Raw genomic sequence first — 120311 nt, forward strand, 5'->3', positions numbered from 1 at the left:
GCTAAGTTTAATTTTTAGAAAATGTTGATGGTAAAACAAAGTGTTTGGATCTTTGGAAACTCAGCGTCTGACAAAACTTTATTTTCAAAAGGTTTTCAGAAGATCTCTATGAGATTTCTATGTTTACTTGTGGACAAAAAAACTAAACTTTTTTCTGACTTTTATTTGTTATTTGTGGGCTTTGACTTGGCTAAAGGTTCTCTTTGGACAGTGCTTGAGATACTTTTTGTGTCTTGATGCAAAAAGAATTTCTCAAAAATACACTAGAGAATATCTGTTTAAAAAATGCCTGTGTACATATCGAGGAATGGAGGGATAGAAGTGACAAAAATGAATTGATTAAATACACCATTAAATAATTCAATTCAATGTGTCAATAAATAGGGGGTTGGGGTTTATATCATACTTTTATGTGAACACTTGTTGATACCCAGCTGCTGTTTTGAGCTTGAATAATTTGGATCTTAAAAAAAAAAAGTGTAACTTTGACAGTGCTGTTTTCCATTTTGACAGGTTTGTGACATGTGGTTGGTGGAAACTAGACAAAGATGCATCTGGTAATTGTTTTTATCTATATGAGTCATTTGGAAGGTCCAAACTGTCCAAAGTTGTAGAATAGCCTAATTACGGAAACTTGTACCTTACATTTGGTAGTGCAAATTGTTTTAAAGGAATAAAAATCTGAAGTAGTATTAATTGCTTCTCACTGTAAAGCTGGCATAACAGCCATTATTCCTGACCCTATGAGCTCAGCTCAGTCAAAACCTGTCAAAATAAACTATGAAGATAATGGCTGAAGAGGTCATTGGAAGAAATCCCAGAAAGTTATGCAAGACAAGTGTTGATCATAGAGGAAGCAAAGTTTTTAAGAAAATTTTGATTTGGACATGGTTAAGGAAATAAATCTTTAAAAAATTATATAATAAAGGAGGAGGAGCTGGTGATTCTTCACGCTAGAGGTCTTTCCTTTCTTTTAAGTTTCTGATTAAGTTGTATGTTCAATAAAACTGTTGGCATCACACTTCACATCATCTCCTGTAAATTTTGTGTTTTTGTTTAAATTGTGTTCCAAAAGCCTAAATCAACATCTTTCCGCCCTAATGAAATTCTGCACAGCCTTTAAAATTTGCGACCCCACAATCCTGCTGTTCTTTGAAAAATGAAGAGTACTTTCAAACGAGCTGTTAAACAGGGCTTCGTGTGATCTGCCTTTTGGTGAAGCAACTGGCCAGAAAGATTCAACACATTCAAGGGGCTTCATCATACTGACTCCCTTGATTCTCGTCCTCACTTTCCAGGTCCTCCACCGCTTAGTTACCTGTAACCGCTCAGTTATCCACAGAGTGTCCAGCAGCTGTCTGCAGCTGCAACCGTTGAGCCTATATTCTGTGACACAGTTTCTCCGGCACCTGAGCCCTTCTACAGGGAGTTGATTCGCTGCAGGGGATTCCTGAAGTAATGCTTGCTGATTTTCAGCTGCTCACCACATTCATTGCCCAATAAGACAGAAAAATTATCCTATCTTGTAGGGCAACTGAGGTGAAGGGTATTAGCATAGGCCGAAGCGTATTTTTCTTTTCACCCACTGGCCTATTTTCTTTTGTGAACTGAAAAAGGCTTTTTGCTCAGCCCGTGTCTGAGGGAAGTTCTGCCCTTGCAGAAGTGTGCTTGCCTGAACACCAGCATGCCTCTAGCCACCCTCCACACATCATGGTCCCACATCACTGTAGATTTTGTCATGGGTTACCCACCTCAGGAAAAACATTTCGTTGCTTTGGAGAAATTGCCTACTGTCACTGAAACAGCTGACTTCATCCATCATGTTTTTAGGCTCCATTTAATTCCACATAAAATAGTCTCCGACCACGGCCCACAATTCCCCTTTCCAGACCTGTAAGGCCTTCTGCACCTCATTTGGTACCAAGGTTAGTTTAAATTCTGCCCAAGACCAACGGTCAAACCGACAGGTTAAATCAAGAGCTTGAGACCATTCTCTGAAGTGTCACTTCCTATAACCCGGCCACTTGTTCCTCACACCTCCCATTTCTAATTTGAAATAACCTTTGGATACCAATCACCACTGTTCCCAGAGAACGAGTTGGATTTCGCTCTTCCATCTGTGCAACACCATGTGAAATGCACTCAGCGTATCCGGGTGTGTGCCTGGGAGCCTTTGCTCCGTGCTTCGAGGTCTGCTCCCAGGTATTAACGAAGTCAAAGCACTGTCATGCAAGTTCACACCCCGTTACAAAGGCCCTTTTGAAATTGAAACTATTATCAACCCACTAGCCATTAAACTTAAATTGCCTACAGTTCTTCGCATTCATCCTACTTTCCAAGTCTCAACCTGCTGCCCTTGCATGCTATAGCATAGAGGATGGCACTGGCCACAAAAGATTTGTAAAAAAAATCCTGAGGATTGTATGACAGATGTTGAAAGACCTCAGCCACCTCAAAATATAGAGACAACTCTGGCCCTTCCTGTAGAGTGGTGTTGTGTTTTTAACCCAGTCCTGTTTGTTATCCATGTGTACTTCACTCTATTTGTAGTCCTCCACAATGTCCACATCGTACCACTGGATTGAAATAGTGGTCCAAGGTTTCATAGTCCTTAAAAGTCCACAATCAAGTCAGGTCACTTTCAGCTGCAGATGAGTCTGTTTGCACTACGTGACAAAGGAATGAACCACAGCCTGGTACTCTGTCTCATCACTCTCACTGACGCATCCAACCACCGAGGAGTCATCAGAAAGTCACAATCACAGTGCTCGCCGGCTGGCCCAGATGGGCATAGACACGACTGAGCATGTAGATGATTGCATCCTCAGCTCGGAAGCATGGCTGGTAAGCAAACTAAAGGGGATCCTGATGTGGCCTGATAATAGGGTGGAGATGGTCACTGTCAGCACTCAGTGAGTCTACAGACTCTCATGGCCGAGTGGCCAGTGAGTTGTGGACCCAAAAGTAGGACTGAACTTAATGAAAAGGGAGTTTATTTAGACTGGTAAAAAACATACAAAGAAAAGACAAAGGCGAAATTAACACACATGACAGATGGAATGACGAACAAAGGGTTACCTGTAAACAAGAAGAGGAGACAAAACACAAACAGAGTAAGAGAGACAAAGCCATCACTGAGACACATAAAGGATGAGACTTAAACACTGAAGACACGACACTATAATCACCATAGTGGGGAAGCCACAGACATGGAAGGAACCTAAACAGATAAGAACTAAGTAAGGAAACCCGGAGAACATAATACAAAAAGGCATAAAACTTAAAATGCTGGATCAAAAGACACAGAACCATATATAATGCAAATGCTCTTTCAAACATATAAAACACATTGTACTCCTTTTAAAAGGAATATCAGAATTTTTCTAAAGACTTTAACCGTTATTATTTTATATTTTAACATGGATTTCAGTGTTTTATTATATCAACACATTTTAATAAATTACATTTTTAACCTGGTTACAAAGAATTATTATTAAATCGATTAAAGAAAATCAGGAAAATGTAAACTAACAAACAAAACAAAAAACATTTATTGAATAAATCAATAGACTAACACATAATAGATCCTGTTTATTTACAAATAACCTATATTCATATGTATCATGTTGATAACAACAATGTTTATATTTATAAATAAAAAAAAGTCACATTTATTAATCATGTAAATAAACAGCACTTATCATAAACATCCACATGATATCCGAAAGAAATTATCCAGTTCAAATGACGTTCAAATTTTGAAGATTGACGTCAAAATTGTGGACCAAGTTCAAATGTCTACAGATGTCCAGAGAATTGGTCATGGACCGACAGACCCAATATAAACATGATCTGCACATCTATCTGACATCCAATATTTAGTAGAGAGAGTCTGACTGTCATGGTCTGGGTGTGTGGCTGTTAAATTCCACTGGATGTCTGAGCTTCCCTGGTATCCGGCCATGGGCAGGGCCTACAGCCTCCCTCACCTGGGGCTGATTGAGGCAATTAGGCTCTAGATTTAAGCTCCTTCCTGACGCTGCTTCCTCGCCAGTTCACCAACAACCCTATGTTGGTAACCAGGCCTCACACGTTATACCAGTAATTCTCAAGTCCTTTACTTACCTTGTGTTCTAGTTGCTCCTGGTTATTCCACAGTGCTGAACAACTCATCCTGGAAATGTGGTTCACCTGCCTGCCCTCAAACTACCACGAAACCTTTAACACTCAGGACAGCCGACACACACCACTAATCCCACCTGGACCACAACACCTCTCCTTCAACGCTTCATCTCCACCTGCACAGTAAGACAAAGAAATTCATAGCCTCCACTCTCTCCAGAATTCCTCATTGGCTACCATTTTAACACTGCTCTCCTCTCTTCCAGCGGGTACCTAATCACAGTCCAGCTCCCGTTGCTTTCTTGGACCCGTCACTCTGCTTTTACTCCTCTCTCCGAGCCAAGACCCCACACCCTGTTTTTCAAGCCTTTAGTCGAGTGCCATTGTAAACATTATCCTTGTGCTGGTTAATAAAACAATGTTAAAACATTTCCTCAGTCTCCGCTTTGGTTCTCTGCACGTGGGTTCAGTTTTGGTACTCGGCCTCCGGCCGTTTTGTGACAGGGAGTTGGAGAGAGGGAGCAATCGCATACAAGAATATGAGCAGAGCAGGGAATTGACATGGATATGCACTAAGGCTACGTTCACCCCGCAGGCAAAAGCGCATCAAATTGGACTTTTTGACCCTATGCTCCCCATATCCGATCATGGCATGACAGTTTGAACAGCATAAATTAGATATTTTCAAATCTGACCTGGGTCACTTTCATATGTGGTACTGAATCCGATACATATCTGATGTTTTACAAAGCGACTGCTGTTTGAATGGTCATGTCACATTAAATCCGCCTTTTACGTCACTGACACAAGACAGAAGCCAATTATCAGTGCTGAAGACGACAAACCAACCCCATCACTCCTGGTTCCGACTCCGTGTCCATATATACCTCTGCACGGAGGTAGCAGCCACTGCTCCAAACAAGGCCATTGTTAAAACACAGCCTCTCTTTTTTCTCAGTATCCTTCTTTCTGTAATTAATTTGTCAAATTTCTGTCAGTTACGACTGTGCAAAAATTGATAGACTGCTGCGACAACACCTACTAGCTCTGTAGCCGCCATTTTTACTTCCGCAAACAGAGCGCGTTGTGTGTGACGTCTTCTTTTGTGCATGCGGGACGCTTTGAGGGCCATGAACCATTCACACTAGAGCGCGTTTGCTGTCACATTTTATTTGTAGTGTGAACAACAACACATTGTCTATTTCAGTTTAAAGAAAGAAACAACACTAATTCATGAAGTTTTATATTGTGCACATACATCAACTGTCAGTCAGACATTATGGGTGTTTTTGAGTGCTTTAGGTGGAACTCTAATGTCTGTTTGGCCGTGGAGGCTAACACTGCTTGTGATCTTTTTAATTACAAAAATCCTTCTCCACATGAAAATGTTAATTTCTGTCCTCTAAATGTATGTAGAATATTCATATTAATGTATTTGTATGTTGTTATTTCACTTCCACTTCATGGACTTAACAGAGAAATCAGGAGACCCTCCTTTATCAAACAGATTGTAAATAATTATAGTTGTGATTATAATCAATGAGGACATCATTGATGATGTTAAATGTTGGAAAAAAATAAAGATTTTTCCATTAAATCAAACTTTAATCAATTAATTTTCTTTATTCCAGGATATCACTTATAATCGCGTGGCAAAAATATCAACCTAGGCTAAGAGAATCTGAGTGTTTAAAACAGAACAAGACTGTCAAGGCCTTTTATGTTCCAAACACCAAAAAAGAAAGGTCCAAGAAAAGGCCGTGGGTGGCAACGGGAGGTTTGTTTTAGAACGCACTTTGATTTCATTGTTTTAAATCATATGTCTTTATTTCGTGCAAAATCATAAACAAAAATCAACCAAATAACTTCTTAAAACTTAAAATTAAACGAATGTTAACTTAATTTGCTTTAACAACTTCAAAAGTGGTCAAAAAATCATTTCCTCACCCTCCCGACACCCCAGCAGACATTTGGCAAACAAAAAGTATCCTTACCACACCCTTCCAGGGTGCTCTTAATCCCATGATTAATGGGAGGGTCCATAAGCCATTAAACCAATCACTTTCCAATAAAATGAATTACAAATTTACATAAACAAAACTAGGTCAACATATTCTTACAACTTTAAAGAAAAAACAAAAATTAATACAAATTGCATTTTATAAACATTCAACAAAAATGGCCACAACATTCCGGCCCCTAATTCCTGTGTAACATGAATTATATCTGTCTGAGTGGCCATCACAAAGTGCAACACCGATAATTTTGTTCAGTAGTCCATGGCTTCATAAAAACAAACAAAAACAAAAAAAAGTCATTGTTCTATGATTTCAAGTCTTTGTTGTTCATGTGTTTGCTTTGTGTGTATTGAAAAAAGGTGTATGTTGCATAATGGAGTGTAGAGCAAAGTGAGTGTCAGTGTGAATCTAGAGCCAGAGGTTCCAGAACTTGGCTCAGTTGGAGGCAAACATTCATTGTTTCCTCTAGATGGCCTCCACCAGGAGACATATTTTGTTGATTGGCCTCTCCAGCTCATTTGTTCGTGTCTTAACTCGAACACGGCGAACAACTCCGTGTGCATCGGCCATGGTTTCAGTGATGCGGCCAACGGGCCAAGAATTTCTTGGTGCAGCTCCATCAACAATAAGCACAACATCACCAATGCAAAAGTTCCTACGAATCTTGTTCCATTTTTGTCGTTCCTGCAACATAGGAAGGTATTCTTTCACCCACCTTTTCCAGAACAGATCCACAATATACTGGGCTTGTTTCCATTGTCTTCGCAGATACAGATCCTCTTTTTTGAATAAACCTGGTGGCAGCACAGGTTTGCCTTTTAACTGGAGTAAGTGATTTGGAGTAAGTGATTTGGAGTAAGAGCTTCTACATCATTGGGATCATCAGAAGAAGGTGTGATTGGGCGGTCATTCAGTACAGCCTCCACTTCACACAAAACTGTATGTAAGGTTTCATCATCTAGTATTTGCTGGTTTGTGATAGAGCATAATATTCTCTTTATTTCTTGCACCAGGCGCTCCCATACTCCACCATGATGGGCCCCGTAAGGCGGGTTAAAGGTCCACTTTATGCCATCCTGTGCTAAACCTTTTTGGATTTTACTTTGGTTTAGCTCTAACATAGCTTGTTTTAGACAAAGTTGGTTCCATTGTCCGACCGCATTTCCTTGACTTGTCCTCTGCGGCAGATGAATCTCCTGATGGCATTAATGCAGGAACCTGTATCAAGAGAATGTGCCACCTCCAGGTGAACTGCACGACAGGTTAGGCATGTGAAAAGAACTCCATACCTCTTAACAAGACTCCTGCCTCTCTTTACTTCTATTGGTCCAAAATAATCAACACCAACATAAGTAAATGGTGGAAGGTCAGCTGAGATTCTGTCAATAGGAAGATCAGACATTTTCTGCTCACCTGGCTTTTGCCGTTGTCTTTGACACACTATACAGTCTTTGATTATTTTTCTAGCTGCTGAATTAGCATGAGGGATCCAGTATTGACGGCGAAGGGTTGAAAGCATGTGATTTCTTCCTCTGTGACCAACCTTTTCATGAATATGTTGAAGAATAAGCTTTGAAACGTGGCTTTCTTTTGGCAAAATTGCAGGATGTTTTGTTTCCTCGGGTAAATCTGCTTTGCTCAGTCTTCCACCCACTCTCAGGACACCATTAGTAACGACAGGATCAAGCTTATACAGATGACTTGACTTCCTTACAGTGCCGGAGTTTAGGGCAGTCATTTCATCAGCATAATGTTTTCTCTGCACAAAACTCACTATAGCCTCCTCAGCCATGGACAAATCATCAGCTTTGAGCAGAGTGTTCCCATCTTCTTTAGCACATATTTGCTTTCCACAGTGCGTGTCCAACGTTGTTTGCAGTTTAAGTCTAAGTCTTTCTTTTACTTTCAGGATCCATGCCACACACCTTTTTAATTTTGTCCAGCTGGAGAAGTACATCAGCAGCTTAGTAGTGGGACACACATCTTCTTTCAGCACAGCTGCACACATCAGGCCCCCCCCTTTTATTTCTGGGTCAGCTTCCAAATGGACAGATACATAATCCTTGCCTACTGGCCAGCGAACAACAGGTTTACTGAGAAATTCTGGACCACTGATCCAGGTGGAAGATTTCAGGAAACAGCCAACCGTCATTCCTCGAGCTGGTCCGGTGGGCGGCCGAGACGAGACAGTTCAGGCGGGCGGCCGCGTGGCCGGCGGCGGCGGCCGCTGAGCTGGTCCGGTGGGCGGCCGCGAGGAAGGCGGCGGCGGCCGCTGAGCTGGTCCGGTGGGCGGCCGCGAGGAAGGCGGCGGCGGCCGCTGAGCTGGTCCGGTGGGCGGCCGCGAGGAAGGCGGCGGCGGCCCCTGAGCTGGTCCGGTGGGCGGCCGCGAGGAAGGCGGCGGCGGCCCCTGAGCTGGTCCGGTGGGCGGCCGCGAGGAAGGCGGCGGCGGCCCCTGAGCTGGTCCGGTGGGCGGCCGCGAGGAAGGCGGCGGCGGCCCCTGAGCTGGTCCGGTGGGCGGCCGCGCCGGCGATGACGTCCAGAACGTGGCTGGGGCAACGGTGCAACGGCAGCCGCAGAACCAGGCGAAGCGGAGGCTGGCGACGCGGCAGCCGCCGGACCAGGCGAAGCGGAGGCTGGCGACGCGGCTGAGGCCGGACCCGGCGAAGCTGAAGCTGGCGACGAGGCTGAGGCCGGACCCGGCGAAGCTGAAGCTGAAGCTGAGACCGGACCAGGCGAAGCAGAAGCTGAAGCAGAGGCTGAGTCCGGACCAGGCGAAGCAGAAGCTGAAGCTGAAGCTGAGTCCGGACCAGGCGAAGCAGACGCTGAAGCTGGGTCTGAGGCTGGACCAGGCGAAGCAGACGCTGAAGCTGAGTCTGAGGCTGAGTCCGGCCCAGGCGAAGCAGACGCTGAAGCTGAGTCTGAGGCTGAGTCCGGCCCAGGCGAAGCAGACGCTGAAGCTGAGTCTGAGGCTGAGTCCGGCCCAGGCGAAGCAGACGCTGAAGCTGAGTCTGAGGCTGAGTCCGGCCCAGGCGAAGCAGACGCTGAAGCTGAAGCTGAGTCCGGCCCAGGCGAAGCAGACGCTGAAGCTGAGTCTGAGGCTGGACCAGGTGACGGCACGGGAGCCGGGGGTGACGGAGCCACAGCTTTAGGGCCAGCGGGCGCGGAGGCCCCTGGCTGGAGACAGGCAGGGCCAGCGGGCGCGGAGGCCCCTGGCTGGAGACAGGCAGGGCCAGCGGGCGCGGAGGCCCCTGGCTGGAGACAGGCAGGGCCAGCGGGCGCGGAGGCCCCTGGCTGGAGACAGGCAGGGCCAGCGGGCGCGGAGGCCCCTGGCTGGAGACAGGCAGGGCCAGCGGGCGCGGAGGCCCCTGGCTGGAGACAGGCCGGGCCAGCGGGCGCGGAGGCCCCTGGCGGGAGAGCGGCCGGGCCAGCGGGCGCGGAGGCCCCTGGCGGGAGAGCGGCCGGGCCAGCGGGCGCGGAGGCCCCTGGCGGGAGAGCGGCCGGGCCAGCGGGCGCGGAGGCCCCTGGCTGGCGAGCAGGAGGGCTCACAGCTGGCTCTGGGTGCTGTGGCTGCAGGTCCGGGAACTGAACTGACTGGACGGGAGGCGACTGGACTGACTGGACGGGAGGCGACTGGACTACAGAGGACTGGAGGACGGGAGGCGACTGGACTACAGAGGACTGGAGGACGGGAGGAGACTGGACTACAGAGGACTGGAGGACGGGAGGAGACTGGACTACAGAGGACTGGAGGACGGGAGGAGACTGGACTACAGGGGACTGGAGGACGGGAGGAGACTGGACTACAGGGGACTGGAGGACGGGAGGAGACTGGACTACAGGGGACTGGAGGACGGGAGGAGACTGGACTACAGGGGACTGGAGGACGGGAGGAGACTGGACTACAGGGGACTGGAGGGAAGGCTGAAGAGCAGGTGAGGGAACTGACTGGAGTGGAAGCTGAACAGCAGGTGAGGGAACTGACTGGAGTGAAGGCTGAACAGCAGGTGAGGGAACTGACTGGAGTGGGAAAGCTAAGGGATGAACAGAGGTTGGCGACGCTGATGGTTGAGCTAATGACAGAGTTACCGAGGGGGATAAGATTGCGGCCTGGGCTAATAAGGCTGGTGCCTGAGCAGGGGACACTTCAGCTAGCCTAACCAGGGACAGTGCGAGGGCGTGAAAGGTAGGATCAGGAGGTGGATGAAGAGGCGAAGTAGTAGTTGGGCCGGTTAGCTCTTCCAAGCCTCCAGGGAGGTCAGGCTGGGTTGAGGCTGCCCTCAGCCTGGGCGCTGGGACAGGCACGGGAGGTGGCTGGACACCAGTCACCCCCACCCGGGAAACAAGAGTGGATGTGGAGGTAGACTGCGTCGCAGCTGCCTTCCTCCTGGGAGCTGGCACCGGTGTGGGAGCTGGTACTGGTGTGGGTGTAGGCCGGGCCCTAGTCATCTGAGGTGATGAAATGGCTGAAGAGGAAGGCCAGATCTGGGCTGCCGTGCTGGTGGGGAATGGCTGAGTGACGGGTGTGGAAATGGTGACCGGGTGTGTGCTACTGGCAGGTTTATCAGCGTTCGGTCTGTTTCTTCTGCCACCACGATTTACAGTCTTTGCGGGAGCACAGCAGAAAAACTCTTCCCAGTCTACATCATCCAGGAGGGAATCTCCCCATGAATCGGAGTAGAGTCCCTTAGTTAATCTGGGTGAAGTGTCAAATGAGGAGGGCGGAAAACAATTACCGGAACTCACCACCGGGAGTTGTTGACAATAGTCCGTGTTATGGCGGCGTGTGCGCCGCTTTCTCCGGGAAGAGGAAGCGGCCGGGGTGAACAGCTGAGCCTCTGGCGCGGTAGCCTCCATTGAGCCGAGGTGGGAGGCGTAGCCGCGGTGTCGTGGCGAAGGTGGAGGTCCGGCGAATGAGGCGGCGGGTGTGTGAACGAGGAGCGGAGCGGCGAGAGAGGGAGCGGCCGAAACGCGGCATGAAACGTCCGCTCTCCGCGGCAAATGCTCCGGGGCAGGTGAGGCAGCAGGTGGGGGAACGCGGCGTCTCCGAGGCCCGCCCAGAGCCAGGCGAGTCCCCTCGAAGACGTGCTCTCTCTCCGCGAAGAGCCGCTGTTTTCCCCTGACCAACTCTGCCCAACGGTAAAGCGCCGCCACCTGCCGCTCGTTGAGGTCCGAGTCCGCTGGGTCCCAATCGTGTCTTCGTGGCACGGGTCGTGTCATTCTGTCAGGCGTTGTGGAGTGGAGGCGAGGAAGAAGGAACCCAAACGCAGGACTCACAGGTAGGTGAAGACTGGTGGATGTTTATTATAAGGAGTGGAGGAACAGAGGGTGAACGGACACTGACTGGCTGGAACACTGAATGGCTGACTGACTGAGAGAACACGGGGAGGACAACATCACACGAACATCATCAATGACACGACAAAGAACGAATGGAAACAGAAGACCTAAATACACAGACTGATGAGGATGATAATGAGAGACCGGTGAGTACACAGCTGAACATAATCTGGCTAATGGCACGAGACGAGGTGACAGGAACAAACAGGAAGTGACGAAATAAACTGAACGTGAACAAAACGGAAAGCACTGGGTCACCGACCCAGGAACCCTGACAAACTGACAGCATTTTGTCCAAGCGCACAGCTAAAACCGCAGCAGCCAGCTCAAGACGTGGGATGGTGACTTGTTTTAACGGTGCCACCCTTGCTTTACCAATAATAAAGGAAACACACACTTCCTGCTTGCTATTAGATAGCCTAAGATATGATACAGCACCATACCCAGTTTCACTGGCATCACAAAAGTGATGCAGCTGTGCACCTTTTATCTCCCCAAATCCTTTGGGTGTGACACATCTACTGATACTAAACTTGTTAAGAAGAACTAAATCCTCAACCCATTTTTGCCAAGTTTGTGTCATTTCTGCTGGTATTGTCTCATCCCAGCCAAACCTCAGTTTACATAGATGTTGCAGAATTTGTTTTGCAGGCAGAATGACTGGAGCTAAGAAACCCAAAGGGTCGTAAATGGAGCTGACATTGGACAGAATACCACGTCTTGTAAGTGGTTTGTCCTTGTTCACAATACTGAATGTGAAAACATCATGTTCAATATCCCACTGCACACCGAGGGCTCTTTCAGTGGGGAGCTGGTCCCGACTAAGGTCCAGCATCTTTACACCTGTGGCTCTATTTTCCTCTGGGATCTGACAGAGGACAGAGCGATCACTACATACCCACTTATTGAGCTTAAATCCCCCCTTGGCACACACCTCAGTAAGCTGCTGATAAAGTGAGACGGCCTGCTCAACAGACTGGGTAGATTTAAGACAGTCATCTACATAAAAACTGTGCCTGATTGTATGTATAACCTCCTCTGGGTACAGATGTTGGTTGTCATCAGCAGTCTTTAGTAGTGCATAGGTGGCACAGCTGGGGGAGGATACTGCACCAAAAATGTGGACTAACATCCTATGTTCCACCAGCTGTTTTGTGATGTCACCATCGGGCCACCAGAGAAAACGTAAAAAGTTTACGTGTTCCTCAGCTACTCTGACCTGATGAAACATCCCTTTAATGTCTGTCATAAGCGCTATTGGACCCTGCCGAAAGCGAATCAGCACACCTAATAAAGTGCTAGCCAGATCTGGGCCTTGTAATAGCTCTTTGTTCAGTGATGCTCCAGCAAATGTTGAAGCACAGTCATACACAACACGCAGTGTTTTCTTGCGGGGGTGGTAGACCCCATGATGAGGTATATACCACACCTTTCCTTCCTCATGCTTCAACTGTTCTTGTGGTATAATTTCTGAATGTCCCTCCATACTAACATTGTGCATGAATTCTTTGTATTCTTCAAAGAATAACTGATCCTTCTGAAACCGTTTTAGCAAATATTGCGCCCTCTGCTGAGCCACCTGCTTGTTGTTTGGCATTCTTACTTCAGGTTTACGAAAAGGTAATTTCAAGTAATAATGACCATCTTTAAGCACAGCTGACTCTGACATTATGTTCATGAACTGTTTGTCTTCTTTTTTTTTTTTTTTTTTTTTTTTTTTTTTTTTTTTTTTTTTTTTTGCGCCTGTCCCGTTTGGCTCTTTTGCCATCAGAATTATTGTCTAAAGGCGAAGAAAGATGCCCAACGGATTTTCTTTACCAAATTGACCATCCCAGCTTTGCCGTAATGGTCCATTTGATTCACCTTTTATTCTTTATTTTATTTTCACTTGCTGAATACGGGACAGACTTGACTGGGGGAAAGAAAAGGGAGAAAGAAAGAGGGAAAGAAAAACAGTTGAGAAGAGGGACGGGGGAGAAGGGCGAAAAACAAAAACCAACAGAATAAGCAAAAAAATAAATAAATAAATAAATAAAAAAAACAAAAAACAAAATACATGTATCGATCACCTGGATCACCTGTTGAGAAAGAAAAAAGAAAACAAGCAGAAGAAAACGAGAGTAATACAATAAACAACATCACAATGATATATGGGAATATGACAGTAAATACTAAATATTAAACATTATTGTGCAGCACGTAAGATCGACAGCACAGTGTGCATTGAGGTAGGAGCCAAAAAGGGTGTAGTTTGTGTGTGTGATCACCCGTGTGTACACCTGTGAGTATGGACTTGCTTGTTTTCTTAAAAGGTTCCCTCATGTAATGATCTGCTAGAGGGTGTGGGGGGCCACTGCCCCGTCCTCCAGGGCATGAAGTAGGTATGGAGGAGATCAAAACCCCAGACATCCAGAGGCCCCCAGAACACAAGAGACCAAGGAAGACCAACAGAGGGGCAGCCGTGCCACTGTCCCAGAAAGAGCTGAGGAGAGTCCCAGATGAGGGATCACCCAGCAGCCACGGAGCAGAAGCCAGGGGGGGTTGCAGCGACGTGCCCGTGAGCTCCGCCGGCAGCCAGCTGTGCCTGAGTGACCGAGCCCCAGGCCGAGAGGCCGGGGGCACCCCACCTCCGAAGTGGCCCAAGCGAGCCCCAGGCTCCAGGCCCCGATAAGCAGCCGCCAAGGAGTGAGCCGGTGTGCACCCGGACGCCCACCCCCGGACACAAAGAACCACCAATGCACCGATGTCTGAGGGAGTCCGCCCCCGGCAGGGGAAGTGGTGGGGGGAGATAGGCCTCCAAACCTTGGAGGGCCTGAGCTGTCCTCAGAGAGGTGGCGTCTGATACCCAACCTGACATATGGACACAGACATACAGGCACACACAGATACAAACATCCATTCCCACCCTCATGCTCTCATATGCACTTACTCCACACTTAACCAACGTGGAGACAGACATAAAGAGACGCTGTACACACAATCACACTCCCCAAGCGTACTCTACAAACCGGGTCTAGGTACCCTTGCCCCTGGGGGGGGGAACTGCACCCAGACCCAGGTTGTGTTACCCTTTTTCCCTGCGGTGGGGAGAAGCAGACCGCCCCGACTCCGCAGCAGCAGGGAGGCCCCACATTCCGGACCCCAGTCGGACGGCCAACTCCTCCTCCTAGCCCCCCTGCTCCAGCAGACCGCAGAGAACGAGGGTGAGAGAAGACTCCTAACCTCCCTCCACCCGCTCATTGTAGTGTTGATGTATGTGTGTTCTAAGGTGCATTTAAAACCCAGGAGGGCATGGAGCTACCTGCCAGAGAGCAGCAGGTAAGCGCATAGTCCCTCCTGCTAGCCCTCAATGTCTACGTGTATTTAAAATTGAGAGGTGGGCAACGACGCCAGGGGTGAGGTGTACACCCTGATGGTAATTGAGATTCCGTGTAGCGTGCCCACCCCCAAGATCCTATATGTATGTGTAATGAGAGTGTGAGTAATGTGAATGTCTAAGTTGCGGGATAAAATTGAGGCAGAGGCAGCCAGAAGGGGACAGAGGGGGGGGTTACCCCCTCTGCACCCTGGTGACACACCCCCACTCCAAGGCCCTGCATGTGTGGGTGGTTGTGGTGGAGCGGGAAGAGGGAGGCAGCTGGAGATGGGGAGGGAAGGAAGGGAGGGGCAATTGACCCCTCCCTGGGGCCAGCTCCCCCGCTGACCCCAGTAGGCACCCCCATACTCCACGACCCGCCAGGGAAGGGGGGCCCAGGCCCATCCGAACCGGGGCCCAGCGCAGCGGCGCCGCCCGGCCCCACAGAGCCCGGGGCAGTCCACCCAACCCCACCACAGAGAAAACTGCACCCACCCCATCATCCACTCATCTTCCAGACTACATAAGACAATAGACGCCCAGGCTGAGATCTTCCTCCACCTCTCCTGTATCTCCCCCTCTTGCAGAGAGAGTTCCTGAGAGAGGAAAGCTCCTGCAAGATGTGACAACCCCCCCCCCCCACCAGTTGAAGAGCCCCCCAGGTGGCTCGGCGCACCGGCGGCACCCCACGCCAGTGGCGGGCCCCCATATACCCACCGGCCCACAACCCCGGCAACACACCAACCAGGACCCAGGCCCCCGAGGCCCGGCCAGGGCCCCAGGCCAGAGCCGGAGCGCCCCCAGAACCTCACGCCCGTCCCGGACCCACCCAGGGGCAGAACTGTTTGTCTTCTACAGACATTTCTGCACGCTCATTACACTGGTTCTCCACAAAATCTTGATTATACTGTTTAACCAAAATATTCATATTAATGTATTTGTATGTTGTTATTTCACTTCCACTTCATGGACTTAACAGAGAAATCAGGAGACCCTCCTTTATCAAACAGATTGTAAATAATTATAGTTGTGATTATAATCAATGAGGACATCATTGATGATGTTAAATGTTGGAAAAAAATAAAGATTTTTCCATTAAATCAAACTTTAATCAATTAATTTTCTTTATTCCAGGATATCACTTATAATCGCGTGGCAAAAATATCAACCTAGGCTAAGAGAATCTGAGTGTTTAAAACAGAACAAGACTGTTGATGAAAACAGCAGGCACACAGTAACATCAAGCAGCACGGTTTAAGCTGAACACATTAAAAATCTCAACAAAAAAAAAAAGGGGGGGGGGGGGACTTTAAATATTTAAATATCTTTCTATCAACAAAGCATTCTTACTTTACTGCTGCTGTGATGATAATAAAGCAACAGTATGAGTGTGAGGCATGTAAGTCAGAAAGGGTTAAGCATGGTTTGATGGTCTGCAGAAAGAAACCTTATACACAATGAATTGGTCATTTGAAACCATAAATTCTTTATCCAGGTTTCTGGAAAGTACCAGACTTGATTTTTGTTGGACTGACCTGAAGAGGGCAGCAATGCGCCTTTGATACTTCCAGGCTACCGGAAGTTCAATAGAAGAAGAATAGCGGAAATGATGCCGTTCAGCACTTGCGTCGTGATCGAGTTTTGTTTGAAGAATTTAGTTTGAATGTATCGGTTGTTGTAGCAATAATGTCTTCAGTTCTTCATCTAAGAGAAGTTATCAAGGAGAGATTAACTACTGCCGCAGAACAAATCTTCTCAGAGTTTGAAAAAACGATCGTCCGGTATGAGGAAGAGATCAGTCAGCTAAGACTGCTGGATATCAAACCCGGGATAAAGTCACACAGTACAGGTGTGTAAACTTCTGTTATTAGTAGTAAATTCATGCGTTGATTTACAATAGTTTTTAATATAATCAGCCAATTACATGACAGCAGTCAATGCATTTCGGCATGTAGACGTGATCAAGATGACCTGCTGTTAGTTCAAAGTGAGCGTCGTGTTGGGGAGGCGAGTTGGATTTAAATCACTTTGAGCGTGGTGTGGCTGTTTGTGCCACACTGGCTGGTCTCAGTGTTTCAGAAACTGCCGATCTGCTCACATTTCCAGCACAAACGTCTGTATGATTTAGAGAGAGAAGTCCGAAAAGAGAAATTATCTAATGAGGGCAGTTCTTTGTTTATGTCAGAGAAGAATGGGGAGACAGCTTGTAAGGAGAAAAACCTCAGGAAAGCAAAGAATCACGGGCCCAGAGTTAATTCGTGTACATGGACGAATCCTGTGCAGGAAATGCGCCCAGGCATCTGGTCAGACTTTATTATATACTCACGTAACACCCATGGGTGGAGTACAAGTTAGGAAAAAACAACTTCTTATCTGGTGATTGCATACGAGGCTACACAGGATGCAGCCTTGCAACACAAAGATGGACAAGTTGATTAACGATCTTGTAGTGGGTTAAAACAATACATGTGGGTGTTGGCTAAACTTGAGCAACTTCCTCATGTGATCACTTTGTTCCAGCTAAAGAATTTGCTGACACGCTATGTACAGGCATTACTACAAAATTCAAATAAGGCTATACATGAAGGTAATAAGGTAAAATCTTTTGACACAGCTTCAACCTACAGGAAGGCAACAGTAGGTCCAATTATGACTTTTTGCAACTAAGATATGCAGAAGAGAATATCTGAATACACATAACTAGAATTGTGTACCTAATAAAGTGACCACTGAGTGTATATTGATTAGTAAAATATTAGAAAATTAGCATTAACATATACCGGCCTTCTTAAAATGCTGTAGGTTTTCATTATCATATTCTGATCATCCTGTTGTTCATTTGTTTGTATGTTTTTTTTCTTTTATTTATTTATTTATTTTACATTGTGTGGTAATCACTGGCATTCACATCTAAAAATTGGACCACAGTTGTTCAGCTGCAGGGTTAATAACATCACCCAATCAACAAATGACTATGAGTAAATGTTTCTCTAGTAAAGTCTGCAAGAATCCTTGAAACCATAAACTTAATTCTCCATAGGTGACTATTGTCACTATTTTCTTGTGTCCCTTTGTTGAACACGAAGGTCTGGATGATCAGCAGGTCTGTGACCAGGAAAGGAGCTTCAGTCTCAACCAGCAGGACCCAGAGCCTCCACAGACTAGAGAGGAGGAAACCTGCAGCAGTGAGGAAGGAGAGCAGTTTGAACTGAAGCAGGAGGCTGAAGGCATTCATGTCTGGACAAGGGAAGAGCTGGATTTGTTGTGTAAACCTGGAGTAAAGCTGACCACAACAGGTATGTAAAACTGTAATATATTATTATTTTTATTATTTCAGAATTCAGAAATGAATATGACTCATATAAAAACATCACATGAGGATATCAGAGTTAACTCCTCATGAAAAGAGCTCACAAAGACAGGCGGTGAGCATTTCTGCCTGGCATACTACCTCACTGAAGACATATTTTGTGTTAGTACAGTAAAATAAAAACTGGGTTTTAAGTTTATATATTATTTCCTGCATATAGATTTAAGTCATGTTGGCCCAGAACTGTACGCAGAATGTAGGAAAACCGTTGAGGCAATGAAAAATGTGGATATTGGCCACAAGGACCAAGTTGGACTAGTGATTTGTACGCCTCATAAATGATGACTTTCTGCATATGAACAGAATTCTTTGCTGTTCAGCGCATGAGAGAGAATATTTAAAACACCTTAAATATCACTCGCATATCTGAGAGACCCATTCAGCTACTCTTTAATCCAAAATGTAATCAGCCTATTACATTGCAGCAGTCAGTGCATTTCGGCATGTAGATGTGATCAAGATGACCTGCTGAAGTTCAAAGTGAGCGCTGATTTAAATCACTTTGATTGCGGTGTGGGTGTTTGTGACAGACTGGCTCCGCTGAGTGTTTTAGAAACTGCTGATCTGCTGAAATTTTCCAGCATGAACATCTGTATGATTTGCAGAGAGTAGTCCGAAAAATAAAAAATCTAGTGAGGGCAGTTCTTTGGGTGAAAACTCCTTGTTGATGTCAGAAGAGAATGAACAGACTGCTTCAACCTGACTGGAAGGCGACATTAAGTCCAATAAGCACATTTTACAAGATACGTAAAAGAGCATCTCTGAATACACATAACATGTTGAATCTTGAAGCAGATGGGATACAACAATTGATTAGTATAATTGGTTACAACCCCATTACCTTAAAATGACAGTGAGTTTACTGTACTTAGGAGGTCACCAGCTCTCAATCTCAGAGCACCTTTGTGATTCGGTGGGACACAAGATTTGCATCATGGATGTGAAGATGACAGATATGCAGCAGCTGTGTGAAGCTCTCGGGTTGATATAAACCAAAATATCTGAGGAATATTTCCAGCATTTTGCTGAATCTCCACAAAGAATTAAGTCAGTTCTGAGGACAAAAGGGGCTCCAATCTAGTACTAGGAATGTGTACCTAATAAAGTGACCAGTGAGTGTATAGTTATTAGTAAAATATTACAAGATTAGCTTTCATTGTCATATTCAGATCATCCTGCTGTTCATTTGTTTGTGTGGCTTTTTCTGTTTGTTTTTTTATATTGTGTGCTAATCACAGGCAGTCACAAAAATGAGCACTTTAACACTCTAACAGCTTCTTGACAGTTTAGCCTCTGTTAGAATCACTGACAAACTCTTAAACTGGTTTAAATATTTTCTCTCTGGCTCCTGTCGGTTCAACCAAGTCATAAATCGTGGCTCAAAGAGTTGGCAGTTCGTCTTTTAACCGGAAGGTTGCCGGTTCGAGCCCCGGCTCGGACAGTTTCGGTCGTTGTGTCCTTGGGCAAGACACTTCACCCGTTGCCTACTGGTGTTGACCAGAGGGGCCGATGGCGCGATATGGCAGCCTCGCCTCTGTCAGTCTGCCCCAGGGCAGCTGTGGCTACAACTGTAGCTGCCTCCACCAGTGTGTGAATGAATAGTGGAATTGTAAAGCGCTTTGAGGGCCCCGAAAAGCGCTATATAAATGCAATCCATTATTATTGTTATTATTATTATTATTATAAAATGTAAATTCCCAAGAATTCTCATTTCCAATGCGGTGTTCCCAAGAGATTTTTCCTGAGATCTCTTTGATTAAATTTCCACTGTTATTGTGGGCCTCTGGAACTCCTTCCCACCAGACATCCATTACATTGACTCTCTCTTCACTTACAACCAAGCAGAATATGAAATGTTTGGTTTGTTAAATATGAGAAAAAGGTCAAGTTGCTAAAGCTTAGGGACACTCAGGGTCAGAATATTCACTATGACATGACCAACATTTTCTTGTCATGACATTAGTCACTATTTTCTTGTGTCCTTGTGTTGAAGATGAAGTTCTGGATGACCAGCAGGTCTGTGACCAGAAGAGGAGCTCCAGTCTGGACCAGCAGGACCCAGAGCCTCCACAGACTAAAGATGAACAAGAGGAAATCTCCCTCAATCATGAAAGTGACCAGCTTTCACTGAAGCCAAAAACCAAAGATGTCATCGTCTGGACTGGGCAGGAGCTGGACATCATGTGGAACCCTGAAGTAAAGTTGCAAAGAATAGGTATGTGTGCTTCCTAAAGTCCTCAATAAATCTCCACTGTCTTCTGGGCATTCAGCACCAGGTTGTTGCGGCTGCACCAGGACACCAGACGTTCAGCCTCCATCCTGTAGACAGACTCATCCCTGTCCGAGATGAGTCCAATAACGGTGGTGTCAAACTTAATCAGCTTGACAGACTGGTGGGTGGAGGTGCAGCAGTTAGTGTACAGGGAGAAGCGCAGAGGAGGACCAGGATTTGCCATTATTAAAACTCACCCTGGCACAATGCCGTCCTTGCAGAAGTGGATATAGGAGGTGACAGTGTCGTAAACTCATCCCAGCCTTTAGAAGTAGCCCTCAATGTGTCCCAGTCTGTAGATTCCAAGCCGTGCGTCTCTCCACCACAGCCTCGTTACTCCAGTTTTTTAGTCCTCACAACAGGTTTGAAGAGCTTCAGCCTCGCGGGCATCAGAATGATCATGACGTGGTCAGAAAGTCCGAGTGCAGCACATGGCACAGCGTGATAGGCTTCGCTAATCGTGCTGTAACTGTGATCCAATGTCCTCTCCTTTCTGGTCGAGTATACTGTTTATATTTGGAAGTTCCTGGCTCACATCGGCTTTTTTAAAGTCCCCAATTTTGAGGAAAAACAACCTTTTAGCAGAGAGGGGAGGGGCGGCTATCTGCTGCAACCAGTTGGAGGTGAGTGGAGGGGGAGGAAAGCAGAGAGTGCCAGAGTTAAATTCTATAAAATGTGATAGTGGTGTAGTATAAACACACAGCGCGAAAAGAGGTGAGTGAAGAAGAAACACTCAGGCACCATGGGAAGCCCTCGGCAGCCTAATCCTATTCATTGCCTGCTCAGGCAATTTATGGTTAATCTAAATAAAAATGTACTGCAGTAGGTGTCATGTAAAGGTTTTGACTAATTTTTAAATAAACATTTAAGTGTTTTCTGCCATTTAACCGTTAATACAAGCCTTTTATATATCAAGTATTTTGTTTTCTCCTACATTTTGTGTGTTTTGTTACAAATCACCTTTATTTTCTCATCCTTGGTGATCTGTTTATGTTTTAATTGATCTTTGTTCTTGTACAGTTTTGGTATTTGATTGTTGCTGTTATAAATATATGAATCTCTCAGCCCTAATCCCCACCACAAACACACAGTGTTGTGTTGTCGGTTATGGTATCTTCTCTGTTGGGAGCACATGGAGGCAGGTTGATAACCATGGAGGAGCAAGAAGAAAGAGGTGGTGGTATGATATCAGTTTTATGCAGAAAGTTTTCATGCAACATTTTGGGGATGAGCATAAGGTTTTGAACTGGAGGAAAAATCTTGGTGAAACACATGTGAGATGTTCAAGGCAAGAGTTTAAGTCAGTTGAACCGTTTTTAGATATGACTGAAATTACATACACATGAATAGATTACTCTTAAACAAAGACTCAACAGTCACCTAATATCATAGAAAGTACGACACAGTAATATTTATGAGAATCTAATAGTTTTTTTTTTTACAGCTGACATTTTTTATTTTTTTTTTAAATCTCCCCTGATAGGTGATACAAAAATTAGATTTCCACTATTAACTGATGCAGAAGCTGAGGAGAAAGTAAGAAGTCAGTTTAAGTGAGTTTAAGTTTAAAATGTCCACCCACTTCTCCGATAAAATCTACAATTCAATTAAATTTTATTTATATAGCGCCAAATCACAACAAAAGTTGCCTCAAGGCGCTTCATAGATACAGAGAAAAACCCAACAATCATATGACCCCCTATGAGCAAGCACTTTGGCGACAGTGGGAAGGAAAAACTCCCTTTTAACAGGAAGAAACCTCCGGCAGAACCAGGCTCAGGGAGGGGCGGGGCCATCTGCTGCGACCGGTTGGGGTGAGAGAAGGAAGACAGGATAAAAGACATGCTGTGGAAGAGAGACAGAGATTAATAACAGATATGATTCAATACAGAGAGGTCTGTTAATACATAGAGAGCGAGAAAGGTGACTGGAAAGGAAAAACTCAATGCATCATGGGAATCCCCCGGCAGCCTACATCTATTGCAGCATAACTAAGGGAGGATTCAGGGTCACCTGGTCCAGCCCTAACTATATGCTTTAGCAAAAAGGAAAGTTTTAAGCCTAATCTTAAAAGTAGAGATCTGAAATCTGAAATGAAATCTACACCCAACAAAGTTTGGGTGTTCTGTTTTTTTTGGGTGTTCTGCCAGTTTTCAAGAATTTGAGGTTTGCTCTGCAGCATGGAAAGGGAAAAAATATTCAAACAGATTCCGGATTGAGTTAAGTATGGTAAATATTTATATTTGGCTTTCTGAAATATATGATTCTAAACTTAACTTGATCACAGAAGAAGAGTGTTTTTTCATATAGTTTGTAAATGAGCAGCCAAAATGGTTTTCACCGAGTCGGCAAAATAGTTTCTCCCCACAACATGCCTTTCACTGGTATATCTGAATAATATGCTTACCATGTGGAGACCTGCTAATGGTTAAGGTTACCTTGTAATGTATGTTTTGTTTTTTTAATCTGTCCCTTCAGATTTTCCACAACATGACTGTAAGGACGAGGAGGGGCTCACACATCAGCACGTCTGCAACCAGACGAACTCCAGTCTGGACCCGGAGGATCCTTCACAGATTAAAGAGGAACACGAGGAACTCAGTACCACTGAAGAGGGAAAACCGCTTGAACAAAAGCAGGAGACTGAAACTTTTCCTGCTAGTGAAGAAAGTGACTACAGGGAACCAGAACCAAGCAGTGTCCTGCTCCTTTCTCACAACTCTCCTGTCACAGATCAGTGTGAAAGCAAGGACAATGACTTACACAGAAATAATTCGAATCAAATCACAGCAGACCCGATGGTTACAAATTCCAAGAAAGTACTTTCATGTGGCACCTGTGGAAAGACATTTAATAGGACGGGAAACTTGAATCGACATATGAAAATTCACACAGGTGAGAAGCCACATTCTTGTAGTACCTGTGGGAAAAGTTTTAGTTGGAAGTCAGACTTGACAAGACACATGCGAATTCACACAGGTGAAAAACCACATTCTTGTAGTACCTGTGGGAAAAGATTTAATCGGAAGGAATCTTTGAAAATGCACCTGGAATATCATACAAGTGAAAAACGATATTCCTGTAGCACATGTGGCAAAAGATTTCATCTAGACACAAATTTGAATAGACACATGCGAATTCACCTAGGTGAGAAGCTGAATTCTTGTGGCATTTGTGGAAAAGGTTTTGGTCAGAAGACACGCCTGGATAGACACATGCGAATTCACACAGGTGAAACGCCATATTCTTGTAGCACATGTGGGAAAAGATTTAAGTGGAAGGCGTATTGGAAAATTCATATGAATTTTCATACAGGTGAAAAAAAACATTCCTGTATCACTTGTGGGAAAAGATTTCATTTAAAAACAAATTTAAAGAGACACATGCGAATTCACACAGGTGAGAAGCCATATTACTGTAGCACCTGTAGGAAAAGATTTAGCGACGCAGCAAATTTTGCAAGCCACATAAAAAGTCATACAGGTGAGAAACCACACTGTTGCAGAGGCTGTGGGAAAGGCTTTATCCATTTGTCAAGCTTGATAAGACACATGAGAGTCCACAGGGGTGAAAAACTTTATTGTTGTAGCACATGTGGAAAAAGCTTCAGTTCTTCGGTACAGTTGAAAATGCATATGAAAAACGATGCTAAGTTTCATTCTTAGAAAATGTTAATGGTGTCTCTCGCTACATGCACGTGTACATTTGGTAAACATAGCTTTTTCTATGTGTTTTGGCTCTTCATCCACCTTAAATGAAGGGTGAAGATTTTCTAAAGCTTAGTTTTTGTTTACATGTGGATTTTAAAAAAGCATTTGAAAACATGAGTTTGTCTCGTGTTCACCTTCATCACTTTTTTCTAACGTCATTGTTTTATTATTTGTAGGCTTTTGATTGGTTGACATATCTTCATGTTTTTAGAAAGGACCCCAACCCGACACACTGTTCCATGTTTATTTAAGAGTCTTTATTGATTTCAACACTGGTTTATTGTTCTCTAGGTTCAGCACCTAGGTCCATCAGCTTTCCAGCTGTCTTTGCTTCTGGTCTCTGACTTCACTATAAAAAGGGGAGAAACCTCATTAGTTCATCGTGTGCACCTTTCCTTGCCACCTCCCTTGCACTACCCCTCCCCTGCAGCTGAGCCAGAGTCCACCTCTGACACAATGTTGCTTAAGGCATGGTCCTGATAGTGCTTGAGATATTCTTTTGTGTGTTCATGTGGTCAGAGCTATTTCTTAAAAACAAACTCAGACAAATCACTGTTTTAAAAAAAACTGCCCGTGTACATGTGGAGGTAACCTTTATTTAAATCAGTTTTCTCTTTGAAATTCAGTTTGAAGGTGTTTAAAGCACCGGTTCCATTAACTGTTTGCCGACTTGCACCCTGCCTAAACTCCCATTGGGTTTGTTTTTTTAAAATGACATTTATACACTTATTTTACCGAATAAAACTTGAAGTAATATAAGTACGTCCATGCTTTAAATGCTACATGGTCATACTCTCCCACACTGCACTGTTGATCTACACACGTCGGTTGCAGCCATTTTCTCTCCATCATTTCTGCACAGAGATCAGCTGTCAGTCAAACATTATGGGTGGTACCTCCACATCTTCTAGTTGTTCTCTTGATGTTTTGGACTTTTTAAAGGAGATCTTTCCTGTGACTGTTTATGGAGGCTATCACTGCTCATCATGAGTTTGATTTACAAAAATATTTCTCTATCCTCTAAATGTTTCTTGAATATTTGTTTTGAAAAATGTCGACATTTCTCTTTGAGTATGGCAGACTGTGTGTTTTTGTTTTTTCAAAATTATCAAATGAGGAAAAACTGTGATTTTAATGAATTCATATATTGTTTTGATGTTTTATTGTGTAAATAAACTGGAAGGTTTAACTATAAATCAAACTTTGAACAAAGTCTTTTCTTCTGTCTTCATGTTCTTAAGTCCTTTCAGATGTTTGTAATGGTCCTTGAATGCAGCATCAGTGTTACAGGTTGTGACTCCTGTGAAAAAACGGACACAGTGTGGTATTACCAGTGTTGGGACTAACACGTTATTAAGGTTCAAATGTTCACTGAAAATTTAGTTTTATATAAATATGATATTGAGCTCAAAAAGCTATAAAGTTCCTAACTCTCACAGCTTCTCTGCAAAGGGTTTCCCTAAGAGAGAGGAAAAGTGGTTATCAAGAACTTGAGGACATTACCTACATATAAACAATTCTAAATTTGTTGGGTTTTTTTAATGTCAGAAGGAGAGAGGCACTGAGGCACCATCTTCCGTCCCCCGGCGCTCCTGAACTGCCTACAGAGCAAGTATGAATGATGCCTGAGTGGACCTACACAACTCACAAGCTCCTGGCTCTCTCGGGTCCTCTGCAGAGGGTTTCCCTAGGAAGGCAGGCATAGCAGGGTCACCGGGGGATGGGGGGCTGTGCCTCACTGCCCTCCCCTCGTCGAAGAAACCCTCGTGCAGAGGAGTTCAGAAAGCCAGAAACTTGTGTATGTTGACTATGTCCTTGTGAGCCTCCACCATTTACTGGTGGGTGCAGCCTGAGCTGTCTAGAGACAGACCAGACCAGCTGCACAACACAGACACTTCAAACCTCATATGAGGACAAAAACTACCACAACAACAACAGAAACAAGAAAGAAAACGTAGCTTAGAACCATCCAGGGTTACAGGAGACGGCAGCACTGCAGAGGTGAGGACGAGCAGCTGTTTGAAAGAGACAACACAATACACACAAAAACACGAGAAACAAAGAGGTCATATCCAAATACATTAATCAATTATTGGAATAATCTAAGTATGCAAACTAAATATCACGGGAGAGCTCATGAGACTACAAACACTGACAATGACATGGTCCAGTTCAGAGTCACAGGTTTAGCAGAGGTGAAGCAGCTGCAGCCATGTATGTCAGTACCCACCTGTCACAAAGACCAGCCTTTCCATGCCTGAGTCTGCATTAACTGTAAGCACTGAAGTATTTTAAATGATGAGTCATCTAAAGAAATCATCCAGTGTATAGTTGTTTGAAGGGAAAATCAGATTTGCTGATCTGCCCACCCAGAATCTTTCTTCTGAAACATCCTGCAAAGAACTATTTTTCACTTTCTTACTTTAAGTACATTTCAGAGCCTGTATTTTTCTTCTTCTACCTGAATAGAGAAGTTGAATCAGTATTTAAACTTTTATTTTTTAAAAGTAGTATTTGTACTTCTACTTAAGTACAGAATGTCTGTACTTTTGCCACCTCTGGAAGAGACTGATAGCAGCCTGATATCAATGCTGATATGCCAAAAAGCAGTCTAAGGGGTTACTTTTGTCCCTGGCTGCAATAAAGATGTTCTTGACTTTTATGTTAAGAAATTAAGGCTATAGTGTCCACTTTCAGTTTGTGTCTCTTGAGCAATAAGTGGTTCTACGTTGTTTTGCTAGCTGCACTGATTTGGAAAACCCATCTGTTAGCTGATATGCTCTGATAATAATCTTTATAAACCTTCTTGTTTTCCAGTGAGCTCTCAGTTCTGTCATTAGTTAGCTAACATAAACATTGTTAAATCTATGTCTGTCTGGCACAGAGAAGACCCAAATGCAGACGTGTGGTGACCAAAATGAGTTAACTGAAGGAGAGGCATTTGTTAAGGCTGATTGACAAAACAGAACAAAAATAAGAAAACCAAACGGAAACAAGGAACTAAGCAGGAAAACCTAAACGGGATAGACCACTAGGAACTTGGAGACGCAGGAGAACAGACACGCTGACAAAGGACAGAGGGATGAGGGGTAATTAGGGAAGTGGAGACACCTGGGAACACAGCAGTAAGCAAAACTGAACACAATGCACATGAGATGAGGTACAGTCAAAATGAAACAGGAGTAGCACAAACACAGAAATTCAGATAAGGACACCCAAGCTTGACATAAGAACAGGGATAAACAAACACTGAAACACGTGACAGACTGGGGAGACAGAACACAGAGACATGACTGAGACTAGGGAGAGAGAGACACAGAGTTGTAAATAAACACAAACACAAGACAGAACGAGAAGCTTCTGGATTTATACAGTACAGGCCAACAACTAGACTTACTTAAACAAGGGCTTGGATTATAGAGATGTTTAAATATTGTCTGTGGATGACTCTGTAGCATGTTGTTTAAGTGGACTTTAATATAGACCTGTGCATAGCTAAAATCTGTAAAAAATAAATAAATAAATAAATAAAATAATAAATAATAATAACACTAAGAGTATTAAAAAGTGAATAAAACTGAACATTTTTTACATTAATAAATAAATAGAAACCGACAAGCAAGTCATTGCATTTGATAACATGAATAAATAAAACTAAACAAATACGGAACATTTTCAAATAGGAACTAAACTGAAAAGCAAAGTCACTCTGCAAATGAACTGAACTGGAAAAAAAGCTTAAAACTAAATTATAATTATGATAATAACCAAGAAAACTGTAATTATTTTGATATGGAAAGCACTTTGTGTGTAGTTACGCAGTAACAGCCGCCAGGGGGACCACTCTGTCCGCGCTCGGCTTATGGTCCAGCTGCATACTACATCTCCCAGAGTCCTTCGCGTGAGTTTATTTTAATGCAGCTACTCCGTCCTGTCCAAGCAAACAAGGAGGAAACAGATGAGCTGTCCGCTCTACTGGGGTTGATCTCTCCCCGCTGAAGTCATCTGGATGACAGCATATTAAAAAAAACACCCGGAACAGCGAGTTTTAGAGGTAAGTTGTAGGAGGTCGAATTTAAAAACCGGGTTTTAGTAAACGAATTTAAGCTAACAAAATGGCTAGCTAGCTTTCAAAGGAACCGCTCGGGTTTGCTATGGCATCGTGCAGATGTACCGTGAGTGTTTGTTTCGTTTTATTTCACCTCGTTCATTTTGTTATTTTCTGGTTTAATGGCATGTATTTGTGCTAAATACCCCGACGCCGTGTTGCTGCGGGTTTTGTTGGTCTCATTTCCGCCTCTTTAGGCAGGTGTTTGCGGTGCGTTTTCGGTCTCTGATCGCGAATTTTAAGTTGCCAAACAGGCGCAGGTGACTCCCTGTGACGGTCAAAGTAGCAGCAGCATCTGGACTCGTGGTTTTGAAGAATCATTAACACGGAACAGACCTCCTTTTAGACCCGTTTTAACTACTAAAATAAAATCAGGCCTTGAGAGCATGACATGACTTTAGTCTTGGTGTGAAACTCATTTTGGTTCATAGACACTAATCTGACCTTAAGTGGAACAGGCCCATAAAACTAATGCGTAATAAATCTGTTAATAAATAAATCTAAATTCTCCCATCATCATTCTTTGGTAGGAAGTCATAAATAGGAGTTAAATTCAGACTCGCACAGGCTCACCTCTGCACGACTGGCTTCTCCTGTAACCCTGCGTGTTTCTAAGGTTTGTTTTCTTTCTTTCTTTTGTTGTTCTTGTGCTTTTTGTCCTCAGGTGAGGTTTGAAGTGTCTGTGTGGTGCAGCTGGTCTGGTCTGTCCAGGCTGCACCACACAGACACTTCCAATCACCACACATCAAAGTACAAAGCGTATGACGTCATCACTTTCTGTGTTAGGAAGTCATATTTAGGAGTTAAATTCATTGTTCATCATACTCAAGATATCTTTCTGTTATCTTGATTAACTGATTAACTTATCTTGATCCCAACATTGTCAATCAGGCTAAGTGATCACATGACGCTAGTTATCAACTCTATAAGGTAACCCAGGGTTTCCCATTTTAGCTACTAGCCTGTTTACATGAAAGGGGTGGCGTTGGGGGCATCTGACCGATCACATACAGAGCAGCAGAACAGCTGACTTTACAAAGAAAGATAAAACTATAAACATGAAAAGGTTAAACACTTGTATTAATAAAGTTCAAATAGGAACTAAAAGTTCTTTTGCTGAGCTCTGTTGATGTTTACCAGTCTGGGAGAAAATACAAGCATAAATACAAAAATGGCAGTGGATATGATGAGCAGTGATACAGGAGATCAAGAGGAATTGCTCAGATAAGATTAAATGCTTTTATGGATGAGGACATGGATGCTAGGGACAAGCGTTGCAGACAAAATTTAAAAAAACGAGATTATAGAGGAATTCAAAATGTTGTGACAAATGGGAAAAGTCAAAGAATGAAGTTGAATTTAAGAATCTAAACTGATTAGACTACTGATGCTCATCAATGGAAAGATCCTCCCACTGTCCATGGCACAGCAGTCCAAAGGGATCTTTCAGGTAAAGCAGTTTTCCAGATAACTGATTGGTAGCTAAGTGGTGATTTCATACTTGTTGATCCGTAATCTCAAACACAACCTGCTCTGAAGCAGGTTTGCTCTACAGTTTAAGTCACTATGGTGATATACTCCAGTAAGAAGTGAGCTACCTTCATAGTACCTCTGTACAAGTCCCTGTCCCTAGAAACCGGTCAAAAGTTCATCAGGGAACCACAGTAGTATAATATCTTTCAACAGGCTGCAAGGAAGCGTCATTTTTATCTGAGGAAATACGAGGATGATCTAATCAACGATGTGTCTCTCTGTTGAGTGTAAACATGAAACATATGTGCACTGCTAAGTTTAGAGTGCTTGTAGATATGTTTTAAAATGCAGCTGCAGTGCATTTTAAAACCTCAAGGAAGCTGTTATTGATATTAGCCAACAGATTTCTTTTCTTTTCTTTTTTCTTTTCTTTTTTTTTTTTACCTGATGGACACAATGCAGTGTAGTAGCCCTGCCCTTCGTTATGGTTTGTTCTTTATCATTCACTCACTGTGCGTCGATATGCTGGATGTCTCCACAAACAGTTCTCTGCATGTAGATGCAGTTTTTCTTCATTTGGAGCTTTGTGGGAGCTGAGTTCTGTTTACAGAGATGTTAATGGTCCTGTATGTGATTTTATTTATTAAACAGACCACCTTGCAGTGTAGCTTCCACGTTAGCTGAGATTTGTTTTATTTGTTTTTTATTATTCTTGCTGATGATTTGTATTATCTAAATGTAAGGTTCATTCATATCAGTTTGCTTATTTAATTTAAATGCATTTTTTTTTCATTTGTCTTTGTCTCCATAACTGATAGTCTCTTATATCAGTTTCTGCTTATAAGGTTACTTTAACATTTGAGGCCACGTTATGATTGGTTTAGGTGGCAGCACAAGCAGCTTCACTTGCATAAAATATATATATTTTTTAAATAACATCTGAAGTAATTTAATGAGGAATGAGTCATCCAGTTCAGCTCTGGTATTATGATAATATAACATGTGCTTCAGTCTTAAACAAGCACAGAATTTAATGAGCTGCTTCTTCCCGACTCCCTGATTTCTGCACAGCTGGATTATTGTACCAAAGAAACTGTTTCTGTGAAATATAGTAATCCACTAAAACCCAGTGAGTGGTGGTTAGCTAAGATTTGTTTTTGTTCTTGATGGAATCGAAACACTCAGAAACGTCATTAATATTCGCTTGTCCCACTGCAGACTTTTCTATCCAAACGAACAGTGAGAGCGAGCATGTGGTGCCCCACCCACTGGCTACAGGCCACATATTTCTGCAGATAAAGGCACCACCGTATTTGCCTCTATTCCGATGAAATGTCCTCTGAAGGACGCCCACGCAATTGATGAGAAGTCAGAGACCAGATGCCGATATTGTAATTCCATTAGAAACAAAGCTGCACTTAAGTAGGGAAGATATGTGTAGGGTTTTTAAGGCCATTGCAGTCCCAAATGGAAGCAGATGGGGTATGTGAAGTTCAATATCTGTGGGCTGAGCACCCTGATACCACAACTCAAGATTTCTGTTTCTGCGTTATCAAAGGTAGCCGGTCAGAATATTCTGGATAATCCTATGACTTGACATTAGGCACAGACAGGAATGCTCAAGCGGTATTAGCTGTTTGAAGGTACATTAGGAAAATGTTGAACGTAATGCACAACAAGCACCTTATTTCCTCCACAGAAGGTTGATAATTAACCTTTAACCTCCGTCACTGTGATGTGTGAATACTTCTGCTACTTTACGAGCTATTGTAATCATAAAACACTTTTAAAATCTGTATACTCCAATCATTTAAAAACAATAATACAGCAAACATTTAAAACAAATCTCATGGCCAAGGGCGCTGCTGGCTTCAGGACCATGCAATAATCCATGTGTGGTTTGTATTTGTATTATAATAGAGTCTGTAAGAAAGCCTTTTGTTATATTATTGAGAATATTGATCAACTAATTGTGATGGTGATGGTGCTCATCCGTCTTTTATCAGTCACTGCATTTTAACACAGTTTGCTCAGCTTACATTTCAACTTCTGGTCGCTGAAACCAGACCTGAGCTCCTGGGGGCCCCCCTCAGGTGAATGTTGGTTTTTAAACTTCGTACCGCTTACGAAACTTCCCCAGCAGAACAATTGGTTTCAGGTTTATTCCTGTAAAGAGTTTGTACATGATAGTTTTTTTAAATATCGGACACATAATCGGGAAAACACAAAAGGGAAACATTTGTCTTCTTTCTTTTTCATTTTCCCAGCACTAGTTTATTACATCACAGCTTAAAACACTGATTCCAGTATTCAGCTAGTTATACATCATTTCCATCCCTTCTTCTTACTGTGTTGAGCCATCAGAGATGCTTCATATTTCCATGTTTTACAGGATTGTCTGTCGTCTTTGTGTTCAAATAGTAGTTTTGACTTTTCATGTAAATGTCAGGATAGGCAGCATCTTCTTAAACTAGTTCAAGCTGCCAAAATAAATCCAGAATTAAATTTTAATACTTATAAAAGGCTGAAAATAATTGTTCTGACTCCAAAACATTTAGATGTAGTTTGTTAATTTCCCTCGTTTTGTTATTACCCTAGAGTAGCGTTGGTGTATCTTTTCTCTCTCAGTTAATATTTATTATAAACATCCATCATAACAGCATATATGCAATTACTGGTCACTTTGTTAGGTACGCCTTGTTTATAGCAGGTATGACCCTGCTGCTGACAGAACTGTGTCATGAAGTCATGTTCATTAATTGTTGACTTGAGTCTGCCGTTCCACCTCATCCCAAAGATGCTCTATTGGAGTACAGTGAACTCATCTTCGTGTTCAAGAAACCAGTTTGAGATGATTTGAGCTGGAAGCAGCCATCAAAAAATGGGTGCAGTGTGGTTATAACGTGATAGACATGGTCAGCATTAGCTGGGCTGTGGTGGTTAAACAATGCTAAGCTGGTACTAATTGGCTCAAAGTATGCCTAGAAAATATTCTCCACACTCTCACACCGCTATCAGCAACTTGAAATGTTAATACAAGGCAAGATGTTCGTCCTTTTATGTCGTTTACACCTAATTCTAACCCTACCATTTGAATGTCACAGCAGTCATCAGACCAGCAACATCTTTTCAATCTTCCGCTGTGTCCAGCTTTGGCAAGCCTGTTCAAACTGCTGCCTCAGTATTTGTTGCTCTGACTGCGGGAATTGGCTCTAACCTTGGTGTCTTTCAGAGGAACTGCTCCTGTTAGTTGTTTGCACTTCCATTCTGGATTAATTTTTCAGACCTGGAGGTTACTACTTGTAAATATGTTGGAGTCTCATACACATATTTAAATGAAAACTTCTTAGTTAACAGATTTGAAGCAGTGGAAATTGTAACCACTCAAAGACATTTAGAACAGTGACAGGTCCCCAGCTCTAATCTGTTTCTTTGTTTCCCATATGTATAAATAAAATGTAATTTAAAATTGCTTTGACTGCGGGCCCTTGCAACTCAGACACTAATATATATGTGGATTTATCTTTTTTTGTTGTTGTTGTTGTTCCTGAGTAATTAAGCTCCGGTCTGACGCATTAGACTAGCTGCCTAATGCGTCTGTGCGACGCATTAGACTAGCTGCCTATGCCATTGCCATATGTGAGGTGTAATTTGGCTGTAATAATGTTTAAGTAGGGCAGTCTGTGTGAAAACAACATCCATATAAAAACCAGGATCCATTGCAGCGTGGCAAATGTAATTGGTTTTAATGTTGGTGCTAGCTGATTTATGTGGAAAATACTGGGTAAAGTTCAGGTTTGAATGACAGTCAATGTCCCGTATACTTTCTGGGGGGGGGGGGGGGGGGGGGGGGGTTTGACTGGCATTTTGTAAAGTTGAACAAGTAAATGAAAAGTATGTTAAGGATTAATAAAACAGTTGGAATAACTGCAAATGCTGAAATAATGTAATGATGCAACTGCTAGGAAGTTGAGGGTTAAATCGTTTTATTACAGTTACACCGCAGATGGTGTAACTGTAATAGCTCTCTGGCATGTGAGAAGGAAGCTCAAAGGGTGAACGATATTAGTTTCAGGTGCACAGTACATACGATTGTGCTGAAGATGCGTCCCATTACAAAGCGACTGAATGGTTCTTTTAACAGATTTATTTTTCAGGTAATTGACAGTCATTTAAACCTGACTAAAGCTCTAAAATAGATGCATTTTGTGAACCAAAAAGACTAATTCATGTAAAACATGAAAGTCACAAGACTGTGAAACCACATCACCAGAGAAAACCTGCTGGGACCAGACTGTACAAATCACGTTTCCATCCTGCCTCTGTGTATCAGAGCAGCTGACAGTTGAAGCAAAAGCACAACTGGTTTCAGTTCCTTAAAACAAAGACAGTGTAAACAGTGTTTAATGGTATGAGGTCCAAAAGTCATTGAAGCTAGATGATAACAGAAATCTTTTACTGGGTCATGTGATTTTTACAGGGTTTTTTTTTTTTTTTTAGTAGAAAAGTCCAATTTAAGCTCAGTTATAAGTGAAAGAGCAATTTGAAGCTGCTCACTTCAGTACTGTAAAATAATGAGGTGCAGCTGTTGTAATCTCTTCATGCAGGAAATGGTAAGAAATGCAAACATTGGTTAATTAACGCAAGAGTAAGTGAAAAGACTGATGGATTTGAGAGAAGTTTCGTTCGTTTACATGAAGAAAAAGATGTAATACAACATTTTTTTCAGACATTGTGTTTCTGTTGGCTTCATCCGAACAATCACCATGTAGTAGAGAGTTTACTGCTGGATGTGAACAGGCTGGGATGACATCCGACACCTCAGGTGTTGCACTAGACTGTGGTGGAGAACTGAGCCAGAAGGTGAACACTTTGATTTACTAGTCGATCTGCATTCCAGATCTCAGAAACGTCGAGTAGTTAAGAAATCACAGACGCAAGCAGCAGAAATGAGTTTCTCCTGAAGGGTTCAGTCTTTGAGATACGGTGAGGAGTTCGAGTGGCAACCATACAGAGAGCATCAACAACTGTGCATATATATGGTTGGTTTTGTGCATGACTAGTGGTTTAAATTAGATTTTGGGGTTTTTTGTGTTGTGCTTGTTTTTTTTGTTTTGTGTTTTGTTGTGTTTTTAGCTCTGCTCTCAGAAAGGAGAAACATAAACACTCTTAGCACAAGTCCAAAGATCTCTAAAAGCTTTGTATTATGAACAAATCGTTATAAAATCTAACTCAACGATGTAAATCCACAGCCTGATGGAGCTTATTCTGCTTTACTATGTTGTTCAAAACAAAGCAGAAGATTGTCAGAATTTTTATTATGACTTAGATGCTTTAGAAAATCGCTGAGGTTTACTCCCTGAGAGCCATTTCTTTACCTCCTTCATCTTCTTTTCTACAGATGCAGTGATGCTTTTAACCTCCACACAGTGACTCCACATCACCAACACCAGCCTCGCTTCCAGCTCCAATGATCTTCCACCTCTGACTCTTTCCTAAAATTGACCAGTAGGTGGGGCCAGCCCTGCCCAGGTGGGGTGGCCAGCGATGGAAGGCCGACGTGGTGGAGGCAGCAGCATCGGTAGCTACTCACAGATCCCTGTCAGAACAGGCATGGAGTCTGTCAACTCGCCGGCCGTTTCTGTGAGATTGGAGGCGTACGACATCGGAGAGAAGAAATGCATCTCGGATGTGAGGAGGACTTTCTGCCTCTTTGTCACCTTTGACCTCTTGTTCGTCACCATGCTCTGGATCATAGAACTCAATGTAAGTCTGTGTTTGTAGTGGCTGTGACAGCAGTTTTGTTTTTCTTATTAGATATCTGTAGTAATAAAGTTTTTACAGCAATGTAAAACCACACGAGATTAAGATGTATCACCAGACAGTGAGCCTTTTTGACTGGGTCAGCCTACTCAGGAGAAATTTATTGAATCATCTGCTGTCTTCTATGTATTTTGCTCAAGAAAAAACTAAAACTGAAGATGATTTTATTATTTCCCAGACATTAAATGGTTATTTAAAGTAAAGTTAAACAAAGTCAGGAAAGATAAAACGCTAGTATTGAAGTTTTTAAAAAACAGTAAGTGAAGCTGTTAAAAGGCCAGGCTCAGAGCCTTTGGTTTTGCTTTTTTGTGGAAAAACATTTATTGTTCTTTGCATTTAGAGTTGTTTCTTTCAGCCTGTGGTGGACTTTCCGATTGACAGTATCATTCCTATCTGCTTTTACTTTTGTGCCTGATCGGTACGATTAACAGCAGTCAGCTTGACTCACAACTGATCGGAATAACAAAAATAAACACACCGTAGATTTCTGATGCACTAAATCACTTTGGAGGAAAAATGAGTTTCCTCTGCTGACTGACAGTTATTGTTTGTTGAGCTCAGTTGTATGAAAGTTCAGAGGAACTCGTGAGTAGCCACCGATTTGTACACAACTGATAGCAAAGTGTGGAATATGGCATTACATGTGAACAAAGGTTTAAAGCTGGTGAAGAATGCACGTTCCTTATCTGTACAGACTTTTTCTTAACTAAACTATCAAGTGGTTTAGTTGGTATTGTGGTTTACAGTGGTTCGCCTACCAGGTGAAAGATCCCAGAAGGAGACGTTTATCCCATTGGGTTTGGTTCAGGAAAGACATCTACCTGCTGTGGTGACTTCTTGTGACAAGGGAGAAGTAATACCATTACTTCTTCCTGTTCACAATTTTTACCTTTGTAACATCAAATCATTGAGTAATAAAACCAGCTGCCTTTTCAGTGAGTCTCTCATCCAGTGGTTGAGCTCCAAATCCACCGTCTTACACATCAGTTTGCGGCAGCTATCCTCGTTCTGCTCTTGGTGAGCTTCATATAGTGGTGCAGAAGCAAGTTCTTGACATGGTGCAGGTTCTGCAGATGGACTCTGTTGAGGGCTTCAGTCCAGTTAGGTGGAGTCAGACAGCTGGATGAGAGACTCTCTGGAGAAGCAACTACAGAACTCCCAGAATAGCATCATAACCAGAGAGCCGGCTGGTAGTGATGACAGAATAAAGGTATGAGCGGATAGACACTGAACTTTCAAAATAAGAGCCACAGGATTGTCCATAAGTAAATCAGTCGCAGATGACAACGTCCTTTAAGATGGATTAAAAAAGTATACCCGTTGATATACCTGATTAGATCTGTGCACGGTCATACAGCGCAGCGGCCAGATTGCACCAGACTGGCCTCCTCCACAGTTATTTAAATGGACTATAAAAAATATGCAATAAGATTAATGCTACAGGATATTTTAACCAAACCAAAATATTTGTGCTTTCTCAGCACTGCCCCACCACTAACATCTGGATGAGTGTTAGAAAGCTAACTAACTTTATCAAATTACATCCATGCTTTGTTTTAAAAGGAAAGAATTTCTTGTCTTTAACAAACGGCAGCGTTGTTAACCCATCCAGATAAAAACAAAAACAAAAAACATACATCTGTTTGTTTCTATTCTTTTATCATGGTGGCAGTTTAGGAGGAGCTCTTGCAGGGACTTTTCTGGTTTTTAGTTACTGAAATGCTGCAGTATGTGCAGGGTGCCGATCTTTGGTTTTTCTGCTTTGAACCGTGATCTCTGGGTCTGCTGATTTAAACTAATGGAGAATCTACAGGCTCGTGCTGCAGTATTGAAGTGTCCAGCATGTTGGAACAGTGTTTGTGTCCTCCAGGACTCTGAACTGTTTACAGTATTTGACTGAAAGTTTTAATGTATTCTAAACATGTTTATCTTCTTAGATGACAGCAATCATTAATTAAGCCGAGTGGACTCTGTCTCTCTCCTTTTTGAAGATATTACTCAGCGTTGTTGCTTTTTCTGTAAATGTCACATCTGAAAAAAGCCGGAAGGAACATTTAGTGAAAATGTTACTAAATGCCATCACGATAAGAGATAAAGTCAGCAGAATTATCAAACGTATTCCTGTAAGGGTGCATTTAGATACCACAAACAAACAGTTTATGAACTACAGAAAAAAACGTTTTTTAATCTTGTGCACATATTTTAATACTCAGTTTGCCTGTTTACATGTTTTACGATTTTATTTTATCTGACTTGTTAAAAACAGGTCTGTTAACCATTAACTGTGAGGAAGCAGTTACATTATTGTCAGTCATCCTCGGTCATGATAGGTTACTGTTTATCGCTCTGGAACTGTAAAATGTCTGCAGTTGTGCACCGAGAAACAACGTTTACAGTTGGAGTGAATTGTGTCAAGGTCGAGCAGAAGCAGGACAGCCTGCATGCTGGACGAGTGGATCGAGGTCATGCAGCTGATTGAGGAAGTGATTTGACTGCGGCACACATTCCCAGAATGCTCCATTTGACCTCGGGCACTAAAATAACTGTCCACGAGAGACGGACTTGTTCTCTTTTGTGTAACTAGAAGAGCACCCTGCAAATGCACTGCAAACCTGCTCACTTTCAAAATGGAGAACGTTTCATCATCCATGACTTTAATCCTGAGTGGTTTTTACTCAACAATTTGATGACTTTTTTATTTTTTTGTGAAGAAGTTTCCTTCCTTCCTCTCAGCTGTAACACTGAACACTTTGGCTGTTACTCTGTTTTGACTAGCTGCTATGGGACTGATTGGAGGAGTAGTGCTGAGTGTTAATTCAGTTCAGTTTTTTTTTTATATATATCGTTAGTAAAGTGGCCTCAAGGTGCTTTACAATTATGAGATAAAGACCCAACAGTATTGGAGAGAAAACCCCAACATTCAGACAGGGTTCCTACCTTTACTGCCTTTAATACCTTTGCTATGAAAAGATACATTTTTTTGCAATTTCTGCCTCAAAAACACATTTGGACACTGTGATGAAGGTGACGCACCCTGCTAAGTATAGGTCTGTCAGCATTAGGGCTGCCACAAACGATTATTTTGATAGTCGACTAGTCACCAATTATTTTTGCGATTAGTCGACTAATCAGATCATCATCCATTGGACGTAAAACGTACAGCTTATTGCACCAGCAGCATCTGCTCTTATATAACTATCATTAGCTTACAGCTTTAAGTGTTTAAGGTATGTGCTAACTAAAAATAAAGACAAGATGATAGTTTATTACATTTTAATGAAATTTGCAGATTGTTTCGGTGAAGTTTAATAAACTCCTTGCTATCTAAAATATAACAGGACACCGGAGTAAATTCTCCAGCATCTCACACTTATGATAATCAGCTGTCTGCTTGACGTTTATTCAGCTGTGTAAAAACTATAACTTTAATCTCAGCCAAACCGATTTACTCAGGACTAAAAAAAAGCCAAACAATACCATTTTTAAGTTATCTAAGTGACTTATATATGTTTAACCTGAGTAGCGAAAGACAGCGGTGGGTTTGAAAACGATTTGCCGGGAGTCCGGTGTTCTCACGGCTCTAGTGAGCCTAGCCCCCGGCTAGCTATCGAGCTAGTGGGTAACAGACGTCTCCGAAAACGTCGGAGCGCTTTTGAAAATATGTGGTGTCTTGATAAACTGAGCCGATATTTGAAGTTTACACAGCTACATTCTCGCCTGAAAATATGTTAAACGTTTATTTTGTGACCCAGAAAGAATAATAAGAGTAATATTAAAACTAACTAGCTGCCACCATTGTTGGAAACTGAGCTGGGCTGCGCTATGAATTCTGGGACACAGCTTCTTCTTCTTCGGGGTTTAACGGCAGCTGGCATCCTTGTACATGCAGTGCTGCCATCTTCTGTTTCAGTCCGTTATTACACTCTTAAATCCTACTACTTATTCCTGCGTCTTTTGTGATCTTACAAAGCTTCAAACGACGCGTCGACTATTAAATCAGTCGTCGACGATTTTGATAGTCGACATAATCGTGACTAGTTGACTAACCGTGGCAGCCCTAGTCAGCATTACTAATGGGTGCAAATTAAAATCTTTTGCTGCATATAATCACGTTGAGGGAGTTTTATATAAATCCTTTGTTTTTAACAGTGTTTTTGATTTAATAAGGTTTCAAACTAAAATAACAGAAATGGTCAGTAACAACAAAAAATCTCTACGTAGCAGAAAATAAGGAGAATAGCTCCATGTTAGTATTGTAATTATGAGCATAATACTGGTATTAACTTATTTTATACAAACCACATCTGAGACGTCTTGGTTGTGCAATGACTGACACATTATTATAGTAAGTATATGCTTCTTTTTCTTGCCTAATGTTGATGAAGCAGTTATGTCATTAAATCGTAGAACTCCAAAATATTTAGGTAATCAATCATTTTTCTATCCTGATTGTTTCTTCTCAGATATGAGGCGTGCATTAGTATGTAGGCTGGATTTAAGTTGGAGCTGCCAGCCAACCAAAGACAACTCAGGATGTCGATGTTGTATTTTTGCTGGCAGTTTGTTGATTTAAAAAAAAATCAGCCTTCAACATAAGAGCACTGCAGTTGGAATTTAATGGTGTTTATACACCACTCTGCATTTAATCTCTGGCCTCTGATTAATCTTCCCTCTGATGGTCGGGAGCAGCTTCTTTGTGTACAAGCGCCGTAAAAGAAGTTCTAGAAAGAATCTCTGGATACAGACTTTCTGAATATGTTGCAGGTCGTGTTGTTGTTGGAGAGCTAAATTCCAGAGCTGAGTTCAGCCACTGACTTCAACAGTGTGGCACTTTCTGTCTAACAATTCATTCCACTCATGCCGATGATGCCACTGCAGCTGATCACGAAACTGAGTAAACTAGCAAGCAAGACCTGTACTTTGTGTTTTCAGTCCAAGTTCCTGCACTTGCATTTAGTTTGCTTCTGTGTTTATCACAGAGGGGAGTCGAGTTCACAGCCCTCTAACACAAAAGCTGAAATCCTCCAGTCTCCTTTAATGCACCTAGTTTTTCAAACATCTATTTAGGATGATAATAAAAATATACATTATCATCTCATATAAATCGAAATATTAATTATAGCACAGTGACGAAGATCCCAGCTTTGTGTGCAACCAGCTGCACTCTTGCTAGTCGATAAAGTGAATTATTTCATATTTCAATTCATATTTACCAACATACAAAGATTTTTAGCTGTTGACTCTAAGATGTTGTAGCGGGGACTGACAGATCGCATTTCTTTATCACTTTGATCTAGAAAAAGAGCAGCTGTGTGAGTAGATTGCCAGAGTAAAGCAGCCGATAACCGTTTGACCCAAGAGATGCAAAACCACACTCGTCTGTGCTGAGCATGGTTTGCATCTCTCGGGTCAAATGGTTATTGGCTGCTTTGCTCTGACAGTGCTAACCTTAGCCACACTGAGCTAATCTGAAACTGTGTGACAGAGATTCATTTCAGAGACATTTGAAACAAAAGGAAGTTCATTTTAATCACCCACACAGTATTTCTGTGGTAATTTTTCACATTTGATTGAGCTCAGTTTTGAATTTTGTTGTTTAGGTGACAGCACATTATTCACTGTTAGGTCTGTACAAGCTGACAGCTTTTAGCTTTAACTGTAAATGAAGCAAAAGTCTTTTATTTGTCAATTTAATGTTAATACTCACGACTTCGTCTGAGTTGTATCTTCTCACAGTTGCTAAACAACCTTACTCGAAGTATATTTGCAGAACCTCACAAGCACATTTAAACCATTTTATCAGTGCTTAAAACCACACTATCTTTAAACGTTATCTTTCTAACCTCATGTTGCTGTTTCTTAATTTTGCAAAAATGACAGACTCGCACTGCTTCTCAGCCTCTCATTATATTTGCAGAGTGATGCACAGAAACATTCACGGCAAAGATTCACAGACACAACTGCAGCACAAGGATTTTCCAGTTATACATATTGTTAGCTATTGTTTGCTACCAACACCAACGATGGATGGAAACAATCTGAGAGGAAGAACAAAACCAGGAACACGAGTTTTAGGTGAAATTTGAGCAGCTGTTCTGGATTTATACATAAAATGATAAGAAACTTGAAGTGTGAGACTCTTTGGTTCTTTCTTTCAGATATTTCTCAAACAAGAATAACATTTCCTTTATTTATAGTTCCTGTAAGTTACTCTTCTTGATCTATCTCGTCCTCCTCCTCTGCTTCTCGGATGATTTCCATTCATTGCCGGTAGGGGTGGAAGATTTTCAGCTGCTGTGCTTAGGAAATGACGCGAGTGCTGCAGATCTGTAAGCTTAACCTCTGCATCCTGTGGTTAACTTCATGCATCTTGCGGTGACTCATTGTGCAAAATGTGTTATTGAGCGAGGGAGAGCCCATTATTTTAAAAAAAAGGCATCAAAGGAGATCTGCAGATAGAGTCTAAAAAGGTGAAAGCTGTAAATGAGAGCAGGATTGTTTCAGTGACTGAAAATGATGCAGTTGCGTAAAAACTGTAAAAAATTCCAGAAAGTAAAAATCTGTTGAGGTCATCAAAAGCAAAGGTGAAGCTGAGGTCTGCAAACTGTCTGCCGCTGCATTTTTCATGTCCTTTTTTAATACATGCAGATATGAGTGCTGTTTTATTGAAGTGAGACTTTAAATATAGCACCAACACCCTCAGATTTCCTGTTGGTTCTAGAGAACTGATACACTGCTGATGTTGTCGAGCCAGCTCTCAGTTTAAGGCATAAAATCAAGAGGAAGTCACCGAGCGAGGTCCTTTATGACCCAAGACAGCGCTGTGCGATATGACGAAATATATCGATGACGAAATGAAAAAAACGATCGTTTCAAATTGTACGCTATCGTTTGTTTCGTGGTTTCCAAAATAAGCTGTTTACGGCAACGTTTTTTCATCGGGGTGCAGAGAATACCAGCATGGCCAGTGAATATGAGGCAGAACCAGGTAGCTCCAAACAGAAGGACTAGTCAAAACAAAACGAGGGCCTTATTCCTAATGAGGGCCGACCCCTGTAGCATGGACTTGACTTGGTTATGAAAAGTCTGACACACACCAGAAAACTCTACTATGCAAATTATGCCGCAAACCGGTTCCTGCCACAGACTCAAAACACGACAAACCTCTTCTACCACCTACGCAAGAATCATGTGAAAGGTTGTTGACAGAGTTTACAGATGAGAAGCAAAAAGGAGCCGTCAGGTGCTCAAAATAAACCTTAGATTCAAATGTTAGAACAGGTTTTTCCTCGCAGCACGTTGTGTAATAAATACAAAGAACATGGTGGCCGTTACATATAGTTTCATGCACCGGTCAAAACACTCAGCTCCAGGTACACGACACCCAGCTGAAAACACTTCACACAAGTCGGGTTGCCCAAGATTCACAGAGTTTACATAAAAAACCCTTTTTTGTCACATACATTGTTATCAGGATGAGAAATGTGTTACATGAGGAGATGAGATTTTGGTCATCGCGCAGCCCTAACCCCAAATGTTTATTTGAATCCTACAACTTCTCATGTTTTTTGTGTGTTATTTTAGATGGAATAAACTTACAAAAAATCTAACTGCCTCACTCAGGTCATTTTGCCTCAGTTGTTTCAGGGTTAACTTTAACATTCAGAGTATTTGTCATGATGAGCTGTTTGTGTTTGTCAGGTGAACGGCGGCATTCAGAATCGGCTGGAACAAGAAGTGCTGCACTACGACTACCACGCCTCCTTCTTCGACATCTTTGTAAGGTTCTTTCTTTTGCTTTAAATGATCAACTTTATATCATTTATTTTATGTGGGGGTTTTTTTTCACTATTTTTTTCCTTCCTTTTTGTTTCCCTCCTTCTGTGCCACCTTCACCTTCCTCCCCTCCCTCAGCTGCTGGCAGTTTTCAGGTTTGCCGTGCTCATCCTGGCCTACGCTGTCTGCAAGCTTCGTCACTGGTGGGCCATCGCGGTAGGTTTTAAGGCTGTACGCCACAACAGTGTTTCTGTAATTGCGCCAGCAGAGGGCGCTGCCCAGCAAGAGCTCACATTGTTGGGTGCACAGTGAAGTGTCTGGCAGGAGGATGCACTAATTCTTGTTTCTGTGCATTAAATATGTCATCAGGGGGCATCAGTGTTTGTTACAGGGTGATTCTGTGATTTTCCATTTCACTTCATTATATTCAGTATATTTAGAGAGTTAACCCTTTAAAACCAGTCGGAGCAGGCACACTCTGTTTTGCCTAACTATTTTTAAATCCTTGTAGCACTGCAACCATGTAAGCTAGCGTAATAATTTTTTTTGCATATGAAACCGGAGGAGTTGTACTTACATCTTATGCCATCAGCTTGTCCTCGGTCACAGTTTCCTTCCACATATAGCTTTGCAAAAACTGCATAAAAAGCACTTGCAGCAACAAAAACATAATATTCCAGAAACACGCTTTGCCGATCCGATCAGCTGTTTGTAACACTTCCTACGTTGGAATAGACGTCAGCGCGAACTTTTGCATGTCCGCCATGACCTGCCCGAAACCGGAAGTGACCTCATTGTTTTTAAAAGTTATCTTTGACTTTATGACTTTCTGTGTTGTTTCTGGGATGCTTAGGACTCATATTGCACTGCTGGAAATAGTTTATTTTGATGCATATGCTGCTTTTTTGCTAATTTGCATTATAAGATTTATTTTCGTTTTTCCTGCAGTGTATAAAAATTGGTGTATTTCAAAAATAAAACTATGAAGACACTCAAAATAAATTTCCTGTGGTGGGAAACTAGTTTGTGCAACTTTTTTGTATTTACAGTTTTGAGGGATAAGCCTCTTAAATTTCTCTAACTAGAAATATATGTTAAAAAAACAAAAACGATTTTCAATTTTTTTGTAGTTTATTGCACTTTTTTGCAATTTATGTAGTTACTATGCACTTAATGCATACATATTATTAAAATTTGGGCTATAATGGTTGTATTGATGTATATCAACTTGAAATGCTCCCAAAAATGGCTCCACAGCATGTAAAAATATAATATAAGCTCTGGCGGACTTGGTTCTATGGTTCTATGGATGTAAAAGGGGTTCTGTTTAAAATATTAGCAAAAATAAGAGCATGAGCATTTCTGATGTTTTCTGTCTTTGTGCAGATCACCACTGCAGTCAGCTGTGCTTTCCTGATTGCTAAAGTCATTTTGTCGAAGGTAAGAAAAAGCTTTACAATTCTTAACTAATATATTTTTTTATTATTAATTTTACATGAATTTAATCAAAGATGTGTGTTTCTGCACTGAGGTCAGTATGTCTGCACTTCTCTCACCTCAGTCTCATCCTCTGTCTGCACTGCTGGGTGCGCACACACACACACACACACACACACACACACACACACACACACACACACACACACACCTACCTTAAAGCTTTGATCTAAGAAACCGGACAAGATCTAATATTTTCATTATTTGTAACAAAAATGTTGCACTGACTTTAGTTTTTTACTTCTAATAATATCTTTATTTATTTATTTTAGTATTGGTGTCAATGTCCACACACAAAAACCCTCTTAGAGGACAGTTTGTTATTGGAGTTAATTTTCCTCTGCAGTCTTTGCTCCATATTCCCAGATGGCGATGCATACATATATGAGGATTTAAGGAAGTGAAGCAAACTATCTCCTTCCTGTACAGGAAAACCTGTAATTGCTGCTGTTTAACAATAATAAATATTTGTTTTTGCACCTTTTAAATTTTAAACGGTCAGATTTTGTATGCTTTGTGTAGAATTACGTATTCATATTGGGACGTGTGTGTTTCTTGTGTAGCTGCTGAGTCAGGGGGCTTTTGGGTACCTGCTGCCCATCATCTCCTTCGTTCTGGCCTGGATAGAAACGTGGCTGCTCGACTTCAAGGTCCTGCCTCAGGAGATCGAAGACGAAAACAGTGAGTCTCAATTGAGCTAATAATAAAAAAAGGCACCGTCATTACTGTTGCAGTGCTGCTGCTGTCACTGCTGTGATCTCTGTCAACAGATCATTTACCTCACAGGTTCCTTTTAAAACCTTTCATTATTACTTTAAGTTAGCAAAAGAATGTGAAAAAACAAGTACTATGACTCAAGAGCCTCTGAGTGGAGAATGAAAAGGAAACAAGAAAATAAAGAACAGCAGCAGACGCTCTGGTGAAACACTGCCACCTGCTGGTGAACATTCAAAGCTACATACTGAGTAATTTTATTCAGTTGTTTTATTTAAAATAAAAGATCGTGGGATAAGAAGTTAATATTATAATTATTTATTATAATGTTAGAGTAAATAGTGTAATGCATAGTTTACCTGTAATTATTAATAATTATATGCCATGAACAACATCTGCAAATGTGTTTGCTCACCTGATAAATGAAAGTTATCTCACCACTGTTATGTTATTTTAACCTCACTGATGTCCTGCTGATGCAGTTATTCCTGCTTCCTTCATCCTTCTGTGTTTCAGGACATCGGTCCATCATAGATACAAGTAGGGCTCCTCTCCTGGGTCCAGGTCCTTTATCTGATGGGCAGTTCTACTCTCCGCCAGAGTCTTTGGCAGGTCTGTTTCCTCCCACTGACATCAGACAAACCCAAACACACTCGCTTCAGCTGTCGCTCCTTCAGACTGCTCAGTCTGATGATTCTGACTCTTCATTCCCATTTAAATGAGCGTACAGACACAAAATATGAAGATATACAGATCATATTATTATTATTATTATTATTATTATTATTATTATTATTATTATTATTACAGTTTTTAGATTTCCAGCTTTGCACTTCACACCCAGAAATGAGTGGCGTAGCTCTTTCAGTATTTGTTTCACTGCGCAGTGAAAGGAGCTTTTTCATCTGCAGACATCTTATTGCTTAGAAAATAATTCAATTACTCAGCTGCCTCTGCAGTGAGCCTTCCATACAATGGGTGGGCCCATCCTTTGCAGACACAGACACTCTCCAGAGCAGAAGCAGAGCTGTAGTCGATAACACAAAATACAAAAATAATTCCCGTTTCTGTAAAATGTGAAGAATTAAAAGTGAAGGTTTATTCTCACACCAGACTCCTGCAGCTGCTTTGAAGCTGCAGCCTCCTGCAGATGGATTAAGACAAGCCTCAGTTGTTTCACACAGGTCAATAAACAAGAAAATTTAAAAATGATGAAACCTGACAAGACAGGAATTGTCAGGACCAGCTGGTTAGCAGTGGCTGGATTTTCAAAATAAGAGCGAAGGGCATCATCTGCTATTAAGCAGTTGTAGATGCCATTAATGTCTTTAAGGATAATAAATTTAGTTGGCATGAAAACCTGAGCCGTCTGGGTTCAGAGGGGTCGTCTTCTAATCTGAAGGTTGGCAGTTAAAATCCTGGCTCCACCGTTCTTTTCCCATCCTACATTTTCTGTGGTGTTTCTATAAAAACGCTGACCGATTTCCCTTTCGTGTTCAGACTCTGACGAGGAGCTGGATGATAAACACGAACCTGAAAAAGGGCTCATTACACAAGTGACTTAACAGGTAAAAATACGTAATGACAGTCAGTCAGGATTCGTGTCCACAGTATTAGTCTGATGTGCTGTTTTATTTCTCCACAGGATCTCCGATCCTGAACATGGAGGGATTTTTGGGTCCTCCAGCGTTGTGCTACTGAGGGGAAAACTTCTGCCTTACACTTTCAGCCATTTTAGTTTGTATTTGTTCCAAAGGAGTTCATATCCACAAATGCAGCTCACGTTCTGATATCAGCCTTCTGCACGTACACCGGGAAAGTGCCACTTAAAAGTTTCAGTGTCATGAACTTTGGTTACTGTATGAGTTTTGTTTCTCCACCTTTAAGGAACTTGAGACCTTACAAGAGATTTATCTGAAATAAATCATTACATCCTTATCAGCATCCATCCATAATTCAAAACATTACATTCATTTTAAAACTTAAAAAAAAAATATATATATATACACTTTCAATTAAAAAACAGAGTGTTAATGTCTTATTTCCAGCATAATGTTTACTTATAATTCTGTGATCATTTTCTTATGCTTCGGTTGAGTCACTGCAAAGGAAAATAGGCTCATGGATGCCACAGAAAGGATTGTTCATCCAGTATTGAGCCTGCAGACCAGACTGTAGCAGAAAGATAAAGTCAAACTCTTACAGATGTTTATGATTACTTCAATGTCTTAAAAATGTGCATGAAAGAATATTAAGGTAACATATAGAGATGTGAACGATACTGTTTGTTTTGAAACGAGAGCGAAGGATCGTGTGTTAAAGAAAACGAGCCATAAACGTGCAGCATGTACACTCGGAGATTTGGGTTTCGTGCACTGAACAGAAGGGACGCTGCTCTCGAAAGCTGCTGTGACGGGCGGGGAAACGCTCTAATGGAAATGTACATATCTTCATGCATGCTTTGCAAGCTCAGTGGATGTTTATTCTTTGTTTTCTTTTTTTAAAGAAAAGCCCGTCTGTATAACAGAATCATTAAAATGTTAAAGGTTATGTGGTTTTGTTTAATTGTTTATGTCAAACGTCGACCTTAAAGAGTTCAACAGAATAAGAACTTAGACATAAATTAGCCTTATGAATAAATAAAATGTGAAAATATTCCTTTAAAAAAACCCTTTTCATCTCTATTTTTTCTTAAGCCTAATTACTAGTCTTAATTAAGGTGAACAGACTCTGAAAGGGGGACTTTTATTTTAATTGTGTGTAATATATTAATTACATTTATTAAATAAAGATTAACCCTTATTTTTAAAGAAGACATGCTACTGAATACATGGACTGTAGATAAAAGATGGAGGTGACCTTTTACTAGAGTTATTAGTTTTGAATTTTCTAGTTTTTATTTTTTTATTCCATTTTGACTTTTTAAGGTCAGTTTAGTGTCAGTTAGTCGCCAGAGTGAATTTTCTTCTTTCAGTGTAGTTTTTGTTAGTTTCAGTTACTTTTAGGCTTTTAAATTATTATTGTTATATGGAGGCCAAATGTCAGAGGGAACATTTATGAACATCAGTAGAGAGATCACTAAAAATAAAGATTTACCCCCTATTTTTAGTTTAGTTTTCCAAGTTCAAAGTCTTGAAATGTTTTATTTTTATCTCAGTTTGGGTTTAGATTAGATTAAATTTTAGTTTTTGGTTGGGTTTTTTTTGCTAAGCAAGCATTGCTAACATGCTGCATCCATAAATACAGCTCAACCTTTATTTAATTTAATGTATTTTTTATTCATTAAATAAGATCAAACTAATTTTTGGGGGGAACTTTTCATTTAGTAATTTTTATGGCAATAACCAAACAAGCAACATATTAACATTCTCTGACAGAAGACCATTTAAGAGAGAGAGAGAGGGGAAAAAAACAGACCAAGATTAATATAATGATATGTCGTAGGGGAGATTTATAGCTTTATATTACAATGTTCCAAAGTTCTTGCTCATTCACTCAAGTATCTGGCCACACAGTTTCATCTCTGGTGTAAGATCTCCACCTTCAGTTGCAGGCTTGCTGTTATTCTTTCCATTGTATGAACTCTTTTCAGTCTCTGTTTCCATTGAGTTATGGATGGTGAGTTTGTTTCCATTTCACAGTTATCATTTTCTTAGCTATCAGAATATATTTTTCATCTTTGGTATACCTCTCTCTAGGTATAACTCCCAAGAGAAATATGGTGGGGTTCAGTGCAGTATTTACTTGTAGGATTTTCTCTTTCTTCTTTGATTCTTATCCAGAAACCTTGAATTATTGGACAGTCCCAAAAGATAAGTGAATCGTCTCCTATTCCCCCACATTTTCTCCAACATAGTTCTGCATTGGGTTCCTTACAATATGAGGAGAAAAAAATCTAATTTTAAATTTCCAGTCAAACTCTCCATAATTGACTACTTAGTCCCTTGTGACAAGTTTTACACATCTCTTCCCATACATTATCAGTGATAATATTTAGTTCTCGTTTCCATTTCTCTTTAATATGGCCTGTATTTTAAGATCAAACTAATTTTAATATTAGATAAAAAAATAACCCAAGTAAGTAAAAAAGTGTTTTATAAATGATGATTTCGTTAGAAATCACTCAAACAGAACCTGTCTGTCAAAGTGAAGCAGGCTAAAAGCTAAAAACAAACATCACGCCACGATGTAAAGACGCTCAAGAAAACTTATGAGAAAAATAACAAAGTTATTGGCATCTATTAGTCTGCAGATGTTTGTAAGGCTTTGGGGCTCCAGTGAACAACGGAGAGGTGAACTTTCCAAGAAGCTACCAGTGACTCATCCAGGTCACAAAAGAACCCAGAATAACATCTAAAGAACTGCAAACCACAGAAATCTAAAATATAAAAAAGTATAAAACCACATGTGCTCAATGGGTTGTTTTTAGTTGTTATTCTTCTGTGTTTCAATTCCTGTTAATAACTATTCCTGTTAAGATAAACCAGCTGGAGGGAACGCGGCAGATAAACGACTGCAGACAGAAGAAACACAAAGCAGCCGTTTCTGTAATTCTCTTTTATTAATTTTTTTCTTCACATTTTTACTGACAGAAGTCAAGTAACCAAGGCATCTGTAAACAGTGCATCCACAAATCTACATGTTGCCTCTCATCAGTGCGATCGTTCAGTCATTCAAAAACACTGTTTGGAAATAAATACAATACTGATTGTTTTTTTTCTTTAAAAAAAGAAGAAGAAGAAGAAGAAGAAGAAGAAGAAGGTAAAACCTACATCTGCCTGAAGGAGCTCGTAAAGATTCAGTCTTTGTCTGTAGTCACAGTCTGGAAATGATGCCACATATGAAGCAACACACGGAGGTAAACGACTCGATGTGGTAAAATCCTGAAGCCGGAGGATGAAATACTGACACCACCTGCACGGCTGGTTATGTGCGGCTAAAATGAGAAGTGAGATTTTCTGGACCTTTGAACCCCTTAAAAAGCTTTCAGCTTCATTATAAAAATTACAGTATATCTATCAGTGCATCAGGTGGTCCAGGTGTGTGATTAGGAGGCTTCCTGTGTGCCTCATTACAAGGTTTATTAAGCTGTACGACACCCAGAAAGCCACAAACTTCCTCCTGCACCGCTGCACCGCTGTCCAAAGACGACTGAAATGTTCCTTTATTACCATGAACACAGACCCACTCCCACATGCATCACTGTGCTGCCCCTAAAGTAACAGGTTGACTAATCCGCCATGAAAAATAGTCCCCAATAAACACACCTTTTCCTCCTGTTAAACAAAAACTTCCCATTTTCTTTTTGTGTGGTATCAAAAAGGAAAAAAAAAAGCCAGCCATCAAGAAGTACTGGTGTCAGCAGTTCATCCCCCCCAGTGTCGTCTGAGACGTGAAACAGCGCCGCCTGCAGCTAAACCGCAGCGCTGCACGGACAAACTGAAACAGCAGATGTTGTGGTTGTTAAACGTTAAACGGATGGACGAGCATCTCTAACACGACACAGACGGACACGGGTGAGATTTGTATTAGTTGTTCTCGCTGTACATGAAAATGGAATGATGTGCTGAAATTTGATTCTACTCTACTTTCTCTACTGAAATCGTGCGTCAAGTTTTCCTTCCATTTACTGAGAAGTGGTGCGATTTTTTTTTTTGTCCCAACGACATTTCTTGTGTGTGATTATTGTCCACCTGTCCTTAATTTTATCACCTCAAAAGTCACTCTAACATTACAGAAACACGTTATTGCATCAGACATGAGCTCTAACCTGTTCGACCATCAGACATGAGCTCTAACCTGTTCGACCATGATAATCACTTTAATTAAAACAAGAATCTTTTTTAAAATCACTGAACCCTTAAAGCTCACCAGTCAGTCATCAGCTCCAGCATGCGCCTTTTAGCTTAAATTTTATTTTTTATCCTATTGCTGCACAAGATGCACCGCGACTCTCTGAGGGGAACAAAATAGGAAGCATGTGTAAAACAATAATAATAATAATAATAATAATGCAGTAACTGTAAACAAAAACAAGGGTTGACTGATCGATTGTTTGTTGGCTGTTATGAGTTTCATGATAACCGTGTATCGACGATTACAATGAAGTGACAATACTGTGTCAATAATGTAACAAAATAAAAGTAACTGTTCTCTTTTTATAGGTATGCCTAGACTTACTCAAACCTTTGAGTTTAACTATTTTGAATTTTAAATTCTTTAAATCTAACCAAGGAAAAAGAGCAGATGAGCTTGGGTAAGAGAATGAAAGTTTAGGCACACAACGATGTGTGCCGCTGGTAAAGTTTCTGGGCTGCTTTTCCTCATAACAGCCATCACTCAAGATTTTCTCCATTTAAAGCAATGCATGGTCAGGGATTGTAACATCGAGTCCTTTTACTGAATCTTTGATGAATGCATAAAAATACAGCCCGAGTCGACCTGTTCGTATCTGTCTGAAGTCTTGCTGCTTAAATAGCTGCTTTTATTACGTTTTTATTAGTTTGGTGAAAGAGGTTAACCGCCAGAACACGTTTTAAAAATCGTCCTTCACCTGCTGGAGCTGAAACAGTGCAGCAAATGAAACAGGTGGCTTTAAATGAGTGTAAACCTTCTGGGGTTCAGGAGTGATGGTCAGGCATCTCATTTTAAAGTTTGCTCAGTTTAAATATCAGAGCTGCTTTTATCTGAGGTGTCAAAAGTAAAAACACCGGGACAAAATGAGGCACCAACCGTGCTGTCGACACACAAAAATACTGTTTTGGTTCTTGTTCTCTGTCTCGCATGTAACAAGTATTGATCGTGTTTCTCTTCGGTTGGTTTGGGACATGATGTGCGTGTCGGACGGCTGGTGCACATCTGCCCAGCAGGTGTCCTCACAGGACAGCGATCGATGAAACCGCACGTGTACAGTAAGAGCACACGTAACATCGAACCTCCACGGGCATCGCACCTCGACATCCAAACACAGTGTTTTTGTGAGGTTTGAGTTTTCAGAGGGAAAAACAAACACAGATGTGTGACGAGCTGTAGACAGAGAGCCAAGAGGAAAGAAGCTCTGACACTGATCTAAATTTATATTTCTGTTCTTAAAGCTCAGAAATGCCCTCACCGTTTCTAGACTGAGGAGAAACGTTTTGGCCTGCAGCCACAGTGGAAGCAAATCCTCATCAAACTGTCTATATACAAAACACAAACATGGTGGTACAGGTTCAAAAATATTTCCGTTGTAAATGTAATCTCTGGATTTAAAAGAATCCAAAAAAATTTGGAGCAAAATTATTTTCAGGATCAAAAAAGAAGTTTGTTCCATCACTGTGCGCACTGACAGTGTCCGACAAATGTTATTAATTTACTTTTACTAATACTATTCATTCATTGATTTGTTGCAAAACTATTAAAACATTTTAAGAATTAAACTTGTTACTTTTTGAGCTTTCATCTCTGTTAAGTATCACTTCAGTTCCACAGTTTGTTTAGTGTAAAGTAGAATTAAAAACATAAAAGTGATGGTGTTTATTTGCTTCCACTGGGCTGCTAAATCAAAAATGTAACTACTTTAACCACTAACTCATTTTAAAACAAGCTTTAAATATGGCTTAATTGTTACCTTTAAAATCAAAACAAACAAGAAAAAAAAGGTCTAAATTTTCTGTTATTGGGTTATGTTTTTTTTCCAGATTGGTCATTTTTGTTGAGATAATATTTGTTTCCAAATACGGTGACTGCTTGCTTTTCAGTGCATTCAGTAGCAGTTGTGCAACTTTTCCTTCACAGAACACGTCTACCAAAACCTCTGCTTCTTCTTTGTGTACGAGCTCAGTGAATACTCTCCTTTTGAGTTTAATATTATATTTTTTAAATGTCATAATAAATGGAGCAAAATTTATTCTGACCTTTAACGACTAAATCTGTTACACCAAACTGCCAAAAGAAAAAACAACGTCTGAGGTCCAAACTGGTGCTTCACGTCTTTTAAAGTCGAGCTGTTATCCTTACTTGCCGTTAAATGTCTGCTGTTTTAATGGTGAATATTTAAGTGAGTGAGCTGGGAAGTCCCTACTATTGTCATCTCAGGCAACACCACTCTGGGTGTGAGATCAAAGCCCCTCCCCCTCCTGCTCAAACCTACTGTTTGTGAGGGGCAGCCAACCAGAAGAAAGCAGGTTTAAAGCAGTGGTACTCTGATTTCTTTTTCTTTTGATGCTCTTGCATTGACTCTAGATCAAGACCCTACGTTTGTTGTTAGTAATTGATAAAAAATGGTTTAGTGACAGGTGAAAACAGGATCAGGCCTGAAAATGTTTAAGAACCACTGGTGTAAAATATTAAAAGAGCTTGTTTGGGACAGTGGATGAATTGAGGGGCTGAACAAAGGCCTGTATGAGTTAAAAGAGGCTTATTTTAAACTGTGAATCATGCAAAGCTACTCTAGTCGAGTCCGAGAGTAAAACAGTAGAGCTGGAATGAGCCTAATTGGACTTGCACATTTGATAGGTTGAGCGTTTCGGTTTTTCATATTGCTAAAAACATCTTTGGGTTTTGGGGTTGAACAAAAGAATTTGAGCTCAGAAAAACTGTTGATTTACATTGTTTGACTTATTTTTTAGATCAAAGAAAACGATCATTAGCTGCACTCCATCAGGAATCTTTTCTCTACTTTCTCAATAAACTACTGAACCATTCTGCAAACTGATGCCTTATTTTCCTATTTTTTCCTCACTTGGCTGCGACTTACACCTATTAAACGCAACACACATCACATTCTGGCAGACGAGCAGGTCATTACCCATAATACACCAGGACGACTGTTTCATATTAAACCAACAAGCTGCGTTCATACAGTTTCCATCTGCAGACGCCGCTTTCATTTCTGGAGCAGACAAAGGGAACAGATGACTACACTATGACCTCTACGTGATGGTCGAGTACTCGCCATCCTACATGTTGAGTACAAATGTTAGAGTTGCTGTTAGTAAAGTGGACGGAAGTCACTGAGCCTGAAATGCAGTCTGTTTCTTTCCTCGTTCTTCCAGTCGTTTATTCGGAGAATCCGCCGCTGGCTCGCCGGGAATGTGGTCAGGAGGAAAATGCCTATCCTCTTTTTTTTTTTTTTTTCTTCCCAGGTTAAGCTGCTTATCACAGGGTGCCAGTCGGAGGCCCGGATGTATGGATGCATTGTATGGAGCTGGAAAAAGCCAAAACAATCCGACTTTCAGCAGTAATACTGCGTGTCATTGTGTCAAGGGAGCAACAAAAGGCCTTGCATCGAAGAGGAAGGCATTCTGTGCATGCCAAGCTGCTTAGCCCAGTGACCTGTTGGGTTTTTTCTTTAAAAAAAAAGATTTAAAAAAGGACGCTGTTTTTCACATAGCACCATGCCATCGGTTTCCAGTTCTTTAACGGTTGTGTATCACATTTCCAAAGGTTTTTCTTTCTTTTTTTTTCCAGTGAAAGCACTGATACGAGAACAAAAATGGCTCAAAAGAAAATCGCAAATGAGGATGAAGCACGCAGACGTGAGACGTGAAGCTGAAGGGAGAGGTTAGCGAAGCTGAGGTATCTGTTCAGGTGACTCCTACAAGGTGAGCAGTCTGTGTGTGACGGGCTTCCAGTGTGTTTTGTACTATTAATGCGAGGATCGTGGTGACAGAAGGCACACATTGCCAAGGTTGAGGGGTGGAGGTGGGGGCTTGTGAGCGATGAACTGTCTTCCATCTCAAAGGAAACCAAGCTTCCATTTCCGAGCAGAGATCTCCACCTGGTCTGGACAAAGTGGAGGTCCACCTGAAGGTTTTCGGTCCACCAGTGTTTCACCAGCTAATCAGAGATTTGAGATGCGAGCAGGACATCCGTGTTATGACTGGTGTTCCTGACAGCGGCTAAAAACCCAGCTGACTGGATTTCAGAAGAAACAAGATGTCAGTGGAAGAGACCTGCCTCGTCGCCTGGCCCCGAACTGGAGCTCAGACTCGGACTGAGACGTGTTCCAGTGATTGGGCAGGTGCGGGGTTGGGCGCCGCTGCGGGTGAAGGTGCAGCCGTGGCTGCCGGAGGAGGAGTTATTGCTTTCAGCTCCTGGCCGGGGCAGCTCTGGGTGCTAACGCCGCGGTTCAGGGTGCCGGCACGCGGCGGTGCATTAGCGGGCAGAGCGTTGGGGTCGGTTCGAGGGATGTTTACGGGACAGGATCGGGTGCGGGCGTGGCCCTTGTGGCCGCCGGGGTGGCAGACGAGGCTGCCCACGGTGTCGACGGGCGACAGGTGGCGCTTGAGCCAGCGCTCTACCCGCTCCTCTTTGTACTTAATGGAGTACCAGGTGAGGAAGATGAAGAGGAAGCCAAGGAACTTGAGGCTAGCAGCGAGGCCGAAGTACACGAAGCGCAGAGAGGTGACGTCGTACTCCCAGCAGGAGCCGTGGACGCCGCAGTCCTGCTGCCACAACATGCAGGTGGTGTCGATGACGGCCCCGAAATAAATGGGAGTCGGGATGTAGGCTGAGTAAAAAAAGAGAAGAAGAAGAAATCAGGCGGGGGAAAGAACGAGAGACAGAAAAGGAGATGGAAAGAGCAGAAAGAAAGAAAAAAACGATGACATGGAAGAGAAAACAGGGAAAGAAGAGATCAAGGGAGGTAAAACAAACCCAGAACAGACGTGAGCTCTCAGCTTTCTCAGTGAGCTGAGACGCCAATAAAGCTGCAGGAGCTGCTGTGAGAAACTGCAGCACAAGCTGAGAAGTGCCATCCTGGATTTCATAAATTTCATAATCCTCCTCACCTGATTAACCCCAAACACCTCAGAGTTTCTGTCCTCCAAATAATTTACACTGACAGCAGCTCCCTGAACATGCATCAAATATAATTCACCTCCTTATTCAGGATAACCGCCACTTTTTAAAAATCTGTAAAACATCTCGTCAGTCAGGAGGCACCGAGTGTTTACAAGCAGTGAGCCCATCTCTCCATCGAGCTCCACAAATAACACTGCTGATATTCTGCTTTTCTATTTAATGTCATGGGTAAATAAAACAAGACGAGCAGCTCTGTGCTTTCCGGTTCTACTCACCGAGAGTCCTGAGGAGGACAAACTGCATTCCCAGAGCGAACGGCCGCTCCTGCTCCGCTACAGACCTGCAACACACAGACAGGAGACTGAGGAAGGCAGAAACAGAGGATGATAGAACCAAATAAAGCAACTGCCTAAGCTAATGTTAAATATTACAGTTGAATTGCTAAAATTGAGTGTTTGTTCAGTGATAACAACACACAACTCTGTGTTTCCGTGAATGTAGCTTTATTTCCAAGCATCGTGCCTGCATCTAAAACATTTCTGCGACCACACACAGGAATAGAAATGGAAATTTGGTTGAGGTAGTCAAACTTCACAACTCGAATAAATATTCTCCATCCATGCCTGTTGTGCAACCTCTTGGTCTGTAATATGCAATAAAATCCCCCAAAGAAACGAAAAGCTTCACTGCCATATTTATGAAAAATAAAAAGGTTAATTCTTAAAAAAAAAAAGCAAAAGTAAAAATGAACCAAATGGATGGGAATTGATCTGTGGACTTGGCTAAGAGTGTTTTCACCACAGACGTCACATGTTTACAGCTTTTTTCAAGCATTAGCCAAATTACCTTTAATCTTAGTGGATTACAGGGACATTAAAAGGGCGGGGATTCACCAGTCGACTCTGATAAAACTCTTTACAGTTTGCTGACTCTGCACACAGACGTCACCATGTTTGGATGAGAGCAGGAGAGCTTTGTTATCAGATAAAGATAACAAGACTGATGCCGGCAGACTTGATCAGCTTAGACGTGATTCAGCAACAATTCTGCTCATTCACAACAAATATCTGGTTTTTTGGCTTTTTTTTTTTAATCATGTTCATCTTACTTGACTGTCCTACTGCGTGAATACAAATCTACTTAACAAACACCCACTTATCCATTTTTAAATCGAAAATGGCCCCATGCCTGAATCCTTTAATGATGTTAACATTTTTATTTGTCGAATGTTCAGAAATATCTATCAAATACATACATTAGTTACACAGTCATTATTTTTACTGTGTGTGGTGATCATATTTAAAAGGTCCAAAGACTTTGTGGGAATTGAGTTGATAAAGTTTGGAAATCACAGTTTGATAGTACTGCCACTTGGATGAAAGAAGAAATGTTCACGTTCAAATTCATCGTCACATCATCAGTCTAATAAGAGATGCCCAGACCTCTCCAGCTGATCTGGGAAGGATACTGAGGCATTCCTCCAGCTTCCAGTTTGGATTCGGGAGACAGACACTATCTCTACTTTTAAGATTAGGCTTCAAACTTTCCTTTTTGCTAAAGCATATAGTTAGGGCTGGACCAGGTGACCCTGAATCCTCCCTTAGTTATGCTGCAATAGATGTAGGCTGCCGGGGGATTCCCATGATGCATTGAGTTTTTCCTTTCCAGTCACCTTTCTCACTCACTATGTATTAACAGACTTCTCTGCATTGAATCATATCTGTTATTAATCTCTGTCTCTCTTCCACAGCATGTCTTTATCCTGTTTTCCTTCTCTCCCCCCAACCGGTCACAGCAGATGGCCCCGCCCCTCCCTGAGCCTGGTTCTGCCGGAGGTTTCTTCCTGTTAAAAGGGAGTTTTTCCTTCCCACTGTCGCCAAAGTGCTTGCTCATAGGGGGTCATATGATTGTTGGGTTTTTCTCTGTATCTATGAAGCGCCTTGAGGCGACTTTTGTTGTGATTTGGCGCTATATAAATAAAATTGAATTGAATTGAAATTCCCAAGCCAGCACTATCCCAGTACTATCCCAGGGGTCTTCTCCCAATAGGAAATGCCCAAAACACCTCACCTAGGAGGCGCTCGTGAGGCATCCTGTTCATATGCCTAAACCATCTCAACTGGCTCCTTGCAGGCCAATAAGGTAAGAGAGGGGATGTAGATCAACCAGTAAGTCAACAGTGTCGCCTTTACTCTCACAGTTTGTCTACAGTCAGTAAAGTTTCTTCAACTTTTCAAGCACTTTTGATTATTTTTGAAAACTCATTTCCTACAAAATTAGAAAATTGTTTCTTTTTTCTCAGAAAGATGATAAGAACACCTGGTCTGCAGAGAGGCTGTTACTTAAAAACGACTTTTAGTTGGAACAAAACATTGCCATCCCATCCTCCTCACAGTGAGTGATTCATAAAGGCGTACCTGAGGGTGACGATGATGGCGGAGGGCTGAGCGCAGGCAGTGATGAGCGTGACGATGAAGAGAAAGATGAGGAAGGGGATGAGCGTATTGCAGGTGCGGTCGCACTTCCCCGACACGGCGTAGCCGTTCTCGTTCAGGTAGGTCTTGACGATGACGAGCTGCAGCTGGTTGCTGCCCTGACTGCCGGTCGACGGCGTGATGACCTGCCGGCTCTGAACGCAGGCGCAGTCGGAGTAGTTTCGGATCTGGAGGGCAAATGAAGATACGTATGGAAGTTTAGATACATGGTTCACAATGTTAATACTTTAGACATTAATGCAACTGCTAAAAACAAGAGAAAGCCATGAAGCAGATGAATTAAATGAGACCAAACAAACAAATCCTTTAAAATAAAAACAGAAAGTAACAGGAGTGTCCCTCAAACCACTGCTGCTCATATGGCAGTCTAACAGTGGGCGAGCAGACTACACCCTGAAGATTTGCACTGGTGTATTTTTAATGTCTTTAGCCTTTTATTACTTTCAAACCTATCCGAGTGCCTCCATCTAATAATGACGAAACGGCCTACAGAGGGCAGATCCAGCATCTGCTGACTCAAACAAAAACCTTGATCTTAATGTTATAGAAAGTCCAAAAAAGGTAGACAGAGCCCATCTACAACAGGGTAAGCTGAGAACATAACGAGCTTTCAGTTCCTTGGTGTCTACGCCTCTGGGGACCTGACATGGTCTCTATATACTTCGTGATAAGCAACAACAATGCCTCCACTGCCTGAGGAGATTGGAAAGGCTCCATCTGGACAGCTTCTACCACTGCACGGTAACATCTTGCACAACAGCTTGGTACGATCACTGCACCTGCAGCGGTGAGTGAAACCAACAGAGCGTCCTGTTGGCACCCGCTACGTGCCGTTAAAGACTGCTACCTGAAACGCTTTACCTTGCATGCGTGTAACATGAACTATGACCCCACTCACACTTTCAACATTGATCCCCCACCGAGTGTGAAACAGTACCAGTGTCTCACACTATAAGGCTCAGGAACAGATTTTTTTGTTCCCGGACTGTAAATCTGTCTCTCCGATCATGTGCACCATAAGCACTGAACTCACAGTCACACACTGTAACACACATAATCACTGGATCAGAACCTGCCTCACTCTGACACTTTATCAGTAACAACAGATTACCTATAAGTCACTAATCTGCTATTTTATTTTCTTTATATTAATCTATATGATTTTTTTATTTTTATTATTTATTTTATCCTCTTTTATATTATTTTATGTTTTTGCTTTTCTATTATGTTACTGTGTCGTGTCATTACTGCGTTGTGTTGCGCTGCACCTACATATTAATACTGCATATATCACTGTGTTGCCTTTGCTTGTATAATAACAACAAAATGAATTAAACAGAACTTTTTGGTAACATTTTGCTTTTTTTTGCCAAAATTATTCAAATCTTCTGGTTTTTGGCCTTGAAATCACACATATACAACGCCAGGATAGTGTCCAGGTTACTGCTACCCCGTAGTGTTTACAAGTTCAAACAAGTTAAACTGAAGATCTTTTAAAAACTAAACTAAAACTTTCTTCCATCTCACTTCGAAATAATTTATAAAGTAACAGTTAAGTTCAAGAACACTGTCTAAATGCACTTATTAATTTGAAAAGAACAGAAAAATAGAAACATACCAAATTAGAACCTGTTTCTAATTTAAAAAAGAAGCTGAATGGTTTAAAGAAGCTAACCCAGCAAACATCATGACTGTTTGAGAACATCACCAAACTCATGATCCATTACAGTTCAGAGGTTGTTGCCAGTAAAAATGACATACGTGACCTTTAGTTTGTGCTAGTTTGATTAAATTTGGACCAATGCTGGAGGTGCAGTAGCAATTCTGCTATGAGCTTATTGATCCTTTAATTTAATTCAGTTTTATTTATGTAGCGCTAAATCACAACAAGACGCTTTATATTTTAAGGTAAATTGCTAAAATAATACAGAAAAAAAAAATCCCAGTTAACATGAGCGAGCACTTGGTGACAGTGGGAAGGAAAAACTCCCTTTTAACAGGAAGTATTCTCCAGGAGGAACCAGGCTCAGGGGCCTGCCTGTGGATGAGAGGACGGAGCTGCGTGAGCTGAAAATAGCAACAGTCAAGCTGAGTAAACAACGTGCCGTGGGCAGAAAATAGTGAAACAAAACATTTAAAATACATCTTAGACTGAATTTAAGCTGTTTTAGTGTCGACATTTTTTAAAATAAGACACAGGTATCGAGGCCTCTTACCCCGGTGCTGTCGTTGGCCACGCTGCCACAGCCAGCTAGGCAGGGGTTAAAATATGTGATGCCATCAGAGCCGCAGACCGGAGCGTACTCGTGGATTTTACAGCCGCAGTTCACATTACAGCCTCCGGTCAGGTTCCTCTGCGTCATAGTGAGTGTAGGTCTGAAGGGAGAAAACACAACCTTTTTAATTAGACAGTTATTTCCCTTTAAAGCTATTCCACTTCTGAGTAACACTGAAAACAAATTAATTCCAGCACTTAGTGGCATTAAGTCAAATTCAGTCTGTTAACAGGTGACATCATTACACTAAACACTGTGTAAAAGCTCATTTCTTGCTCGCAATGATCCGCATATTGACTGCTCGTCTAACACATTACTGATAAGCAGCATCAAAGTAAAGCTCAGGCTGATGGAAAAGTCATCACAGCTTTTAAATGAGCACTTTCGGTACATTTCTCCATTATTTTATTTAGTAATGATGACGCTATGTGAGGAAAAAGTTACAAATCTTCTTCAGAGAAATCTGACAGATAAAGAAATTCACTCTCAGACGATTTGACGTGTTTGGGAAAAGCCAAAAAGAAAAACTAAAATTCTTAAGTTATGGGCAAAACAAGCTGTTTTCAGGTCACAGTGGCATTGGTCCTAGACGTAGAAAAACTAATCATTTCTTCTTTCCTTCATCCATGTAAAAGTTTGTGCCAAGCTGGAACGTCCTGATCTATTTTGTTCAGAACAACTTAAGGAGGGTTGGATGGACGAGGATGAGGAAAAGGAGACAGAAGGGAGGGAATCGAAAAGAATGAAACATGAAGAGTGGAGGGCGAAAGGGACAGACAGACAGACTCACAGAGGGAAATCAAAAAAGACCAGAGGGACAAACGAGAGAGAAAACAGAGAGGGCACGCAGCCAAAGATCCTCTCTTCCAAGCTGTCCTTGGACATTTTCCACGGTTGCCATGTAATCGCTCTCAGGGACGCTTTGTGCAAAAGAAAACGCCTCCGTTCACTGGCTCGCTATCTGTTATCCTGCACTCATCCGAACATTCGCTTCCTCCCTGACATGAGCCACAGATGGGGTGATGAAAACTACCACCTACTCCGTCAGACTGGGAAATGATTAAACAGGAGAAAGGCCACACTGCAGTCGGCAAACGGATGTCTGCGGTTTAAGGGAAAGAGTCACGATTCCAAGTTTGCATCTGGAAGGAGAAGCAAAAGAACGACACCAGGGGAGGTGCTGAAAAAAACAACTAAGGTTTTAGACTTAATACAAAAAAATCAAAAAGATGGCTGAATGTCAAATATGTGTAAACTTTAAGGAACAAAATTGTATTTCTTCTTGTAACCTGATGGCTGCAGACTTGAATGGAGCCGATCTTGCCAAAAACTTGTGCCGCCTCTAAACTAAAACATGACTAAAAATGAACTTCAGAACTGTGTGGGATGATTGCAGGGGAAAAGATGTATTATTATGGCTTCATATTAGAGCTGGGCGATATAAGATTTTTTCATATCACGATATGTTTTTTTCATTTCAGGCGATAACGATATATATCACGATATAAGCCAAATAACTATATTTGTAAGATTTAAATGTGCCGTTGCTCACAAGTAAAATGTGAAATAATCAGCAGCTTGTTTTGATTTAAATATTTATTTCCTATAATAAGTTCAACAGGGTAGATGTACTTAAGGAACATGAGACTTTTTCAGATAAATAAAGGCAAATATTGCAAACTACACAAAAGGCAGCCGCTAAAGCGTTTAAGTGTCAAAATAGAACAAACAAAAACAGACTAAATTGTCAATTCCACTTAGAAACAAAATATTAATTCTAAAAATAAATCTTACTTTGTTTTACAGAAGAAGAGACAAAATTGACTAACTTTTGTCAATATTTTGATATTGACAAAAGTTAGTCAATTTTGTCTGTTGAACTAAAAGGAAATTCTCGATCTCTCCTTGTTGTATCGCTGAGCTTTTCAAACAGTTTAACAGTTACTTTAGTCTGACAAAAGCCGAATGACGAATTAGCGCTTCCAGTCAGAGATTGAGCATGCGCCGCTTTATTGTATTTCCAGACTTGCTTTCGGCACAATTTACAGTGCGCACCAGTGTTGGTCAAGTTACTTGAAAAAAGTAATCAGTAATTAATTACTGATTACTTCCCCAAAAAAGTAATCCCGTTACTTTACTGATTACTTATTTTCAAAAGTAATTAATTACTTAGTTACTTAGTTACTTAGTTACTTTTTAAAAACATGATTTACAACCTGAATAGGTGATAAAGCGATAGATCTTTCAGCCCAATTCTACTTTTTCTACATAATCATCATACAAAATGTAATCAAATGGAAAAGTCTCTTTTTAAAACTTGTTTTGTTAGTTTTAATCTTTTACCTTTATGCATGAAGCAAAATTTTAATTATATGCACCATTCTCTGACTTGAAGAAATTAGTTTAACATTTAAACCTATTTTCTGCACATTCCAGCACATAATATATATATATATTGTGTTTACACTCACTCTTTCAGATGCAAGTAAAACACAGCAGAAAATAAATAAAGTCAAAGACTAGCGGTCCTTTTGCTCTATTTTCACCTGTAAAGCAGGAGTAGGGTAGGCGGAGGGTTATCCTGGTGCAGGTGTGCCGCAGCGGTCAGTGGAAGGATACGGCAGTTTCTCTGTGAGTTTCCCATTACGTCGTAGCGCACTCGGTGCTTGCTTGGAAGTTTAGGGGGGGTTTTTTCGCTGTAAAAAGAAGTTTTCTTCCCACGCACAACGGACACTAATGTTTTTGTCACTTTTTATGGAATCAAACTCAAAGTAAGGTCAGTACTTCCACGCTTTAAACGCTGCACGCTCATACTCTCTCCCGCACTCGATATATGATCCATTGTTGATCTGCACACAGCTGTTGTCACGCACGTCGCACTCGCTTACGTCACTGTCATGAGACATTCTCGCAAGAAAATCACGGTTTTAGTAACGCAGTAACGCAGCGTTCCTACGGGAAAGTAACGGTAATCTAATTACCGTTTTTGCAATAGTAATCCCTTACTTTACTCGTTACTTGAAAAAAGTAATCGGATTACAGTAACGCGTTACTTGTAACGCGTTACTGCCCATCTCTGGTGCGCACTACTCTGTTTTTTGTCAGACAGAAATAGTCGAAATACCTTCACACTACGGAACTTCTGTGGCTCTTCCGTTCGACAATCTCTCCGGCATTGGAACCATCATCTGTTTTCTCTTCGGTAACCTTCGGTCACGCTCGGTTGATTTTTCTCTAGTCGGCACACTCATTTCCTCCATTACCCGGGCGGCACGGCGGCTGGCTGCTTCCCAAACAAACACACACTTGTGCCGTACGTAACAAGTCACGTGACGTGACGCTGCGGCTGTGATTGGTTCGGCTCTGCGCTAGTTAATTTGGATTGGCTGTTGTTCTTTTTTTTTTTAAGAGGACAAAAGAGATGAGGTCTATCGCAATAGTTTAACTTTTCTATCGAGAAAAAGTTATTTCGCAATACATATCGTTATCGTTCTATCGCCCAGCTCTACTTCATATCAAAGATTTGAGTTTGTTCGGTTTACAGCAGCTATAACATTTTAAGAAAACTAGCCTGATATTTTATTCTGAAGGATAAAATCTCTTTTTTTCCTATTATGTTGTCAACAAATAAACCTGCTGCTAATTGTCTACCTGTTCAGCCATAAAACAGTTATAAAGCTGGAGGATATGCCCACCAAGGTTTCCTAGTAAAACAAAATAAAAATAAATAACAGGCAAGAAGTTATTCTGTTTCTCTGAATAAGAATAATGCTAAAGAATGCAGTACAGGAAATGAACAGATAATAACGCTGATAAACCAACACATTCCTGAGGTTCATGAGGTTTTTTTCTACCTTTTTTTAATGGAAGAGTTTTGACTTTTTGTATGTCAGATAAAACAAGCTCTTTGAAAATGTCACCTGGAAAACCGTGAAGCCATTTTTTTCTGACATTTTCTACATTTTTAAGATCGAACAAACAGACAAGTTTGGAGCAGACGTCACTGATACGTCAGTCGGGTGACAGGAAACAATTAGAAGAAAAGAAATAGGGGAAAACTTTCTGTTTCATGTGATTGTAGGTAACAAATGTATTTTTGTGTCACTGGAAGTCAGTATTGAAATAGCTGCAGTTGCCCTTTACAGTGAAAAGCAGAGGTTGATGGTTACAGTCTGTAATAAGTGACAAACTAGGCTTAATGAAGTCATTCAGAGAGCATTTCACAATCAGCCAGCCCTCCAGGTTTGGTTGATCCTCTTTAAGACACATGAAGGCACCGTTTCATTACAGTACCATGTTAGCAACATTAGCAAACAAGCAAACTAGACTATTTATAGCCTGCTTACAACACCAGCCACTGTCAGTGCAAGCAGCAGGGCCCATAATGATATTATAACCACAATGTACTTTTCAGTCTGGACACAGATTGAGTTAACGCTGCTTTCAATTTCAAGTGCAAAGTTGGAAGTATAACTGCTGAACTTTGTGTTCTATCAGTGAATGTGCTACAGCTGTATTATTAGACAAAAATAAAAATATATACACTGTGCTGTACTCAGGCACTGCACTGATGGCTGAATGGCTCCATCTTCAGAGCAAGACATCGCCCGTTTTTCCAAATCCGACCTATAACCTGTGAGGTACAGAGAAGGCAGCATGAGCCTTTGGATCACGTGACATCGCCATTGTTTTCTGGCAGAGGAAGTCTTAACATCTGTTAGTCTTAAAGACGTTTCTAGGATCCACTTTGGTCCAAGTGATAAATGCTAGTGCTACCGACTATGCATGCATCCTTCAGTTGGACGTTACGTGAACCGTAACAGGGATGATGACCTGTGCAGGATGTCTGTGACTCTCCGTGTCTGTAACTAAGTTTAATGCCTGCCTTACAGGGGAACCATTCACAGATCCAGAAAATCCATCGCCCACCTCTTGTACAGAAGTACTTTTTGTCTTTGCCTCTAGCAACAGGCAGTACATCAGTCCTTTACACAAATAACGAACAAAACGCTGTAATAAATGTTCTGGACATGACTTCAAAGTGCAAGAATGCATGTTGCAAGAGCTTTGTGTGCTTGTAGGCTGGTGTTTGGATGTTTAGTTTTTCCACCACACAGAAAAACTTTGTCACAAAATGTCTTGTGTTGTTATCAGTGTGTTTTCACACTGCGCTGTTTAGTCTGTTTAAATCAAACTCTGGGTTGTTTTTTCCTCTCGGTGCAGTTCACAGATGCAGGTGTGAACACAGTCATCACTCTGGTGCTGATGAAAACATCCACAGAGACCCTTTGGAGGAGGTCTCAGTCTTGTCTTAACAAACTTCAGAGCAATTTGTTTATGATGTGAACGTGAGTCAAGCCAACTTTGAGCTAAACATCTCCTGTACCTCCAAAAGTTGATTCTGGTCATCTGGACGTAGCATTCCCACAAAATGCTACGTCCAGATGAACAGAATCAACCTTTGGAGATTTACTTACCTGGATAATTGAGCATGCATCAAGACACTTCCTGTACCTGAGTAATATCTCCATTCTGTGACAGGGGTCACAAATGGTCAATATGGGCTAACAACTGGTAAACAAATATAAAGTCTCCATGTTGTCCACTAGGCCAGAACACAGCACCTTCTTCCTGTATTATCTTTTGTCGCTCCAGCACCAGACACATGTGACCAGTAAGCGTGTTCTCACATAGTTTGTGTTTCAGTTCTATGGAGTTTGTTCTGTGTGAAAAGAAACCAAATCATGGGGAAAATCTACACGTTTAAGTAAATAAACAGGGTGTGAAATCAAATCAAAGCACACCAGAATCCAGAAACCTCACTGCATTTTAAGACTTTGTATTATCCAGGTAGGGAGGATGCTGCCTCTCATGTTTTTGAGGCTCGAAGATGATGCTCATATGGTTCCAAAACAGGGCCGAGGTCAACATTACACAAAGTTAGACACGAAATAAGGCGGAGAAAAGTGGCAGGAACAGATTACACGTGTTTAAACGACCAGATAAACTATTTGGCTGACTTCACTCTTTCAACCGCTTTCATTACTCAGTTTCTTTAACCCTCCTCCTCAGTCAGTCTGATTTTCTTTTACTTCTGTCTGTTTATTCTTAGCTTCGTCTTTGTCTCCTCCATCCTTTCAGTGTTTCTCTACATCCTCCACAACCACATCACTGCAGGAACAGCACACACAGACCCAGTGTAAAGATTCAATTCAGGCATGAATGAAGTGGCATTGACGCCGAAGTGACGTCAGGCTTCCTCGTCAGCTGTGATGCAGCACGACCCACCACCTCCCCGGATTTCACCCGCCCAGCTTCTCCTTACCCGGTGGTGTAGGGGATGTTGATCCCTCCGAGGTTGATGCTCTCGCAGCCCACGATGAACAGCGTGGAGAAGCAGAGCAGGGACACGCCGCTGCAGATCATGGCCAGCTTGGCCGACTCGCGAGCGCCCAGCTTCAGCTTCTTAATGATGTAGCCGCCCAGGACGATCCCCACGCCGGCACTAGGTACAATAATCACACCTGAAGAGACAAAGACAAGCAAACAGAAATAATCAAATGTGGGAAAAAATCTTAGCCGTACCTCTCAGGATCAGCAGATTACAATAACTTGCAGCCACAGAAAATTTTACCTTCATACTATGAAAGGTTTATAATGAGGCAAATGGAGGTGGGGCCTCACAGCTTCATCGATACAGGAGATAACAAAGTAACAAAGACTCTTTTCTATTATGGGATTTTTCAAAGCTTCAAAACCAAAACGGCAGCAATTCAAGACAAAGAGGAACAGAAAAATGTCTGTTGACCTGCTTTCTGATAATTCACTGGAGGAAAAAAGGGGTCGTATTATCATGTGGTACAGGTGGTTTTCTAAACGGTGGGAGACACTGACTGATATTTCCTCAAATGTGTTTCACTCAAAGCTGTTTCAAGTTAGTCAAGCGAACTCATAAAAATGTAAAGTAACTAGAAAGTTATGTTACAGAAACATGAAACTGGCTTTAATGTTTATCATCTTTAATGTTCCTTTTGGAGCCCAAAATCTCTAGGAATATTTTTTTTTCTATATCAGTAATAAATGTAATGACTCTGGTATCATTGAAAGATAGAAGATAGAAAACGTAAAGTCAGCTGGTGAAGAAAGAGAATATTTTTAGAAGCTAAAGTCACAGATATGTTTCCCAGTAACAGCTGAAACCACAGAGGAGCTAATTCACCACACGTGGTTTCAAAAAACCAAGATGGTGACAAATAAAATGCTTCACAGCAGTTTCACTAAGACAGGACGTCAGCTGGTGGCATCGCTGCGGCTGCATCTATCTTTTACACCATCTACGTTCAGGACACTGGTATATTAAAGCAGCCATGCCCCTAAAACCAGCATCCAAATGCATTTATTTCAAAAAAGATTCAGCATCCTGTAAGTTGTTAGGAAGCTTTAGATTATAAATTTAAGCCAATATTTTCTAAGAGGAAGTAAACAGTAAAATAAAATACAGGAGATTTGTAGCCAGCCTCAAGTGGCCTTTAAAGAAACTGCAATATTTGTCTCTGAAATTTTACTTCATATTTGAGTCTTTGAGGACGCTGCATGTTGCAGACTCATTAGCCATAAAAACTAGACGTGGTAATTCAGTTTGGTTGTGCTGCTTTTCTGCCACCAAGTGGTCATAAATTCACCGGGTAATGAAGTCAGGTTATGTATAAGCAATATAAACGAATCCTGTAGTAATTAAACCTGCGGCTGCACATTGTGGTGAATTCACTTTTTCTTTTTACCGTGTGTGCGTTTCAGAGTATGACGCACTGCACTTTGTTTCTATAGTTACAGTGCGTTTGATGAAGCGGGTAAATTATCTGGACTAAGGGCCAGAGATGATTTTCTCTGTGAGCAAAGCATATGTTTATCGTTCAAGCCTCAGCTCGCTTTCCAGCTGGACTTTCACAGATCAAATCGGCGGCACACTGTGGAGCTGTGCCCGCTGCAGCTATCGCTTTCTCTTCAATGAGATCCTAAAGAAGACGCAGCGATCACAACAACATCCGCCTCCGGGCAGCCTTGCATTGCCATGACAGCACACATTTATAGTGTGGGTAGCCTCGGAGGGAGTGAAGCCTCTAACCCAGGCGGAGATGCTCTCTTCACTCAGTAGGTGTTAGATAATGTGTCCTGTGCAGCTGTCTGTCCTCTCAGCTTGGAAGATGGAGTCTAACGGAGGAAGCTTCTGTCTCAGAGTAGTGGCTCCATGTTTTTTTTGACTCTATATCACAAACCCAACAACACACACAAAAACCACTGCTGTTGCAAGTTGTAATTAGTTGGTATGTGTAATATATCACGTGTGCATTCCTGTTAAATGGGAATTATAACAGGAAAAAGTCCATAAAGGTATGTAGTTCCCGAGGGTAAAAGCCCAGCCGTTAGCCTCAGGGAGTCCCCAGATCTGTTCAGTCCTAAGTGACTGTCATTAAAAGCTCCCCATAGGGCTGCTCGATTATGGCAAAAATGATAATCACGATTATTTTCACTGAAATTGAGATCTCGATTATTTGAGGATATTTATTTAACAATAACAATGTATTGAATAATGACTTTAAAGATTGTCAAAAAATAATATAAAATAGTGTGCAAATACTGATAACAGTGCAAATGTTTGCAATATAAAAAATAAATGAAAAATGTAAACATCTATGTTTAGTGAACTTTGCAGTGTTGCTCTGTGGTGCAGCTACGACACTGTAGCAAAGTTTACACACTGTGTCTACTTGATCCACGTCTGACTCCGTGAACCCATAATGTTTTCACACCACTGACGTTTTTTTACCTCTTTTCAACCAACAGCAGTCACTCTCCTCTCCAACTAACTTCTGCTTAGCTTTCCGAGCTTCCCTCGGGTCCTCTTAATCAGCGGTCCCCAACCCCCGGGCCTCGGACCGGTACCGGTCCGTGAGTCGTTTGGTACCGGGCCGCGAGAGTTGAGGCTCAGGTGTGAAATGTATAGTTTTCAGGGTTTTTATCGGTTTTCAGCGTTATTTTGTTATTGTTTTTATCGTTAACTCGGTTTTCCTTGGTTTTTTCACGTGTGTTATGAATAAATGTTCTTTTTTTCAGTACCGGTACTAGTTTTATTGTGTTGTATTTATCCGCGACACCTTAAAGGCCGGTCCATGAAAATATTGTCGGGCATAAACCGGTCCGTGGCGCAAAAAAGGTTGTAAACCGCTGCTCTTAATTGTTGTGACACGTGTTCGAAATGCAGAGAGGTGCGCTCGATTTGCCACATGGAGCAGCGCGAGAGTAAAGCACGAGGGAGGGGCTAATAATCGGCTCAGTCATTTTTAATGATCGTTGAAAGCCCAGATCGTAATCGAGATTAAAATTCGATTAATTGAGCAGCCCTAGCTCACCACACTGTCTGGTTCTCTGTAAGCAATGCTTCCTCCTTAATAAAACCTGCCCTACGTTCAAGATTGTTCTAGAAATGTTAAAGGCAATGCCAGCATGACTAAAGACACGTGGATTACAGACTGACTGGCCATTTAAATCCAAAACCAAGCATCAAAATCTCGGGATGAAATTGAAGCCGATATGTGCAAGTGCCACAAAACTGCAGTTCCTCTAAAGGCCACTTGAGGCAGACTCTTAAAGAAAGTAACCTGTGTTCAAATGTCCAACGCAGTGTCTGATAACAAAATCAGTTTGGGGCTCTAAGAACAGTTTCATGTGATCAGTGGGCAGGTTTAAAGCTAAAAGAGGTGTGGCTACACAACATCAACGTGCTTTCACTAAGGCTTTAAAGTACAGAAGACACTAAATTGGAAACTGCAAAAACAAAGTATGATTTTTTTCCACAGTTGAGGACAAAACACTAAACTGTGGATTTAACTCTAAAGACGTGGGCACAAAATTGTATCCTACACTTTATCTTACTTATTCTGCTGAATAATGGAAGGGAAAGCACCGTAACTCCAGGCTGGTGGGGGCTCCTGCTTTGCTCTACCCACTCAGGCCCCTTAAAGTGAACACCTGTGGATACCAAATTGGGGTCCTGGGACCTTCACAAACTCTTGAGCAGGTTCCCAAGAAATAATTTTATTTAACTCACCGGAGGATGGCATATTCTGAAAATATATATGAGTGGCAGTTCTAATCACAGGCTTCACAGCCCACTCCACCTACAGCTGAGACAGTTATGCAACTCAAACACTAAAACATTTCTGATAACAAGATGTAATTTCCTGGAGAAAAATCATACTAATGTGGCTAAAAGGAATAAACAACATTAATGCAGAACCAGTGTGAAAAACACTCGTTTGTTGGGTGTTTATAAACTCCGCTTTCAGTAATCGAGTTTTTTGTGTGGAAAGTTCAGATGACTCACGGTTACCTACAAGTGTGACTAATGATGTGCTGTTCTTTGACGACAGCAATCAAAATCAATTTTTTTAAAAGGGCAAAGTTTTGTTTTGTTTTTTGCTCGTTTTCTTTTTATTAAAATGATAAATTCAAAGCAAAGAATCATCCGTACAGAGAGTGGGATCATTTAGGGGGACTGAGTGGGGTCATTTTTGACTCCACTGTGTGTACGGTTCTGATATTTTTAACTATAAAAAGAATTTCAATCATAAATTTGTCTTTTACAATCTGAAGATCTGGAGACAGGACACGACTGGCTGAGGAGGCGACCAGTTAGGGCATCTCTTCTTAGACTGCCGCCCTTGTGACTCATGTAAGCAGCAAAAAAAGAATCAATGGACGAATGTTTTCTGAAACACTTTACGTGTCTCATTATTATCATTATTACTAACTAGCATAGCTCAAGATCACGGTTTGATTTCAGGAGACACAAATGGCTTGGGGGCTGCATCAGGAGGGTCTGCTAGCTTAAATGTGTGGAGTTATCCCTGTGAGTAAGGGAGCAGCTGTAAGTAGCCTTATATTTTCTCCAGGAACAAAATAACTTCCTAAATCTGGGATGAAATGGAATCACAAATGACCTCACTCTGACTTTTCAGTTCCTAAAATAGTCCAAGTCAGTTTCATGAGGGCCCACAGTGGTGAATAAGAGTCACATTAATGGCCACACATACACAGCATATATATTTAATGTCAATTGTCCCAATCAGCTCTCAGTTTACAGGTTCCAGCCTCCATATGTTTGACACCCCTGCTCTAATTGAAGCACTCCTTACAGACTTGTATACCATGCAAACTATTTCATGTGCAGAGTTCATCAAACCTGATAAACAACAGCATTACGCAGACTTCCACATGTGGTCCAACTGCAAACAGCTCTTGTCTACCAAAATAACCAAAGCCACTAAAAAAAGGTCGCGAGCCCCGAGTGTCATGTTCATTTCAGCTGCTTTATTTATCAGCCACAACAACGGGATGGCTTTAAACGGGACTGTACACTTCTATATGCATCGCCTGATACAAGGCAGCGCTCGCCTGAGGTTGGATTTTCAAATTAAAAGGACAGTTCACACAAAAAACAAACCCATGCGTTAAATTGAAATGCTATTTATCCATCTAGATTGTTGTTGTTTAGATCAAATACAGAAAATCAGCACAACAAGCATTCAAACTCTGTGTTTAAGCTAAAGTATTAGCCCGTTTAAGTGTGCATGTGCATCGGCGTGTGACTGTGAGTGTATGTAGGACATTAATGTGCTTGTATCTTTGTGTGTTTCTTAATGTTTTGTGTGTGATGCACTCAGTGCTCCAGCTCAGCGTCCCAGGTGCCCCCTTCATTTGAAGAACAGCAGTTTCTTTATTATTAATGTGCTGGCTTGCAGCGCTAGGGTAACAGCCTCTCTGGCTCTGCTCTCCGATAAAACCAGCGCTGCAGTTGCACAAATTAAAGCCCTGGATGTCGTATGAATATTCTGGTCTGTCTGCATGCTGTCTGCAGGAAAATCACAGGAGGCTTCATTTAATATGAGAAATAAATTCCAAGTTTAAGAACCAGATTTATTGAGCCCAGTTTTTAGTCTTTGCAGGATTTCAGAGGTGGGATGGTGAGGAATGCTCTTTAAAATGTGTACATTTAACTCACCAGTGTAGATGCTAGCATTGGAGGCAGGGATCCCAAACTGAGACTCGATGAATTTAGGGATGAAAGTGATGAAAGCAGTAACGATGGCGCTCTCTGCCGTGTAGGACAGGCTGACAAACAAGAAGGTCACATTGCTGAGGATCCTCACTGCGGCTTTAGGCAGGTCTGGAAGAGGGTGAAGAAAAAAAGACATGAACACAAAGTAAAGCTTTTGTTTTTTTTCTGTCAGCGTCACAACAGTGAAAATAAACCCTTCTGATTTTTGCAAATCCGTTTCATTCAGTCTGAACTACAGATGGCTGAGACAGACTGACGAGTTCCCTTTAGTTCAACTGTCCTCGTAATCTGCACGCTGTCAAAATGTGTACACATTTGCACACATGTTGTTCACTGCACACAGGTTTAGAGTAGCTTTTCTACTCTCAGGAGTACAGAAAATATGACAAGAAACAAACAGAGCTGTACTATCACAAAATAAATAAAACCACTCAACTGGGAAAAAGTGGCCGTAAATAAATATGAAATATTTCACACGGGGGTAAGAGAACCATTTAGCCCTTCAAGGGCTGCCTGTAAAAATCCTCACAATCATGAACAGCTAAAATTGAAGCCTTCAATACTACTTCCTTGATTTGGCACTTCAAATGAAAACTTTAACCACCTCCTTGGCTAAATGTTCCTAAATCAGTGCTGTGAAGAGGGGCAATGAAACCAACTCCATTTGGACTTCTTTTTCCAAACTTTGCAGCACTCAGAAGACAAAAAAAGCTTGCCGTAACACGTAACACGTTCTCTTGACTTTGCTGTCAAACCTTTTTAGGAGGAGCTGCCTGAGCAACACCGAAGTCTGCTTAAATCATCAAAGATGCTACCGCGATGTAGCAGAAAGTATATTTTGATTTAGTTGCAATCCTGAAGAGGCTACGTCCACACGTACCCGGGTATTTTTGAAAACGCAGATTTTTCTTTGCGGTTGCACCTTTCGTCCACACGTAAACGGCGTTTTCGGTCACTGAAAATGGAGATTTTTAAAAACTCCGTTTTTGCATTTACATGTGGACAAGAAAAACGCAGAAAACGCAGCGTCAAAGGTGTGCGCATTTTTTGACGTCACACTGTGCGCCACGTTATTGTTTCGGTGAAATGAATTTCTACAAAACTGTTAATTGTTCTCTCTGCAGTGTTTAAATGCTTACATATACACACACAGTTACTGTCCCTCCACACATATGACTCGGTTCTGCTTCTATGCCCCAGCTTTGTTTACTTTTTCCCACCGAGGCTTCTAAACTTCTGATTGGCCAACATTTCTACACGGTTAGGAATATATCGCCACCTGTTGCTTTGGCATGTTCCTAGCAGCCTTTTTCCTTCATTTCTGCCTTTACGTGTGGACGGGATTATTTTTTAAAACGAAAATGGAAAATCTCCGTTTTCAAAAATACCCGTGTACGTGTGGACGCAGCAACGTATGTAGTATGTGGTCATTTCATTGTTTCGGCTTGTGGCTTTCAGCGGGGTCAACACGAAACAAAAACAGGACTTTTGTGGACAACGATCAGCTCTAAACCATCTGTTGCCTCACTTGTTGCTGTGCGTGCTGAGATATATAACTGATGGTTTTATATCTTTCTACTCTGTACCCATCCTATTTTAAAATCCCATTTTAGAAGTTATTCTCTATACTAAAAGTGTAGCTATATGTGTGTGTTGGGTATATATCCAAAGAACTGTGACTTTAGCACCAGACAGCTAAAATTAATTGACTTTGGCCTCCTGCAAGCTAGGCGCTTAATATCTTTGTATTGGAAGAACGTGGATGTACCCTCAAGTCATATGTGGGTGAAGGAGATGGCATCATGTATTGTATTGGAACGACTTACTTATATTGTCAGAGGAAAGGGAGTAGATTTTGAAGAAATATGGTTACCTTTAACTGAGTTTCTGAGACATTATGAAGGGAATTAATTTAGAAAGTGATACTTGGTGCTGAGTTTTGGGTTTCTTTGTGTGTGTGGGGTTTTTTTTTTTTTTGTTATCTGTTTCTTTGTTTTTGTTGTTTTTATTTTTGGTTCGCGTCTTGCTTTGTTTGTTTTACCCATGCTGTGCATCGGTTTTGTTTTATTTTATTATTTATTTATTTTTACTATTATTGTTGTTGTTTCTTTTAATTTGTATTTGTTTATTTTGGGGACTATGTTCTTTAATATAAATCTCATGTTAACTGTACTATTATTCTTTGCTTGTTCTGTAATATAAAAGTCAATAAACATAATGTTTAAAAAAATAATTTAAAAAGTGTAACTATTGCTTTAACCCGGGCGTCTCAAAACTGAAGCTCTTTAGCCCATTCTCAGTGGAACCGCGTGGCTTTGAAAGAAAACTAGATGATCGTGATTAAGGAAATTATTTCATCCTTTATTGTTTTGGATACTGTTGTGTACTGAAAAAAAAGTTGTAATATTTTGCGTGTCATTGCCTCTGGTTACTTATTCTCTTAATTTTGCTGACTAGCTACAGATGCCAAACCCAAAAGAATGAAAGTCAAGGAGGAAAGTCAGAATTTAACAGTGATGTCACTACATCTACATGTTTGCTTTGACCACCAACACTGCTGGCTTAGCAGTACGCTTTCAGTCAAAATTACTCCAAATATATTTGGGATTCCTAATGATCCTGTTCCTGTTACTAATTATTAAATTGGGACAATTTTAAAGTGGTTAATTGGGACTCACAGGGGACATCTTAGCGTTACAGCTACTTTGTTTCAAAGTAGGCCTAAAAATGCTAACAGCTGTTTTTGTTTCTCTCTACTTCACAACTGTTTCAGAAATTCTTTGGTTTAGTCGCGTTTCCTAAATGCAAAAAAAACCCAATGTTACTTTAATGAAAATAAAAAGTTTGTGGATTGCAGAGTAGAAACATGTGGTAAACGATATGAATTACTGACATGCTCACAGGGTTATTTATACTCAATAAGCTGTATCACCTTCATTATAATGCTGAAATATGTTTTGTGGCCCCAAACGGATTTTTAGGGTAACATATTTCTCAGAAACGGCTCTGAATAGTAGAAATCTTCCTGCTTTATTCTCTTCTCTGGCAGCTGCAGTTACACGATAAGCCTCTGCTCTGTTATTCGTTTAGAGGAGGCTGACTTGGGTTCTGCATTCATTAGACTTGAAAGACCGTCTGAACTCGTCTTTAAAGGTCAATAAATTGAACTAAAGAGTTATATTTAAACAGCCCACACCCTCATAGTTCTGGGAAACACTCCTCTAATAGTTGACATCATCGATTTTCCAGTACCTTTGATGTCCTTGCCAAAGCCCATGGACGAAGTGACCGTCTGGGTCTTGTTGTTGTTGCTCTTCTCCTTGAGGACGTCGTCGTCACTGGACAGGTCGTCCAGACTCAGCTTTTTCCTCCTCTTCTTCTTCTTGTGTCGGGGCGGCAGTTTCTTGGGGAAGGTGAACATGGGGAAGATGACCAGCAGCATGGCTATGGCGCACAGCAGGAACCCGCTCCACCTACACAGCCCAGAGATTATTGAAGTAAAATATTAAAAACACATGTTTTTATTAAATTCTGAGTCCATTTTACTCCTTTTGCTACCAAAGAGTCAACCTCAGATTCGGTATCATCTCATGTGCCTCATTAATATGCACATAAACTGGTACACCATCATCTTCCTGCTATCATCACCTATAATTCATGTAGAAAGCTCGTGGCTGTTAGCTTGTGAGTCACTGATTATGCTGTCAGTCAGAGGAAGGCATCAGTGAGAGCTCTAAATAGATGACTAACCACATCTCACACACAACAACAGATTTTCAGATGATATGTGTGAAAACGTGACCTAAGGACCAAACACGTCTCGGTTTGGAAGGATTCAAACCCCGAGTTTGTTTTCAGATGCGACCGTGTTGGGAGAGGTTTCCTTTTCTTCTCACACATTTAACAGAGACGAACAGGGACAAAGTGTATTCTACCCCTCCAGACTTTAACAGTCTATTATTTGGTGTTGAGTGAAGTTCACTCTGTCTGTTATTACTGCCCCAGTCTATCATACAGAGCCACCCAAGTGCGTCCGTCCTGCGACTCATTTAATCACAGATGCGCTCACAGCTACGTTGGTCTCGTTGCATCTCTGCACCCACAGTACGGGGAAGCCGAGAGAACAAGATATTCCCGCAGTACAGCCTGTACCGAGAAGAATGCGACACTGTTAGAGTCACATACAGCAAATAAAGGATCGACTCTATAATTGGTGGACATAAGTATTAAATTGTAGCATTTCTGTTTTCCTTTTTTACTTAGTTGCATTTTTTTCTAAGATCTTTTTAGAAGTGTAACAAGTGAAAGCAGGTTAATAAGATACATTCATCCAATTGTTGTAGTTTTTATTTTTATAAGATCATGGTGTTCTGTACAGCAGGAGGCCAGTTTAAGCCAGCTGTAATTCACTAGTAAAAGACCTGAGTTGCTGCTAAGCAGCTAGCCCCAATGCAATGACCTTTGTCAGATGTAGGGATGGGTATCGTTTAGGTTTTATCCAATACCAGTGTAATGTAATAACGTGGTTAGCGTACTCAACGTAAATTACACACGAACAACATTAAGCTACTCACGCAGAGAAGAACGGCTGCTGCTGCATCATCATCCTCATCATTTCTGCTACACTGGCAGGGCTAGGGGCCAGGACTCTCCTCTTCGGGTTTTTGGGGGATGTTGCTAACTCCGGGTCCGATAACAGGCACCACACCCGCAGTAGATGTGCTCGGTGTGAGGTCTCGCAGCAAGCTATCATATTCGGCTTAAAAAAAAACCGCTATGCGTCGCCAGGCGTTTCATCGGATTCCAGGTGTTACCTCCTTTGACAGTATCACAGTATCAGCTTAAAGCACTTGTTGCAGGCTGCTGAGTTTGCATCTTTTGCTGTGAAGTACAGCCAGACTTTTGACCGCTTCGCCTTGGATATTTTTAATCTGTAGCTCTGCTCTAAAAGAACGTAAGTACCTGGACCCGCCTACTATCCTCGGAAACGTAAAATGATTGGCTAGAATTCAAAATGTATCACAGCTCAGGAAAAAAAAAAGCACGAAATAAAGCACCGAAATGTGCGCTGCTTTTCGGTCTGGTTACTACCGTTTATGTCAGAACCGGTGCCATCATGGCACCAGATACCGGTACCCATCCCTAGTCAGATATACTCCAAGGATCTGCACCATAGCTGCCAGCAGTGCTCATTCTGGTGTGGAAGTGAACTCTAACCAGAACCTGCAGCGGGTGGTTCATGAGCTCTTACGTCAAGTTCAGAGGCTGCAGAGCAGGAATGCAGTTGAGAGCCCCATTGGAGAAGCAGCTGATTATAATGCACCATTATTTATTTGTTTTCATTAGAGTGCAAATAAAAAAATCTGCAGAACAGAAAACTATAAACAGAATGAATCATTCATTAATGAAAGCGTGTGAGCCTCGTTTCCTGACATACATTTACACATAACTCCACCATCATCACCTCAAATAGAACCAAAATTTGTAAATACTGGATCTTTCAAAGTTTCGAGACTTGGAGAGTTAAATCTCTTTAGACTTGTTTCTGATACATGTACATTTATAATCTGTATTTACTTTCTGGTTTCCATTTTTAGTCGGCGCAGCATTCACCAGCCACGTTAATTTGGCTATATTTGGAGAAAAGGGGGAAAGTATTGGTCACAATGGAACCTCAAAACTATTTAACTTTTTATTAAATTTTTGAAAAATGCATCTAGATCCATAATGCACGATCTGATATCCTCGTGTTGGTGTTGTTCCCAGATCATCATACTAAAGGTTGTTCCAGGATCAACATTGCAAGTGACCAATCAGAATGTTGTGATGTCATACTTTTGTGACTTCGGGAAAAACCGGCATAAAACAAAAAACTGTACTTAAGCTGCGAGAAACCGCCTTTGTCCGCCGATCAACGGATCCTAACCCTAACCCTTTAATAAACGCTAAGCAGAATTGATATTGTCCTTGCAACATTGGAATTTCATAAATGCACGAATGGGTTGGTGCGCAAAAGAATATCGTCACAATAATGTGATTGGTCACTTGCAATGTTGAACCTGGAACAACATTTTCATGATGATCTGGGAACAACACCAACACGACGATATCAGATCATCCGTCCATAATCCTGTTCGTCTCCAAGGCAGAGCCACTGAATATCACCAAAGGGTTAACCTAGAATCCACCCCAGGTACCAACTAAAGTGTGTCTCTACCACTTTCATTAAGAAAGACACTACTGAACTATCTGTTAATGAACTGAAAGTTAGTGACCTAGGGGTTCTGCTGGACAGCTCTTTCAAATTTAACAAACAAGTGTCTTCAGTAATCAAATCTAGCTTTTACCAGCTGCGCCTTATTGCTAAGGCTTAGCACTATCTCCCTCACAAAGATCTTGAAAAGCTCATTCATGCTTTTGTGACTTCTAGATTGGATTACTGCAACTCCCTCTACTTTGGTCTTCACTCCGCTCTCCTTCACAGACTTCAGCTTGTCCAGAATGCTGCGGCTCGCCTCCTGACTGGCACTAGAAAGCATGCCTCTATCACCCCAGTTCTTATTGATTTGCATTGGTTACCCATAAAGTATCGCATTGAATTTAAAATATTGTTGCTCACCTTTAAAATCATAAATAATTTAGCCCCTCGTTATCTTGCAGATCTTCTTAGTCTATATGTCCCTGGGCGAGCCCTCAGGTCTTCAGCCCAATTACTCCTGGCTCAGCCTGGATCTAGACTTAAATCTAGAGGTGACCGTGCTTTTGCCCTGGTTGCACCGAATCTGTGGAACAACCTTCCTATCGCTATCCGTGCGTCAGACTCCGCTTTATCTTTTAAATCCCGTTTAAAAACTCATTTATTCAACATAGCTTTTCCATCTAGTTAGCGTCCCTGTTTTATATTTGGTTCAATTTCTTATTTATGTACTTTATCTTTTAGCTATATCTGTTCTTAGTAACTTTGTTCTTATATTCCCTTTTATTGTTGTATAATTAGTGCCCTTAACCTGATGACATATGTGCTACTTTGTTAATAGTCTTTTATTTATTGTCTTAATTTTCCTGTTTTTATTGTAAAGCACTTTGGTGTACCGCTGGTCTTTTAAATGTGCTATACAAATAAAGTTGTATTGTATTGTACTTAGGTAAGACAGTTTATTTACCACTAACACTCTGAGAAACTGGGGATAAAAACTCGAAGGATACTCTTCAGTGCCCCGTTTGTGAGCTTCAGCACTAAACCCAGTGAATCACACTGAAGACACAAATGTTTAACTTACTGTGTTGGTAACAGTAGTGATACTCACAGAGTGTATTTGCTTTAATGGAAATTTATATAAAAACCACCAACTTCAACATACACACATATTTTACATTTCGATGGGCTCATGGCAGACTCTTCTCACCAGTTTCCAATGAAGCGGGGATCACTCTGGTCGATGTTGACAACAGTCTTGGGGTCCACGTAAAAGCCGATGAGGACTCCACCCAGCAGGTAGCCAGCTGCTGGTCCCAGCGCTCCCATCACGTACATGATGGCTGAAAAGAGCAGAGAGAAGCAGAGAGCTCGAACTTTAAATGTGTGCAGGTTTTGGCCGAACATCAAAACTACTTTTAGAGTTGAACAACATCCAGCAGACACAAAGCAGCCTCGTCATCTCACTGGAGTCAGTTCAGATAAATCAACTCCAACATTCATGCATCTTTTCTGCTTTGTTTTGGTCTCAATCTCTTTTGAAGGCCATCAAAAGCTCCCATCTTTGACTGTGTGCTGTCTGGTGCTTTGGAAGTTTTTTAATGTGACCAAAACTGAGCTAAAACATGAACTGTGCACGTGTTTGAGAAAATCTGTTTGGATATTTTGTAGTTCCTCTTTCTCACATGTAGCACAAAAGCAGGAAGAAGTCATTTAACACAAATTTGCACTATTTTTGTGTGTATTAAGTGAGAAAACTGAAGGAGGCAGCAAACGACACGACATTAGCTACAACCAGGATCCCAAGACTGATGGGATGGTGGCAGGTTAGGAAACGGCTAAAATCGATTCTTTGTCAGACACTTCCCTTTTCCAGCAGTGCCACTAGACTAGTTTTACTGCAGCACATGTCCCAGAGTTCATCTGCTGCCCCTCAATAAATCCTAAACTTTTTTCAAGTACCTATAATTGACAGAGGAATGATTTAATACTGTGAGTACTATGAATGGATTTCATTTTGGCTACGTTCACTCTGCAGGTCTTAATGCTCAATTCCGATTTTTTGATCAAATCTGATTTTTTTGTCTGCTCGTTCACACTACAAATAAAATGCGACAGCAAACGCGCTCTAGTGTGAACGCTCAAAGCGGCCCGCATGCGCAAAAGAAGACGTCACACACAACGCGCTCTGTTTAGACCCAGAGCAACAGTATTGTTTGACTAATAGCCGTTAATATAAAGACTTTGGACTTCACGTTTCCCAATTTTTGCTTTAAGTTATTTTGTTATTAAATAATAATGTAAATAACCTAATAATGATCCTTATTGCTGTTTTAGAGGAGCAGTGCTTCAAAGGATAGTTGCAGATTTCTGTCAGAATCTGCAGATTATGCAGTACAAATAAAATGTTCACGTTTCTCCAACGTTGTCTTCCCAGCAGTTTCACCGGATGGCCAGGAAGCGTTCACGATGTCTTCTCCGGCGCTGATAATTGGTGTCTGTCTTGTGTCAGTGACATAAAAGACAGATTTAATGCGACCTGACCATTTACAGCAATCGCTTTCTGAAACATCAGATATGTATCGGATTCAGTACCACATACGAAAGTGACCCAGATCGGATTTGAAAATATCGGATTTGTGCCGTTCACACTGTCATAGCATGATCGGATATGGGTCGCATAGGATCAAAAAAATTGGATTTGATGCGCTGTCGCCTGCAGTGTGAACGTAGCCTTTGTAATGAATGCTGAAAAAGCAACCATCCATCCATAGATTGTATAAAAAGGTGGACCACTACATACACATTACTTTTTTTTTTAATCTATAAAGGAGGGCCAAAAAATATCATTTAAAATGGGTTTTTGTGAAGTTGTCAATTATGTGTGACCAGAACACTGGTTCATCCCTTGTGATAGGAGCCGTTTTTATGCTGCAATGACTCATAGGTCAGTGTTAAGGGGCTTAACAAACAAAAAACATTTCACTGAAAATGGACAGGAACGAGGACTGAACTGAAAAAGAGTGAGCTTTGCATTAGTGGGCACTGCTCTGCCATCATGGCTGAAAGTAAAAACCCGAGGTTGAACTTAAAGCTAATAAATGCTGAACAATAGTGAGGTAGATTAGCACAGCTCAGAATGCTGACTGCTCCATTAGCATTGAGAACAACCTGTACAATTACAGCATCGTGCATTTTGTTTAGCTTCTGTGTCAAAGTTTAACTATTACACTGAACTCAATGACATCTGTCAAACTGCAGGCCTTATGCAACACTAGAACTAATCTAGCCATTTACAAAAGGTCGTGTGTGTGTGTGTCATGTGTGCAGATCATATGACTGCGCAATCAGGGGGCTGCTGAGGCTGCGAATAAGATTTCTCCAATTAGAGGGAATTAAAATCTTTAATTCCTTGGCTGGAGTTGAAAGCACTTAAGAACTCAAAGCTGGGCCAGGCACTGGAGGAACCTGAAAATTATCTGAACCAAAACTGTCCTGGGAGTCCTGGGAAATACTGGGAGCACTGGGTTTCCGTCAGTGTGTCAGTGATGGCTTAAACTGTTAACTTCACTTTAGTTTTTTTTTTTTTGTTTCTATTTTTTTATTGTTTACTGTTGTTAAGCGAACACGACATATATTTTCTGACATCTGTCTTTTACATTTTTGCTAGTAATCAGCAGCAAATGAGACAAACTTTGACCAACAAGTATGAGCGCTTAAAGTTTACTTGCTTATACTTTGTTATCTGTCCTTTTTTTGTGGATACTCGTTTCGTAGAATAATTGAGATGTTTTTGGAACATGTCTGGAAAGTGAAAAGGCACTGTTCATGTTTAACTTCAAATCACTAATTTAGTCCTGTGATGATTATTTCAGTTATATCAGTGCTTGTGAACATGTAACTTGGTTTCCACTGTGTTTGTGGCCTAGAAGTGACTCAGTCAATCTAAATACAAACAGTACAGTGCACGGGGCACAGGAATGACACTAAAACTGAGATGTTTGTCTCTTAACACAGTTGTAAATGTTGTGTACCTGTTCTTTTAACCTTCTTTTAAAGAATCAAAGATGTCCATAATGACATTTTTTGATTTTGTTTTTATTAAGCAGCCAAACTAACACTTAACAAGATGCACTTAACTTTCAATTATGTAGCATGCTTTTACTTCAATGTACTATATGAAGGTTTAAAAGCCTTATTATAAATAGTGCAAATCAAACAACTTGCCACTCTTACAGTGATGTTATGTTTTTGATCATATGCTGAAGTGTGTAGTTGTGGATACTTGTTAATTAATAAAGAAATAATTTGATCTTCCTAAATACAGAACACTTCTGCAGTAGCTCTTCACAGGACGGACCAAGTTTAACTTGAAATCATGAATTTTGTAGCGTTGTTGTGGTTGATTCTTGTAAATATGTGTTGTTTTTTCCCAGTGTTTGCATGGGTAATTACAGCCCACTGTTACTGAGACCCTTAGAGTAATTGCTGAGTTCTGTTCTGTGTTCATCTCTCACTACACACGACACTTAAAACAGGCTCTTTGACTTCAGTAAATAATATTAGGTTCATTTTCTTTATCTTCCCCCCAGTCATGCAAATTTTGCATGTTCTTCCTGTGTCCAGTGGGTGTCCTCTGGTTTCCTTTCATAATTCAAAGCTGTTTAAGGATAGGCTCCAGCACCCCTAATGGCACTAAGATGGATAAGCAACTAAGAGGATGGCTCGATAGATGACCGGTGTGCATAACTTTTTCTGTGTTTTTTCCCCTCTCGCGCTGCACTGCTGCTCTCTGTCACTCTGAAGCATTGCTGCTCAGTCACACAACAAACAGGGCACAGAGAGAGCTGTTCCTCAGCTGAGTTACAAAGCAGTAGGTCACTACCCAGAGATTTATTTCTTCTTTTTTGCTAGATCTTTTTGGTAAAAACAAAACTCAATTCAATGGGTTGGAAAAACAGTTAAAAAGTAGTTAAATGTCTTGATAAACCGCCAAGACTAGCTACAGTGTAATGACTATAGCTGTGCCATATCTTATTGTATGTGATAAACCTGTGAATATTTTTATGTGACACGTGTCATATTGTGATATCATTGCTATAGTAACACCATGTGTTTGTGTTTCCTAGCCTCGGCATGTCTGACAGCAAGAGCCAAGAGAGAAGAGCAAATGGGCGGAAATGACTGATGTGTTACATGGAAGAAAAGCAGGACTTATACAACACACCAGCAAGAAAATATAAGTAAACTTTTAATATGACCATATTGCTCGGTTCTTGAGGAGTTACAAAGTTATATTACTTTGCTTATTATAAAAGAAACATGTTAAGCTGTTATTTTATACGTCTCCTTAACATTTCCAGGGAAAACACCACCTGTACTTCCATTTGACTCGTGCTGTGTTACAATGCTGCTGCTGGCACCCTGTTTCAGTAAACTCGCAATTTAATTTCGGTAGTGTGTCATCACTGACAGCAGCTCGTTGAAAAATGCCCCTCATTACTGAAACTTGTTCAGTATTTTTTTTCTATATCGTCATAAATATTAGTATCGCAAATTTTCTTGAACTATAATGACAACATTTTGATATGGTATTAATTATTATTTTTAAAAACACTTTATTCAACAGAAACATTTTCAATAATAAAAACTGACTGTTGATAATCCAGACTTGTGTATAATTTTTTAAAGTCTCATTCCCATAGCCAATAATTCACGTGATGTATCTGATCTTCTCAGAGGCTTTCAGCTCACCCGTTATAAATACAGCAGACTTGCATGGTGTCAAGACTTAGTGTAGAATAACTACAGAGGAATGGCAAAAAGCCCAAACACAATCTATAAACACCCAATTTAAACTAATCCAGTATAAATGGTTAATGAAAACATATCACCCCAACATTATTAAACAAATTTGACCCCAAAACTCCGGACATATGTGTTAAATGTGGGGAAAAAGGCACACTGATGCATTGCCTGTGGGAATGCTCAGAAATCGAAAAGTTTTGGAAAGAAGTTTTAGATGTAATTGCGCATATTACAAGTGTCGAGCTGAATCTATGTCCTAAACTATGCATCCTAGGAATTTTTCCAGCTGAAATCCAGGTGAGCAAAGTTAACCAAAAAAACCACAATCTTCCGAAATATAGCATAGCCAAATCATGGAGATCCTTTAGTAGACCACACTTGAGAACTTGGTTGTCGACACTGTCAAAATCCCTCGCTTTGGAGAAACTTACGTCTATGATAAAGGGTAAACATGCTTCCTTTAAAAAAATGTGGGGAACTTTTTTGTTATTTTTGGAAAGTGAGGAGATGATCGATAGTGAACAGAAATGACTATATCCATTCAACCTGTATGGGAGAAGTAGTGTTGTAGCTGTTAAAGAGAACCTGGGGGGCCTTCGAGTGCTGGACTGCTCAATAGAAGGACAGGAGAAGAGATGTGAAATTAAATGGACTGGAACTGAAGAGGACACAGCTTATCGTTGCAACCGCTAGTTCGGATGCCTCTCTAACTAACTTGACACCCTTGGACTAAACTTCAGCCCGAAGCCCTGGAATAATGCACTTAAACCTAATGTCTCACTGTGTTATACCTGTTTTTTTCTGGAGCACTATCTGTTAACCCTTGTTTTTTTTGGGGTTGTTTTGTTTTGCTTTGTTTTATTTATCTATATATATTTTTTTTTTCTGTAATAATATCTGAATGATCTACATGGGAGAGTATGTATAACTATATCTATGTGTTTCCCTAACACTGTTCATATACGATGTACATACATTACTATTATACACTCAAATGTTTTATTAATTTTTATTTGAACTCTCTCTTCCTGTTGGTTAAAATGTTGTTGGAAAAGCAATAAATAAATCTTTGAAAAAATAAATACAGCAGTATGCTGCTCATCTATACTATGTTGATTTTCTGACAAGGTAAATAGTTACTTCAAATAAAAATAACAGTATAATAATTCCCTCAGCTACATTTTGAAAACTGATCAATATGTACCTGCCTGCCTGATTTCTCAAAAAAAACCCAAACACTCAGCAAAATGAAAAGATTCAGCACACATTCCTCATTTAGGGAGCGTTTCCCAATCAAATCAACACATTCCAGAAATGCCGGCAGCAATGTGAGCACTGCAGTTACTCATCTGCAGAGCATCTTGACAGAACCACAATGTCTGTCTCTCCATGCCATCCTTCCACTCGATTATTATATCATCTGACTGAGAGAGCCAGACTCTGGGATGATAAAACAGAGTGATGGGATTGAGGGCTCAGGCCTTCCGAGGGGACCCGTGGATAATCCCTTACGAAGCAAAAGAAGAGGGAAAACCCTCGGCTGGCAGGTTGCCGTGTTGCACAACGTGATGCAGTAACGTGACTGTCTTCAGAGGGATAAGAGACGAGCACGCTGCCGGTCGTAGGTCAGGCAAACGGGCCCAGCTGAGATATGAGGAGCCAGCAAGAAAGTGAGAAAAATAAAAACTGAAAAGAAGATGATGAATCATACAAAGAAAGACAGACTGTGACAGCGGAGATGTGAGACCTTCATTAAAGTTTTATGATAAAGTAGTCAGGGACCAGAAGGATAATGGCTTTTCTTTGCTGCTCTTTATTTCCAACGTAGGCTGGAAGTCAAATCTTAATACATAACCATTAAGCACCAAAAACTTTTCTAAAAGCCTCTCAATCATGTGTTGTAGTTATATTAAGAATAGGGCTGAGCCATATCATACCGTTCACAGTAATACCGGTATAATTTTGGGCAGGGATAAGAAAATGAAATATCGCGATAGAATATGGGTAAACGCGCATACGCAGTGCCGTTGTTTTCATACGCACATGACGGAGAATGAGAAGGGCGAAAGCGGATCGTTAAATGAAACGGATGAAGCAGAACTGGTTTGTAAAAATGCTGCAACTTCAGTGGTGTGGAACTGGTTTAGCTTTCGTCCGTCAGATACACAACAAAGCACTATTTTTGGTAGAGCATGCTAGCGGGCCGTCGTTATTACCGTGTTGTTTGGAAAGTAAGGCACACTTAAAATCAATCCTTTGATTTTTCTGAAAATCGACAGTGCCCCTTATAATCTCGCGGGCCTTATGTATGAATTCCGGTTGTGTTTACTGACCTTGAAACGATTTTATGCACACGACGCTCGAATATCTGTCAGATGTTTCAGTACAACGTTGCTAAGCTACGAACCCGCACCGCTTGATGGATTGTCGGAGGATTACGACTATTGTAGGCGGAGCCTCGCGGAGTGATACGTACTGTGCTTCAACATAATGTTACCGTATTGTGTGTGTATAACCTCTTTTTAAGTTTTGTGGATATTATACATGGTTATGATGAGGATATGTCGGCCAGTTTCTACTGGAAATGCCTTTTGGTTAAACTGTCAGCGAGGAATTTGCATTTGCACTGTTAAATTTTTATATAATTTTAATGCACATAAAAAAAAACAGCTGCTTGTTTAAGTGAAAATACGTTGATGGATTTTTGAGGGGGGGTTTGCACTAATAAAGTTGTGGAGTTGTAAAGTATTTTGTCTAGTGTCAGTTATATCGTTATCGCAAATTTTCAAATGTATATCGTGATGAATATTTTTGGTCATATCGCCCTGCTCTAATTTAGAATTTTGCTAGATTAACCACTTTTATAAACAAAAGAAACACTTTGAAGAGAAGATTAAGATGCCTCTGAAAGATGCCCATAGGAAAGTTCATTCTCTCCATTTAACCATCCGAAATATTAGGAGCAGTATGCAGCCAATACAGCCAACTCCAGCTATAGTCCAGTGCAATGAAAGGAGAATTAATGTTTCAGTGATGGAAGAAACCGGAGCACCTAGAGGAGTGCGCAGAAGAGCCCTGCCCTGGTATGAAGCCAGGACACTGCACCTCACGAAGGTGGAGCATAAGTGAAAGGAATTATGTCTGTGCTTGTTTGTCCGTCAGCAGTATTACAATTTTTTTAAAATAAGGTGGAGCACAGGAAAAAAGACATTAAGAATATGGAGCTGGAAATTAGCATTATAGGTCCACCAGTCTAGAAGCTTGGCGAAGGTCTCTGTGAGTCCTTCCAGTTAATTAAGCAACAGTAATGTGCTTTATTTGTTAAAAGTGGTTTTATAAGCAGGTTGCAAATGCTCAAAGGAGCCAGTGTGCACTTTTTTCAGTGGTTAAAGAAATAGGTCAAAAACAAAAAATCCAACAGATGAATGTGTAAGCCACACAAACCATGCTTTCTGTCACATTTACTTCAACTATGTACTCTGCACACATATGGTTTGTCATAAAGAGGCTTTCATGAAGAGAAAAGGAAAAAGAAAGATGAAATAAAACCAGACAGGAGACAGGATGCAAAGAGAGAGGAAGCAGAAGGAGAGCAGAGTGCACACCAACCTGCTGCTGTCGAGGCAGCAGTGTTTGTGCTGATGGAGGGAAACCATCTTTGGCCTCAGCGTTCCAACGATCAATGTTAAGGTAGAATAAACCCTGGGAAGGAAAATCATCCTAAATCTAAAGTCTGCGTAACACCTTTATGATCTATAACCTTAGACCGGTTAACACTGTGCAGTCCCATTAACAACACCCTATTATAAATATATGTTATGTTTTTGCAGTGGGGGTGATGGACTTGTTTAATGGTTGTGTCTTTGTTTTATCATTCAGATACTTCGGGGTTTTATCTCTGCATAGATCCTTCTGTATGCTTGCTTTTTCTTTTATGTTGTTACATAAATTGCATCAACCTGCAGTTAAAAATCTCAGATATTTACATAAGTGATGATGTTAATTAAATAACTGTACATTACCCCTTTTAAATAAAATAAACATAAAACACTATGCATAAGTCATCCTAAGAAATACCCACAAATGTCAGTGACATAGCAGCTTATCCGCCTCCTGATCCGTCATAGTTCACAGGTCAATGCCGGTAAAGCAAGACATGTGAGCTTGAGCAGAGTTTGGGTTAAGACTAGGGATGGATACCGGTATTTCGGTGCTTTATTTCGGTGTTTTTTTTTTTCCTGAGATGTCATACACTTTGAATTCTAGCCAATCATTTTACGTTTCCCAGGATAGTAGGCGGGTCCAGGTACGTACGTTCTTTTATAGCAGAGCTACAGATTAAAAATGCCCAAGGCGAAGCGGTCAAAGTCTGGCTGTACTTCACAGCAAAAGATGCAAACTCAGCAGCCTGCAACAAGTGCTTTAAGCTGATACTGTGATACTGTCAAAGGAGGTAACACCTCAAATCTGATGAAACACCTGGTGACGCATAGCGTTTTTTTTAAAAGCCGAAAAATGCGCCGTATTTGATAGCTTGCTGCGAGACCTCACACCGAGCACATCTACTGCGGGTGGGTTGCCTGTTATCGGACCCGGAGTTTGCAACATCCCCCAAGAACCCGAAGAGGAGAGTCCTGGCCCCTAGCCCTGCCAGTGTAGCAGAAATGATGATGATGATGATGATGCAGCAGCAGCCGTTCTTCTCTGCGTGAGTAGCTTCATGTTGTTCGTGTATAATTTACGTTGAGTAGGCTAACCACGTTATTACATTAATGCATGTAAGGTGAACTAGCAAACATCATCATAGCTACATGCAGCTGTCTTCTTGTTTGATGGCAGATACTCCCTTCACCCTGGCCAAAAAGGCTAAAATGACCAAAGAAAAAGTGGAAAACAGTTAAACATGAGAGGTTTTGGACAAAGTTTGTGTTTTTTCCATTGTTTAAGCACTGCTTCCAGCCAAGAGTGATACCATATATGCCCCATAGCTGCAGAAAAGGCTAACCTTGTTATCTTTTTACAAAAAAAACAGCTGAACATGAGAGGTTTTTGGACCAATTTTGTGTTCTCCATTCTTTAAGCACCGGTTTGAGCACCGTTTAAGCACCGGCACCGTTTCAAAAGTACCGGTTTGGCACCGGTATCGGATAAAACCTAAACGATACCCATCCCTAGTTAAGACCCAAGAAGTGATCATTGTGTGTAAGTTTTATTAAAATCTGACCAAGTAGTTGTGATGAAAATGCTCATAAAAAAACAAATATAACCTTAACCATGACCACAACTTGTAGACCCACGAGGTGATTGTTATTTTGCTTTCCAAAACTACAGGAGCGTGGATTATTGTGAAATATGTACTGACAAACGGACACTTCGCCTCACTTGGTCACAAATTCACTCAATCTTTGGCCAGATGAGTTACAAACACTAATATGTCAAACATGCATGCCTCCTTTTACATGTCCAAATGCCAGGTGACAATTTGGGCAGTCTCAGTATAACTCATGGACCTCAGCTGAGGCTGAAACTTCTCTCCACACCATGCTTGAATTGAGTGACTGGATCCAAAAGGCTATTTGGATGAAGTGGTTTGTAAAGTAGACGACTCGCAGTTTTTTCTTAATTCCACAATTCAATTCAATTTTATTTAAACAGCGAAAAATCACAACAGCAGTTGCCTCAAGGTGCTTTACGCAACAGAGAAATCCCCATATGACCTCTGGCGCTTTGGCGACAGTGGGAAGGAAAAACTCCCTTTTGACAGGAAGTAACCTCCAGCAGAACAGGCTGCGGGAGCCATCTGCTTCAACAGCTTGGGGTGAGGGGAGGAAGACAGAACAAACAGACAGATGTCGGTCCAACCCCGGCTACAAAAAAAGCTGGACTGGGTATCCGTGACAACAGACTGATTTGTAATGCCATGCGTTGGCAGCAGTTCAGCAGTAGAAGCTAGCACATATATGGAGGAGGCTAAAAGCAAAGAGTGACCAATTTGGAAGTACTTCACAGTTCCTGCTACAGCTTTTCTTTTATGTTTGCAAAATTTAATTTTAACCTAACAGCAAAATGCAGTCAAGAAGCTTTGATATGACAACACTTTTATTTCTCTACTGCTCACTTGTTTACGTTCATTCTTGTTATGCTCGGACATAGAGGTGTTACAGCAAGCAGAAGCTAGGTTGTTCTTTCACTGCAACTTAATTTCACTTCACATCATGTACTACTGTAATCTAGACTGATACTGTTTCACTTCAGCTGTTAGCTTCACGTTCATTGTGCATTAGTGAAGAGAGGCAGGAAAAGGAAAGCAGCACAACTCTAAGACAGCAGCAGCCCAGGGATGTCAAAATCATCTTACAGGATGGACCACATACAGCCAACTTTGATCTGAAGTAGGCCGGACCAGTGAAACTACACGATAAATGTGTAAAATTACAGAAAATGTTGTGACAGTTCATTGCACAGACTGACCTGTAATTAAAACATATACATTTTTTAAATTTATTGTGGACTCGCTAATAGCTGAAAAACAGGAACTTTCCTGTGATTTGATTGGTGTTAGTTAGGGCTGGGCCATATCATACCGTTCACGGTAATACCGGTATAATGTTGGGCAATGACAAGAAAATGAAATATCGCGATAGAATATGGGTAAAACGCGCATGCGTAGTGCCTTTGTTTTCATACGCACATGGCGAAAAAGGCACGGCGGCAAATGACAAGGGCGAAAGTGGATCGTTGAATGAAACGGATGAACCAGAATTGGTTTGTAAAAGTGCTGCAACTTCAGTGGTGTGGAACTGGTTTAGCTTTCGTCCGTCAGATACACAAAGCACTATTTTTGGTAGAGCATGCTAGCGGGCCGTCGTTATTACCGTGTTGTTTGGAAAATACGGCACACTTAAAATCAATCCTTTGATTTTTCTGAAAATCAACAGTGCCCCTTATAATCCCGTGTGCCTTATGTATGAATTCTGGTTATGTTTACTGACCTCGAAACTATTTTATGTCGTACACGGCGCTCGAAAATCTGTCAAATGTTTCAGTACGACTTTGCTAAGCTACGAACCCGCACCGCCTGATGGATTGTCGGAGCATTACGGCTATCGTAGGCGGAGCCTCGCGGAGTGATACGTACTGTGCTTCAACGTAATATTACCGTATTGTGTGTGTATAACCTCTTTTTAAGTTTTGTGGATATTATACATGGTTATGCTGAGGATATGTCGGCCAATTTCCACTGGAAATGCCTTAAAATGGAAATGGTTAAACTGTCAGCAAGGATTTTGCATTTGCACTGTTACGTTTTTATACAACTTTAATGTAAAAAACAGCTGCTTGTTTAAGTGAAAATACATTGATGGGGTTTTTTTGCACTAATAAAGTTGTGGAGTTGTAAAGTATTTTGTCTAGTGTCAATTATATTGTCAGTTATATTGTTATCGCAAATTTTCAAATCTATATCGTGATAAATATTTTTGATCATATCGCCCTGCACTAGTGTTAGTTAATTATGTTGGCGTAGTATGAAGGAAAATCCAGTGAGCTTGATTCGAGGCTTCGCCACGACCGACTTCGGCACCCAGGCCTTATGTTTGACACCCCTGCAGTAAGCTGGGACGAGACAAGTGCAAATAAATTACATGAAAATTTTTGGTAGCACTTTAAAATAATGTCACACTATTAAGCATTAGCAAGGTATTAGCAAGTGCTGAATTAATAATTTATATAGCATTATTTCTCCTTAGTAGGCCATTTATACATAAATTATAATGACAGTGATTATGATTATGAATTCAACTAGCAGTGATAAGCTGTACATTGTGTATCGGTAACAGATGGATAAACATATGTGTATATTTACAAATGACGAGGATTAAGGAGGATTAATGTGTATAAATGTTGAATTAAGCGCTTGCTAATACCTTACTAATACTTAATAGTGGATGAATTTGTTATAATTTACTTTAAAAGTCACACAATCAATGTTTAAGTCAATCCTGATGTTTCCTTACACATCAAACAATGCCTCTCAGCTTATTCGTTTAACCCTGGCTTCGGATCAGTACCTTGCACCAGCAGATACCCAAAGCCAACATAAATCTATCCTATCTAAAAGAGTTGCATGGGTGCATTCCTAGAAAATGAGGCAGAAAGTTCAGTTTTGTCCAATATCACAATAAACAATCCTTCAAAAGTCCCAGTATCCACATCTGGATAAGATCCAGATTCTGGGTTTGTCTAAGCCCCACCTCTGGCAAACATTTTCCACAAACCTCTGTAACTTTTAGAGTAACACTGCTAATGAACAGGCAGACCAACCAAACCAGTCTCTCTCACACACAGAGGCCTCGTCCTCCTCATCAGCTTCAGCTGTACACCATGTAGCCTGAGATGTCCCTGAGGCATAAATATAATACCCTGATCCTTGACAGTGTGCCGGACTTACATAGAGAGCCTCAATATGCTGCTTGTTACACAACAGGTAGAAGCAGCCAAGCAGTCTGATCTGGTTGGATCTGGTTTGAGACACAATCTGAACTGCACTGTGAGTCATGTTTCTGTGGCGGCAGCATCAGCTGTTGCAGTGAGCAGGTAGCTAATTATCCATCTTTCCTTCCCTCTTTCACATCCTTCACCTGGCTAGCATCATGTCACTCACTGGTGTGTTGATAACTGCAGATTACTCTGTAACAATACCCTAATGTGCTGTAATACTGCTGCAGCCAAAGAGTTGCATCAACATCACGCATAATGAGCACAGAGAGCACTCTCAGGTGTTACAGCATCAAGTACAGAGTCTGCATATGTAGTTCGGCTCCCCGCTACACTGATTACACTAGTCTGGACCTGCTGGGGCAGCAACACACACTCACAGCAGGGTCGTGAAAGAGATTTATGGCAGCTGTGCATTAGAGAAAAAGCTCAGAGCTTGGAAAATGCTCATAATAAATGTAATTTGGAAATTAATGTTTAAAAAAAACATCATGAGATTGAGAAAGACACGGAGCTCAGTCAGCAGGCACGAGCTTGTGAGCCTTCAGTCTACTCAGATAAATCAGAGGCATAAATCAGGACTGGAGTTGCCAACTTTCATTTGATGTTTTATTAGATGTTTGCCTGTTGATGGTATGATTTAATCATGGTGTACGACAGTGCAGCTGCACACGACAGGATTAGTAAAAGCTGAGGCAAGCGGCGTAGCGGTACGCTAGACAGACTGGCAGACGGACAGCGCTGAGGCCAGCCCGGCTCAGGACGAGGAGGAGGAGGGAGCGCGATGAAATGTTATGGTATGACAGCGTTGTCATAGCAACCTGCTGACACAGCAAGGTCTGGTTACAACTTCCCGGCGGGACGTAAGCGCTAACGTCAGACTCCCTGCCTCCGTGAAATCTGTGAGGAGGCTTCCCGCGCGTTTCACCTCAGCACGTGTTCTGATCCTCATGTTTGTCAGCGTTTCACTCGCTCCTCACTAACCTGGCCATCACACTGCACTGCAGCTCAACAATCACAAGTACTAAAACCACAGATGTGTCCCAGCTTTAATATCACAGTTCCAAATATCGCGGCGCTTTCCAGAGACAGATTTTAAAAAGCTGAAGCGTGAGAGGCCAGGTTACCCCATCACTTCATTTCATTCTCCATTTCAATAGTTCTCTATGTGATAAAGAAGCTTTATCACATCAGCGTGCAGTTTAAACAGGCCCAAGTGGTTCATTTATATTTGTTTATCAAAATAAAATATCTGCACATTTTAAATTTGTACAGGAAATCAGGACAGAAGACATAATAACATTAGTATGGAATCAAATTAATGGTGTAGCCCATTAAAGGTCTATGGTCGTTTGTGCCTTTGCGTGAAATAACCGATTTCTTTTGTAACAGATTTAGAGCAGCATCAAATAAACTGCGTAATCATTTTGCAAACTCTATTACTGCACTGACTTTATTATCATTATCTGAACTGAAGGTTTCCTGTTTTGCATTTGCAGTGTGGGTAATTTTCGAGCAAGCTTTGACTGCTTGCAGGTAAAAAGCTGGGTGGAGCGCTAACACGTTTACTGAAATGAAATCTCAAAACCAATTTCCAACCATTGGGGACTTAGCCTTCATAATTCATTCTAAATAAACAATGACCAGTGCACAGAAGAAGTAGTTAGTCAGTCATCAAGGGACAAAAATATGTAAAACAACCAGCGATGTGGTCATTTATCCCCTGAGAGGAAGCAGTTATAATATAAAAGACTTCTTCACAGGGAAGTAAAAGGGTTTTAAAAGTGTTAACACTTGTTAACACAAAACTCTTCTGATTTTGTGCGTTTGTTTGTGTTGAAGTCTGCAAGTGTGCCTTTATGCTGATTAAATTATGACCACACCTCTCTAACACACTATTCCAGAAACTACAGAGCCTCAGAATCAGAGCCATTAAAATCCACTTAAGCATTAAAATTGACGCATTTCCAATAACCCAAAATAATACTTTTTAAAAGAAAAAACAGGATTTGAGTAAAGATTAGCGTTGTGCTAGCATTTTAATGAAATCATGCATTAGAGTAGAACAGCTTGGAAGCAGAGATTCCCAGGTTAACTATACTTAGTTTCTGGGGCAGATGAGATAAACAGGCAGTGTAACCTGGGCTTTATGAAATATTGGGAAGTCCACTAGAGTTTTAAGTAAAGTTGACGGGCTGCGTGACTGGGATTTACAGCATTAGCGGTCTTCTGGCTTCAAATCTTTTAAAATATTAAAGTGAGGAAGGACAGCACCTGGATCCCAGAGTGGATCATTAAATACCAACATATCCTCTCTAACTCTGGAAATCTTAGTACAGAAAAGCGGAGTTCCCCTCTGTGAAATAACAGAACTTTCAGTCAAAGATTTAATTAAACCGTTTTAAAATTGCTGACAAGAAAACCTGTTACGTTTTAGAACATGACCACACATTAAACCCACACTAAACGTAGCCAACAGACACACACAGACAGGTTTAGCAAACCAACTGGTTTGTGGCTTTTGCTGTTAATCCCCGACGGTGAGTCTTTTTTTAATGCACTACCTCTGCATTAAAAAAAAAGAGAGACAAGTGAACTGCAGCCTGGTATTAACGCAAACCCCCAGTGATGATCTTTTAATTCCACTGCAACACAAGAGCAGGAAACCAGACCTGATCCGAGAGAACAGCCTGACACCAAAGTGGTAAAATAATAGCATCGGCCACATGAATTTCTTCCTGACCTATATATGAGCCATTCCCTGAACACACCGACGGCAGCTTTTCAGCTACAGCAGACAAACGGGCAGGAACAAAACTTTTTAGACGCTTTTGTTATTGAAGTGTGATTTAAATCAGAGCATTGAAGCCGATTCCTGCTCGAGGAGCTCCAGCTGCAGGCTTTTACTCGGGCTTATAAGGAATTGTAAAGAACCAAGAAAAAAGCCCTACAAAGGCTTAAAAGAAGTCAGTAACGCACATTTCCTGTCATCGCTTCATAAGAAGTGTGCAGGCGAAGATGAGATGAATCTCAAAAACTGCAGTAAAGTAACCGACTTTCAAATGCACCTGCCTCTGAGTTTATATGTAAGCTTTACATCCACACAAGGTGAACCGCGTCCACGAGTGACTGCTCGTTTTTTTATTTTTCACATTTCCTGCGCTTTTATTTCCAGATTGTTCCTCGATTTGTCTTGTTACGTTCACCTTGAGAGGTCTACCTCCTCAAATCCTTCTTTTTTGTATTTCTTGTATCTCTGCGTGTTCAGCCCCATAACAGCGATTCAAACTGTAATCCTGAAACAAAACTATCTGCTCTCCAAAAACTAAGCACCAGGATTTACCTCCGACTTCAGCAAATACATATTTAGAAGTTAATGTCTTGTTTAAAACTCTACATGCTGTCTCAATCGTTTATTTTATAGTGAGCGGAGCCCTTTCAGGGCTGGCAAAGTCACACCTCGTATCAACATCAACAGTACCAGTGACGCTGCATTGTCTCCATTTACACATATTTCTAAAAAAGTATTTAAAAGTAGCAGTCACCTTCAAAATAAAATACACCAAACTGACAAAGTCTAAGTGTAGTTTATCAACGATTGGGGTTATCAAGAGCGTTTGGTGGCAGAAATGGGACGAGCTCCATGATGTTTATTTATTTATGTTTCAATCCCAGCTTCTCATTGGCCTCACACGCGCCGGTCAGGAACAAACTTAGGGCCAAATGTGGCCCCGTGTTGCACAACACCTGGTCTGATCTAAGCTGCAAACACAACTCAAGTAGGATAAACAGATTTATACAGCAGTGAATACCATTTATTACCCAACACCATGAGTGTCTATGGTATATAACAGCATAGTGTTGAACTGCTAACCCTGCCTGTTTTGCCTGTTCCTCTCTTACTTAAAAAGAAAAAGAAAGAAAGCACTCAGAGGTAAATAACACCAAATCCTTCCTCTCACGTTGTCTCTGCTGCTGACCAGATCAATATTTGAGAACACAAACCCAGAAACATGATAACCCACCCTCGTGTCATGTGTGGCTCAAATCTGGAGAGTGAAACGCTGCTGAAGCAGCTCGTAAGAACATCTGATGCTCCTCAAAGGAAAAACAAAACAGTTTTGTTAGAAATCCGAGTGTGTTCAAGCTGTGACAGCATGAGGGCTTCATGCCTTCACTTTACAGGTTGCTTTTTCCTGGAGCTTGACGACTTTTCAAAGAAAGAATCAATTGGCTGACAGAAAAGTAACTCACAGCAGTTTTAAGATGAACTGCTGGCTCGTTAATTCTGTGATTTATAGGCCAAGCAGAAAGCGCAACATTCTTCTTCTCGATGTTGTAAACTTCTTCAGGTATAATCAAAGAGCGCAATAATCATCCTTTTTTTAAATGTAGACGTACAGACTCAGTGTAAAGTAAAGTTAATACCTCAAACCAGCGGTCCCCAACGCCCGGGCCTCGGACCGGTACCGGTCCGTGAGTCGTTTGGTACCAGGCTGCAAGAGTTGAGGCTCAAGTGTGAAATGTATAGTTTTCAGGGTTTTTATCGGTTTTCAGCGTTATTTTGTTATCGTTTTTATCGTTTACTCGGTTTTCCTGGGTCTTTTCACGTGTGTTATGAATAAATCTTCTTTTTTTCGGTACCGGTACTAGTTTTATTTTGTTGTATTTATCCGCGACACCTTAACCCTTTAAGACCTACCATAGAACCAAGTCCTCCAGAGCTTATATTATATTTTTACATGCTGTGGAGCCATTTTTGGGAGCATTTCAAGTTGCTATACATCAATACAACCATTATAGCCCAGATTTTAATAATATGTCTGCATTAAGTGCATAGTAATTACATAAATTGCAAAAAAGTGCAATAAACTACAAAAAAAATTTAAATCGTTTGTTTTTTTAACATATATTTCTAGTTATTTCTAGTTATTTATTTTGAGTGTCTTCATAGTTTTATTTTTGAAATACACCAATTTTTATATACTGCAGGAAAAATGAAAATAAATATTATAGTGCAAATTTGCAAAAAAAGCAGCATATGCATCAAAATAAACTATTTCCAGCAGTGCAATATGAGTCCTAAGCATCCCAGAAAGGACACAGAAAGTCATAAAGTCAAACATAACTTTTAAAAACACCAGTATAGGCTCATGAGGCCTTGATGGTAAAAAACTACATTTCCGCGGAAATGACGTCACTTCCGGTTTCAGGCAGGTCATGGCGGACATGCAAAAGTTCATGCTGACGTCCATTCCAACGTAGGAAGTGTTATGAACAGCTGATCGGATCGGCAAAGCGTGTTTCTGGAATATTATGTTTTTGTTGCTGCAAGCGCTTTTTATGCAGTTTTTGTAAAGTTATATGTGGAAGGAAACTGTGACCGAGGACAGCCTGATGGCATAAGATGTAAGTACAACTCCTCCGGTTTCATATGCAAAAAAAATTATTGCGCTAGCTCACGTGGTTGCAGAGCTACCGGGATTTAAAAATAGTTGCGCAAAACGGAGCGTGCCCGCTCTGACCGGCTTTAAAGTCCGTCCGTGTCGCAAAAAAGGTTGGGGACCGCTGCCTCAAACCACTAAATGGATCACAGTATCTAAACATGTAGCTTATTCTATTAATTGGGTAACCACCACAACTCGTGGTGGCCTAGTTGAATATTTCTGAATCACTTCCACCTCAACAACAACTTCACCACTTACTGTGACAAATGTAGATCATGCCGATGGGAAGAATACATCAGACTAAATAAGGCACGGTAGCTAATTTCAACAGTTATTGTAAAATGTTGTTTACGTTGTTTCTCATCATTTCTCCTGACTGGCACCTCACTGTGAGGAAGCAGTGTTTATGCACCACATATAAAGCTGATGACAAACAGTGAGGGGCTCAGGTGACTCTGTTGTGCAGTGGGGGTGGGGGGGCGTCTGGCTCGCACTGTTTGTGCTCTCTTAGAGGGAAGGTGCACTACAGATCAATACAAAGTTGTTCTGAGTGATCACATTTATGCTGTGATAAAACATATTTATACTTATGGGATTGATCTGACCGGGGCTGATCTGGTTACACTTCACTAAGACACTTTATGGTTGCTTTATTATGTAATTCGCAGCCTGAATATCACGTCGTCCAAAGCTAAAAACTGGAAGTGTCACATTCATATTGTATGTAGCTTCACTGTAATGACTGATACCATTTTTTATTTTATTTACCTGTTTATTAAGACAGAGTAAACAGTTAAATGCAGTCTTACTGGTACCAAACGGAGAGAGTATATAACCCCAGTTTTAGCTTCTTTACACTGGCTTCCTGTCTCCTACAGGATCCAATTTAAACCTTTTGTTTTTAAGTCACTTAATGCCCGAGCCCCTCCTTACCTGTCGGAGCTCCTCTCTGCCTATGCTCCAGGAAAAACCACGAGGTCTAGCTCAAAACTAATGCTGTCCATCCCACGGACTAACCTCAACTCCCGTGGTGATAGATCATTCTCTGTAGCAGGTCCCAGACTTTGGAATAGTCTCCCCTTAAATATTAGATCTGCACAAACACTTGAGCAATTTAAATCATTACTAAAGACACAAACCCAAGCAGTTTGGTCTTATTTGAATTAGTTTAGTTATTGTTTTAATTCTTTTATTGTCCTATTATTGTTTTTTATTGTTATTATTGTATTACATTGTTGCTTTTTAATACCATTTTTATATTGTTAAGCACTTTGTGCAGCATCGGCTGTTTGAAATGTGCTATATAAATAAATTTGACCTTGACCTTGACCTTACATACAGTCCTGATGTATCAACTTATTTCTCTCTTTTGTTTGACTCTTTTTCCCTTGTTTTACTTTTAGATCTTTCTTTTATTGCCTTTATATCCTTTGAAGAGGCCCTTACAGCATTAAGAACAAACCTGCCATGATAGTTTTTTATGCTTGATCTCTGAGTAATAAGAAAACTTAGAAGGAAGCTTCAACACGTGTCACGGTGATAACCCTGTAAACCCTGAACGAAAAAAATAATTGCCAGAACGTTTCGAATTTAAAAAAATAGTGTTTATTGAACTTTTAAAACATTTTGTAGTTTTAATTTGTATCATATTTGCTATATCCCGCATTCCTGATTTATTATGTTTCGCTGTTTATTTGTTTGTTAGCAGGATAACTTGAAAAGTTACGGAAGGATTTGGATGAAATTTTACCAGAGGTGAATTACATCGATTCGATCCAGATGTGCTTTCGACTGTTTTTTTCTCCACTGCCAGACACTGTAAAGCTGGACGTCTCATATCACAGCTTTAAATTACACAACAACAAGACATAACAAAAAAACAGATATTTCCCAAAGATTTTAAGATAATATCACAAACTAATCCTGATCCCGAGACAATTCAGTGGGGAGGTGTATGCAGACTCAGACACAGAAATCCGTCTCCTGTGGTGTGGATGCACCAAAGTCTAGCCAAAAATAAGTGATTTAATCTGCTGTGAACTTAAATCCAATTAGACGTCACACTGGCAGTTCATGGTCGTAAATAACACTGATTTTACTTGTCCCCCCTAAAAAAATAAAAAATGTTTTAAAAAATTGCGACAGGTCTGAGGTCATGTTCATGGAGTGCTAACGTGATTCGTTAGCAGCGTCACACCCGGCGAGGACCACATTGCGTCTCTGAGCTGGCACATTAAAATTTCAAGTGGCTGCGGCGTGGCCCTCTGCCTCGCATGGCAACCAAACAGAGCGCCTCTTATTGGGGTTACAAAGCAATATTGTCCTGAATTATTCTAATGGTCGTCTGTTATTGCCTTTGGGCGTGATCTCATATGTAGGCTAACACAAAGAAGGGCCAATACGGAGCAGAATGCGTGTTTACAGCAGACAGTTAAGCATCTTGATAAATGTTCAAAAACAAGGACCTCCCCTGTCTTTACCTCGTCTCAGTTCAGATGCATCACCTTATCACTCATCAGTCAGCTTGAAAATGCTCGTGAACAAGCTACACACCAGAGGTTTTAGAGTATGAATGGTGTTATCCTCTTAAATGAAAGCCTTGTGTGTTCTGGGATGGATTTTAAGCTTTATTAAACTCTAAGGTGAAAGGTCTCCCGGCTACTTATCAGGCCTTTTACTTTTCCTTCACCTTTGGCCCAGGAGTCCACGCTGAACCTCGAGCTGCGAGAGCCCCAGTACAATCATTACACACCAGCTTCCTCTTTGAAGTCCATCTTTAAAAGCATGTACTTGAACAAGAAGTACTGTTATTGTGAGCAGTGATAATAGCAGTGTTATAAACACCCAGTTGTTCTAAAGCTCTCTAAATAACAAATTACTTTTGCGAAAGCCCATCTTTGTCCCAGAAAGACCTTTCTTTCTTTTTTTCCTTTTACAAGTCAGGGCCACACTCAAAGAAAACGTTGCATTGTGCTGCTGTGAGTTGGCCCAGTTTCCAATGGGCATGCCAGTCGGACTTAAGATTTACTAGAAACTCCAGTTTAAAACTCCCTCCCAGCCCTGAGACACTAAGTGACGCCCTGAATCAGGAAAATAATTTGTCATGTGTCACAGATTGATTTAAGTTCAGATTCACCAAATTTGCTTTGGTAAAATTGTGTCTGCAGAGTTAGATCTTCAGCCCAGATAAACGCAGCTGTGGTCTATTTGGATAGCTGAATTCACAGTATGGCTTCAGATTCAGCGAAAATATCATCTGTCTCCACTCATCTCATGTCACTAATATAATAACCTAAGTAGGCTAAGCACCGTAAGAGCCTATCCGAGTACAGTCAGCCCTTTGTGCTCACTCTCCATGGTCAATATCAGACGCAGAGTAGATCCCAACTCTTGCAAGAGAGAGGCAGCGAGCCAAACCTTCAAACAAAGCCTCAAAATGACTACATGTCATATTTAAAAAAGCCTGGACTGCATTTAAAACAAAAGAAAAATACTGCTTTTAACCGTTACTGTGTAACAACGGCAACATTTCATTCTTCCTGTTGAAAAATTAACAGATTAAAGGAACTGTTAACAGGTAAATTAATCTGTGGCATGTGCTGACTGCTGTTACAAAGCTTGAAAAACACTGCAGTCTCTTCCCATTCCTTCTGCTGTGCATTCACTGGGAACTGCGAGGTGAACTGGTTGCAACTTATGAGAAATCCAGTGATATAATAAAACTGATGACTGGGAGGATTCGCAGCGTCCAAGATTTCAGCATACTGACGCAGACATGCTGTCAATCTGCAAATCAAACAGTGAAGCAAAACCAGTAGAAGTCAAGATTTTACAGGAACAAAAACATTCTGATTCTGTCTCCCAGTAACACAGCATCTTACTTCTATAATATCAGGTGATGGGAATGTAAACCTACACACAACATTCACCATTAGGAGTGAAAACAAGACAATTTGTTTTTTTAAACAGCCCATGTCCTCATTCCTGTAACTGAAGGAGCTGTCAGCTGCCATTAACCCAGCCGACCACATCACTGTGTTTCTGCAGCCAACCTCCTGCTCACTGAGGGTCCTCTGCCCTGCTCTGCATTGCTCTGTCACATCCAGCCATTGCTCGCTGCTGTGAACAAATGCTTTCTTTAAGCCACCACAAAAGAATGCCAACGGTTACTGGTCAACTGGGTCCTGCCAGACAAACCCGATTCAGTTAGGGGAGAATGTGGGTAACGTTTTTTTGTTTTTGTTTTGTTAGATTTTTGTAAATATACCTACTCAAAAAGAGAAAATAATAACAATAATGTATCTATATTTTAAAATGCAGACATATTTATATTTTAATAAGAATATTATGGATCGTATGAGACCTCGGATTTAACTTTGAAATTCACTTTTCTCCCTGACTTACAAGTTTTAAATTTCCCAGCACCAAATGTTGCTGGCACGGTGGAGCAGTGGTTAGCACTGTTGTCTCACAGCAACAAGGTTCTTGGTTTGAACCTTCCGTTCGCCTGGGGCTTTTCTGCATGTTTGCATGTTCTCCATGTCCCTGTGTGGGTTCTCCTTGTCCAGGTACTCAGCATTCCTCCACAGTCCAAAGACATTACAGGCGTAAAAGGTTGACTGCCTCTCTGTGTTGGCCCTGCGACCCATCCAGGGTTTACCCTGCCTTGACCTGTGACAGCCGGGAAAGGCTGCTAGTCTCTGTGACCCTCAATTGTACCAGTGGGTTCATTCCACTGCAGGGCAACGTGCCACTGCATGTGGCGAATAAAATTTGAAATTTGCGTGGATAAAAAAAAAGCAGAAAAGACAACACCAGATGTTGCTCTTTCTGAGACAAACTGAGGAGCTATTGAAGCGTCTTTTGGGGAATTTCTGCTTTGTTTTTCATGAAATTTCTTTCCCCCTGAAATGAAGACCAACAGGCTGCACTTTGCAAAATGCAGCCAAATAGAGCTCATTTTGAAACCCTTACTATACATTTTGCGTGCTTGGAAAGCATCCAATCACGATCCAGGTGACAGTGAACCGCCATCGAGCTCATCCACTGATCAAAGCCTCTCCATTTTAGCTCAAAAGAGCACAGAGCTCAGGCTGTACCCAAGACTTGGGTACAGAGGCTCTTTTTTTTGCCCCCACCACCAAATAACAGGAATGCACATAAGAGCTTCCCCTCTTCCCTCCACCCCGCTACCCCTTTCATAACTCAGCTCTCATTTGGCGGTTTAATTAGGCTTTACCTTGTTTGAGGCTGCTGGAGCAAGAACTTCTGGGGAAGCATGTGAAAACAGGGGGGGTCACTTAACCCATTTGGCCGCAGAACTCTCTGGACCAAGTCTGCGGCTCAGTAGAGTCACAGAGCAGGTAATTAAACATAAAAATAGTTTTAGTTTTATGAGCTTAACTGGTCTTTCTCCTCCCCAAACTAACACTTTTGGGATGAAACAAAAGGCCAATCATCACCCAACAACTGCTGGACCACACTAATGCTCTTCACTCAATAAAATCCCTGCAGCCAGATGCAGATCCAGCTGTGCTTTCCCATAAGACTGGATATTGTCTTTTAATTTAAAATTTAAAACCACTTTAAAAAGAAAAATAATAATTAAACACCTTCAACATGTGATAAGCATTTTCTAAGCTAGGGCTCACAAACAATGTTTTGTATTACCTTAAGCTAACCAGCGGGCTAGCTTAGAAGACACTGTTATTATTCTTCACCGCCTCAATGTTTCATCATCCTTGGAGTTTGTAGTTTTAAGCCTTTTTTAAATATAAGCTACGGCCAATGAGTTATAAAGAAACCTCTAAAAAGAAAAAAGTAAACTCAGCAAATGGTATGATTTTTTTTTGTTCAGCTAGTATCTGAAATCAAAGCTCTAGTTACAGTCGGCTAACCCAAAGTGAATGTAGTTAACAGGGATTACGTGTCCTACTGATGGCCTGTTATAATAGAAGAAATTACTAGAAGATAAGCCTGATGTCAAAAAGGAGAGACCTTTCTGATGCCACAAAGGTTCTGACCAGATACAAGCTGGGAAAATTGACCTAAACTGAACTTTTTTAAGTTTTCTTTGGTGAAATATCAGAAAACAGATCTGACATCCAGGCTATGAAAGCTTGTGTCTGTTCCTCTGTTGAAACTATGTTGAAACTATGTTGAAGCTACGTTGAAGCTACGTTGAAACTATGTTGAAGCTACGTTGAAGCTACGTTGAAACTATGTTGAAGCTACGTTGAAACTATGATCTATCCCACGATATTGATCAAATCTGAACAAACATGAGATTTAGATGAATTTGGATTTAGACTATAAAACTGATTTGCTTGCAGTTTTTGACAGTTCTTTTTACTTTTAGCTTAAAAGGGTTTTTTTGTGGTTCTCTGCCACACTTACAAAGTTGTGAGGGTTTCAAAAATATAGGGAAATGGTTGGTTCACCACATGTGAAGGAACATAATTCATAAAGTTCTCATAATATGAAACTAAAAATTGCATAAATTTAACAAATAAAGTTACTCTAAATTTAAAATACATCAGCTCATTGTGAGGGAGTCAGGTGGGAGGACTGATTGCTTTTCACAAGAAAGACGTGGCAAAGATCAACAACTTCAGTTTTTTATAATAAAGCTCAGTATTTAACACTAAAATATCTGCTGTAGCACATCTCTTCACTCCGCATGTCTTTTTTCATTTTATGACTGCGTCACCAAAAAAAAAAAAGCTTCACAGCTATAGGTTTTAAAGAGGCTCTAAGAGTCCTTCATCAGTGTGGCAAAGCAGCTGCAGCCACAGTGAATTCACAGCTGTTACACTGGATTGTAATGACTGGAGGAAAAGAAGCATATAAAACACACATAACCTAACAAACCAACATGTAACCAGCCATTCTTCAGGCTATTTAATCCTTTAGTCGATCACTTTTCTTGATCGTGTATGAATGTAAACTTCTGCTAACTTTTAGGCATTTGCTCGGACAAAAGACACGGCACGGATATTACTTACTCGCTCTTTTAACCATTTTATAGATAAACAAAGAGCAATAAGCAAAATTGACACTAATTATATGTCTGTGTCGTAGCATCTGTTAAAGTCAACTACCTTGTGCTTTAGGTTTTCAGTGCAGTGCTGAGATCAACTAAACTGTAACATTTTTAGTCGTTGAGTTTAATAAACCGGATGTGTTTACAAACCTCATAGCTTTTCTCTGTGTCATATAAATTGGATTTTCATTTGTTTTTTGGAGGTTTCTTCACACAGTAAGTAATGTATTAAACCATTAGAAAACACACAATAAACAATGTATAATTTTTATTTTTTTTTAACTTTACAAAGGGTTGCAAAGCATTTAGACATTTCAGTTAGGGCTGTGCGATATGACCAAAATCTCATATCCCAATATAAGAATTCTATCGTCCGATAACGATATAAATCACAAAAATGTAACATTTACTGTAAATTCTGTGAATCTCGGGCAGCTCGACTTGCGTGAAGTGTTGCTGGAGTCGAGTGTTTTAACCGATGCATGAAACTACACATTTTTAGACATAAGTTGTAACAGCCGCCGTTTTCTTTGTGAGTATTTATTACACGGCGTGCTGCGGGGAAAAGCCTGTTCTAACGTTTAAGTCTAAGGTTTATTTTTTAGCACCTGGCGTCTTTTTTTTAATTCTCATCCGTAAATAATCTGCTCTTTCACGTGATTCAGTTTATTTTGAAAAGTCTCAACAGGATCTTGAGCTTTATTGTGAAAGGTTTACGTGGAACATAAACAAGCGGACACGCGATGCTGTTACCGTCGTTGTTGCTAAACACAACGCATAAAAACAGGCACTTGTCCGTCCGTAGTGTGGTTATATTAAATATAAGATAAAGAGAGAACTTTAAGAAATGAATATAGCCACTACAGTGACCATCAAAACGGTGAAAAAATATTGCCGTAAACAGTTTATTTTGCGACACCACGAAACAAACGATAGCGTAAAATGAAACGATAGACGTTTTTATATCGTCATCCGATATATATCGTTATATCGAACAGCCCTAATTTCAGTTTTTCCCAGCATTCATCAGGTGAGGTTAGTTATTGTCTGTTTTATTGTATTTCATTTCTATTGTGACTCCATCATTTTCTTCTCTAGAAAAAAATCCAGGCACTCATCGAAATAAAAACATAAGCATTGAGTTGTTTTTCTCTGGCTTTCAGTTTGTTCCCAATGGAGATTCAAGTGCTTCGACTAAACACTGTATAAGAGAGAGACATGGAACTCAAAGAATCACTAATAGAAGTTTTTGGGAGGACTCCATAATGGCTCCAGATGGCGGTTGTCCCACCACTGCCTCTAAGAAGAGCCAATCATCAGCCAAACTAGTAAACCATGTGGGCTAGTTGTGTTATTGCACTGCTGGTGAACACCATTTACAATAAACATGTAGGTAAATGTACTTACAGTCTTTCTAATGGTAATATCTGTTCAGATCTCCTGTGGGAGGAGTCAAAGTCACTGAACTTTCACACAGCCATGAACGAAGCCGTCATGGTGTGTAGCTTTGCATGTGTAGTACAAGTATAAAATGTTGACAACCAAAGCTTTTAACCTGATTTCAAGTTTAACTTTGGCTTCCAATTATTATTAAAACCAGATGATTAAGATAAAACAAACTACTGTTTTCTAATAATAGTATTATTTTGCCTTTTAGTACCTTAATTCCCTTTAATTTTACACTTCTCTAAAACTCCAGATTCATTCTGTTCACATTTTTTTATTAATTTATTTAAAATTAACATAATTTCAAATGGACTTTCTTAATTTAAAACTTGATTAAAACTTTGGACGGGGCCAGTACGGCTGCTGAGTGGTGAGCACAGGCAGTATAAAGCATGGATCTTAAAGGTGAAGCCAGCGCGGAAGTGCCTTAAACTTAAACCTGCGTTCTTCTTAATAGCCAGTAGGGGCCAACAGCTGGACTTCTAGTTGTATAGAAGTTAATAGGAGAACAACCTTCCAACCTGCCCTCTCTAAACTCTGTCCTGATGAGTTTATGGACTCACTGAATAAACATCAAGCCCAATTTGGAAATTTTAGTCATTCTAAGAGTCTCTAGAGGATAATCGTGGGTGCATTCGTAGGGAAAAGGTGGGCGTTTTTACAGTGAAATGATGCTCAACTTGAGGCTTCATAATGGGACTTCACAAACCAGTGGACGTCTGGTTAGTAACCATGGTGGCTACTTCCATCTTTCATAGTGTCTGTAGTTTTGTCAGATCTGCCAGAGCAAAATGCAAACACAACATGCAAAAGTGTCACAGCGCTGTCTTGCTGTGAGCCAGTGATGCCCAACTCACCACTGTGCTGCTACTGGCCTCCATGCTGGTGGTGGATGCATGTACAAACCCCAGCAGAACTTCTCCATATTTAAGGTGGGCAGGAAAACTAACCAAACATTCCCCCAAACTCTTACCTAGATACAGCGAGGCATTCTCCTTCTTCACATTGTCGTCCAGGTAGGTGGGCCCCAGCGTGTAGATGGGCGTGGACCCCATGCCAACCAGGATCTGAGCGATGACGAACAGCGCGACGTACAGGTTGTGCTCGTTGCCCTCCTGGTCTCTGGGACAGGAAGTGATGTCAACGCGATCCCTGCTGCTGGCATTGCTATTCATGCACAGGCCCTCGTTGGCCGAAGATGAGTTGACCTCCTGGATCTGGTAGGGCGGGGAGATGAAATGAGGTAAGGAGAATAGGGCAGCACCCACAGCGATGAAAATGCCCCCCACTGCCAGCCAGCGAGGCCTCTGGCCCCGCCCACCAAAGTAGCTGATGAAGACGACCACCAGGAGGCTCCCGATGTCGAAACAGCTGACGAGCAGGCCGGACTCTGAGCTCCTCAAGCTGTACCTTTTCTCTATGGTGGTGATGACGCTGCTGAGGTAGCCAGACACCATGAGCGACTGGATGAACGTCAGGTAGCACATGCAGAACAGGAAGCAGCGAGAGTCCTGCAAGATGACGCCAAGGTGCTTCCGACTGGGCAGACGAATCTGAGCTAGCCTGGCTGCGAAAAACCCCGGGGGCTTCCTCCTAGCCATGTGTTTACTCCTTCGGATCTCCGTGTTCTCCATGTACGAGGTCGGCCTATTCAGCGCCGACTTCCCTGGCTTTGGCGGGTAGTTTGCTCTCGTTGGGGACTCGGCCTGGAATGACTCAGTGTTGGGCGGGATCTGGATGAACTCTGTGCTCTCCTCGGCCGTTATGGACATCCGCACTGAGCTCGCCAGTAAGGTTTTCTCCTGAGATGCAGCTTCGCTTAAAACAGGCAAACTTTTTGATTTGAAGTTCGTACCTGGATCCTCCACCTCGCTGGAAAACCCATCCTCCTTCTGAAGGGACTCGGACAGCTCTGCTTCCTCGTGGTCGGCCATCATTTTCAGTCAATTTTCTTTAGAGATTCAAAAAAAACAAGCCGGCCCAGTCAAAGAACACATTTACAGTTCAGGGGCTGCTGGCCATCACATCTATTATTAATAGGATCACCTACTCCCACAAAGAGACCCAAAAAAGCAACAATGACAAGCACGCTCACAGCCTCTACTTTATCTCTGCTGCAGGACAGCAGACAGCTCTGGGATTGTTTATCTTGTCATGCACACTTGCCTTCTGCCACCATCCACCATAATCCGGAGGTGGAGACCGCTCAGGCCTCCTCTGCTCGGCCAGCGGAGCTCCGGGGCCAGGGCTCCCTGCAGATGCTTGCTTCAGCAGGACGCTGGTGCTCCTGGGTCGGGAGCAGGGATGACATTAATTCACAGAGCATCCCTGACAGCCCTGCCGATGCAGATCACACAGCCGCAATAATGTCACTTCTTTCATCAGGTTGCATGATCGTCGTCCCCTGCTCCTCCTAACTCCTGCCCAAGTCAAGGGCAACCCCGACTCCAATGTTATCACCGCACCAGCTGTCCTCCCAGCGGGCGAGGGGGGCTGGCATTTAGGGATTATCTTTCGGTGCAAATTCCTGGGGAGGAACATGAACGAATAAAAATCAGGGAAACGGGGAGAAGTCGTCGAGGAGAACCAAAGACAGCGAGCAGAGACAGAGCTGCAGCTCACTGCAGTGCTGCTCGGCTGCTGTCTGTCGCTGTTTTGAAAACAACCAGGTTCCATCCAGGAAACACTTCAAAATAAAAGCTACAATTTTAGTGACAAAACTCGCAAGACACACAACATCATAACTGTGAAATGTAATGGTCATTTCGGGCTTTCTAGACTATTTAAGATAATATAGCTTGCAGTAACTTTCCCGACCAATGCACGTTTTCACAATTATCTCCACACGGCTTCAAATATTGCAAAAATAAATAAAACAAAAAACCGGAATCCCATTAACTGTATATTACATCTAAAAAACGTTTTCTGTGTATATTCACGTGCCTCTATAAATAATCACTCTTGAACATGTGACTGAATCTACGATGTTTAATATTAAATTCGGTCTGCTTAACACAAACAGAATAAATTCCTAACAGCAAAATTAGCAAATTAGAAGAAAGGCCGTCGGAATTATCACAATTTTACTGTTTGTTTGCTTGTTGTTGTTGTTCTTTTTAATGTAGGGTTTACAATATAATGTATGGAAGATTAAAATGTTTTATTTTGAAAAGAACCATGGCTAACGGCCATACAGCTAGCGGCTAACAACCCGTAACAATAACAATATCGACATTGTCTTTCATTAACCTGACATACGATAAAGATGAGACATCATTCAGACCTTCATGTCCAACTTCCACTAAATAAAACTCAAGGGCTGGTAGTGAAGAGTCGTTCAAGCAACGTCCATGTTAAAATATTCCACATCCAAAACATCATGTAGCAAATTAGTGGAGAAAATACCGGAAAAGTGTTTTCAAAATAAAATAAAAGCGTCAGAAAAAAGGGGGCGATCGCTCATTAAAGCAAGGGAACTTTGGAGATTCAATTTGAGGAATAGCAGGTATTTAAAATACCAGTTTGGCCAGTAGCCGATGCACCCGAGTTTGTTTATTTGTTTGTTATTTATTCATACTGTAGTGTCAAATCAAAAGATAAGCTAAACTGTTTCAAATCTTTCAGCTCTTTGACAAAGATAGCAGATGTAAAGAGCAAAGAACACCCCCTCTGTGTGAGAGTAAAAAAGCCAAGCAAAGGTTAGACGAAATTTCGAGTTATTAGGTCAGAGGCTGAAACAAGTTTCCACAGGTATCAGTCAGTGAGGCCAATACTTGAGTATGTGACCAATATATAAATATTAAATTAAGCCTTTTTATCTTACATTTTTATCCAGATCATAAAATAGCCAAAGAGTTTAGATAAAAGTTAAATATAAATTAAAATCTAAAAAAGTGAGAACAATGAGATTGTGAAAAAAATATTAGAATACAAAAACACATACTGCATGTTAAATATACAATATACACTTAATGATAAGTATTTATTTATTTGTTTAGTTAAAACATCATGCAGCATAATAAGCATAATGTGGTTTCAAACTTCTCTGAGGGCTAAATGAAGACCTGCAATGCTTTGCCTAAAGTATGTAGATACCAGTGTTGGTCAAGTTACTTGAAAAAAGTAATCAGTAACTAATTCTGATTACTTCCCCCAAAAGTAATCCCGTTACTTTACTGATTACCTATTTTCAAAAGTAATTAGTTACTTAGTTACTTATTTAAAAAATGATTTACAACCTGAACAGGTAATAAAGCAATAGATCTTTCTATTTTAATCCATCATATAAAATGTAATCAAATGAAAAAGTCTTGTTTTATTAGTTTTAGTCTTTTAACTTTATGCATGAAGCAAACATTAAATTATATGCAACATTCTCTGACTGGAAGAAATTTGTTTAACATTTAAACTTATTTTCTGCACATTCCAGCATATAAAATAAAATAGTTTTTTGTGTTTACACTCACTCTTTCAAACAGATGCAAGTAAAACACAGCAGAAAATAAATAAAATCAAAGACTAGCGGTCCTGTTGCTCTATTTTCACCCGTATAGCAGGAGTGGGGCAGGAGGTTTGCCCTGGTGCAGGTGTGTTGCAGAGGTCAGTGGAAGGATCTGGGAGTTTCACAGTCCCGTGGCAGCGTACTGTCGGTGCTTGCTCAGATGTTTAGGGGTTTTTTTCGCTGTAAAAAGAAGTTTGCTTCCCACGCAGTGAACAGCAGACGCTAATGTTTTTGTCACTTTTTACGGAATCAAACGCAGCGTGCTTACGGGAAAGTAACAGTAATCTAATGACCTTTTTTGCAATAGTAATCCCTTACTTTACTCATTACTTAAAAAATGCAGTCGGATTACAGTAACAGTAACGCGTTACTTGTAACGCCTTACTGCCCATCTCTGGTAGATACATAAGAAAAAACATATAAAAACCACAAATATTATTATCAGGCATCCAAATTCAAAAACAACCCAAAAAAATGAGATGCAGACACTGAGCATGGGAGCAGGCATTTACACCCATTTAGCCAGATGAGACCTTAGAGAAGTCCAACACTGATTTTGTGCAACAACACGTCCACAATCATTGTTTCAGTTCATCGCAAAGATGAAAGATTAAGTTACAATTATCATGCAGATTGTCTTTATGGACCCAGCTTTGCTGGCATGAACACTATCAAGTAAACACTGTATAGGGGCTTCCACAAGAGTTTGCAAAAGACAAGATTATTTAAGTTCAGTAGCATGAAGAAACATTTGAAAACAAAAACTATAATAACTTACAAAAAACACAATAAAGTAAAATCTTTTATTTTTTTTTATTAAATTTGCTAAAATATCAAGCAAAATGAGGAATTTGTACATGTGTTTATTGAGCGTGTGATGTCTACATCTCAGTCAAGTGTAGTTTGAAAATTAAACATTCTCAAAATAGAAACTCATAGAAACAAATAGCCAAAAAAAACTTATCTCTGGAAACTAACTGAATTAAAATCCAGCTAGAATAAAAACAAAATATTGACAACTAATGAAAAACAAACTGTAAAAAAAAAACCAGACACCATTTAAAAGTTTACAAAGGGTGCCCATATACTTTTGGGATATGAAGGTAAGTGACCTGAGCTTGAGAAAAGAGCACAAGAACGCAGCGACCTCTGGTGGTTAATATGAAAACAACAAATACAGAAACCTGCATTTAAATTAATCACATTTTTCACATTATTATTAATATTTAACACATTTAAAATTACCCTCATGATTAATATTCACAATAAAAATATTAGCCAAACATCATGAAGTCTGTATGTGTTTCATAGTCCTTCATAGTTATAGTCCTATGGGACTATTAAGCTGAAGTCCAGCATAGAGCGGCTGAGTGAATGTGGTCTGGACTCTGTGGAGGAGAGTCATGGTTTCAGAGACGCTGTAGAAGGACAAAATACCTGCTCTGTGATCCAGGTACACTCCTACTCTGGAGGAACGAGGACCTGAGACAGGAGTGGTAATATATGTTTGAAATTATAACGATGTTTATAAAATCCCAAAGCCCACGACTTGTCATTTTCTCCAAATTTGTTTTCAGTGTTTTTATCTTTGTATGCCACCACCACTAAAGCACCCCCTGAATCTTTCTCCACCTCCCAGTAACAACGTCCGTCAGACTCTCTCTACTCAGAACCTGACCTCTAGCAGTACATCTGTCCGGATGATTAGGATAACATTGTATTACCGTCATGAATGTCGCTTTTCTGTTTTTTTTCTGATAGTAACACATATTTGTTTGCTGTGTTTGGATCCAGTGTGATTTCTAGGGGTGCAACTCAAAATTCACGGTTGGATATTTTTTCGATACAAAAAAATGTTCATGCCTTTTTAATTTGTCATTTATTAAAATTATAAATATATATTTTAACTCAAAAGTACAGTTTTTAAATTTAATGTTGCTGAAACAACAAAGTAATAAAAAAAATAAATCTATCTGATTGAGAAATCACTCATCTTTGGAAAAGAGAGTTTATTACAGAGAAATGTCTCTTTCCAAAATAAAAGCTATACTATACGCTTCTTCTGGGCTATATTCAATTTCTCAGCAGCATATTAAACATATCAGGTCCCCATAAGAAGAATCATGTGCTAACGGCTGTCTAAATGACTCGGGTAAAGTTTGTAGCATGCGTGCTTGTTGTTTTTGTCTGCTTCCACTTGTCTTTGCACTAGGATGATGTCGGAGTAAATGTGCAGTCATATTCGTTGTGTTCCCACTAGTGCTGTCAGCGTTAATCTGAAATGAGGTTAATGCCACAACACGGCAAATCTCCGTTAATGAGCTACCGCAGATCGCCCCGTGCATGGGGCTGGACGGCGCTAACGCACTAGTTCCCATCAATGTAATTGAGCATTGCGTGGCACATCTGACATACTGTTTTACTTTAGTCCATGACGCGCTTACCTTCAGGGTCATACGTCACATGAAGACCAAAATAATTCCAAAGGCCAGATCTGAATGAGGGTGGGGGAGGTTCAATTTGCCATGTTGCAACGACCTTAGCTTCTGTCTTGCTAGCTTGCGCTGCACTCAGTGGATCTGCGCTCAACAGTGCAGCCTAGGCGGAGTAGTCGAACGCAGATCCTCTGAGCATCATCAGAAGAAAAGTTGATAAAATAAATTAAGAATTTTGTATTGTTCGATATGCCTACCGAACCGAAAGCACCGTATCCAACGGTTCAATATCGATACGAGTATCGTTGCACCCCTAGTGATTTCACATGAATATTTCAAGAATTCATCTCTGGTCTTTGGCTCAGATTCTGGTAGTGAACCATCCACATTAGTGATTTTCATTAAGATATTTGTCCATTTCTCTCTTAGAATTGATTGTAGTATATCTCTGGTCTCTGATAGTGCCCTTTGCACTCTGTCAAAATGCTGCAGACAAAAGGAGTGGATTGTAATAAAGCATATAGACTCACTGAGTGCTGACAGTGAGGGGTAGTTGTGTAGAAACTGGATGTGATCCTCTGTGTGTGAGAGCTGCTTCAGCTCAGCATCTTTCCTCTTCAGCTCAGTGATCTCCTGCTCCAGCTTCTCCTGAAGCTCTTTGACTCGACTCACTTCAGTTTCCTGCTGGGATCTGATCTGCTGCTTCACATCAGAGCTTCTTTTCTGGATGAGATGGATCAGCTCAGTGAAGATCTTCTCACTGTGCTCCACTGTTTGATCAGCAGACTGATTGATGGCCTCCACCTCCTGTTGAAGCAGCTTCACATCTTTCTCTCTGTCCTGGATTCTCTGCTGGATGTTTTGTCGACTCACCTCCAGCTCTCTCTGCCTCTCAGTCCTTTCTGCTGCAGCTGAGACTGTGTCGTGGCCTTTATGTTCATCCACAGAGCAGAGATAACAGATACACTGCTGATCCAGTACGGCAGAACATCTTCATCACCTCATCATGACGAGAGCAGATGTTCTCCTGGAGCTTCTTGGAGGGCTCCACCAGCTTGTGTTTCCTGAATGTAGGTGAATCATAATGAGGATTAAGGTGTTTCTCACAGTAAGAAACCAAACACACCACAACCATCTTTGTAGTTGTTGTAGAACAGCAAAGTCGATAAAAAGAGGAGGTCAGGGCGGATGGACGAGCCAACAATGCATCTTTATAATCAAACTTTAACCTCTTATGATTTCAGAAACAATAAACAAGATGCTTTTTTCCTTCCATGAGAAATTAAAATAATGATAGTGATGGCATTTTAAGTCAAAATTTCCACTGAGGGGGTACTTTTGAATTCTTTTCTTTTTTCTTCCAGCAGAGTAACTTTATACAGAAAAATGACCAAAAAAAGCCATAACTGAATACTCAGCTGAGAGAGCCTCATTCAGCTGTTTAATAAACACACAAACCGTCAAGTCTAATTGTCAGATATTGTTAGAGCCCAAAATAGGTCTTCATAGCAAGGTGTATCTGGTGTAAAGTTGGATATTTTAACATGAGAATCTGTGAGGATTGACTCAGTTTGGCTCGAGTGGCCATTGGAGCAACATTATCTTTTACCATGTCGGATCATTTTTCACAAACAGCTGCTTAAAAGCAGGATGAACGTCAAGACTTGTGCGCAGTGGAGTAAATCAGTAAATCATTTAAGCTGCTTTCCAGAAGAAGAAGTTTTATTTATTTATTTGTGGGTACAAAGTCACAGTGAACTGAACAAACTATACGTGCTGTTTCCTTTGTCGGTGTGATTGGATGAAATGTGTCACTTAAAGAAGAGTGACTTTCAGTTTTGTTTTTTGTAATTAAGATCCTTCTGATCAGATCCGTGTTACGCACCAGCTGCTCACTGCAAGATATCTTATCAAAAAGTCTGTGAGGAGCGATAGGGGAGAAATTAATTTCAGTGAGAGCTGCAGCGCTGAACATTCAGACTGTTGAGTCTAAATACAACTGGAACGGTTTTATTTTGTTAGAGTCAATGATTAAACATCTAAACAGTCAAATTTTTAAAATTGACATTCAATCTACAAACAGGTTTGAAAAAGTTATTTTTTTAATGTGTTTTTTAAATAATTAGCTATGTCTTCACTCACCGTCCGTATTTATTTGACTCTTCTTTGAGTGTGTTGACATTTTAAAAGTACCTACATGTAGCAAATACTTGACACTTTACTGTCTGGTGAGGCTCACACTGGATTTTTGAAATTCAAAGTTCCTCCACAGATGTAGGAGTTAAAAATGTGCATACCATGGCACACATCCATAATACAAGACAAAATCATAAGAATCAAGAGAAAATATAGTTGAGCATTATGCTGTCCTATAGAAGAGGCTGTGAAGTTTAGGTGAGCTTTCAGTGTGTAGTCTGTTTGTCACGGGGACGCAACGGACTCAGCTTGTAGAATGAAAGTCAAAACTCAGGAACAGGTCAGTCTTTTCCACAAGTCAGAGATTTACAGAGGTTTTACTAGCTGAGGTTTTTCAATGACGCAGTGAAGAATAGCACTGAGCCAATATTTTAAATACTGGCTCAGGAAATCAGGCAGATCAGCGGCAGGTGGTTGATTAAGCAGGTGTGTGGGCCAAGATGAGCTCCGCCCAGGCAGACAGAGGAGAGGAAGGAGAGAGAAACAATAACAAAACAAGCATGTGGACTGAAAAACAGCCATGAACCCACGGAGACCATGACACTGTTATTGTTACCACGATGGTTATGTTTTTGTTTACATGCATTTAATTCTGTCTGTAAACACAATAGCTCACAAACCATTGAATGAATTCCGATGACGTTGTAGGGGTGTAGCGTGGCGTCATGGCAACAATCCACGAGAATTTGTCTCACATGTTGACTCAAAGATTTATTGGCCAGATTTTGACAAACAGCTTTATAACTTAGAAATTATGACTCTTACAAATGTGCTGTGTATTGCCAAGCAATAAAATACCATATAAAGATCCCATCTGACCTCTGACCTCTCCTCAAATATTGTCAGCCTTTCATAAAATGTTTGTTATATTTAAAACTATGCTTAAAATTCTACTGCTGTTGTTTGTATTGGGAACATTTAGGAAATTATACTAAGCATCACATTATAGTTTGCATCCAAACATCACATTTGACCTCTGAACTCGTCGCATTTCAAATCTGCCTTTTTGTCAAGTTGACTCCAAACAGTGTTATATCTTTAAAGAAAGTATTATCAGGAGAACTAAAATGAGCTGTCTGCTTAGTTAGAAATATACTGTAGCATAGTATTATTTAATAAGCTCAAGTTATTCATGTCCAGTGTTTTATTAATCAATACCTGTTGTCCATAACCCAATCCTACACAGTGTTGGGAAGGTTACTTTTAAAATGTATTCCATTACAGATTACAGAATACATGCCCCAAAATGTATTCTGTAACGTTACGTTACTCAATGAGAGTAACGTATTCTGAATACTTTGGATTACTTAATATATTATCATGCTGTTTACAACTACATGAATGTACTATTGCTGTGATTTATTACTGTTACTTAAGGTCCGCGGCTCCGAACCGTAGTAAAGGGACCTCTGGCTAATATGTCGGGTTCTGTGTCGGACTCGTAGCCAAAAACTAGCTTTACTTTGTTGTCTGGGTCAACTTCGCTTGCCAGAGAAAGAGAGAGGCGTTGAAAGGCTGCTCCAACAGAACTTATTGTTTCAGAGGAAAACACGAACACGTACAGTCGAGTCTTAATAGCTTACTTACAACTGGGCTCGTCAGGCACTCTTCTTGGCTGCAGTGGTTATTATTATATTTACATGCTTCCAGCTCCCGTTTTTGCTCGATGACAGCTCGTACTTTTCCTTTTTCTCCCTCCCTCGCTCACAGACACATAACGGGTATGGCAGTCCATTCTCCCTGCAGCACGGACTACACTGCCTATGATGCTACATTCTTTAGAGCTATACCGGTAGCATTCTGCCTATTAGCTTAGCACAACAACAAAAAGGCCTCTCTCACCCAGGAAACACGCAGAGAGAGAGAGCGTCACCCTGTAACCATGGCAACCGTAACGCTGCTGCCTGGAACAACAGAACGTAGCTGTCAAACAAAACCCAAACAGTCCTGACCCGCCACAATATGAAACAGGGAAGTACCGCTGTGTAATCCATTTATTTCAACAAAGTAACTGTATTCTAAATACCACCTTTTTAAACGGTAACTGTAACGGAATACAGTTACTCATATTTTGTATATTAAATACGTAACGGCGGTACATGTATTCCGTTACTCCCCAACACTGATCCTACATAATGTTTGTGTAGTCAAAGTGAATGTCTGTCATGCTACACTTGTCTGGTTTTAGCTGCACTACAAACATCTTAAATTACAATTAGAGAGAAAATAAAATTAATATTAAAAAATATGTAACACTATTCTCTTAAAAGTAAATACAGGTTTTCAAAGGAGGTTCAATGGCAGATGGATCTACGTGTTTGATTTAGCACAGATTTTATGCAGGATGCCTTTCCTGACACAACCCTCTCATTTATCCAAGGCTGAGACCAGCATTAGGAGCCCACTACAGCTTGTGATGCCCGCGGGAGGATTTCTGTCTCCTCCTGGAATCAAACCAGGGATCAGTAAAATGTATTAACCACTACACCATGGAGCCTCTGTCTATAGTCTGTTTTCAACACAAAGGGGTTGTAACACAAAGCTTATATGTTCATCGGCATCAGTTTCTGTTCATATCAACAAATATCGGTAGAAAAAAATCTGTTCTCAAGTTTCTCCCCATACAAGTAGATTCCAGTAAAATGTTTACTCAAAAACAGGCCCGCTAAGACTGTTTGAAGCGACAGGTTTTCATGTTATGAGATCATAAGACGAAAATGACACCTGAGACACATCAGGAACACCTGGAACATATTTATTTATTTATTTATTACTTGTTTATTTTTAATATTCAGATGTATCCACGTACATGTTTCTGTTAATCATGACATCTGAGCTGAGTCTATAAAGCTCACGCAGTTTCCTCTTGCTGCCACTTGGTGCCGCCTGTGCTCTTTGCTTCCCTAAAGCAGCTAACTCACAATGAGGCATGCTGGTTTTTGAAAATAGAGCATCACACAGGTGATACTTGTGTGTCAAATATGATGCACTTGGCTTTACAAGGTTTATTATGTCACGCGAGACTGATAGCTGCATGTTCTGTTAGTCTGTAATGATGTTAATGTTGTGAGTTTTATACTTGTGTGTATTCCCATATTTTTACTGCAACCCTTTTTACAGACCAGACACTGCAGGTGACAGCGAGGCTTTAAAAATCCTCTCTTTAAGAAGCTTCGGTGACCCAGCTGTGGGTTTCTATCAGTAAATATATGAGCACCAGGAAAAATAAATAAGCTCACTTTAAAGCGTTCACCTTTATCCATGGCTTTTCATATGAGTAGAGTCCGTTTCAGCTGTATAAACAGCAGCATGACGACTGCAGCCAATTAACCTGTTTAGCACTGCAAACATATACACTGAACCCGGGAACTCAGGCGTGTTTGGAATCACATTAGAATCTGCTAAAGCCATCTGGATCCTGGATTTGAACCCAGGCTCTTTTGTTAACAGTCTTCATATCCTCCCCCGAGCTTGCAAAGGTTCCTCTGGTAATTA

General features: G+C 41.0%; 4 protein-coding genes across 5 annotated transcripts; 2 read left to right on the forward strand and 2 right to left on the reverse strand.

Moving 5' to 3' along the window:
* Positions 1-16438: 16438 nt before the first annotated feature.
* On the forward strand, positions 16439-25396 carry LOC148097504 (uncharacterized). The gene is made up of 4 exons (XM_087832111.1): positions 16439-16681; positions 17919-18128; positions 20196-20417; positions 22953-25396. Exons 1-4 carry the CDS (start codon positions 16519-16521, stop codon positions 24137-24139), a joined length of 1782 nt encoding a protein of 593 aa, XP_087688237.1. The 5' UTR covers positions 16439-16518; the 3' UTR covers positions 24140-25396.
* Positions 25397-28090: 2694 nt separating this feature from the next.
* Positions 28091-48125, forward strand: stard3nl (STARD3 N-terminal like). The gene is made up of 9 exons (XM_087832167.1): positions 28091-28238; positions 35167-35531; positions 43290-43367; positions 43503-43580; positions 44751-44804; positions 45425-45542; positions 46092-46187; positions 47076-47143; positions 47221-48125. Exons 2-8 carry the CDS (start codon positions 35313-35315, stop codon positions 47138-47140), a joined length of 708 nt encoding a protein of 235 aa, XP_087688293.1. The 5' UTR covers positions 28091-28238; positions 35167-35312; the 3' UTR covers positions 47141-47143; positions 47221-48125.
* A 6104-nt stretch (positions 48126-54229) lies between these two features.
* Positions 54230-110329, reverse strand: LOC102796233 (solute carrier organic anion transporter family member 5A1-like). 2 transcript variants are annotated; one of them, XM_087832079.1, is made up of 10 exons: positions 109851-110329; positions 108658-109635; positions 80656-80788; positions 76502-76722; positions 73193-73357; positions 67457-67655; positions 61072-61231; positions 58778-59022; positions 56636-56700; positions 54230-56067 (listed from the first exon to the last, which is right to left on the reverse strand). In XM_087832079.1, exons 2-10 carry the CDS (start codon positions 109619-109621, stop codon positions 55541-55543), a joined length of 2679 nt encoding a protein of 892 aa, XP_087688205.1. In that variant the 5' UTR covers positions 109622-109635; positions 109851-110329; the 3' UTR covers positions 54230-55540. The 2 variants fall into 2 exon arrangements, with proteins under 2 accessions (XP_087688205.1, XP_087688204.1); XM_087832078.1 differs by having other exon boundaries at positions 108658-110329.
* Positions 110330-112979: 2650 nt separating this feature from the next.
* Positions 112980-115755, reverse strand: LOC148097505 (uncharacterized). Its single transcript, XM_087832412.1, has 3 exons — positions 115747-115755; positions 115151-115427; positions 112980-113667 (listed from the first exon to the last, which is right to left on the reverse strand). The coding sequence occupies exons 1-3, from the start codon at positions 115753-115755 to the stop codon at positions 113507-113509; spliced, it is 447 nt and encodes a 148-aa protein (XP_087688538.1). The 3' UTR covers positions 112980-113506.
* Between the last annotated feature and the right edge of the window lie 4556 nt (positions 115756-120311).

The sequence above is a fragment of the Neolamprologus brichardi genome, chromosome 18 (assembly GCF_056152115.1).
Source record: "Neolamprologus brichardi isolate AB-2024 chromosome 18, ASM5615211v1, whole genome shotgun sequence".
Taxonomy (NCBI): domain Eukaryota; kingdom Metazoa; phylum Chordata; class Actinopteri; order Cichliformes; family Cichlidae; genus Neolamprologus; species Neolamprologus brichardi.

What these genes read in the sequence shown, in the direction of transcription:
- LOC148097504 (XM_087832111.1), top strand. Translation starts at nt 16,519, where the DNA reads ATGTCTTCAGTTCTTCATCTAAGAGAAGTTATCAAGGAGAGATTAACT. An exon ending in GATAAAGTCACACAGTACAG is followed by an intron (nt 16,682 to 17,918) that starts GTGTGTAAACTT and finishes TTGAACACGAAG; the next exon opens with GTCTGGATGATCAGCAGGTC. An exon ending in AGTAAAGCTGACCACAACAG is followed by an intron (nt 18,129 to 20,195) that starts GTATGTAAAACT and finishes CTTGTGTTGAAG; the next exon opens with ATGAAGTTCTGGATGACCAG.
- stard3nl (XM_087832167.1), top strand. Translation starts at nt 35,313, where the DNA reads ATGGAAGGCCGACGTGGTGGAGGCAGCAGCATCGGTAGCTACTCACAG. An exon ending in GTCACTGGTGGGCCATCGCG is followed by an intron (nt 43,581 to 44,750) that starts GTAGGTTTTAAG and finishes GTCTTTGTGCAG; the next exon opens with ATCACCACTGCAGTCAGCTG. An exon ending in CTAAAGTCATTTTGTCGAAG is followed by an intron (nt 44,805 to 45,424) that starts GTAAGAAAAAGC and finishes TTTCTTGTGTAG; the next exon opens with CTGCTGAGTCAGGGGGCTTT.
- LOC102796233 (XM_087832079.1), bottom strand. Translation starts at nt 109,621, where the DNA reads ATGATGGCCGACCACGAGGAAGCAGAGCTGTCCGAGTCCCTTCAGAAG. An exon ending in GAATGCCTCGCTGTATCTAG is followed by an intron (nt 80,789 to 108,657) that starts GTAAGAGTTTGG and finishes TGCTCTTTTCAG; the next exon opens with CCATCATGTACGTGATGGGA. An exon ending in CTTTGGCAAGGACATCAAAG is followed by an intron (nt 73,358 to 76,501) that starts GTACTGGAAAAT and finishes ACCCTCTTCCAG; the next exon opens with ACCTGCCTAAAGCCGCAGTG.
- LOC148097505 (XM_087832412.1), bottom strand. An exon ending in CCCCTCACTGTCAGCACTCA is followed by an intron (nt 113,668 to 115,150) that starts GTGAGTCTATAT and finishes CTCCTGTCTCAG; the next exon opens with GTCCTCGTTCCTCCAGAGTA.